We start from the raw sequence: 144,179 nt of genomic DNA on the forward strand, positions 1-144,179 counted from the left end.
CAAAGACATTTTATGTGTTTGTCAAAGCCATGTGTGTGGATTTCTTAAATTAGATAACACTTCATTTGGTGCTTAAAATGAACTTTTTCTTTTCTACCTAGCATGCCTATAGTTTTTAAATCCCTAGGAGTTGCATGGAATTATCCTCTCCCCTTGCCATTCATGGATCTTGGGTGTAAGAGAAATCCATGTAACTTCTATAAGAAGCCTACCTTAGAACTATGCATTTTCAAAAATTACTACTAGGCTGGCAAAAACCATAATATACTTTTCCAACTTAGATTAAACATCTAGGATGTTAGACCTAATTGGTCAAGTAATTATTTGACAAAGCACAAGGTAGGAGAATCCCCAAAGGAGATGTCCTTGCCCCCAGCAATACAACCACACAATGGAAATGCAACAATAAGAAGCAATAATGCAAGATCTGATACCAAATTAAAATAATTTATTCATAGATATAACTAATTACATGCAACATGTTGGGCTATAAGGTCTTCTTGGTTATGGCCAAATATAAAGAAAGTAACAATAATAGTTATACAAGATCCATCAAGATCCAATCCATACACTAGCTAGTCCAGATCCATACTTTGGTAGAAACCTCCAAGGAAGATCTCAACTTGTGCTCACAAGCCCACCAAGCAATCTCCTTGTTTTCCAAGCCATAGCTACTAGCTCTACTCCAACTTGATCCAAGATCTAAGTGTAAAATACCTCATATTTGGCACTCTATCCACACATTCACAACTCCATCACAATCCTATTATAAACCACCTCACATTTGGTGCTCTAGTCATAGACTCAGGGAACTCACTCTTTAGCTGCTCCCACACTCACTCCTCCTCTAAATGAATGAATCACTTCCTAAATGAATGAATAAAAGACTCCACCACATCCCCTACTTATACCAATCTAAGCTAAAAGTCAGCCTAGAACACAAATTTAATACCCATACATAAATTAAATGCCAAAAGTTAGCCTCCAACAACAATTAAATACCCAAAAATTGATACTCAAGTAAAATAATGATATCTCTTAGCTCTAACTAAATTATAATTGGCACTTCAAATTTTAGGTAGTACTCTAGGTCCTCTTCAATCCATAAAATTTAAATTCTATAACTAATTATGAAAAAATAGTTACACAACCTACAACATGCACCTAAAAACACATCTCTAGAAGCAAGGTAAAACAACTCAAACGTCAACTCAATTCATCCAATCTCTATGCAATCATGAGGAAATGTTATCCACTATGTCTCCAACACATCCCTAACCATAAAAAGCATAACTCCACCAAAATCCAAGCTTGATACTCCTCTATTAGACTCCCCAGGTAAATAGAAAATTGTGTCCCACACTTTGATTCCCAAAGAAAGAGCAACAACCATCTTCATCTTCACCAAAGGCTTCCACTTCAATAGGGGAAAGAAAAAATCCATCTCATCATCCACACCTACATCATTCTATCAAAAACTAGAAACTGAACTATCCAATCAGCATGTTCACTCCCAAGAACAAACTAAATATAATGCTTCATCAGAAAACCCTCATCCAACTTCAGCAACTAGTGAATCCACACCAGCAGCAACGAACTCCACATCAACATCAAAAAACTTGATATCTAAAGAAATATGTAAATCTCCATCAACACATTCCAAACTCACAATACTAGAAATCTCATTGTTCACAACAATATTCTCTGTAACATACAACTCATCACCAACAACAACTAGATCATCCATGAAAGAGTGCTCCACAATCTCCATGTCAGACTTGACAAACTGATCATAAAAACTAATCTCCATCCCAACATAAAAAAGGTTAGGAATATCTTCAACAAAAACCTCTAGTTTCTCTATAGGTTCTGTATCACGCTCCACAAACTGATTAGCAAAACCAACCTCAACCTTGCTACGCCATCATCTCTCACAAACAAGTCTCTTAATTGGCTAAACAACTCTCTTTCAAATTGGTAGACTCCAACTCCACAAACATCTGCAGAATTCCTACCTCATCTTATCCTTATCTTAATCATCTAAACTATTTTCAAACTAAGAAGCCACCTCCTTAGTGCGATCAGCCAAACTAGCTTCAAACCAAGAAGACATCATAGATAAATTTCTCTCAACCACATCATGGAGATTCACAATCATCTCAAGGTCCAATCCTCCCAGAACCATCTTCCAAGATCTTTGTAAACCCTCTGCAAAAAGTCCTTCCTATGCTCCTTGTGACAACATCAAATTTTTTTCAATTTAGATTGTAACCTTTCACCTCATATGAATAATCAGGAACCACATCACACGTCCAAGACTATAGATCTGTAATCCACAAACTTTCTATGATCATGCCTCAACAAGATCAGCAGTCCATCTTCACATTCATCATTCCATCTACAAGCCCTCTACAATTGCAAGTCAGAACCATGATCCACCACCTCAAAACCAAGAGATCTAGGACTCTAGAAAGTAAAACTACCACTAGATCAATATCTTATCAAATATACTTCTCCTGGAACCTAAGTCCCATTGTAAACTGCCACAACTTTGGTGATCTTTCTATACACTCAGGAACAACCTTTTCTCTAATACCATTTAACATAGTGTAGGGTGGGATAGAATCTCTAGAGGAGATGTCCGAGCCCCCAATAATACAACCATGTAGTGGAAACAAAACAACAAGAAGCAATAATGCAAGATTTGATACCAAATTACAATAATTTATTCATAGATATAACTAATTACATGCAATATGCCAGGCTATAAGGCCTTCTTGGTCACAAAAAAATACAAAGCAAGTAACAATAATAGTTTTGAAACATCCCTCAATATCCAATCCATATACTAGCTAGTCCAGATCCACGCTTTGGTAGAAACCTCCAAGGAAGATCTCAACTTTTGCTCGCAAGGGCACCAAGCAATCTCCTTGTTTTCAAAGCTATAGCTACTAGCTTTTCTCTAACTGAATCCAAGATTCAAGTGTAAACTACCTCACATTTGGTGCTCCATCCACACATTCACAACTCCATCACAATCCTATTGTAAACTACCTCACATTTGGTGCTCTATTCACAGACTCAAGAAACTCGCTCTTCAGCTACTCCCACACTCACTCCTCCTCCAAATGAATGAATCACTCACTAAATGAATAAATAAAATACTCTACCACAATCCCTACTTTTCCAATCCAAGCCGCAAGTCATCCTAGAACACAAATTAAATACCCATACATAAATTAAATGCCAAAAGTTGGCCTCCAACAATAATTAAATACCCAAGTAAAATCACCATATCTCCTAGCTTTGATTGAATTAGAACTCAAAATTTGAACTGTAGGTATTAGTCTAGGCCCTATTCAATACTTGATATTTTCATCCTTTAACTATTTGTGAAAAAATAGTTACATAGCCTATAATAGGCACATAAAAATACATCTCCAGAAGCAAGGTAAAACGACTCAAAATTCAACTCAATTCATCCAATCTCTATGTAATCATGAGGAAAGGTTCTCCAATGCATCTCCAACACATCCCTAACCATGAAAATCATAAATACACCAAAATCAAAGCTTGATGCTCCTGCATCATTATTTTGTAACAAAATAATTCCTTTACCTTTAATTCTATTATTTTCTTTCACTGCTAAAATGTGAATATCTCTTTTCTATAAAATTAGTAATATCTCTTTTCTATAAAATTTGTACTAATTTTTGAAGTTATACATGTCATCAACCATGTATACCATCTCCATCTAATTTTTCTAATCATAATATTATGTTAGTAACAAGTTACATACAAAACAATACACTACTATAAACCAATTTCATACTTTGATAATTTTCTGAGTACAAAAAGCTAAGTATCTTTATTTCTAAGGTTTTCTAAAAGAATGTACATCATTTGTTGCAATAAATAAAAATAATTATATATCTTCATTAGCCAATTTTCAACAATCTCCCCCTTTGGCATTGATAGCAACAAAATAGGGAAAATTGGCTAAATATCAAAAACTTGTCCAAAACATTACAGTATCAATACATTGATTATCTTTAACAACTTATCCATCTTACATATGCTCCCACTTTTGATATGATTTTATACCTTACCTTTTTTTCATCTTCTCTCTTAACTTATGATATAATTTTATTATGCATCTTCTCCCCCTTTGACATCAATGACAAAGGCTAGAATGTCAAAAATTGTCAAAAATATCCATTTGTTATCAAAAACTATAATTATCTACCTTAAGTTGATAATATATTCATGAAATTGTCAAAACTTTTCTTGAGACTATTTAAACCTTTTATCCATGTATCCTTGGATGTGTCAACAAAGGTGAAAATTCCACATAGGGCATATGATGCAATCTCAAATATATTCAGATCAGAGTATAAAAAGTTTGAATAAGTGTCCTTGGCTTTGCCACACTCCTCCAACTATCTCTTAATAGATGATATTTTTAGAGCAATAGAATCTTTGAATTCTGATACTCTCTTCAAATTTTGTTCTTTCTAAAGTTCCAATTTGCTTATATCACTATGAATATTGGCCAGTTGTCCTTCATAGTCATAAACTTTGTTAGAAGGTTGCTATATCTAGTTTGATAGAGCTTCTAGCTCACTCATCTTTCCTTCAATCTAAATGCCAAAATCCTTGGTCAACTTATGAGATAAGGTACACTTAAAGTACAATACCTTCCATCTTGTTGACATTTCCAAAGATCCTTGATACAAGTATCAATACTTAGCAAATCATTCTTGATATTCTTAAAAATGGTGTTAAATAAAATAGCATCATGTGAAATCTGGGTCTTTGAGTCTACAACATTCAACAAAAATTTAAATTCTTCATCAAAATATTTTAACACTATGTGTGCCTTCTATTTAGGATCTACCTCTATATGCTTGACTACCAGAGTACTGTGTAATCTATTAGTTACCTCCATTAAGGTTCTTTGTTGCCTCTTCACTTTCCTATTCTTCTTAATTAGTTTTGTTAGAGATGGGATCAAGTTAGTTTGATCATCATAATCACTTGTTAGTCTAGAAAGCGATAGTGGAGTGGATGAACTAGATGGTTTAGATGCATCTTCCCTTTGCTTCTTCTATGTTACCTCTTTGACCCTTCTCTCTTCTTTCTCTTTCTCTTTCTCTTCCTTTTTTTTTCTTTCTCTTTCTTTTCTTGCTCCTCTATTCTCTTCTTCCTTTCTTCCTCTATTTTCCTTTTCTTTTCTTCCTCAATTCTTATTTTCATTTCTTCTTCAAGTAATTTCTACTTGGCTTCTTCTATTTTTCTCTTTTTTCTTCTAATAGCCTATTCTCCTATTCAATTTGTTTTAGTTGATCTTGAATAGCTTCATCCTAAGATCTAGGCTATTTGGAACTCCCAAAAGGGTTGATATCATCAATGTTAATAGTAACATTGGTCTAATCAATTTTTATTGTGTCACCACTTACTACACTTCTAAAGTTCTAAGTGCTAGTGAAGGTGTTGCCTTTGATTTTGTCAACAACGGATTGATAGTTGTAGTTGTTTTGCTCCTTGTTTTATCCTTCTCGCCCACCATAAATAGAAATGGTCTCACCTTGTTTCTTAAGTAAGGTCCCAGATTGTTCAATAGTTTATTTACATCTTTCTCATCATCTATCTTGCATATGGTCCTTATCATAGACTTTTGAAGTTTTATGTCCTCTTCTTGACCTGGTGCCTTCTTCTCTATAAGTCTATCATAGACTTTCTAATTTATCATGCCTTCAATATCCTTAAGTTTCAGATTGTTAGCAATTAGATATCTCATAGTAGAGATATCCATTTAATATTTCTCAATATCATTATAAAAATCATAAAAAAAATTCATTTGAACAAAGTTCTCTTCATTTGCAGCAGCTGAATTTATCTTCTCATCTTTGGCTTCCATGGTTGCCCTGCTTTTTTTCTTGTCTATTTATAAAGGGTAACTTTCTCTACTTTTCTTGCTTCTTGTTCTTCTTCTTTATCATTGGATTCCACAATTGTCAACAATGTCTTTTGTCTTTTTTCTAGTCTAGCTACCATGGGAGGAAGTTTGCAATGTCATCTATCATTTTCTATTTTTAACATTGATGAGAATTTGGTAAAAATAAATAAAGAACCAAAGAGCATATATATGATAGAAGAAGAGATTGAGGATGACATGACAAACTTTGTGGATATCGAGCTAAGGTGTTGACTTTGAAGAAAGGTAATCATGAATCTTAGATGAAAGTAGAAGCTAACTCAAAAATAGATAAAGGTAATTTATGGACCATGTTCTTTGATGGGGCATATTGGAATGACGAAGCAGGTTCAGGGATTTTGTTGATTTCTCTTGCTGGGGTAACATAAAAATTTTCTTTTACATTGAGTTTCCCTTGTACTAACAACATTGCAGAATATGAGGCTTTGTTGTTAGGACTTAGACTAGCTCATAAGCGTGGGATAAAGTGTTTACATGTTATAGGAGATTCTAAATTGGTTGTCTCCCAAGTAAGAAATGCTTATATGTCAAAAAATAAAAGGTTAAAACAATATAGGAATGTTGTATGGGATATGTTTGAATGTTTTGATGCATTTGGGATAATTTGAAAAGATAGGACTAATAAAAAAATGGCAGACTTCTTAGAAAATATAGCAATAAAGCCTAATGATGTTACATTTTCTCGCATATCCAAAGTTGAGACTCAAACTAGACCCTCTGTTGCTGATAATATCTAGAATTGGCAAGTATTTGAAGATGATAAGGATATTCTGAGATTTTTGAATTGTGAGAATATGTTGTCAGGACAAGAGATTGATTGTGCAGCTTATGTAAAGAATATAATTGGAAAAGATATTGTTTTTGGATAGGAAGTTGTGCAATTGAAGACAAAAAAAATCTCAAAGGGTTTAATTGTTTTAGAAACTATTTTTGACAACCAAGATAGATCATAAATAAATACTAGTGAATATAATGCCAAAGATCTAGAGGAGTTAAATTTGGGAACTAAGGAAACACCTGGAAAGGTATATATTGGTAAGAAATTACCTCCTAAAATTAGGTAAGATTTGATAGGTTTGCTAAGGAAATATAGACATGTGTTTACATGGTCATATGATGACCTAAAGGCTTATAGGGAAGATCTTTTTCAGCATGAGATCACTTTGAAACTAGATGCTAAACCTTTTAGGAAGAAACAAAGGCCAATAAATCCAACTTTGGTTCCCAAAATGTAATAGGAACTAATCAAATTAAGAGATGTAGGAATCATAAAGCCTATTAGACATTCCTCTTGGGTATCCAATTTAGTTCCTATTACAAAGAAAAATGGAGACATAAGGTTATGCGTTGACTTCAGGAATCCTAATATATCTTCATTAAAGGATAATTATGGATTGTCAAATATAGAAGCTACTAGTTCTGAGCTTATGTCTATGATGGATGGATTTTCAGGTTACAATCAAGTGGTTGTTAAAGAATCAGAATAGTTCAAGATTTCTTTTACTACTCCATGGGGTACTTATGTTTATGTCAGGATGCCTTTTGGGCTTACTAATGTTGGGGCTACTTTTCAAAGGGCTATGGATGTGGTTTTTGCTGATATTATTGATAAATTTTTGGTTGTGTATTAGGATGACCTCGCTGCTTATTCCAAGGATGAGAATGATCATTGTATACATCTAGAAAAGGTAATTATTAGAGCCCTTAAGTATGGTATCTCTTTAAATCCAAGGAACTGTAATTTTGGTGTTACTAAAGGAAAGTTATTAGGACATCTAGTTGGTAAGCATGGAGTGAGGATTGCCCCTAAAAGGGTAGAAGCAATAGAAAAGATTCAAAAACCTAAAAGTGTTAAGGGAATTCAGTCAGTTTTTGCACAGATTAACTTTCTTAGAATATTTGTGACTAACTTTGTAGAAATTAGTAGGCCTACATCAAGGATGCTAAAGAAAGGGTCTAAGATAAAATGGGATGGTTAGCCTAGGATTGCATTCCACAAGATTAAACAAGCTATTAAAGATGCCCCTATTCTCATAGCACCAAATTATGACAGGCCAATGCATATGTTTTCTTTTGCTTCATTTTACACTGTGTTTGCAGTACTATTACAAAAAAATGAGGAAGGTTATGAGTAGACCATTCTATTTTTTAGAAAATCTTTGCAAGCAATAGAACTTAAGTATGATATAAATGAAAAATAGGCATATGCACTGGTGAAAGGGGTTAAAGCTTTTAGATGTTACTTAATGGGAGCTATTGTTATTGCTTTTGTTCTTACTGCTACTGTAAAGGATATTTTTTCACAAAAAGTAGTATCTGGCAGGAGATGTAGATGGATTAATAGAATACATGAGTTTAACATTGATATTCAAATTACTAAATTGGTTAGGGGTCAAGGTTTGGCCAAATTGATGACAAAAGCTAATCTAGAGGCAAACCAAATCAATCAACTTGATGGTTGTTGCAAGGATAATCTTTGTGCTATGGATACCTCTAACTGGTATAGAGATGTGATCTATTATTTGCAAAATATGAAATCTCCATCAAGGTTAACAGACAACCAAAAAAGATCCCTTAAATTATAGGCCATAAGGTATGTTATAGTGCAAGGTCAATTGTGGTGGAGAAATATAGAAGGGTTACTTTTTGAATGTGTAAATGAAATTGAGTCTAAAAGGATTTTAAGAGATATGCATGAAGGTGTATGTGGTGGTCATTATATTGCTAAAACCACTGCTCATAAAATTCTTATGGTTGGCTTTTGGTGGCCAACACTTTTCAAAGATTCTCATGAGTTTGTTAAAACATGTGATACTTGTCAAATGTTTAGTGGAAAGTTAAAATTTTATGGAAATTTACCATTAAGACTTGTTGAAGTGTAGGCACCATTTCAACAATGGGGAATTGGTTTCATAGGTGAGATCTCAAACAAATTCAGTGGTGGACATTCTTGGATATTGGTAGCTATGGATTACTTCACTAAATGGGTTGAAGCAATCCCTACTAAGAGCAAGTAAAGTAGTGATTAATTTTATCCTAAATAATATTGTGACCAAGTTTGGGTGCCCACAAAAAATTGTGACTGATAATGCTATGTGTTTTATATCTGAGGAATATAAGAATTTTCGTAACAAATATGGCATTACAAAATACAGATCTTCACCTTATCATCCTCAAGGGAATGGTTAGGCAGAATCAAGCAACAAGAGTATACTAAAGATTATCAAAAAAAATTTAGGAGAAAACAAGAAAGCCTGGGATTCAAAATTTCCATTAGCTCTGTGGGCTAATAGGGTTACTTTGAAAAAGTCCATTGGATGTGCCCCATTTGATTTAGTTTATGGCATACAAGCTAGACTTCCATAGAATAATCTAAAGGAGATGTATAAATTTGTTCAATTTTATGAAGATGATATCATTGAAGAGATGCAACTCAGAATGGATGATATCTTGCAATTAGAAGAAACAAGGAGGGAGTCTTCTATTCAAAATGCCAAGTTACAATCACAGATGGAGCACCTATATGATAAAAGGGCTATTGAGAGGAAATTTGAAATAGGTGATATGGTATTAACGTGGAATGTTAGAATGGAGGATAAAGGAAAGCATGGTAAATTTGACCCAATCTGGCTTGGCCCATATAACATTTGTGACACAAATGGAGAATATTCATATTTTCTGAAGGATTTAATTGGAGGTATTCTTGAATTGCCAGTTCATGAACAATTCTTGAAGAGGTACTTTTCCTAAAGTATCTATTTTCCATGAACAATAGTTTTAGGGCTCCTTGTATTCTTTTACATATTGTATATTTTGTAAATATCTTTGTACAGTTTGGTTCCTAGTTTCTATGGTTTTTTTTTGAGCTCTCTAAAGAGGTTGTCATGGTTGTACCAAGTATATGGTCTGCTCTACTATAGATTCTGAATTCTTGCATAGACTCAAGTAGTCTATCATCCCCAAACAAAGCCATTGTTGGTCTAATTTTTTGCATGACAATTTTTTCCATTTTAGGTATAAAAAATCAGATTTGAGTCTTTTGTTAGAGGCTAGGGTTTCTAGTTTTTGGTCCTTGTAGTTTTATTACCCTTTGAAGACTTTGTCAAACCTTAGGTCTTGTTTAGTTTTGAATTTATCCTAGTAGGAAATCTTTTAATATTGTGTATATTCCTTGTCTGCTTAATTTTTGTCATGCTAAGATAACTTTTTCAAAATCTTTTCTCACCGTTTGATCTTAGTTAGATCCATAGTTGTCACTTTGTCATTATAACAAAATGCAGGGTCTTTTACTACCTTGACATAGTGATTGTAGAATATTCAGTTATGGCATCATAAAGTAAAATTTGATGCTAGAAATGTGCATTGATTGGAATAAATTTTGATCATATGCTTTGTCCTAGAGTTGTCAATGTGAAAAAGGATGCACGTGGAGCAAATTGCAAATGGTGTCACTAGAACTTTGATTTTTTTGGCAAGTTGCTATGTCGCGATCAAAAAATCTATGCACCCCACTGATGGCAATGTAGCAACTGATCAAAATATGAAGAAAGTAGCAACCTTTTAAAATTGATGGTAACTGCAGAATTCCCATGTACTATCATAAATGTGCATAATCACTATTTCTGCCAGTAGTACTAATTGGTGTGATTATGATTGATATGTTATCTTTTCTTCATCATTGAAATATAGTTCCCACTGGAGGTTGCTATGTCACGATTGGGAAATCATTGTGCTTCATCGGTAGCAACATAGTGATTGCCCCGATAATACAACAGACGACACTCTTTTGAAAGGGGTGATGATTATGAGGATCTCAAGAAAGATATCCTGGAAAGTATGCTTTTATTTCTATGAAAGTTGTATCAATTATGGTTATCATGTTTAAATTTTTCTCAGCACCAAAATTTGATGGATCATTGGAATTCGTTATGTTGTGACTAGAAAGTTAATTGCTTTTGCTGGTAGCAACATAGTGACTCATTAGAATGTCACGATGTAGAAATAGTTCCTAAAGGTGGGCCCCAATGAATGCTTCATTAGAAATGAGCTATGTAAATCTTGTGACACGGTGGCATCCTATTGGGAATGTGGAAACTTAAAACTATAATTCCATTGGAGGTCACTATGTCCCGACCGAAAAAGCTTCACACTTCATTGGTAGTGATGTAGCGACCCACCTGACAATAAGAAACATGGAAAAGTCAAAAAGAGATGATGTCACCATAAGGATTAAAATAATATATAAATAACAGCATGTCAAGACAGCTCAGTTTCATCAAGAAATGCGGGCCCACTTCCAATTCAGAAACTAGGTGAAGAATTGTGATCATTCGATTAAGATGAGATAAATGATAGTCACTATCTCAGTGTGATGAGTTGTTCGAGGGTTATGTATAATGACATAGTGAGTGAAGTAGATAAAGATGGGCCCCACCATATTCATGTTATATGATACATCGAATGTCCTCTGCTCGATCAAAGGGGAATCAATGATCATCACTTTGTTGCTATTGAAAGCTACTCACTTTTTATGCGTAGTGACATAGTGAACAAGGAAAATATAGGAGGGACCCACCACTATAGTAATGAGAATGTAGTAAAATGCCTTCCATCAGATTAAGATTAGATCAAGGGATGTTTCTTCCTCACTATGGCAATATGCTCACTATTTATGAATAGCGAGGTAGCAACTCAATGACACATGTCCTTAGAAGTCAACGGGTCCAATTTGAAGTGCCAATAATGAGGGCAAGGTACACATGGAAAAATATCATTAGATTGACTACCAACATGTCAAGTAGAACATGAGTCACTCCTACTAGTATCCCTAGATTGTAGGATTTTTTGAAGATCAATGGTACAAATTTAAAAGGAAGGTGATGCCACTTTGTTTTTCCACTCTATACATTTATGAGGAATGAAAGCTTCGCGTGTTAGAAAACTAGAGTATAATATAGGAGATTTCATCAGTTCCATCTCATGCGAACAAAGATTTCAAGTTTTTCTGTGCAAAAGCCATTACTAAGAATATTGTGTTGAGCTTGAAAAAGAGAGTGAAGCATTTTCCCATTATTCATGAAGAAATTATAGAATTACAGAGAGGAATGAGCATAAAATCAAGTATGTACTTATACTATAACCTCTGTAGCATTTTAGTTTCTACGAATTATAGTCAAGAAACCTCCAAATAAAGTGTTTTCTAGGCAAGTGAATTATATGGATAGAAATTTTCATGACGACTTGCGAGAGTTACTCCTAGAGTCCACCATTGAGATCGTGCAGGTTAAGAAATTAACTTCCTAAAAACCTAGGCTAAAAATTGCAAATGGCCTATATGACAAGGGAAACTGGGTTAGGGATGCAACAACTTCACAGACTGGTCTTGTTTTGTTTAAAAGTGGTTTTCAAAGAGGAATTTGTTTTCCCCACATGCTAATGTCTAGAATTTTGATTTGGGAAAACTAGTAGTTCTAAGTGTCTTCATGGATTATGATTTACTTGAAGCCATTGCAAAGAATTATGACCAAGCTGCTAGAGTGGTAAGAAGAACTAATGGTGTGCCCCTAGTTTTAATCAGTCCTAAGGAGATTAGAGAGGTATTTTGCCTAAAGCCATTGATAGATTATCATGTGCCAATTAATTGGTAAGAATTAGAAGATGAATACAAGGAAATGAAGGATGTGATTAGGGGAGGTGCACTGAGGGCACATATTGGCACAATTGGAACTTTGCTAGTAATCACTCTCTTTAAAAAGGATCTTTTCACTTTTCGAGCTGTAGAAATATATGGGACTCTATGTCAAGTTTTTGGTGAGAATGAACAGAATTTCATGCCCATTAGTTTTATGTACATGATGGTTTAGATTGCTTCCTATGGTGTAGATGTTATTTTTTATTTTGCTTCTTTCTTGGTTGAAGAAATTCATATTGGTTTGGTTGGAATTACAATAGGGAAGGTGGAGAAAACTTTTGACCATTATTCTTTGTTGATGCATATGTTTTTGTTTAAAAGAGTGACATATTTTGGTAAAGAAGTGGAGTTGAACAGAGAGGAGGATGGGGAAGCACTACCAGTCTAGTTGTGGAGTGCAGATATGACCTGTGATGCAGAGAACACTAGCTTTGTCAGGTTTGATAGTTATTTTGCTTCCAAGTTGAGATGCCTCATATTAAGTGACAATCCTAGAATCCCCAAGGCACTAATGAGTTTCATTAGGCCTATGGACAATCCTAGTGGTTCGAAAGTTTCACACAATTGGGGAGATATCATCCCATACTCTATTTCTACTATTTTTAAAATTTATGGTTTTAAAGGAAGCCTTGATGTGTTGCCCTACCAAGTACCTTAGATTTTCTTTTTTGCGTAGTTTTCATAGTAATCCTTGTCACCATTAGGTTGTATATGAATAATTATAACTATCGTTAGAAGCAGTTTAACTTGTCATTATCCACCATAGACTTCATAGGTGTTAAGTTTATCCTTCTAGAATTAAGGAGACAATGTATAAATTTTTTCTTTGAAAAGAAATAAATGTAATGAAACATGCACAATGATATGCTATAATAAAAAAAAAATAGTTTAATTTCTCTTCTAAAAAAAAATATGCTATGCTCAATAATAGAGCTCTTTTTTTCTATTTCTTATATATTATTTGTACTATTAAATTATTTTTGTGTTCCTACACTTTATATTCACCAATGACCATTATTATCTAATTATTTTTAAAAGTGATGTTAATTATCCCTTTAATTGCAAAACCATAATGATTTTTCGGCAGCATGTTAGAAAATAGAATGAGCAAATGGGTTGAAGATATTCATAAATGTGCAAAAGTGCAAGCTAGTTTTAGGGCAAAGCACTCAACAATTAATAATTGTATCACCTTGAGGTATATCATTGAAAAAATATAGGAGAGAAAGTGCAAGTGTTTTTGTTGCATTGTTGATTTTAAAAAGGCTTTTGACACTATCTCTAGGGACAAGCTTTAGTTCAGGATGGAAGAATTAAGGACCCCTAAGAATCCTTGAGGTAAACAATATATTAAGCCTTAAACTATCATATTCCTCAAATAAACTACGATTTCATAGTTTCACCCAAACCTTCACCCCTATGAAAAACCCCTGACAATCATTGCTAATACAAACATATTTGAGAATAAAAGCCAGTAATGTGGGTAAGACACATTTATCAAAATCGATATTTTTCTTCTCAATATGAAAGCATATTCTATTTAAAATAAGATTCCTCTAATTTTCCTACAGAAAGTTTCGTAGTGATCAAATCAAAATTGAATATTATACTATTTTTAAGTAAAAAGTCTATTAGTTGCAAAACCTCTTAGAATTTTAGGACATTAGAAAAGAAAACCAAGATATATGAAAAATATATAAAACTACAACTTTAAAGGTTACCATTATTCTTATAATAGAAAATGTTTCATTTCATTTGTTCCCTTCACCAAAAGTAAATAAATCATGCAATTAAAAATATCTAAATATTGATGCCAATAATAGATTTTAAATTGCAGTTCCACTGCATTAGTCATTGTTCTATAATTAGTTCCTAAATTCGCATGACCCATGCAATTATCGTAAGTCCTCTTCTGTCAAACCATAGATTTTCTTTTTTGCATAGTTTCCATAATAATCGTCATCAACATTAGGTTGTCTATGAATAATTATAACTATTGTTAAAAGCAGTTTAACTTGTCATTATCCACCATAGACTTCATAAGTGTTAATTTTATACTTCTAGAATTAAGGAGAAGATGTCGATTTTTTTTTTGAAAAGAAATAAATGTAATGGAACGTGCACAATGATATGCTACAATAAAAAAATCAGTTTAATTTCTCTTCTAAAACAAAACATGCTATGCTCAATAGTAGAGCTCTTTTTAAATTATTTATGTGTTCCTGCATTTTATATTCTACATTTGGATTGCAAGGAGCACGTTACAAACTAAGGGTTTGATTATGAAGTCTTAGTTTTTCACCCTTGTGAGGATTACCTAGAATCAATGAGTGCCAAGTATTCCATTCATTCTCATAAGAAATGGGTCCTTTTAAACCACTACTCGTAAAAAATGGATCAATGAGTTTTTATTTTATTTTTAAAGACTACACTGATAGAAATAATATCTGCCACTCTTTAGAATAAACATTTCTATAAATCCATTATGCATGCTCCATACAAATGATGAACCTGACGAACTCATACAAATCTAAATTTATAACATCTAATCAACATATTCAAGGTAAAAGCTATTATGCACAATACAAAATTAACTTCCAACACAATATAAAAATATGCTTGAAAGTATTACAATCAAATGAACTATAATCAAAGTATTACAAACTTTATATTGAAATTATGTAAAACGAGTGAAGAGAATGAAAATGTTGAAATTAATACACAAATAAAAATAACTGAATTCTTCATTAGTTAATATAATAAACTCCATTACATATCCTTACAATGCTATGTCATTCTTCTTCCACTTATGATCTATATTGATCAGATAAAAGTAGCTCAAGCCAACCCACTTGCCTCTTAAGTAGAGAACTTGTAACTATAGAGACGGATCTAGAAACTAGTTATTAGAAACATCTAGAAGATTGCCATAATCGGCCGACCTTACAAAACAAATACAATATTCATCACAGTAAGAAGATTGTAGAATATAGGAAACGTTACATATTTCAAATTACATTATACAACCCAATTAATAGTGATGGATGGATCGGCTGCCTTTCCTCCATCCATCGCTCTGCATGCGAATCCTGCTAACTTAATTGCGGTACATATCTTATCTTCTCTGAATTCTGCGGCCCATTTCCTCGAACTTTCGAGCAGAATCTTGGGCGATTCCATGACGCATATAGCGATTAGATCGGCGGCCACGTCGAGAAGATATCTCTGCAACTGCCCTACACTCTCAAACCCTGCTTGACGATCCCGGATTAATTTGCATACCTTGTACCTTGCGTACGGTTCTCCTGCTAAAATCCAGTTTGTACAAACGGCTTCGGTGTCGACATCTCCAAGCAGCCTACATATTTTAAGCTCTTCCTCTGCTTCTTTGCACACATCCTCAACAACGCTGGCCACCGTGGACGACTCGCTAAAATTGAAGCGCACTTGTTTAATGAAAGGAAACGAAGAGAGAGGAGTTATTGTCAACATAAAAGCCTCCAGATTGGATATTTTGAAAACATCCAAAGAGATTCCTATGTTATCAGGGTAGTCGACAAAGTCTACCAACTCTTCTGCTTCCTTAGAAGCTTCACGGACATTCCGCTTATCCTCGTCAGGGCCTTGAAACACATTGTCATCCATGAGCAACGCCGAGATCGTATTCCTCCGAAAGGAATCCTTGAGCAAGGGAAAATACATCTTCACACTCTCCAACGGCTCCAGCAATTTTCTCAGATCTTCGATGCTTGAAGGAATATTTTGAGCAAGCCTACTACGTCCAATTACATTCTGCAATCTTTTGCTTTTTCCGCCTTTCTCATAAGCCTGCTTCCATATGCATTCCTTCATATGATAGAAGGAGCTTTTATTGGCTACCCATAAATTCTCTGCTTAATCTGTCGGCAGGCATACCAGCTTTAAATTTTCTCTGCATTTGCGAAAATCTTCATCTTCTGGATGCGCCCAACAAAACCTTCTTAATAGAATGACAGATTTCCCGATAACATGCAATGGAACACAAACATAGAGCAGCGTGCTCATTATTAGAAATATTAAATTCAATGCCAGCAGCACAAAGCTCAACAATAAATACAACGGAAGTCCGACGCATCCTACGCATAGATCGATTGGATTTTTCACTAACTTATTCTGTAAAATTAGAATTGCAGCCGAGGACCGCGATGCCATTGCTCCTTCTACTCTTCCAAACCTTGTTGTAGGTTTAAAGGTGTGTAGGCAATCAGTTATAGGATCTAGCTCTGGCATTGACTCTAGATTTAAAAACCATACTAGATTAATGAAGCATCTATACTATGCAACACACCATCCTAGAATAATGAATACGCACTGAAGGGTAAACAATGGGAATAGTCCGTGCAATTGAGATCTCAGACATATAATCTTCGCTCCCATGAACAAAACGTTAAATGTTAGCACACGTGCCAGTTCAAGACTGAAAACTGATCTGTTTAACACGTATTCAGGCTGGCAAATGCGCGCTACAATCCATGATTTAAGCATCTCAGATTGATAGAAGATGGTCTGACTCTCATGATTATTCTCAGGACTCCCATTTTTTTTGTCAAGGGCTAAAGGAATCCTGCTGCCAAGATTATCACGGATGAATCGACCAGAGCTGATTACTGTTAGCATATAGTTCAAACAACATATAAATGATAATAACAGAACAAAACCTGATACAATCAGCCAAATCCCACTTTGACCCTTAACTAGGTTGTCCTTGTCACTAACATGAGTGTGAAGGACAGCTGACAATTCAATGGCGATATGCGTGGACAAACTAGTAGACAAGGCCGCTATAGTTGTCAAAAATCCATTAGTAGAGACCAGATCTGGTAGTAAATAACTTACAAACACCAAGAGGACCAGCCTGGAAGTATCGATTGACAGTTGCTTAGAAACCAATACTTCCAACTGCTGCTCTTTGTGTGCACTTGCAATGCTCACATTCTGGGCATCTAAATATCCAACAAGTTGGAGCCAGAAAGCATAGACAGTAACGGCATATCCAGGAACCCAATTTGCCCCTCTATTGTATGCCTTATATACATCAAACATTATGCACATTGCCAGGACAACTACACCTACAAACAACATGCCCTCTTCACTTATTACAGTGTGTGCCATTGCCTCTCAAACAGTACTCAAACTCACACAATTAGTTGTAATGCTCAAATTGCTTTGTCCACCGACTTCTTCCCATAGTTATATACAACGAAAGAAATATCCATGAGGTAAACCATATATTAAGCCTGGAATATTATTATTATTCCTGATAAAATTTCCCCAACCTTTACCCCACTACAAGCCCACGGCAAACATTATTAGTACAAACATGCTTCCGAATAAAGCTTGCTATTCCAGGTAAAACACAAATCAAAGTTGCTGTTTTTCTCCTTAATATAAAAGCAATTTCTATTCCAAATTAAAATGGTTTTTTCTTTTCTAAATCAAGTTTCATAGTAACTGCAATAACAAAATCAAAGATTATAGAATTCTAGTTCATTACATAGAAAATCTCCTACACTGTTTCAACAGCAGAAAGCGGAAAACAAAGACCTGTTTAAATTATTGTAAGTTAGAAATCTGCTAAAATTCTTGAACTAAACTATGTCTCAAATCATGTTTTTTTCCTTAATCTCTGAAATTATTCTTATGACATTTTCCTTGATACGTTTCAATAATAAATCATTTTCCTATATGTTTCTCTTACAAGTTACTTCAACCAAACAAAAGTAAATATTATTCTATTCTAAAGTTAAAGTTTCTAAAATATTATTATATTAAGAGTTAAAAGCTTTAGCGATTGGTCCAATGAAAAGGAAATATTATTCTATTCCAAAGTTTAAAAAACCATGCATTTGAACTTTGGTAAAATAAAAACTAAATTTGAATGTGGTCTTCAGTTGACTCCATTGAAAGCGGTTTCTTCAATCATTGACTTGCAAAACTTAACAAGAAAACTTGGTTATATTCACAGCCTACCAACTGTGGTTATATTTCTACTTATCTGTTTTAAATTTATAAACCAATATCAATTGGAGTTGTTTTTGTTTGAAACATGTAATTCTTTGAAGTTAGCATCAATATTTTGGTATCGTCTAGTATTTTAGTATTTCTTTTTCTGTGAGAGAAAAATGGTTTACGAGCATGCACTAATTAGCCGATTGGCTATTGTAGATTGAAAATTACCAGATACGTCATTGTTGGATGTTGGTAAATATTGGTAGATTTTTAATTTCTATCGAACAATATGTGCAGTCAAAACAATGCAATTAAACATGTATTTTCAAACAATATGTGCAGTCAAAACAATGCATTAAAACATGTATTTTCACCACCCTAGGGCTAATAACTGTCCATTGCTCACCATCATCAAATTACAACTTTTCCTCATTTCAATTTATGGCTACTTTGTTATAAAGTTGACGGGTAAATGCAAGAAGTTGAGTCTCATTTTTGGGCAAAAAGTGAAAGTGTTTTTCCTATTTTTTAAATTTCTCAACACCAAACTTTGAGGCATTTAGAGATTGACTATAAAAATAAAAATAAATCTTTAGAAATAAAAATTGTAGTGTTTTGAATCTACATTTTGAATATGTAATTTATTTGTGTACACATATTGTAGATTTTTTTTCGGGATGGATCTTTAAAAACCATTTTTTTAAAATGCATATTTCTGTTGATATTAAGGCCAATTTTTCTATTAGTAACTCAACACTTAGTCAAATGTTTACATTACTACCAAGCTCTATAGTTGCTATCAAGTTTATCATTCATTTAGTAGTGTTAACAAAGTGTCTCAATTGCTACTGAGCATATCAATCAGTTTGCAGTGTTTACTAAGTTACACATGATTACCGATCTATTTAGTGGAAGTGAAGAAGATCATAGTGTTAACCAAGCTATGTAAGGTTAACCATGTATATCAGTGTTTACCGAGCTCTTAGTGTTAACCAAGTGAATCTAATGTCGACCAAGTCTTGCAGTGTTAATTGAGTGACTCAGTAGCTACCTTGTTTCTTAGTGTTCACCGAGTCACATAGTGCTAACTAAATTCAAGCTACTTGGAAGAGATTAGTATGGAACTAGCTTCAAGTTCAACTAAGTGCCAAAGTTTTTCGAGCATTGACAGTGTTTTTCGAGTATTAAAATGTCACCAAGTTTGTGTTTAGAATCTGAGTTACAACAGTTGAGCTGACTTTGTGAATTATGATTTATTTGGTATTGTAGCCAACTTTAAAAGGTAATGAATTGGATTGGTATATATGTAAAGTATTGTATCATGTCCAAGTATGGTAATGAAAATGAAAATATGTATATGAATGTAAATTGAAGGCTACAAGAAGTATAAGGGACAACAAATATTTATCTATCACGGTTAGGAGATCATTGCAATTCAAAGAATCTCATCCAACTAATAATGTTGCAAATTAGAGATCAACTATTAGTTCATCCTAATAGGTACATTAGTCAAATCTTTTAACAGGGTAGACTTAACAGTCTTTTGTCAAATCTCTTAACTGAATGCATACTTTATTGTATGTTTGCAAATCTTTTCACGTGGTGGACCTAACAATCCTTATTGCTCCTAACAAGGAAAATCATTAGAAGTGATCAATTGTAAATATTAAAAGGCAAACTTTATACTGCAATACTAAATCTTGTGGCTATCATCCCCACCCCAGTCTTATTTTCTATTTGGAAGGTTTCTAGGTCACTATATCTTATGTCAAAGTGTTATGAATGTTTAATTGCTTTTATTTCTTTATGCATGCAACTAGATCAGTTTGTATGATGATAGTTTAATTGCTAAATTAAGTTTAATAGTTTTATTGATTGCTGATTAACCCCTCCCCTCTTAGTAACCTTGTTAGCATTATATTTCTAACAATTGGTATTAGAGCTATTTTGGTTCTCATAGAAATGTCTAACAATTTGAGATAAGATTATCTAGCAATGGAGGTATACGGGCTAGATAAGACTATTGATAATGAAAAGTTGGATATGGAATTGGCCATTGGGCAACACAAGAAAGAAAAGAAGAAACTCTCTCAGTAATTGAAGAGAAGGAAAGATCTTGTAGTACAAATGAATGACAATATCTACACTAAAGAAAGAATTGAAGACATATGTCTAGAAAGAATTTCAGATGAAGCTAATGAAGTAATCAAAGACTTATTATAAAAGAATTCCAATCTTCAAGAAGAAGTTAGAAATCTAAAAAGAGAGAAAGAAATCCAATCGATCAGACTATGTGAAGCCATGGAAGAAAAAGAAAAAGCCAAAGGAGAGATCGAAGAAAAGATCAATGAAATTTAGCAACTATCTATTTAGTAAGAAGACTTTATTGATCAACTCATAAATGCAAATGAAGAGCTTATGAATCTACGATTAGAAAATGAAAGATTGCAAAATGATCTCAACATCAAAAAGAAAACCAATGGAAGAATGATGAAATCTCAGGAAAGCATGAATCGACTGAACAAGAAAACTTAGTATAGACACAAAGGTTGATGAAGGGTGCTCTCCTTAATACCATAAACTCATAACATAAACAAAGAAATAACATCAAATGTGGGAACAAAATATAGACTTCTTAATTGTGCCACAAATGTGGAATTACAGAATTCATAAGTACAATATGCTAACCCACATGGGCACCTTCAGTACAATAATTTGTAAGACAGGTTGTGAACTATCACCCAGAGCTATCTTAGACAATGTTTGAGCCTTTCTTAAATAGACAGTTTTAAGAAAAACTTAACACCTAGGGTTGATAGTCCCTAACAAAACATATAGAGTCAACCAAATACATCTTTGACAATTATTTTAGAAATTTTGAGTAGCCCAACTTTGGAAGGCCATACAAATTGTTGCTTCGATTGGCTATTATAACCACTTTTTAGAAACACTAGCTGATGATCTACAGGCTTGAAATGGTGTTGGTGCCCTTCCATCAAGTTTTCAGACCTCATCTAGGCACTCTAAGGCCTCCAATAGTGAGCCTAATTTTTTTTCTGTGAATATTTCCACCAAAATTTCGTAATAACTTTTCTGATACTTATGCTGGAGAAATGTGATTTTTATGGCAGGCTTATATCTCTAAAATGAACCTTCCTACAAAAAATGAGAACATTTTGAGCTCATATGACAAACTTACTAAAAATAGCAAGTTTTCATATATAGTAATCACCCTGTCTACTAGCCCTTATTAAATTAGAAAAGACTGAAAATAAAATATTTTTGGATGATGCAACATTGCCCTTACACCTAGGATGCTCTTGCATTAGACACCTAGTGTAATTTAAGAAGTGACTCCATCATGCCTTAGGTGTTCAGAGGAAAACGAAGATGGTTTATCTCCTCCCTTACTAGCCATGATGAATCCTCTACAAGTCTCCCTTTCCATTTGACCATATATTCCTCACAAGTTCTATTTTTGGTACTTTTGCCAACACAACTATCTAGTATCTCCTCAATTTTCTTTGTAGCTGAACTGGTTGCCAGAATGCTCCACTGTGCTTCTGCAACTTCATCTCCATCACCTCCTTAATAATACTCTATCAAATCTAAAATACTAAATACTAGTGAAATATTCAATTCCGTAGGCAACTCCACTTCATATGCATTTCTAGAATTATGCCTCTTCATTATCTTGCATAGTCCAAACTTCTTCATCTTTATCTTATTATATGTACCTACTAAAAAATGCTCTTTTCTCAAATGAACCATGATTTCATCTCCAATATAAAATTTCTTATATCTCTTTTTCACATCTACCTTAGTCTTATACTATTTATTCAACTTTATGATGTGCTTCCTCACCTCCTCATAGATACTCTTCAAATGTTCAACCAAATCTTCTAATTTAGCACTACTTATCTCTGCTTTATCCAACTGCCTCAATTCTGAAGCATTTCTAGGATTACTACCATATACAATCTAGAATGGTGATTTACTAGTACTCTTATTGACAAAATTATTATATGCAAATTTTTCTTGTGGTAAAATCATATCCCATCCTTTTGGTTTATATCCAACCAAGCATCTCAGCAAGTTTCTCTAATTGTGATTTATAGCCTCTGTTTGTCCATCAATCTGTGGATGATGTGATGAACTAAACTTCAAATCTATCTTCAACTTTTTCCATAATGCATGCCAAAAATATCCAACAAATTTGGTATCTCAATCTGAAACTATACTCTTTGGAAGACCATGCAGTCTCACCACTTCTCTAAAAAAACAACTCTACTACATGAACAACATCACTAGTCTTCTTGTAAGGAATAAAATGTGCCATATTTGAAAATCTATCAATTGCCACAAAAATAGAATTATGCCCACGTTGGGTCCTCGGTAATCCAAGAACAAAATCCATGTTGACATCCTCCCTCGACTTCTTTGGTACAGGTAATGGTTGATACAACCCTATATTCTACTTTACTCCTTTCACCATTTGACATACTCAACAACTTTGTCCAAACTTTGTCACATCTTGCTATAACTGTGGCCAGTAATAATTTTCAGCAACCAAGGCTATAGTTTTATCTCTACCAAAATGTCTAGCCAATCTTCCACTATGTTTCTCCTTGATGAGATTCTCTCTCATTGAACTTCTAGGAATGCACAATTGGCTTCCTTTGAACAACATATTATCTTGGATCATGAAATCCAACCACTTTGTCCTGTCAAGTGTAACAGGGTCTATACATGCCTTCCATGCTTCACCAAAATTAGGATCATCTAGATACAATGTATTGAGTTCCTTGAACCCAACCACCTCTATTTGCATTTCTATCAAAAAAATTTGTCTTCTACTAAGAGCATTTGTGACATTTTTAAAATTTCCACTCCTATGTTTCAAAAAAAATGTATAACTCTACAAAAACTCAACCTACTTTAAATTCCTTTGATTCAATTTCCCTTGACTATTCAAATATTGCAAAGCTTGATGATCAGTATACAAAATAAACTCTTTAGGAAGAAGATAGTGTCTCCATTTCTTCAATGCTTTAACTATTGCATAAAATTTCTAATAATAAACAAAATATTTTATTTTTGCATCATTCAAATTCTCACTAAAATAAGCAATAGGTCTACCTTCTTGGCTCAAAATAGCTCATATTGCAGTACGACTAGCATCACGGTCTACTTGAAACATCTTGTTAAAATTAGGAAGTGCTAAAATAGGTTGCTCAGTAACTTTTTGTTTCAACAAATTGAAACTCTTATCTAATCCTATAGTCCACTTAAACTATTTACTATCTCCTCTCATTGTTTCAGTCAAGGGTCCACAAATACTAATAAAACTTCTTATGAACTTTCTATAAAATGTAGCCAATCCATGAAAAGATCTTACCTTTGTAGCACTCCTTGGAGTAGGCCATTCAAGGATAGCCTTCACTTTCTCTGGGTCCATATTCAAACCTTGTCCTAAGACTACAAATCTTAAGTAAATCAACTCCTTCTTGAAAAAACTGCACTTCTTCAAGTTTATCAACAACTTTTCTTCCCTCAACTTATCAAACACCTTGTAAATATGAATCAAATCCTCTTCCAAACTTACCTAGAAACTCCTTTAGGACCTCATTCATGAGCCTAATGAAAGTGCTCGGTGGATTGGTTAGCCCAAAAGGCATGACTAACCACTCATACAGTCTTTCCCTTGTCTTGAAAGCAATTTTTCACTCATCACCTTCTCTGAAACGAATTTGATGGTACCCACTCTTTAGATCTATCTTTGTGAAATACTTAGCTCCACTCAAATAGCCCATAATATCATCCATCCTTGGTAATGGAAATCTGTATTTTATTGTGATCTTGTTGATAGCGCAAGAATTTGTGCACATCCTCCATTCTCCATTCTTCTTTGGTGCTAATGCTAATTGTACAACACATGGACTTAGACTATCTCGAATTAACCCCTTCTGCAACAACTTGTGAACTTATCTATTCAACTCTTCACTTTCCATTAGTGTCATTTTGTGTGCTTCCTTGTTTGGAAAATTGGCTTCTAGAACCAAATCCATCTAGTAATTGATATTTCTCACTGGGGCCAATCCATCAGGTGCATTATCTGATACAATATCAAAAAACTTTCCCAACATATCTGCAACTTCTATAGGTACGTCCCCTACTACTTCCTTACTATCTTTAAGAATTATAGCAAAACACATATGCTCATGCTTCATACCTTTAAGAAACTCTTTTCCATCAACAAAACATATTCTGGTAGCACTACATACCTTTTCTTCTTTATCTTTCAATGGCTTCAACTTATGTTTTACTCCATCCTTAGTTAGAGTGTAGGTATTTGCTCACCCATCATGTATAGTATGCTTGTCAAACTACCACAACCTACCCAACAACATATGCCATATGTCCATAGGTATGATATCACATAGTACCTCATCCTAGTAGCTTCCAATCTTGAACTTCATTAAGCATTGCTCATTGACCATGACCTTGTGGTCATCTTGCACCCAATAAATACGATATGGATGTGAGTGTTTCTGTCTCTTCAACTTCAACTTGGTGACCATCATTTTTAACACCAAATTGTTAGTACTTCCTCCATCAATGATCACAACACAATGCTTATCTTCATATCTGCACCTTGTGTGAAACAAGCTCCTTCTTTGTTCAGATTCATTCTGACCACTTAACAAGACTCTTTGGTTAAGTAGGACTTCTCCTCTTTCAACATCTTCAGAATGTGAGGATCTAGCATCTTCATCAACATGTGCAACTCTGGCTTGGCCTTCCATTCTTCGATCTTTCCTTCCTTGGTGATGGGTGCATTCAAACACTTTATGCCCTTCTTCTCTACAGTGAAAACATTTCCTACGGAAGCCTCCTCTTCCATATCCTTTTCCTCTACTTCTTTCTCTTTGATCTCTATGACATTACATAAACCTATGTCACCCTTTTGTAAAGGAAAAGGCTAACAAAAGTATAACTATTCAACTTCAATAACATAAAACTAATACTATTACTTAGGATTTGAAAATGAAGTAAACTAATAAAATGTGTAGAAGTGGAAGAAATTTAAAATTATATTTTTTAATAATTATTTGGAATAAGAATTGATGTTTTTTCCTAATTTCTATAGATAATTTTTTAGTTGTTGAAAATTGTAGAAAATTAGGGGTCTATCTTCAGAATGTGAGGATCTGGCATCTTCATCATGTGAGGATCTGGCATCTTCATCAACATGTGCAACTCTAGCTTGGCCTTCCATTCTTCAATCTTTCCTTCCTTGGTGTTGGGTGCATTCAAACACTTTATGCCCTTCTTCTCTACAGTGAAAACATTTCCTACGGAAGCCTCCTCTTCCATATCCTTTTCCTCTACTTCTTTCTCTTTGATCTCTGTGACATTACATAAACCTATGTCACCCTTTTGTAAAGGAAAAGGCTAACAAAAGTATAACTATTCAACTTCAATAACATAAAACTAATACTATTACTTAGGATTTGAAAATGAAGTAAACTAATAAAATGTGTAGAAATGGAAGAAATTTAAAATTATATTTTTTAATAATTATTTGGAATAAGAATTGATGTTTTTTCCTAATTTCTATAGATAATTTTTTAGTTGTTGAAAACTGCAGAAAATTAGGGGTCTAGTTCTCACCAAAAACTATATGAAGATAAACTTATTTCCCTTTGATCTCAGACTATGTTATATATAACATATATAGCTAGAACAATCAAAAATAAAAATTGGCTTTAGACCTATATTTTCTCTTTTATAATGATTCAAATTTCAACTCACCTGAAAGTGATAATTTTCATCTCCCACCACATTTTCCAAGACAAATATATTCTAACTAGAAGAAAAACTATATATTCAGGAAGACAACTCTCTCCTCTAGAACGTTATATAATTTTAATTTTTTTAATATGATTTGCTATTTTTTTCTTTCTCAAAATTGACATCTTTTTGAGAGTTAAAATACGTGCCTATAGAATTTTTTAATTCATTATATACTATATCTGATTAAAACACTATAAAATCTATATGAGAATATTATTCACTTTTAGCTCTATAAAATGATGTTTGTACGTTATTAAAAAAGTATCATAAAAAATAGTAAGAGTTATTAAAACATTTTTTTTCTAAAATAATTGTATTTATTTAGTAATTGGATGCAAACTAGTATAAAACATGAATTTAATAGACATTTCCAATTAGAAAAGTGTGAGACCATATATTACTTACCTAGAATGAATTTATCTAGGTCATATGTTTGAACAAAATTTAGTTTTAGATCGAAATACTCTAATTCATTCATTTGGATAAGTCAGCCTAAAAGGTCACACAACTTTGTATTTTTACCCTTTTATTGTTCTAATCATAGAAATGATTGAAATTGTTTCCCCTTTGGTTCTAACTACTACTTCTAGCCTCATCCTTTTTCTTTTCATCATCATTATGACCACCATAAGATCATCCACCAGATCTTCCACCATGACCCCTTCCACTATTCGTATTGTCAAACTTCTCGCTCAGTTTCTCTTCAACTCTTAAGGCAAACTGGTATGCCTACTTAATATTGTTCATTCAAACTAGACTCATCTCATCCTGAATGTTTAGCCTTAACCCATTAAGGTAATGGGCAACTTTCTCCTTATCAACGTCTACATGGCCTATTCTAATGACAACTCAGTAGAACTCTTCAGTATACTCTTGTAAAAAAATTCTTGCTTACTTCAACTCTTGCATTTTCTTTAGCAGATCAAGCTCATAATCCACAAGAATAAATTGTCACTTCAGTTTATCTTTCATCTGATCCCATCTAGTGATTTTGTCCTTTCCCTTTCTATTTCACTCCAACTAAACTTTCGATCACCAGATCTTTGCATGTCCCTTCAATTTTTTCTTTGCAAACTTGACCCTATCAGGATCATCAATATTTTCATACTCAAATTACTCCTCCAATTCATTGATCCAATTGATCAGCTACTTTGGGTTAAGATTTTTCAAAATGTAGGAAATTCAAACTTAGGTTCTTTTTCCAATCTTAGAGATGGCCTTAAAAAACCTATCTTCCTCTAGGTTTAGAACTGCCTCTTCTTTGGAATTTTCTTCTATTTCATCCTCATCCTCACTTTCATCTCTTATAGGAAGATGTATTCCTCTTCACATTTTCCTTTGGAGGGCTCAGAAGACCTCAAGTGTAACACCTATAGCTCTTCCACCATGCTCTCTTCATAAAGGCATTTTTGCACTTATGCTAAAACCCTAATGCAAACTACCTCAAAATTGGTGATCTATCTACACACATAGCCCAAACTAGGGTCCTGGTGTGAACTGCCTCATAATTGATGATCTATCCACACACTTAAGAATTCCCACTCTAATACCACTTGATGTAGGGTGCTCCCTTTAATTTTAATACCATAAACTCATAACAAAAACAAAGAAGCAATAGAAAATGTGAGAATAAAATATGGACTTCTTATTTGTGCCACTAATACAAAATTATAGAATTCATAAGTACAATATGCTAAGCCACACGGGCGCCTTTAGTATAATAATTTGCAAGACAAGTTGCAAACTATCACCCAAAGCTATCCTAGACAATGTTCAGGCCTTTCTTAAATAGGCAATTTTTGTTAAAAATATAAGAGAAGTAACTAAGAAGGGGGATGAATCAGTTACTACTAAACTAAATCTCAAATCCCTTAGATGTCAACTACAAAATTTTAATTGATAAAACTAAGTACTACTAATTCTCAGTAAACACACAGAAATTGCTTTAACTTGGTAAAAGCAGAGTTTGAATTACTTTAGCAAATCTTAAGATGTTATCATTAATTACTTGTAAGCATGAAAGAAATAATATGAACACATGAGACACTAGGATTTAACATGGAAACCCAATTTGGGAAAAACTAACAATATAACTAGTTACTATTTTTCACTCTTTTAAAGTAAGCCCTATTAGGAGCAAACCCTATTAAAGGTTACAAAACATAGTGTTAGGTGTGACCCTATAAAAGGATTTAATCAACCTATTAGGAGTGGCCTTGCAAAAGGTCTTGAAATAATTCAATGGAATTTTTACCTTGTTAGAGGATTTACAAATGGTTGTTTAAACCAACTCTATTAAGAGATTTTAGTTCATTGCTACAATGGTTAGAGAGTAACAATGAAATTACCTAATTGTGATACAAAAAAATTGTTGATTACAAATCTCTACTCTAGTTCATATTTTATGCTTTCTGATCAAATAACACTTTTTTGCTCCACAAGGATATCTACTTATCCTTCAAGTTTGTTTCCTCCCTTCTTATCTCTTTCAACTTATTCAACTTGCATCTCACACACACTTTGAAATCACAACTTGACCTTTTACTTATACCTTCCAGATTGTCAAGGTGGCTCAAATACAAATTAGAATAACCAATATTCATCACCTTAGTTGGCTAGAATTAATGGATAAAACAATTAAGCTTTACTTGCCAAAATAAGAAAATCCTTTGGTAGCCAACCTAGCTCGGTAGAAACTAATTCTGTAGCAATTTCCTATGTTAACCAACAGAAGCTTGGTTAACACTGCAAACTTACAAAATTCCTTTGGTAACCAAGTGGACTCAGTTAATACTAACTATGTTCAACTTTTCCATTTTAAATTAAGTGAGCTCAATTAACACTCTTTTTGGCTTAACTTTCTTCAACACTCGAGTGAGCTCGGTAGAAACTACCTTCTACACAGAGTAATCTCAAGAATACTTGGTAGATTAGAAAAACTATCTTCATTGACTAAGTGAGCTCAACATGCACTGACCGTCAACTAATATGAGATTTATGTAACATCAAAGACAACACACAATTAATCAATTGTATCCAAAAATCTCCCTCTTTGGCATTGATGGCAACACAACATATCATAGCATAATGAAATTTTGAGAACAATATTTCCTCTGTCAGAAAGTTTCTCCCTCTTTGATTTTATGTAGAAAACTTCTCTTATTGTATTCTCCCTCTATGAATGAACTTCTTAACTTCTCAAAATTTTAGAAAGATATGATAGTAAACTTCTCCCTCTTTGACAACACGTGCCAAAGACAATTTTGATTCGTGCCAATGTACCTTGACTATAGATTCATCTACAATATGTCCTTGTCAATACTATATCAATTGATTGATCTTCAACTGGTTCCTATTGATGTGTCACTAAACTTTATTTAGTGAATTTCAGATAGGGGAATGATCCCTAGCTTACCTCTTAGATACAAAAATGCATTCTTAGGTAATGACTTTATGAATATGTCTAAAATTTGTTCTTTTATATGCACATATTCCAATCTAATTTCTTTGTCCTGTACCAATTTACAAAGTGATATTTTATAGCAATGTGCTTTGTTTTGGAATGCATCATTGGATTCTTTGATATGTTGATTACACTAATGTTATCACAATACATCACTATTGGTTATTTGATTTCAACCTTCATTCCTTCTAACAACTATTTGAACCAAACAATGTTAGAGCAATTCACTGCTACTGCTACATATTCTGCTTCTGCTATGGATTGGGATTTGTAGTTTTGCTTCTTGCTTGTCCAAGATACCAACGTTTTCCCAAGAAAGAATGCTCCACCACTAGTGCTCTTTCTGCCATCAAGATTTCCTACCCAGTTGGCATCAGTAAATACTTTTAGGTCAAGGTTGCCTCCAATTTTGGACCATAAGCCATAGTCTTCAGTTCCTTTCAGATATCTTAAGATTATTTTTATTGCCATCATGTGGCTTTCTCTAGGTTTAGCTAAGAATCTTGCCACTATCCCAACTACTAAGGCAATATCAAGCCTTGTATGTACCAGATACTGTAATTTTCCAATCATTGAGCTATATAAAGTTTGATCTACTTCTTTTGAGTCATCATCTTTTGTAAGCTTAAGTCTAGTACACATGGGGGTTCTAACTGGTTTTGAATCCTCCATCCTAAACTTCTTGAGTATCTCTTTGATGTACTTAGATTGAGTGATATAGATACCTTTCTTGTTCTGTTGTATCTACAATCCAACAAAATTTTTTATTTCACAAACATGGACATCTCAAATTCTTTATTCATTTGTTCTGACAATGCTTTTTATAAGTCATCATTTCCTATGAATAGAGTATAATTCACAAATATTTCTACCAACACAATCTTCTTATCTGGTCCTTCCTTGATGTATAGGTTGTTGTTATCATTTGTTCTTTGAAAACTAATATATATCAAATAGTTATGTAGTCTTTCATACCAGGCTCTAGGAGCTTGTTTGAGACCATATAGAGCTTTGTGTAATTTGCAAACCATGTCTCTTTTATCTAAATCAACAAAACCTTCTGCCTATTCAATGTAGACTTCCTCATCAAGAATTTCATTCGAGAATGCAGATTTAACATCCATCTAATATACTTTGAATCCTTTGTCAACTGCATAAGCTAGTAAAGTCCTAACACCTTCTAGTCTTGCAACAAGGACAAAAGTTTCACCATAATCAATACCTTCTTCTTGAGAGTAACCTTAACACACCAATCTTGCTTTGTTTCTTGACACTTTTCCATCTTCCTTCAGCTTATTTCTAAATACCCATTTTGAACCAATCACATTTTTATCTTTGGGCCTAGGTACAAGAGTCCAAGTTTTATTGTTCTCTATCTATTCTATTTCTTTATTCATAGCCTCAATCAAACTTTCATTTTCTAGTGCATCTTTAATACTTCTAGGTTTAAAATTAGCAAGTAAACATGTATCTTTAAGTTTGCTTCTTATCATTGTTCCATCAGATTTGTCTCCAATTATCTGATCAGGTGCATGATGTCATCTAACATATTTAGCCAATACAGGTTCTTTGACTTTTGAATGAACTACACTATCTTTATTTTTAATTTCAACTTCTAGCTCAGGTCCTATCCGTGGCTCAAGTTCTTTAGATTCGGTATGCACTAACTTGGTAGCCTCTAAATGTGACTCTGGTTCCCGTGACTCAGTTTGCACTTCCTGCAACTCAATAATTGATGTAGATTTGGAGAGTTCGGGAGATGAAGCCTCATTATTGTCAAATGTGTTTGGAAATGTATCAAGTTCATAGTAGAAAAACCTTCTGTAATCTTCTAGTTCCTTTTTTCTTTCTTCTTTAGTCTTTTTTGCAAATTCATCAATCCTCACATGTGCACTTTCTATGATTTTGTGAGTGGACAAATTCAAACATTTGTATGCTTTACTTCTGCAGGAATATCTTAGAAATATACCTTCATCACCTTTTACATCAAATTTTTCTTTTCTAGATTCTTTCAAGATATAATATTTGCTGCCAAATACTTTCAACTTATATTGGGTTTGTAGCCATACCATAGTTTAGAGGGAGTTTTGTTTGAGTCCTTCTTCAACTAAGCTCGATTCAAAGAATGAACTGCAGTGTTGATAGCTTCCTTCTAGTATTTAGTAGAAACATTCTTTTCAATCATTAGTGTCCTTGCACAATCCATGATGGATCTATTTCTTCTTTCAACTATTTCATTCTGCTCAAGAGTACTAGGGGTTGATACTTGTCTTCTGATTCCTCGTTCAATGCAAAAATTATTAAATTCATTTAAGATGAATTCACCACCTCTATCTAATCTTAAGCATTTTAGTCTTTTTCTAGTTTATTTTTCTAGTCTAGCCAAATACCATTTGAACTTCTCAAAAACTTCTAATTTTTCTTTCAGATACATAATAGTCATCATTCTAGAATAATCATCAACAAAAAGAATGAAAAACTTTTCTCCACTATAATTTTCTATTCTAATGGGTCCACATAAATCAATATGCACAATTTCCAAGACATCTTCTAGCTGATACATTTTTCTCTTAAAAGTAGTCTTTCCTATTTTACCAATTTGACAATTCTTGCATAATCCAACATCAGGTTTCTTCAAACTAAGAAGACCTCTTACTCTTTTGAGTTTGCTAATCTTGACCATATTATCAAAATTTACATGACATAGTCTTCTGTGCCATAGCCAAATTTTTTTTTTGAGCAATAAAACATGAGCAATCACCAAGATCAAGATAAAATAGGTTACCTTTTGTTTGTCTACTTGATCCAATTAGATTCCCTTAGTTATCCACCAATCTTGCTTTTCCATTCATGAATTCTACCTAGAATCCAATGTTGTTCAGTTGTGCCACACTCAGTAAATTGTGTTTTAGTCCTTCAACCCAATAGGCATTGTCACATACAAGTTAATTAATTAATGAGATATGGCCTTTTCCTTTTATGCAAGAATGTTCATTATTTCCAAACTTTACACTACCTCCATCATAGTGTTCAAAATGTTCAAACTTAGTTTTATCTCCAGTCATATGGTGTGAACATCCACTACCTATTAAATCCATGTGTCATTTTTGCTAACATGAGAAACAAGTGACATCTTATCTCCTTTATCATCAAATTCATCTTTTATGGTAATATATACTATTTCATCTTCACTATTATTAGAATCTTTAGCCATAAAACAAGTTTTCTTACCTTTGTCTTTGTAAGATTTGTGACCTTTGAATTCTTTCTTGCTTTTGTACTTGTTGTAATACCCCAAAATTGGCTCATTGCCATGATACCAATTCTGGTCTATTTTTGACCAATCCTAAAGACTTATTCCATTAGGCAAATTCTTATTCGGCTACTCGCTACTTGACTTAATTTTCAGATGTAGAAAACCCTAATCTGCATTCATCATGCTTATTATTTAATTCTTATAGTATTTACTCATATTAGTCACATTAAACCTGTTGATTAATATTTAATTTAATTACTAAGTATTTATACTTTAATTAAATTAAATTATATCCTAAGGCTAATGTACTATGGAATTAAATTTATTTAATTTAATAAATATGCCTATTTTAATTAATCAAACAAAATTATTTAATTAAATGGAGTATTTACTTCTAATTAATTAAACAAAGATTATTTAATTAAATGGGAAGCCATTCCTAATTAATTAAATGAAGTTATTTAATTAAATAAGAAAAGTGTCTCTAATTAATTAAAGGATTATTTAATTAAATAGAAAAGGTAATTATGAGAGTATATCTCATTCTATTAAATTAAATATCTCACCAAAATCTCTCTTCAGTTCAAAAAGGGAAATTTCCAGTTCGCTATTCATCAAAAAGGAATTAAATCAGTTAACTTCCTTTAATTTGGAAATCTTCCTTTATGACTGAACTTCACCTTTAATCTTGACCGTTGATTGAAATTGATCTCAACTGTTGATGGATTCCAGGAAAGTCTATTTAAGAGACCCTCATCTCTTCATTTTGGGAGAGGATGAATTTGGAATTTGCATCAAGTTGCTGCTGAAATTCATACACACATTTGCTCATATTTTACATACATTTGCATCCTTAGCTTAATTTCATTTAGCATAATATGCATATGATTAATCTAGTTTCCTTTACTTGTTCTTATATTAGAATGCATTTCTCATTCTAGATTAATTTGCATAATCATATAGATTAATTTCATTTCTTAAATCCTTTATTCTTAGAGGGTCTGGTTGCTTAACACCTCAAATCTGAGGATATCTAACAAGCAATTCCCTTTAGATAGAAGGCAACAGGTTGCCTTGCCGGCTAATTTTTGGATGAACAATCCAATATTCATTCTGGGATGAATTCGGATACAATGACCGTGTTAAAGTGTGTGTGTTAGCATAGGCCACATTTTTACGCATACATTTCTTGCGCCCACCATGGGGCTGGGAAAATCAATTTTTCTGGCCTCTTTCTACATTTTTAAATCATTTTTGTGTTTTCTGTCTATACTGTTCCATACAGATTCAAGAATCTTTGCACAAAACTATTCATTTTCATGCAAGGATGTAGAATCTTCACGTGAAGATTCTCTGCGTGTCGAGTGAGAAAGTGCTTGAGTGCGCGAAACTGCGCATGGCACTTGTTTTCTTCGTGCAGGCCATAAAATAATTTCACGCGAGCCTAAAATAATTTTGCGCGAAACCTGTTTCTTCGCACAACACTGTGCAAGATTTCACGTGGGCAGCAACAGAATTTCGCGCGAGGTTGAAACAATTTCGTGTGGCTCTGTCAGAGTTTTCACGCAAGATCTTGTCAGAGTATAAAACGAATTTTGACTTTTGATGTTTTCATAGGTTTTAGCATTTTCTAATCTTTTTTATGGGTATAAAAATGAACAAAAAAAGTTAAATTTTATTTTCCCATAGTTAAGCTTCAGTTTTCACTAACATGTTTTCTCTTAAGCATCTTTATTTCCATTTTTCTAATTTTTTTGTAGCACAACAGTGGTTTGCGAGACAATTGGAAAAGCATGATAAAGTTGCTAAAAATAGGTAAAACATCTACTAAGCATGTTGCAAGTATTTTCAGGTAATTCTTTTTGACTGATAACACTTCATTTGGACCTAAAACAAACATCTCTCTTGTCAAGCTTGTGTGTGTTTCCTTCCATGTTCTCATTTTACAACACATGCATAATTTGATACTAGGTTGTGATCTCTATTAGTTTCATCTAGCAGGCTTAGTTACTTGTGATAGATCTAATTAGCTATCTTGGGTTATTGGACTCGCTAGTCCACCAGCCCCTCGTTTCACCCTGTGGTTGCAAGATCAGCACCACGTTAAAGGGGAGGGGTCTACAAGAAAGAAGCATTAAATGATCCACTAGGCAACCCTTTTGTGCTTTATAGAACTCACTAGTTTCTAAGTTGTGGACTCGTGTTGGCTTGTGTGAGGGGTTAAATGTTCCACATCTTTGGACTCACCTCGCATTAGTTAAAGAGTTAAGTCTACCACCTTGTGCTCTTTGATTTCTTTTGGATAGATTTGCTTGCTGGTATTAACATATGTACACACATAGTAATTAGAGCCCCATGAACACTATTCGTGGATCTTGAGAGAGTGGGTTCCTAGTGAAACTCCTCTCTATGATGGATTCCTTGTAGATGGGGAGGATACTTTGAGCATCTCATAGATAGATGAATCTTCAACTTGTTGATTGAGGCATCCTTTCTTCGGAGAGGTTGATAGATCACTGGGAGTTGATATCATAGATCTTTAAGAGATACTCTTAGTTTAGCATGTTAGATTAATCTGTCTGCTTTGATTGGGCTAAAAGTGAAAAGGTGTCAAAACCTTGAATCTGGAAGCTAAGTCCCCTTGTGGTATGCTATTGTGAGTTGGTCACCTTTAGAGAGGGTTAACCGTAGCATACAATCCCTCTACAGGGAAAACTGTGTTGATAGAACCTTGAGCGGTAATAGCCATTTTTGACATGGTAGTGACAACCGCTATATAAATGTCCTTGTGGAAGAAATCTCCATGAGTGTGGTTCATTGTGGCTTTTCAGATCTCCCCAGCAGCTTTTGAAGATTAAGTTCTCAGACTGTGTTGAAACCTTAGTGTGCTAGGATTGTAGGTCACCCCTGTGAGTCATAAAAGTTGCAAAGTCAAAACATTACTAAAAACCTTAGAGAGGCCAACTTTTATTTTCTAGGGATGTATGTGTGATTGCAAAACTTTTTGAAAACATACACAATCAGCTCTCTTAGGAATTAGTGCATACTAAGTCACTTGATTGTTCATGCACAAAGTTGCTTTTTCCCTTGCTCATTGTTTTTAGACATGCTTGATATCACCTACTTGCTGTTCTATGTGCCTGTTTATCTGCTTGCTTACTAAAATGATCTAAAAAGTCCAGAAACCTTATCAAGATTAGTTGTTGTTGTAAAATTGGTTTGCCTTTTCGTGCAAAATCATTTGGGTCTCGCACAAAATCATTTGGTCCTCATGCGAAATCATTTTGTTCTCACACAAAATTAAACCTTTGTCGTCACTCTTTGCGCGACCCTGTGAACTTCTTTGCACAAAATTAAAACACTATTATTGACCTTTGCGCAATTAGGGAAATTTCTTCACACGGCTTGTAAAGGTTTCTCATGTGAGATCTTATGTCAACATTTCCACTTTTGGTCTATTTTGGCTGTTTGCAGCTTGTACGCTGCCCTTTTCTGCATCTGTTTGTCACTCTCTGTCTGCAAACAATCCCAAACAGTGGCATCCTGCTTAGCTAATGACTTGTGACCTATACTTTAACTAGTCTTGTCTCTCAGTTATCTTTCTCTTATCCTTTAGTGCTTGTTGTACTCTATGTCATGATAGTCATAATCTTTGGCTGATCTAGCCTTCAAATCAGACTATTCGTACCTTAGTATATTGCACTCTTATCTTGCTTTTCTGAGACTACATTCTAGTGTGGTCCTTGTCTAAGCTTTTTCTTTTTGTCATTGTCCATGACTGTGGCAACTTGACTTATGTTCTAAAACTTGGCTGTCACTACTTGAAACATAGTACATCAAAATGGCTAACAACAAATGTGCTAAATCCAATATTCCTAGTGAGGAAGAAGAGCTACTTATTGCAAACATGAAGCAACAAATCCAATCAATGAGCGCTCAACTTCAAAGACTGAAGGAGGAAGATGAAACATCATTGAACAAATTCTCCTTGAGAGACAATTTCCCTTCCTCCTATGACAACCAAAAATCACGTTCTTGTGATCTTGAATTCAAGACATCTGAGAACACCTCACATATGCCCAAGAAATCTAAGAATATCTTTGAAAACAAACCTTGGGAACCTAATCCAAAGTGTAATTTCACACCTTTGGGAAAATCTTATGAATTAACCTTGGAAGAACTTCTTGAAGAAAAAATCATTACTTTACCTAAGCTCACTTTGGTGGGAGTTTCCTTTATGAGTAACTAGTGTGCCTATCATAGACATAATTTACATAAAACTTCACATTGTAAGGAGCTAAAAAACAAGATTCAAGATCTCTTTGATAATGGCATAATTCAAAAATCTAAGCTCTTAGCTACTAAAGATTCTACTCTCAAGAAGGATCAACCTCATGAAACCATGTCTAGTAATGGTTCAAACACAACTTCTACTGCCTCCAACATACATCTACCTTCTAAATTGTCGATTCTTTCCAACCCATATTCACCAAAAGAACTCACTACTCTCCCAATTGACTATGTGTACCCTCAAGGACTACCTTTAAAGGAAACTCAAGCTAATCTTGACTTAGTTGCAAACCTCTCCCATACTACACAAAGCAAAGATCCAAAACATCCATGTGTTGCTCCTCCTATTATCCCCAATCCAACTATTCCTCCATTGTCCCTTCAAGAGCCTGTTATGGAGACTCTAGAAATATATTCGACTAAAGATTTAGATACTCCCTCATTCTTGGATTTGGTTTCATGTCAAGAGGACCACTTAAATGATGAAGAAATAAGTGTTGATCAAGACCAAGATTCCTTCATCCCCTTTCAAGTCTTCCAAGATCTCATGCCTCCATCTCAAGAGCCACATAGTCCTCCATCTCCCATGTCATGCACCTCTACTAAGCAAGTTCAATATATTCCTTCCACCATCCTTAAGGAGACTATAAAAGAACAAGAGAATGATACTTTTCCTATGTTACCTAAAATTCCTTTTGAAGAGGAAAGTGTTCCCTCGCTCTCTTATTCTACCTTGCTACATTCACTTCCAAACTATGCTCAAGCTTTAAATACTCCTGTCAAAGGTATTACTCCTATAACAGTTACTCATAAATCTATTGATGACTTTGGTCATATTGCTCACTCTAAAGATGCTGATATCCATACTCATGGTCCATTCACATCTTCTAAATCTATCTTTGGTCCCTACCCATCTAAGCTAAAACCTTCAAGTCTTCCATCCATATTGGGACCTTATGTTCCTCTATATCCTACTTCCACTCTTAGCTCATTATTCATTCCTCCTACCCTACCCCAAGATCAACAAAGATGCACATATTTGAACTCTTCACATTCACCTTTCCATCTAAACCAGTCATATTGGCCTCATTCATCCATAAGTCCCAAGTCCTTTGGAAGAAATTTGGATGATCAACTCAAACACAAGTGCATGAATCCATCCTGAAAAGTTCATTATGTCTCCCCTAATTGACATGTGAATGTCAAGAATAAAAAAACAAAAAAGAGACTGCAAAGTTCCACTATTCAAAGAGCTCAACCAAAGAAAGTATGGGTTCTTAAATCTATTATTGAAGAAATGCATTCCAAAGCATCTAATGAAAAATAAAAAGATATATGGATTCCCAAGTGTCTTTTGAAGGACTTGAATATTGAAAACAAATCAAAGTTGACATTCAAGCTTCCAAAGGTTTCCACTCCATCTCCTTCCTAAAAAGGTTTCGAAACCTTCTACTCCACCCCTCTCCAAAATGGCTTTGCTACCTAATATATCTAGGCCTCAATCTATTTCATCAATATTTCCTCCATCATTCCACTACCCTTCAAGGTGTGTGTTAATGTTGATCTTGCCTAATATCTCATCCACCCTCATGAGATCATCTAAATATTATGCCTACTTTCCATCCTTGCTTGTTTTAGTCTTTCAAAAGTAACAACCTTATCGTCCATCTACCTCTCATTTTCCTATCATTTCCCTTCCATTACCTTATCAGCATCTTTGAGTGTACCTTGCTATGGCCTTGGCTTATCATAACTTATCTTTCTTATAGGCATGTTATATAACTTGAGAAAGGCTTGAATTCTTTCCAAAAACTCTAAAGATCCAAAAAGAAGAAAAAAAAGGAAAAAAGAAGAAGAAAAAGTTCCTTGGTGAAAACTTGGAAATAGGCGCCTTGGTAGCAAAAGTAAAGAAAAATAAATCCTTCCTATGGTGAAAACCACTTGTTGTGGCACCTTGGACAAGTACCATGATGAAAACCTGGCAAATAGGTGTCATGCATAATTCTTCCATCCATGACATCCTATCATGATCTTTCTTATCCTTTAGATGTCCTCATTCCTAAACTCATTCACTCATAACCTCCATAACAAACTTTTATGTCCTATTTAGTTAACCCTTTGGTCTTGATCAATGAAAGAAAGAAGAAAACTCAGTTCTTAGCAATCTCTTGACATGGTCATTTTCTTTGATTACTTACACGATACCCTTCATTACACCATGAGCTTATATCCTTTTCCCTAGCTTAAGTAATCTTGTGAAGGCTTTCCTTGAGGGTAACATTCACCACTTCATACTCCTTGCCTATCCATCTCTGCTTATCCACTCACTTGCTACTACATCTTTTCCTACACCTTCCTAGACGCTGAAAAAAAATCAAGGTGATCCTTCTTAAGAGCTAGTAATCTCTGAAAAAAATCTAAAAATTGGAAAAAAGTACTGAAAAAAATTGTTACCCTGGTGAAAACCTAGCAATAGGTGCCTTGGTAACACCAAAAAAAGTGAAAAATCTCAAAAATTCAAAATACAAAAAAATCAAAAGAGGAAAAAAAAATTTAAAATTGAAAAACAGAAAAGTGCCATTGGTGAAAACTTGGAAATAGGCATCATGGTAGCAAAAAAAGGGAAAATCTTGCCAAGAAGGTGAAAACCTAGTAAACAAGCGCCTCTTGTTTCCAATGCTCCATCTTGTAGTGCATCTTCTAGCTCTCTGTATAGTCGCTTTCATGCTTTTTCTACTTTTCACTCATGTATCCATGGATTGAGTCTTCTCATAGCTCGGGGGCATTCCCCCTTAGTGTGACTCCTTTTGAGATTCTCCTCATAGAATCTCCTTTGTGACAGTCACCAGTGGTCCTCACTGCATCTGCCTATTGTCGTTAGTGTCACTATTTTCGAGATTCTCCTCATAGAATCTCTTTCACAATAGTCACCAGTGGTTCTCTCTATGTCTACCTACTGCCGCTAGTGTCACTCTTTTCAAGATTCTCCTCATAGAATCTCTTTCACAATAGTCACCAGTGGTTCTCACTGTGTCTGCCTACTGCTGCTAGTGTCACTCTTTTCAAGATTCTCCTCATAGAATCTCTTTTGCAATAGTCATTAGTGGTTCTCATTGCATCTGCCTACTATCGCTAGTGTCACTCTTTTCAAGATTCTCCTCATAGTATCTCGTTCACGATAGTCACTAGTGGTTCTCACTGCATCTACCTACTATCACTAGTGTCACTCTCTTCAAGATTCTCCTCATAGAATCTCTTTTGAAATAGTCACTAGTTGTTTTAGTTGTGTCTTCCTATTGTTGCTAAGGTCATGTCTCCAGATTCCTTCATGGAAGATCTCTCTTGCATCAGTCACCAGTCATCCTGGCTGTGTCTGTCTACTGTCGCTCAGTCCTTCTTAGGTTCTTCATCATGAAGATTCCTCTTTGACCTTAGTCACCAGTCATTCTGATTGCGTCTGCCTATTGTTGTCACCTTACTAAAGAGATTTCTTTCAAACATGTTCTAGACACTAATACTTGACATTAATCAAAAAAATGAACTCAAAAATGATATACTTGTTTGGATATGCTGAGCTTTTTCTTTGTTTGCTTTGTTTTTGCTTTATCATATCTCCTCGAGCAACTTGATGATGTCATCTTCGACTAGAGAAGTTATGACTAGGGGCATGATTTTTTCTTTGCTTTTTGTTTGTAGTTTAGTTCCAATAAGTTGATCTATTCCTATAAAAGGGGTATCCACTATAAGAGCCTCCATCTCGTATTGGATGGCCGTGTGTACCTCGACTCTTTTTATAAATATGTCAATACCATTGGTTCTTCTCCTTGTTTGTTGGAGTGAAGCCTTCATGTTACAGTAAATACTGATACTCATCCTGCTAAGTGAACATACGGGTCACTACGAGTATATCTAGCACATTTCTGTCTTAGGTTACGAATGCAAGGGTCGTTGTGAACAGAATGAGTACTAAATACTTAGCATAAGAGGGATCTCTCATGTATTTGGTGTTCCTGTCATGCAAGAAACATTTAGGTCATCCTAGCATTTATCCTCTGATTCTTATGTTAACTCGCTACATTAAAAGGGACAAATGTTCTGGTCATTCTGGCTTCTTGTGCCTCGAATGCTTACATTTAATCCTGAGAAACCAATAATGTATGTTATATTCATATTTCTATTATTGCAATTTTAGTGGGAATTGTATGACCTACGAGCTTTGTTCTATATTCGGTGATGATTAAATATCGAGGCTTGGCAACCAGACCTAGGGTTGCATTTAACATAGTCTTGCATTGCATACTTCACTTGCATAAGCATGCGATTCAATTGAAAATCTACTTTCACCCTCTCTGATGAGGGATTGCTAATCTCTTCAAAGTATCATGTTCTTACATGAACTACACAAATGATTGATTAATCACCCTCTTGGCTACTTTGGTTGCTCTGAACCCATTTTTCAGGATCGAATTCAAAATTTGACACACTTAAGTGGCTCAAAATGGATTTAAATTTTTTTTGTGCAATCCAAATCTTTCTGATACTTTGCAATTCTTAGAATCTTTTCAACTCAAACTTTGTCTTTTGGATCTCGAAATCACTTCAGATCAACCTCCAAATTTCTTTTGATCATTTTGATCTCTTCATATTTCTTCGGATCGTTCTGATCTCTTTATATTTCTTCATATTGTTCTGATCTCTTTATATTTCTTCAAATCGTTCTGATCTCTTCATATTTCTTCAGATCATTCTGATCTCTCCAAACTTTTTCAGATCATTCTGATCTCTCCAAATTTCTTCAGATCATTCTGATCTCTTCATATTTATTCAAGGTCATTTTGATCTCTTTATATTTCTTCTAATCATTATAATCTCTTTATATTTCTTCTAATCATTCTAATCTCTTCTATATTCTACTAAGCCTTGGATTTCTTCTATATCTTTCATCACTCTCCTTACATCATACTTCTGGTGTGTCATCTTTCGATTTCACTCCCGAGGGGGTAGGATGATTACATCATTGAACTAAATTTCAACCCATTTTGAGTCTCATTGCTTGGGGCATCTGGTTCCCATTTTATGTCCTTCTCACTTGGGGCATCTTGTTTCCTTCTATCTGGCATCTTTGCTATCTATCTTATCTTTTCATCAATTGATCAACCTTATAACAGCTCTTCTCAAAGTTTGATGGACAAGTATTGGGATAGTCTAAACCCTGACTCCTAAGGATCAAGCCTCATTCTGGGGATGAAACTATGACTCATGATTGGACCTTGTTATCTTTTATCAATCTTAGGTATCTAGGTGTTCTATCTAGATCCTTGAAGGTTAAGCTTTGTTCTGGAGATAATCTTCTAAATGCTTTCAATCTCAAGTATCTAGGTGTTCTATTTGGATGCTTGAAGATTATGCTCTGTTTCGAAGATAGTCTTCTAAATGCTATTACTCTCAGGTATCTAGGTGTTCTATTTGGATCCTTAAAGGTTAAACTTAATTATGAAGAAACCTTTTAAATGCTTATCAATTTCAGGTATCTAGACATTTTGTTTGGATCCTTAAAGATTACGCTCTGTTCTGGAGATAGTCTTTTAAATGCTCCCAATCTTAAGTATCTAGGTGCTCTACTTGGATTCCTTGGGTTTAAGGTCTGTTCTAGAGATAGTCCTTAAAAGCTTATCAATTGGTCTTCGTGTCATCAACTTTGAAACCAATCTCATCTATGCATCATACTTTTTGATTTTCTTTGAATTGAATGTGCTGCTTGCACATTCATTCAAAGAGGGGCAAAATGTAATACCCCAAAATTGGCTCATTGTCATGATACTGATTCTAGTCTATTTCTGACCAATCCTAAAAGACCTATTCCATTAGGCAAATTCTTATTCAGCTACTCACTACTTGACTTAATTGTCAGATGTAGAAAACCCTAATATGCATTCATCATGCTTATTATTTAATTCTTATAGTATTTACTCATATTAGTCACATTAAACCGATTGATTAATATTTAATTTAATTACTAAGTATTTATACTTTAATTAAATTAAATTATATCCTAAGGCTAATGTACTATGGAATTAAATTTATTTAATTTAATAAATATGCCTATTTTAATTAATTAAACGAAATTATTTAATTAAATAGAGTACTTACTTCTAATTAATTAAACAAAGATTATTTAATTAAATAAGAAAAGTGTCTCTAATTAGTTAAAGGATTATTTAATTAAATAGAAAAGGTAATTATGAGAGTATATCTCATTTTATTAAATTAAATATCTCACCAAAATCTCTCTTCAGTTCAAAAAGGGAAATTTCCAGTTCACTATTGATCAAAAAGGAATTAAATCAATTAACTCCTTATTCTTCTCAAATTGAATCAATTAACTCTTTATTTTATTCAAATTAAATCAATTAACTCCCTTTAATTTGGAAATCTTCGTTTATGACTGAACTTCACCTTTAATCTTGACCATTGATTAAAATTGATCTCAACCATTGATGGATTCCAGGAAAGTCTATTTAAGAGACCCTCATCTCTTCATTTTGGGAGAGGATGAATTTGGAATTTGCATCCATTTGCTGATGGAATTCATACTCACATTTTCTCACATTTGCTCATATTTTACATACATTTGCATCCTTACCTTAATTTCATTTAGCATAATATGCATATGATTAATCTAGTTTCCTTTACTTGTTCTTAGATCAGAATTCATTTCTCATTCTAGATTAATCTGCATAATCATATAGATAAATTTCATTTCTTAAATCTTTCATTCTTAGAGGGTCTGGTTGCTTAACACCTCAAATTTAAAGATATCTAGCAAGCAATTCCCTTTAGATAAAAGGAAAAAGGTCACCTTGCCGGCTGATTTTTGGATGAACAATCCAATATTCATTCTGAGATGAATCCGGATACAATGACCGTGTTGAAGTGTGTGTGTGTTAGCATAGGCCACATTTTCATGCATACACTTGTGACTTTTCTTCTCTTCCTTGCCTTCTTCGTTTGGACACCTAGCAGCAATATGACCAATTTCTTCACAAGAAAAATAGATTAAAGAGATTTTGCCTTTGTACTTTCCTTTGCTCCTAGAATATTTCTTTGCAAGTAGAGCTTTAACAATTTCAAGATCACTATCAGAACTTTCTTCAGTTTCTTCCTCACTTTCTAATTTATTATCTTTCATTTTCTTGCCTTTTTGTTTGAGTGAGAGTTTAACTTCAAATGTACACTCAATATTCTTGGAAGCAGGAACATAGTTGTTAAAGTTGTCTAGTTCAAAAGCTATCAACCTTCCTACTAGGTCATCCAAACCTATCTTGCTATTTGGATCATATCTCTTTTCTTGAATAGAAGATACTCTAATTGCATAGATAGGAAGCAAAGTTCTAAGAATTTTACTTACAACCGTTTCTTCCTTGATTTCTCTCCAAATCCTTTGATTGCACTAACACTAGCATTGATCCTTTCCACATATTTTGCAACATTTTCATCTTCTCTCATCCTCATTTGATCAAATTTTCCTCTTGGGCTTTCTGCTTTGGCTATTCTTACATTTTCATCTCCTCCATAGATTTGTTTTAGTTTGTTCCACATATCAAAAGTAGTTTTACAGTCTTTGACCTCATCAAATTTAGCATAACTAAGAGGTGATGCAATGTCAATCATCATGATGTTATGATTCTTCTTCTCAGCAATATCTTCAATTGATAATGTTCTAGTAGGAGTTTTATATTCTTTATCAAGATATTTGCATCTTGAATCATTGATGGTAGCTAGATGAATCCTCATAAGTCCTTTCCATGCTACAAAGTTGTCTCTATTTAGCTTTGGAATCTCTCTCTTGTAAGATATCCTAATCTTTAGCTTAGGTCCTTGAAACCTTCTTTGCAAGAACCAAAAGATCTAATATCAATTTTTGGAAATATAAGAGGAGTAACTAAGAGTGGGGTGAATCATTCACTACTAAAATAAATCTCAGATCCTTAGATGTCAACTATAAAATTTAGACTGATAAAACTTATTACTGCTGATGCTCGGTAAACACATAGAAATTATTGTAACTAGGTAAAAGCAGACTATGAATTACTTTAGGAGATCTTAATATGTTATCATTAATTACTTGTAAGTATGAAATAAATAACATGAACACATGAGAGACTAGGATTTAATGTGGAAACCCAATTTGGGAAAAACCACCAATGTAACAAGTTACTATTTTTCACTCTTTTGAAGTGAGCCCTATTAGGAGCCAACCCTATTAAAGGTTACAAGACACACTGTTAGGTGTGACCTTGATAAAGAATTTAATTACCCTATTAGGAGTGGCCTTGCAAAAGAATTTGAAACAATTCAATGGAATTTCCACCTTGTTAGAGGATTTACAAATGGTTGTTTAAACCAACTATGTTAACAGATTTTAGTTCACTACTACAATGGTTAGAGAGTAACAATGATATGACCAAATTGTGATGCAACTAAATTCCTGAGTACAAATCTCTACTCTTGTTCATACTTGATCCTTTTTGATCAAATAACACTTTTCTACTCTACAAGGATATCTACTTATCCTTCAAGTTTGCTTCCTCTCTTCTTATCTCTTTCAACTTATTCAACTTGCATCTCCCACACACTTTGAAATCACAACTTGACCTTTTACTTATACCTTCCAAATTGTCAAGTTAGCTCAAATACAAATTAGAATAACCAATATTCATCATCTTGGTCGGTTAGAATTAATAGATAAAATAATAAAGCTTTACATGCTAAAATAAGAAAATTCTTTGGTAGTTGACCCAACTTGGTAGAAACTAATTCTATAACAATTTCCTATGTTAACCAATAGAAACTTGGTTAACACTATGAGCTTATGAAATTCCTTTGGTAACCGAGTGAACTTGGTTAGCACTGACTCTATTCAACTTTTCCTTTGTTAACCAAGTGAGCTCAGTTAACACTCTTTTCTGCTTAACTTCCTTTGACACTGGAGTAAGTTTGGTAGAAACTACCTTCTACATAGAGTAAACTTAGGAACACTTAGTAGACTAGGAAAATTGTCTTCATTGACTAAGTGAGCTTGACATGCACTAACTGTCAACTAATATGACATTTTTGTAACATCAAAGACAACATGCAATTAATCAATTGTATCCAATAGTTTTATGTTGCCCAGGAAGCTTCTAGATGCTCAAACTTAATACCTAGGGCTGATTGTCCCTAACAAAACATATAGAGTTGGTCAAATACATCTATGACAATTATTTTAGAAATTTGATGTAGCCCAACTTTAGAAGACCATAATTCATGAACCGTTGCTCTAATTGGCTATTATAACCACTTTTCAGAGACACAAGCTCCTTAGCTATAGGCTTGGAATGGCACCAACACCCTTCTGTTGAGTCTTCAAATCTCATCCAAGCACTCTAAGGCCTCCAATAGTGAGCATGAAGATTTTTTTGCAAATTTTTCCATTGAAATTCCACAATAATTTCTTTGATAATTAAGCTAGAGCAATGAGATTTTTATGGTAGGCTTACATCTCTAAAATGAACCTTCTCATAGAAAATGAGAACATTCCAATCTCATATGACAAACTTACTAAAAATAGTAAGTTCTCATAAATATTAACCACCCTATCTACTAGCCCTTATTAAAATAGAAAAGGCTAAAAATAAAATATTTTTGGGTGATGCAAGATTGTCATTACACCCAAGATGCTCCTACATCAAAGGTAAAGTTGAATTAGGATATACAAAAGAAGGTGAGTCATCTAAGCAAGGAGCTCAAAAGAACAAAAGGTCTATTTGTACACATTGTGGAAAGTTTGGTCATACATCTAATAAATGCTAGAGCAATGACAAGGAGAAATTTAATAGAAAGTTATATAGCTGCAATAAGCATTGTCATAGAGCAAGTGAATGTATAGAGAAACCTAAGTTTGAAGGAAAATGTCACAATTGTAATAAACAAGGACATAAATCTTCAAAATGCATGACCATAAAGTGGAACCTAGCATAACAAATTATGAAAGCAATACTTGGATGGGACTACAACACTAAGTGTAGATGTCATTACTATGGTGAATTTGGGCACATTGAAGAAAATTGTGTTAAACATCACATGAGGAAAATAGATTCTATAAAGAAATGTTTTGTTTGTATAGAACATGGATATCTTACCAAGAATTGTATGGATAGAGGCAGAGTTGAAGATAGAAAGAAAGCTAAACTAGATAATATCAAAAAGAAATGAGACAATAATGGGTGCAAACATCTCTAGAGAATGCAAGCCAAAGCAATGAAGTTGTTGACACCTAAGTCAGTGAGTTGGGTGGCTCAACCACTTCAACCTAGTTTCCTATGGAGATCACTAGAACTGAGTTTCAAAAATGGACATCCTTCATCAATTCTAATTGACAAGAAAAAGATCCACATAAACATTCAAAGATGCATAAGGATCACCAAGTGATAACCAAAGTTCAAGATCTCATCGAGCAAGGTCGGGTCACAAGACCTTTTTGAGAAAGGTTGGGTTACACATCATGCAAATGCCAAGTTGGCGAATCTACCAAGTACCAAGTTGAGACCAAGTCAAAAAACCTTACCAAGCTAGAAGTTTCTTCTGAGTATTTAAGACTGAACCAAGTGGAGAATAATCTATATTCATATAATATATTAATGATAGTAAAAAAAAAAGAAATTTTTTAAAAGGAATAAATTTTACACATTATTCACTATGAGTTTTATAGAGAAAAGATAAAAGAGAAAATTTAGAGCCCCTGAGTGATTTGAGCATTTTTTGTTGAAGTTTTCTCGCATTTTCAAAAACCCTACCAAGTGATGACATCATAAAGTAGCAAAGCTAAGAGTGGATCTGGAATGTTGATTTGAGGAGAGATTGCAAATCCCCTACATTCAAGTTGAGTCTGGTGATAGCAAAAGCATTAGACCCAGTTGGTGCACAATCTCAAATTCCACCCAAGGTATTACTCATGCATGAAATCCATTTATTTCACTACTATTCTATTCAAGAACTTAGAACCCTAGAGAAGAATGAGGCTTTGAAAGAATTATGTGTGGATGGTGTATTAAAACCTGAGCACCAACATTTGGAAAATAAGGGTTTGACACATATTTCTCATATGCTAAGAGACATTCAAGGGAAATGAATCAAATTTATTCTAGGCCATGTTCATAATGAGCAACTATGGTTGGATCAGCCCATTCAGATTACAAAGAAAATTATTCATAGAATCACTTGTCTTCCAATGTTAAACAAGGCAAAATCAACCAAAACCCTAGGTTAGGAAGAAATGTCAATGCTTACTCTTATCGAGTGGGATGGAAGAGGTATGAAGATAAATGGAGTATTAGACATGGAACTAAAATTTGGTATACATGTGATTGCACATAAGATTTATAGCTTGAGTTAGTTAAAAAACATATCTTGTGAAGTTGTTGATCTTGCATATAAGGTAGTGAAGAAGAATCTATCCTTTGATCGTGTCAAGTTGTTGTTTAACTAGATCAATAAGAACATGGAGAGCATCCAAGTATCAAAGAATAACCTATGAAATTTTGGTTCTCTATTGATATGCTTTTTTTTTCCTTTCTTCAGAAATTCTTTCCTTCTAAAGGATCAGTTGTATGGAGAAAAGATGTTTCTATGTTATATCAAATCAATGAGTATATAGCAAAGATGGGTGAGAATTTTGTTAGCATTATGGATAACTACTTTGAATTATTCAAAGAAAAGATGAAAAATAGGTATAGAATACCTAAGAAGCTAGTGGAGGATTATGAGAAAAATATATGTTTCATGGTTGACTATGACAAGGTATACATTCAGGAAATTAGACCTAGAGTGGCCTGTGGATCTAAAGGTCACATATTTTGGAACATATGATGAGGCAAAGGTGAGAATCAATCTTGAGATCAAGCTACCTCAAGCAATAATCAAAGGAAGAAAGATTATAGAAAAGCTAATGAAGAACTCAAAGTCAACAAGTAAACCTCTCATAACCAAAGACAAAGGAGATGAAGCAAAAGATGATGTTGAAGAGGATGAAGTAGAGGGAGTAGAATCTAAGAAGGAAGAGCCTCCCAAGAAGAAAGGGGAGGTCATTATAACCAAACCTACCAAATCCTCCCCTTCTATATTTACAAGAAGGGAAACCAAATCTAAGAGTATATTGAAGTTAGTAGAAGATGAAGCTAAAAAGATTATATTAAAAAGATCAATACCTACTCTCTAAGATATATTTAAGAGATTAGAAGAAGGAATTGGCATGGCATATTTCAAATTTCTCAAATATGAGACAAGGAATGAAGAAGAGAAAAGGAAGATTGAAGATACTCTTATGGAAAAATTGGGAAAATGGAAGTATTCACCAGATGACCTTTCACAAAAAATTCCCAATGAACTTATACAGGTAGTAAAAGCTAGATGGGAAAATGCAAGGAAGATTGCCAAGGATATCTTTGAGCAAACCCTAAAGCAACTCATGTTGATTCTAAGTGACAAGGAGGTGAAAGAATCCTTGAAGCAAAATAAGAAGAAGTTCACTGTCAAATTGAACACATGCACGATATTGCTTTAGGATATTGAGTTTGTGGTGAAATTAGCTACAACCATATGGAAAAACATCTATCAGCTACACAATCCCAGTGACTTTGTTATGCATGTTGATGATAAAGATGGTGAAGATGAGGAAGAATAAGTAGAAACAAAAGAAGATGAAATTTTACCATTGGATGATGAAGAAGACGATCAAGAAGATACTAGAGGAAGTCTTTTGGAGATACAAATTATTGAGGAAATTGATGCAAAGAAGATTGCAGCATTAGTTATGGCTTTATTTCCTCACTCTCAAAGCAAAGCCTCGGTACAATCAAGCTTAGTAAAAATGTTATATCGAGTTATTTGTGGATACCACTGCTACACTGAGCACCAAACCAAGCTCTAGATCTTTTCTACTAAGTGTTATAGTAATTGAAGTGACCAACACTTCATCTACTGAGCTATTAGTGCATTCTTCATCAAACTTGACCAAGAAACAACAAGGTATTCCTATTGTTAGTACCATTTCAAAATTCATTTCTATTCCATCTATTTCCACCATTGTTTCAATTCCAAATGTATCTATAGCTATTGTAAGGACAATTGAGATTTAGCCTCAACCAAGAATTGAAGTTCTTAATAAAGGAAAAGAAATTGTTTTATCTTTAGAACAATAGGGTAAAGAAGAAGAGGTAGATCTAAATGAGGATAATGTTATTCCAAATTAGGATATCTCTAACCTCACTCATAATCAAATGGATACCCTTGGAGAACTCTTACAAAAAATAGCCAGGGAAAAAAAGTTGAGAGAAGAAAAGAAAAAGAAAAATCAAGTTCTCAAGGACATAAAGTGCATATTTATTGATGCTTTGAGTATTGAGATTGATGAGAAACAACCTATGTTGGAGTAACTAGTTGATATTGTCCATAAGTTCAATAATGAATTAGATGGTCAAGAAAATTTGTTGAAAAGAGCAAAAAGAAAATTTGAACATAAGGTGTTGGAGTAGGTAGCTCAACAAATTGTAATAAATCAAGTAGAATTATTTACTATTCTTGTTTCATTATTTTTCAAATCGAGTGACACATCTATCTATACTAAGGAGATCAAGGATAAATTGTTCAGGATAAATGAGGATATGAAGGAAAGTGCACACCAGTTGTCACTTGACCCAAGCTATAGTTTTGCACATTATGCAAAGATCAAATTTCTGATAGATCTACTGAAAAAATTATTAAGGGAATAAGACAAAATCAAGGCCACACTTGTAAATATTTAGGGCATGATTCTTCCAAAAATGGATGCACTATGAAAATACATTGTACATGCAAAATTCTCATCCATGAAAATAACTTCTCCATAGTTGACCACATGATGGAGATGTTAATAGAAGTATAGATAGCTATGCATGCTAGTAAGGTATTGTAGGGAAATTGGGACAAGTCATTTGCACTAATTTTGAAAGTATATTCATATTTCTTATCGCATTTTGGTATTAACCTGTAGATATTATACAACTTTGGCATTTTTTTCAAAAAGGCAGAGATGTATGTATGTATAGTAAAGGAGGAGAACTCTATTAGTAAAAAGAGAAAAGTATGTGTATATATGTATGGGGGAGTAGTATATTATAGATACATGTACAAATAAGCATGTCTACAAAAGCAATTTTGAAAAATCAAAAAATAGAGTATGTTACCGAGCTATAACATCAATTAGTTCAAACTAAGTTGAAGACATAGAATAATGAAGTTTTGAACATCCTAATTTTTGGTTTGATAAGTGTTTTTTCACTAATGCCAAAGGAGGAGATTGTTGATGTTAAGGTCAATTTTTCTATTAGTAACTCAACATTTAGTTAAATGGTTGCATTGGTACTAAGATCTTTAGTTTCTACCAAGCTCGTCATTCATTCAACAACATTAACCAAGTGTCTTATTTGCTACCAAGTGTATCAGTCAGTTTGTAGTGTTTACCAAGTTACATAGTGTTTACTGAGCTATTTAGTGGAAGTGAAAAATATTATATATTATTAATCGAGCTCTATAAGGTTAACCATGTATACCAATGTTTATTGAGATTTTAGCATTAACCAAGTGAATCTAGTGTTGACCAAGTCTTGTAGTGTCAACTAAGTGATTCAATAGCTATTGAGTTTCTCAGTGTTCACCAAGTCACATTGTGCTAACTGATTTCAAGCTACTTGGAAGTGATTAGTATGGACTGAGCTTCAAGTTCAATTGAGTGCCAAAGTTTGTCAGGTGTTGACAGTGTTTGTTGAGTATGTGAATGTTAATAATTTTGTGTTCAAAACTCAAGTTACAACAATTGAGATGACTTCATAAATTATGATTTATTTTGTATTGTAGTTGACTCCAAAAGGTAATGAATTGGATTGGTATATATGTAAATCATTATATCATTTCCAAGTATGGTAATGAAAATGTATATGAAGTATATGAGTGTAAGTTGGTATAAGGGACAAGATAGATTTATCTATCAAAGTTAGGTGATCATTGCAATTCAAGGATCTCATCCATCAAATAAAATTGCAAATTAGAGATAAACTACTAGTTCATTTTAACAGGTGCATTAGCCAAATCCTTCAATAGGGTAGACTTAATAGTCTTTTCTCAAATCTCTTAACTAAGTGCATAGTTCATTGTATGTTTTTAAATCCTTTCACAAGGTGGACCTAATAGTCCTTATTGCTCCTAACAAGGAAGATCATTATCAGTGATTAGTTGTAAGCCTTAAAGCTAGTAGGTATCATCCCCACCCCAATTTTACTTTCTATTTGGAAGGTTTCTAGGTCACCATATCTTGTGTCAAATTGTTATGAATGTTTAATTGCTTTAATTTCTTGATGCATGCAACTAGATCAATTTATATAATGATGGTTTAATTGATGAATTAAGTTCAAAAGTTTTATTTGTTACTAACTCACCCCTCCCGTCTTAGTAATCATGTTAGCATTAGAATTCCAATAGTTTCAGGACCATACCTCACTCATGTATGGACACCATAAATTGACACAAATAAATGAATTTTTGTAAATCATTTTCAAGTAAGTTACCTAATGCACCAAGATTAATGATAATAATTTTTCTTAATTTTTTTTTTGGGCAAAGTAGTATATATATATATATATATTATAATTTGGTTTGAGGACTCAATTGGGAAAGAACTAGAGAAGAAAACCTAGTATCCTTGTCTAGTACACAGTATAAACCTAATAACCTTTCAAAATCCAATCCTACATCAGATTACTTAGATGTAGATTATATACATCTAAAGCAATCAATGCAAAATGATTTTTCTCTCACAAACTGGAATTGGGGAATTTCTCATTTCTATTAGCTAGTTGACAACCAATGATCCCATAATATAATGTGCATTTTTTCCCATATGCCTAATGTTCGTATTCTAGAGATGGAGAAAATATCCTTTGTACCAATGTTGTCATGTCCTAATTAACTCACCATTAATAATTTTTGCTAATCTTGGATGATCACAAAGAATAGTAGCCACTTCATGCTCATGTGTTGAAATGTCATCATAGCCTAAGTTTGATAGGTAATATACAAATTGGTTTCCTTCTTGAAATATATGCAAAAAAACACATTCTTGAAAAGAGTCAACCAACCTCCAAACTTGTTTAAAAATATAAGCTAATTTTCAGTTATGCACTACTCTACTAAAGCAAGCATGGATTGTAATGAGGGAGTCACCTTCAACATGAACCTAGGTGAGATTGAGAGAAGCAACAAGAACTAAACCTTGAAGTAAAGCATAGACTTTTTCTTTATTGTTAGTAACTTTAGGGATTGGTAAAGATTTTAGTGCTAAAGGTATTCCATAATGATTTCTCAAACATATTCCAATGCCAAACTTACTAGGGTTTCCCTAAGAGGCACCATCAAAGTTGATCTTGATAAACCCATGCTTAGGAGGCAACCATTGAACATTAGATCTATCCACTTTTGTAGCTCCATTATAATTTAGAAAGACTAATAGAGAGATATGCTTCCATTCTTTCCAAGTAGCATCATCCTAAAAATTAATATTCAATGAATTGTTTCTAATCTTAGCCGAGACTACTTCTGAGATCAACTTCTCAATAATTAGTACAATGTTATCCAATGAAGAAGTGGATTTTCTAAAAATTCTTTTGTCCCTCTCCCACCATAATGCCCAAACAACTAGAGAAGGTGCACATTTCCAAATGAATGCAAGGAGAGAGTTATAATAAGGCACTAGCCAAGACTCAAATAGGTCCCATAAGGAATTAGGAAGTGGCATCATATATTTCAACTTCCCAAGTACAATTTTCTAGCAATTCTGAGCAAACTCACATTGTAAGAAAATATAATCAGCATCTTCTAAAGCTTGATGGTAGAGAGACAAGTGAACCTCTGGCTAATATTAAATTTCTCAAGTCTGTCACTTGTTAATGGGAACTTTCTAAGTGCTAGCCAAGAGAAATAGCCCACTTTAAGTAGTGTACATTTATTCCAATAGAAAGAGAAAGCTCTATGTTTATTTAGATCATCCTCCCTCCTAGAGGGAGCCTCATAACTTTCCTTAATTGAGTAGCACCCATCTTGTGCTGGTGTCCAAATAATCACATCTTCATGAGCATGCAATAAAACCTATCTTGTGCTAAGATTTTTTTTGAAAACCATAATAGAAGGCTAAGGAATTGGAAGGTTTGAAGGGGGGATACCATTCCATGAATCTTCCCAAAATTGAGCCTTGTGACCATCATTTATTTCCTAAGAAACATAATCTATGATAACTTCTCTCGAGCTGGCTAAAAAGTTCCACACCTCTAAACCTTGAGGAAGATTTACCATTGTAATAGTATGAATAGGATCCATAGAATCAGGATACTTTGATTGCAAAATTATACACCACATGCTTTGTGGCTTATTTAGCATTTTCCAAACTAATTTTCCTCCATAAGCCTTATTTCTTAGAGCCAAATCATGAATTCCCACTCCACCCCTTTGTTTGTCAATCATCATATCATTTAGTGATACAAGAGGTATTTTCTTTTGCTCTGACATATTTCCATTCTAGAGGAAAGTGGAAATAATCTACCTAATCTTTTTTAACACTAAAGGTTGAACTTGAAGAATAGAGATAAAGTAATTAGGTATAGCAAAAAGCATTGATTGAATAAGGAGAATCTTTCCTGATAGAGATAGCCATCTGGTTTTCCAAGCTATCACTCTGCCATTAATTCTATCTTTGATAGATTTCTAATATGTTGGCTTATTAATTCCCAAAAAAGAAGGGAATTCCCAAGTAGACTAACAAAAGTAGCTCTTTCTTAAAACCAAGAATCTTTAAAATCTTTGAAGAAACTAAGGCATTGGTAAAAAAGATATAAACTTTAGACTTAGGAACACTTATTTGCTATCTTGAAACTACAGTATATGAATCTAAAATATTCTTAATTACTCTCGCTTCTTGCATAGTAGCATACCCAAATAACCATGTATCATCCACAAATAAGGAGTGTGTAATAATGATTGATGTTCTTGGAATCTGAAAACCCCTCCAAAGAGTTTGATTATGTTTGAAAGTGATCATTCGACTAAAAGCGTCAGCCATTAGGATAAATAATGACAGGGATATTGAATCCCCTTGTCTAACTCCTTGTGTGGGAGAAAAGAAACTCAATGAGACTCTATTAATGATCATTGAGAACAAAGCACTAGAAAGGAAAGATTTATTCCATTTACACCACTTGGGAGAAAAGCCAAATTTTAAAAGTACCTTTATGAGGAAGTTCCAATTGACCTTGTTGTATGCTTTCATCATGTCCAATTTAACTACAAATAAAGGAAATTGGTGAGTATTAATCAAGTGGAGGACTTCATGAGCCAGTAAAGCACCATCCATCATTTCTTTTCCAAGTATAAACCCTCCTTGTTGTGGTGAAATAATACTCAAAAGTAGCTTTTGCAATCTTAAATAAATTACTTTTGTGAAGATCTTATAAACTATATTGCATAATGAGATTGTTCTAAAATCTGCAAAGGACCATGGAGTTGAAGATTTTGGAATCAAAATAATGTTTGTAACATTGAATTTTTTTAGTATGTAATTGTGCTTTCTTGATTCCTCCATTGCCATCAAAAAATCAAAAGCAATAAAATCTCAACATTTTCCAAAAAAACCTGAGGTAAATCCATTTGGGCATGGAGCTTTGTCAGGGGACATAGAGAAAACTACTTCCTTTAACTCTTGAGGACTAAATGGTTTGAGAAGATCATCATTATCTTTGGATTTCATGAAGGAAGGGATAAATGATATTAGCTCTTCTTCCAAATCCAGGTTAGATTGGAGGTCTTGAGGTGGTACTAGTAAGTTTTTAAAAAAATTAACTCCCTCATTTTGAATACTTGTGGCATCTGTCAAAAGGTTTCCTATATCCGATTCTTCAATTTGGAAAATGGTATTGACTACCCTCCTCTGTTTAACTGAAGAGTGGAAAAAAATTGTATTCTTGTCACCATCCTTGAGCCAACATTCTCATGATTTTTGTTTCCAAAAATCCTCTTCTCTCCCAAAAAGCTCTTCCCATTGCGATTAAAGGATCCTTTGTATGAGAAAATCATCTAGGTTGAGACCGTGAATGATAATATGTGAATGTATTTCCTCTAGTTCCTTTGTCACCTTAGCTTTTTCTGTAAAAAAAATTTTGAATTTTTTTTTATTCTAGAGTTTAATCTTCTTTTTAAGGAATTGAAGTTTTTTGTATAACTAAAACATCCTTGAACCCTTCTCAAATGGGGTACTAGTCCACCATTGCTTAAGGAGAGGAAGGAAATGAGGATGTCTAAACCACATGCTTTAAAAGGTGAATGAAGGTTTAGGTCTACCCACTGGAGGGTTGACAAAAATATCTAGCATTATTGGATAGTGATTAGAACCTATGAGTGGTAACACTTCTCTAGAAGCTAAAAACTATAATAATTTCCAAAACTGAGATAACAAAAACTTATCTAGTCTCTCAGCAATCTATAGAAAGCCTCATCTTTCATTTGTCCAGGTAAACCTACCATTCCTTGGAATAATATCAATTAGATTATTATCCATAAAGAAATTATAAAAATTCTCCATGACTCTAATAGGTGGGAGGATCCCTCCTTGTTTTTCCTTATGAGACACAATAGCATTAAAATCCCCAGCCAATATAACATTATCTTCTGCATAGTCATGAAGAAGTTGTGAGAGAGAAGACCATAGATTTAATTTTTCTAGAGTTGAAGTAGGACCATAGATATTAAGAATCACAAAAGAGAGATCAAAATGTTTAAAATGGATCAGCTGCCAATTGATTTCTTTCTTGATAAGATGGCCTACAACTGACTTGGGATTCCGTAGAACCATAAGACCACCAGAAGCTCCCAATCCTTGAGAATGAATAGATTTCCAAAGGGGCCACTTGTTTAATGTCTTATTAAATGACTATTTTGTTAGTTTTGTTTCTTGTAAAATAACTATGTCTACAAATAAAGAGTCCAATTTCTGCTTGACTCTTTGTCTCTTGTTAGAGGCATTAATGCCTCTGATATTCCAGGTAATGATCTTCATTGAACCAGAGGAGAACATGTCATTCTCCTCGTGACTCTTTTGACAAAATAAAATTTCTCATCCAATGTTGACTACGTACCAGCATCAATTTCATCTTTAGTTTTAGAACCTTTTGACTTTCTCCCACTCTTTTTAGGAGTTTTAACTAGATCAAACTCTATTGTTGGTGTTTAGCTCGTAGCAAATAGAAAATAAAACATATACTCAATGCAAAATATGATTCACTATCAAATGATTTTTTGTACACAATAATGATATTTTATACAATGATAGTGATACTAATGCTGATAATGATAATGATAACGATGTTGAAATATAAGTGTTTACAACATTTATAACGTACAAAATGGTGCAATGAAATGACACAACTGTCACCGCAATGGTGACTATCTAACGACCTTTTTTGTTGGACAACATCTTCTGCCCCAAAAAATAAAATTCATCTCTTGGAGACATCATAAACTAAAAAAATAGTAGACAACAACATACACCATAGAAATAATATAGATTGGGGAGGAGGTTGCCTCCCTGAAGAGCTCTATTGTTAGTGCAACTTGTACACTTGATCTATCCATATGCATAAATCCTTCTGAGTCCATGTATTAACCCTTACTACTTCCTTTAGAAGAAGCATGACATCCATAGCTCATGCCTTTTCTATTTTCAATTCCTACTTGGCCGCCTGTAGTCTTTGTTTGGCCATTTCCTTGTCCCACAATAACACTATATGCTTGACTATCCATGCTACCTACTGGCTAACCAAGTTAGTAGCTAACTTCTCTCTTGTCTCCTTCTCAACTATTAGAGATCTCTTAGCTATGATCTTTTCTGATGCCCTATCCACCTCTACATGCCTATGAGCATAATAGATGCCTTTATATAACCCCACTATCTTGTGTGCCAGCTTCTCCATCATGGGTTTTACAGAGCCCTAGCTTAAGCTTTGTAGCCCAATTAGACAACATCTATATTGTCCACTATTGGCCATCCCCTGGCCTCAAAGTAGGAGCAAAAATGCTCTAGAAAAACCCCTAGAATATAAACTTAGATCAAATGCAACTCTCTCATATGAGTCAAAGCCTGGCATGCAACAATGCATCCTTTCTCCATCACAACCCATATAGCTTTAAGGTATTCCCTGCATCTATCCTCATTCAACGCATAGTCCTCTTTGACCACATCGTTGAGTGTTTATTCCCCATTGGTATCCATCTCTACCTCTCCTATGATAGCCATGTCCACATCTGGTGCCACCTACTCCTCTCTGGGCACATCTTCAAACTATGTTACATCCACTTCTTGTGGCTCCAATATGGTAGCTAGTCTTGGGGATAGCCCTCCATGCCTAGGGGACTGAATGGAAGGATTGACCACTATAGAAATGAGTTAGAACTACTATCATAGGAATGCATTGGCTCTATCCCTCACCTCCATCTTCTTGGGTTGTGTTTCATGTGTTAGCTCAATGATCTCATTTGGCTATCTTGACTGTACTAACAAAAGTGGTTGTACTAGTTAGGCTAGCTAGGCTAGCTAAGCATTGGTCAACAAAGAGGTTTAGGCTCTAATGCTCAACCCCTTATCTATATTAAAAATTGAACCACTATGTTCTTCCAAAGTTGAGCATTTTTCCCAATGAATAGTTAAAGCACTAATGGGCTCTGATGCAAGCAAGAAATTATCTAGGAGAACTGGATCTACCACAGTACACAAGTCCAATTTTTGAACTTCTTCTGGGATAGATATTGGATGAAGGGAAGTAACTAGATTATTAATAAAATATTATGAAAAACAACCTCAAACCCCTATTTTGGTCTACCCTACTGTTGTCTGTTATTTTTCTAACAAATGGAGAACACATCATTTGAATTGTTATTACATATGGTTCCATTGACATAGGCTTCCTCAATAGAAATTTCTTCAAAACATCAATACACTATTTCTAATGAAATTTTATTGACCACAAACATTAACTCTACATCTAAGTGTTTTGTATGTTTAGCCTTGTTCTGTAATTCACACAATATGTCTTCCCAACTTTTTAACTTGGACAACTCATGAGAAGGTGAAGCAGGAGAAAATAAATGAGATGAAAAGTTCTTATGCACCTTAGCTAATTGTTCTATGGAAAGTAAACATAACTGAATCAGTTTAATATAGCATGATTGGAATTATATCCAATTAGACAGTGACTCGAAAAGAGAATGTAAAAAAATCTCAATCTACTGATCCATAGGAGTAGGTACCTCTCCCAACACTTCTAGAACAAGGATAGATTCATTAGGGATGGTAATAATCCAAGAAGAGCACTTATTTGCATTAGAAATGTGGTCCCAAAAAACTTCCACATACATAATTGGATCACATTGTTGAGATCTGCATTGTGTTACAAAATGCCCTAACATGTTTTGAAACTTATCAACTACCCCATCTTCTTGAACTATAATCTTCTATATCCATGAGCCCCATTTTGATTTGAGCAGAATCTTTGTGAGTAAAGTTTTGGATTGTGACACCAGAATACAAACTTTGACTTCTAGATGGGGAAGTTTGTGTGGAATCAAATCATGCTTGATAAAAATACCTAACTAGTTAGCAATGATCTCCACTAATTTTAGGTCACTGTATTCAAGTGGCAAAGAGGGCAGAGCAATCCATAATGGAAAAAATTGGCATATAGTTGCATTTGGCTTGAAATTGGGCCACCAGTTAATAGTAAAAAGACCAGACCCCTTGCAAAACCACCCTTTCTCCTTATGAACATTATCTCTATGTGCTTTAGAATCAAATAGGGAAGTGAAAATTTTTGCATTTGAGTCCATAAGAAAAATTTCTCTCAACTCTGACTAGTTTTGCTTAGCCCACAAAAGAATATAATCAAATGCAAGGTTCAAATTTGCAGACTTACCAGTCAGGGCACATTGGCCAAGGCCATGAACATGTTTTCTAATCAAATGCTCTGCAAAGAAGATTTCAAGGCCCTTATCCTTTGTTGCATGTACATTTTGAGCTTGGGAGTTTGGTAACTAGATGATTGGCTTTTGAATCTACCTCCATTGAAGATTATACTATGTTGGGTTTACCCTAACATTTAGTTTTGGATTGAGGGGAGCTCCTCCTGTCAATTTCCTCTATTTAAACTAATTTTCTTGGGATGTCTATGGGAAGGCATGAAGAAGTTATCCATATTTTTTTGGAGCTATAGGTGAAGTTCCATAACAAATATCAAAATGTTGTCATTTTTTAGGACACTTCCAATGTTGCAGATTTGGATTGAAACCCTTTGAATTGCCATTCAAAATTTCTTCCCGCCTAAACTATTTATTGAATAAATTTTTATTATTAATTTTTAATTGGCTATAAAAGTAATTTTTCAAACCTCTCATCTATAAACACCATAATTTGAACAAAATTTCACCTTTTTCAATTTTTTAAAAATTTTTTACTTCAAAAGAATTGTATGTAGATTGATGACACATAAATTAATTTTTTTAAAATCATCAAAAAAAATATTTTGTTAAACTTTTAGTGAACCTCACTATTTTATATTTAGGTGCCACTTTTGATTAAAAATACTGCAAAAATAGTAAATAAAATCATAACACTCTAAAATTTATATTTTTGAAATCAGGATAGTGAGAACTCTAATGGGTTTTTGTTTTGTAAAAATATTTGGTTGGGAAGACCATCTAAAAATTATGGCAAGTCCTAAATTTGTTAGTTCAATGCCTTAGACAAAACTTGAGAGCTCAAGGCATGGGGTTGATCTCACCAAGCCTATCCTAAACCAAAATCTAAGGCAAGAGAAACAAATCCCACCACATGTTGTGAGAAACAGGCACCTGTTTTGAAAAAGTAAAATTGATAATTAAAATGCATTTAAAATCCAAAAATAAAAAATAAAAATTTAAAAATAGGCACCTATTTTTTTTAATTAAAAAATGGATACCCAATTTTTGAAACATGGGTACCCATTTTTTACTTTTTAAAAAATGGTTGCCTATTTTTAAAAAAATAAATTTTAAAAAATGCATACCCATTTTTTGAAAATAAAAAATTGGCACTTTGATTTTTTTTTAAATGGATGCCCACTTTTTGAATTTCAGATTGGGTGCTCAAGCCCTATACAAGTGCCAATTTTTTAGAAGTGGGTCCCTGTTTCTAAAAGACCATGATCTCAATCTGTAGACTTTTGTGGAATTGGGATCCAAATTATTGCTTCTACTTTGTCAACCACATGAAATCACTTTAAACACATGTTTTGTATGTCATAGAAATGAGAGGTTCTAGATTTATCTAAGCCCTCTCTATAAAGAGGAATTTGTAATCAGATTTTACACCAGGTAATACGAGTTAAGTTTATTGGGCATTAATTTAAGTTTGAGTTTTGGTTTATATTTATATTTTATCTTCTTCCTTGTCTTTGCCCACCAACATTCTATTATGAGAGCTAGTTGAAGGAGACTCTTGGAGATTTCTTAAGAGGAGAAGTTGTAGCTTTGAAGAAGTGATCTAAATTGCATAGCCTTGTTGGAATAATTTAAAATAATGGGGGTGGGGGTTGAATCAGTTATCCAAGTTCAAAATGTACAAATAAAACTTTTTAGTACTACAAATTATTTTTATGCATGCATTGATCATTTAATATCTTAAACATTCATATATTGGTGTCTTGTATCATAATAAATTTATAGAAATATAAATATGCAACACCACAAAATCAATCACACATTTTCACACAAGGATTTTACATGGAAATCCAATTTTGGGAAAAAACCTAGTAACATGCTACCAAATTTCACTCTTATGAACTAAGCCTTGTGAGGAGCCAACCCTATTAAAGGTTACAATGCACACTATTAAGTGTGATCTAGTTAAAGGATTTCAATCACCCTATTAGGAGTGAGTCTTGTTAAAGGACTTTAGAAAATTCCATTAGAATGTCACCATGTTAAATGGTTTACTAATGACTATTAGGTCAACCTTAGTTGAAAGGATTTATCTAGACTAATACAATTGTTAGAGAGTAAGAGGACTTTAATTGATAACAATAACAACTCACTTGCATATTATAGATCTCACATTTAGTCCTCTATTTTGCTTGAAATTCATCCTCTTCATCTTTAATGTCTTGTTCAACCTTCAAGAATTCATCATCTTAAATCTTCTTTCTTTCTATGCCAACTACAAACTCTTTCATTCAGCCACCGCATAAAGCAACACCCTAGAATTCTTGTCGTTCTTACGTTCTCAAGCATGACAAACTATTTCTAGCTTGTTACCTCCTTATGTAGAGAGTTTATATCTTTTACTACTTAACCATCATTGTCCATTATAGGGTTAGGTTAGATTCATTGAATCTACCCATATTTCTAGTTTATTCCCTTCTAGAAACTTCCTCTATAATCCTCTTTGAGTTCTCCTCAAAATGGGTTATCTTGAATTCTATGCCACCAGCTCATCATAGTTATCCTCCACATGCTTCACACAATTCATGAAATTGACTTTGTTGGCTTAGAATTGTTAAATCTTTGATCTAACCTATTTTAGTGACACTCAGTAATCACATTGTTTTCTCAACAAACATTGTCTTCTATTGCTCAGCCAATACTTGGTTTCTTAGCATATACTAAGTATTTATTGGTGCTTGGCACATACTAAAATTTCTTCATTTGACACCAACTAGATTTCACTTTTCTCGGCATACTCTAAACTTCACTTGACTTAAACTAGCTTTCTACTCAACCTACACTGAATTTCTTAGCTTCCACTATTTGATTGGTTAGGTTTGGTAGACACATTTCTTTACTTAGCCTTCTTCTAGTGTTTTCTCAAGTATTGCTTCATTGTAGTTTTAAGTATATAAACAATACACTATATCATCAATGCCTTGCTTGGTCATAATGATTCCTTTATACACCATATAACTCAATCTTTCTATAGGTTGTCTTGTTATCCTTTCTTTTCAAGTCCTCTTCATCAATCAATTAAATGATAGAATTTACACCAAAGTAAGCAATTATTTCACCAATAAGTAGTGGGTTTGACATTAGTGATAAAATAATGATTGTTCCATGATAAGTTTTAGCAATCTTCTTTATTTGAACATTCTCCCTCTTTGGTATTGATGGTAAACCAATACCAACAGTAATATGAAAAATGAAATTAATAAATTTTATTCAAATATCTCCCTCTAACAATATGTACTCCTTCCTCTAATTTATGGTCTCTTCTTCAAATTTCTCCCACATCTAGTCTTTGACAATCTTTCTTCTTCCTTCTCTAATATCTTTCTCTTTCTGATTTCACCATGTATATTCTTTAGGTTTTAGGTACAACTCTTTGTTATATTCTTCCCCTTTTTCTCATAAATCCCTCTTTAGCAATAATTCCAAATACTTGTCATCTATACATACATATATATAATCAATTTGGGTCATCCCTCTATCACCTTGCATGTGATTGTAAATCTTATTTTTCTAGCTCCTTTACTTTAGGAAAGTCCTAAAGTGAGATCAACTACATCAAGTTATAAAATATGTCACTCAACTTAGTTAGTGTAGGGCACTAGTCTTGCTTCTTAAGTAGCTTTGGATAGGGGTATCAACCCTAGTTTAATTCTATGATATTCACATGCATGTTTAAGTAAACCCTCTGTGAATATATCAACTATATGTTCTTTTGTATTCATATATGGGTAAGTGCACCAAGCTATGGTGCCAAAGGGGGGTATAAGTGGCCACTATTTTTTTGTGAAATCAATAATTTGTGAACTTTGATAAGAATTTGAAGAAAGTTACACTCAAAATTTTAAGATATGACGATAAAAAAAAAAGTAGTAATCCTTTGAATCTAATTTCCAAACTACTATTTTTTTTTTATCAAAATGGTTTAGTTTTAGGTCCCCAAAAAAGTAGGGCATAGAAAGTGGTACTATTGTTTCAAGGAAAACAAAAACATAGTCAAAGTGTGGCCACCGTAAAATTTGAACTTTTTTTACTGAAATTCTTTAATCACTCTAGTCAAAAGTTAGCTAACACCATCTAGTTTAACCCATATTTTTAGTGTAATTATATAATGTGTTTTTTTTTAATGAATTTTTTAATTGGACACATCCCAAAAACATGACATATGTATGTTCTCCCCCTATAAGTGATTGAAAACTAATCTAAAACCAAAACTTCATTTTAGTGTGTAGAATGCAGTCTAGTTTCTAAAAAACTAAGTTATTATGAAATTCGATGAACGAGCTAAAATCTACACCAGAATTAGTATATATTAGTTTTTGATAGAAAATAGACATGCATTCAAAAGAAATTATAGATGGAAGGCTTGAAATAGTTCAAACTTGAAATAAATTATATGGTTATATAGCTAACACAAAGATCTACCACGAATTGAGAAATTAGACAGAGGGAGAAATTGTTAGGATTAAACCACGAATAGAAATAACAATTACACACAAATATAATGAATATTAGAAAATAATAGATCACATAGAAAAGAACACAAGACATAAAGATTTAACATGGTTCACCCAAACCTTAGGCTACATCCACCAAATAGCAAGTCCAATATTTTATGATCCAATGATTACAACCTCATTACAATCCATAATCACTTACAGCTCAATACCACCACAAGAACCAATTTTTGCATCACCTTATGAAACAATCACTAACCCTAAGCCCTTTTATACAAGTATTTTTACCACTTTAGGGTTATAATTAATAATTACATGTTGACCCAAAATCTCGATAAAATAGGGCCCAAAGAATTTATGAAGTATGTATAGTACTTTACTGATTAGTCACCACAAACTAACAATTTCCCACTTGAAAACTGATTAGGCTCTACACTAAACAACAATCTCCCACTTGGAGACTAATTCTATAGCTATGTCACTACTCCATGAGGCTCCCACTAGATCAAACCACCCTGGACTCTAATGTTCTTTTATTCATGTTTAGTCTAGAAGACCAACCAAAGCTGAAGAGGAGTTCAATGTCTCCCTTGTTACTACCTTTGTACACATATCTACTAGATTGTCATCTATATGTATCTTTTCTAGTTCTAATTGTCCATCCTCCAAAATTGACTAAATGAATTGGTACCACAACTATATGTGTTTCATCCTTGAATGGAGAGCTTAATTATTTGCAAGATGAATGGCACTTTGACTATCTATAAACAAATAATGATCCTTCTAAGGGTGTTCTAATTCTTCCAAGAACTGAAGCCATATCATCTCCTTGGCTACCTTTGTAGTATCTACATACTCTGCCTCTATAGTGGATAAAGCATTAACCTTTTGTAACCTAGAAACACAGCTCACAACTGCCCCACCAACAGTAAAGACATAACTTGTAGTAATTTTCCTAGTATCAATATCCGTTGCCAAATATGAGTCAACATAGCCCTATAAATTAGTAGTATAGCCCCCAAAGTGTAAACATTTATTGGATGTTCCTCTCAGATATCTGAGAATCCATTTAACTACATTCTAATGCTCAATTCCTAGATGACTCATATACCTACTAACAACTCCCACTACATGTGCAATATCTGGTCTGGTATATACCATAGCATACATCAAGCTTCCTATAGCTAACACATAGGGTACCTTGGACATCTTATCATCCTCTTCTTCTGTAAGTTGGGTGAGCCCACAATAGTGGGTTACACTTTTTTGCCTAAACTGACACTGAACTTTGAATTTTAAAGAAAACTTTCACTTTCAAATGCAAACTCCTATTTAACGGTTAGGAATTTTAATTTTATTAAAATTGAATTTATATATTTATTTTAATTTTTTTAAAATTGAATTTATTGAATTAATTTTTCTTCTAGAAAAATTGGTATGATATCAAAAACCTGATTTTTAAAGAGTGACATTGTTTTTGACACACATAACTTTTTTTCTATAATAGATATCAATAGAGTTGGTGTTATATCTTTATTGTTAGTATGTCATATTTTATTGTTGTTTAAAGTTGGCATAACACTAATTTAGACATACGTGGCTTTTGACACATGTAACTTATTATATATTTACCCAATTTCAAAAAAAAAAATTGATTGAAAGGTGACTCAAATATAGAGATCGTACTTAGTTTTCAAAAATTTTATTTTTTTATTTACTATTTTTCCATGAGCATCAAATATCTCATTTTATTTTTTATAATAAACCTATATTCAATTCATGTTAAAATATATATACCTAAAAAATTTGAAAAGCACCAAATTCATCGTCATTAGAAAGCTAGTTTAGAGTACTTTAGTCATGCAAAATTTTAGGTCTTCAGTGCTCCATTTGAACCTGGGAATTTAGCTCTGTAGAAAGGAAATCACTGAAAAAAATTCATACTATTCTTGTAGCCTTCTATCTTCCTAGTTTTGATAGAAACTAAATCACTTAGTTTCTATCGAAACTATGAGTTGTTTAACCGAGAGGTTAACAAACTAGCTTCATAGTTTTGATCAAAAGTATTTTAATAGTTTTGATCGAAACTATGTAAAAATATTGTGGGATCTTGCCTAGTCCGTCCCTAGGGGTGTTTCTCTAGTCGGCCCCTAGGGGTTTTTACCTAGTCGGCTAATAAGGAGATTTTTTTAAAGAATTTTTAAAAAATATAAATATGAGTTTCATTTTTTTCAATTTACATTTATGTGAAATCAAGTTATTGGCTTTTTGTAATGCTTCGCCAAGGGATCCAAAGAATTTCACTAAGTTGCCAACATTTTTTCTTTTCTTTTTTTTAAAAAACATGAAAGATAAACCATTCACAACTTATACATAGTAGCGGAAGCATTAGCATCAATTTAAGTAAACATAACATACATAACAAGTTACACTCTCTAAGGATCCCTTAACGTTGAATCACATCTAACATAACTAATAACGATACCATTTAGTACTGCATCCACATAAAATAATAATGAAAAGTTTAACGTACTTAAATTACAATTCTGATTGCTCAATCATCCTCTGTACATGTCAGAGGGTATGAAAGGCTTTGAAGGAATCAACATCCATGTAGATAACTACCTCATCATACTAACTCTAATCCATGGTGCAATAACATAAATGAAACCACATGTCATACATGATACATCATCTCAAAAGATATAATCATCCATCATAAAAGATAACCATATACCACAAACATAAATAACTAAGTGCACAATTTCTCCCAACCGTAAATAGCATCATTAGACCATCATGGATCCTAGCCATCCCTCTATGTGTAACATTCCAAATTATCGGAGAGATCATCGATATTAGCATAGTAGGAATGTCACACCTAAACATACTACATCATATACAAAAAGTAATCTAACATGCACATATAAGCATAAGATAACATCATCTAACATATGCTAATCATCAATGAAAGGATACACATCCACCATCAGAAAGGACGCATCAGCCACGATGTCTCAAACAGATCTCAAATGATAAGAGTGAAAAGAACACTACCACCCGACCACATGGAACCTAAGTGGTCCACTCCCACTGTGCTGAGGAGATAATCTCAAGTCCCAAACAGGTTATCCAAATCACATAGCATAAATCTCTATAAGTCTAGGAATCCTAAAAGTATACTAACTCAAAGGTTCCAATCACAAAATTGACATCTAATCCTAGAGGCACAACAATAAGTACACCACCAAAGGTACACAAAATCTATAGAGGAGACTTAGGCTACATACTAGGGAGTGTCATCACATGGCTTCTTGAGTTACCCTGGACTAGTCTCTCATTAGACCTCAGACCCTCAAGCGTTGAGTTACCCTGGACTAGTTACTCTAAACCCTAAACCCTCAACGTGGCACATGTGGAAACCAAGAGCCCTCTCAAGAAGATGAGTCACTCATCCCATCCTTAGTCTATACAAGCACTCAAGGCATGGGTGGTTCAATAACTCTAACTTATCTTTTTAGTGTGTTTTCCCCCCCCCCATAAATTTTAATTACTAGATTATCATTTATTACATAACTTGCATTAGGTTACCCTAGTACTAACCACTTTGGGCCCCGGACCCCTATGGAAGCCACTCCCATAGTCATGTACCTAGAAAACCTCTCCTAAGCACATAAATCCATAGTTGTGTCCCATACCACAACACTCATAAAGATCAAACTCAGTTCCTTAATAGGCAACCTGATAATAAGATGGTTCTCCCATCCAAGAACACATAAAAACTCCACAAAATAAACCTCATAAATATAATCTCCAATATGAATCACAATATCCATTGGTTCTCAACAAGCAACCAAAGAATATCTCAAAGCATTACTAATCAAAGACTCCAAAATGGTTGAGTCAAACATGTCACAACATGACATCATCAAGAAATAAATCAACATTTCAGTCCCATCATGGCAACTAGAAAGTAATCCAAGGATAACTGATTGATGACCCAAAAATATGGTTAAGTCAAGTGTCTCATACACATACATAACCATAACAATTAGTAAATACAAACATCTCATAGAGCATTCCATCACATAACCATGGTTGGGTTTATAAAGATCAAGACCAAATAAAATCAACATGCCATCACATCTCATAACCCCCAAGCCTCTGGTAACAACCTAAGATTGGTCAACACTATTCAACCCAAAACCCAAAACAAATAGCATATAGAAAACACAATGCAAACACATGTTTTGGTTTACTAAAATCACATAGTTGAATTAAGTGTAGAGGTTTCTAGTTTTCTATTTGCAAGTATACCTCAAGTGTCTAAGTTTAATCATTTGACCTACAAGTCAACCCATTTGTTTCCCGATAGCATTATCCTTCCATCATTAAAATAATATTCTAAGAATAGTTGAAGGATAAATATTAAATCATTAAACTAATCATCATTGACCTTTAATTAAATTGTTCTCTTTATTTAACTAAGATCCATATTCTAATTAATTAACTCCTCTTCTACTTTTCAACATAATCAGAGGATCATTAGTCATTATGTTATAAGAGAGCCAATTATTGATCTTCAATTATTGACCTTTTAACATTCGATTAAAACTTAATTAAATGTTACTAAATCTTAAGTCTCTTAATTTAATCATTGCAATAATTAAATCATCACTAATAACCTTTAAAATAACTAAAGCCATTATTCAAGTCATTAGAATAAGACTTATCAACTTCGATATCAACATTTTTTCAATCTCGTTAAAAGAATTATATCAATTAAATCTCTATTACATAACATAATTATTAATTAAATCCAGTTAACTCTAGTTAATTGATTTAATTAATAATTACACAACCATACCATCAACCCAATGAATATCAGTTAGCTAATAACTAAAGGTCAGCCATAATCCAATACACAAATATTATATTCATAATTTATTTAATAATACATATCATAACAATTCAAATCATAGCAAGGTTATTAAATGTTATAACAATAACTATGACTCTTTAATTAAATCTTAATCCAATATCATTTAAGTCTTCCTAATAATCATCATTAAACATCTTTGTAAATTACCACCTCTTAACTATTTAATATATATATTATATAGTATTTTAAAAAATATTAAATAATTAATATTAAAAGTTCACCATAGTCCAACTTGCTAATACTCATACTGATAGTGCAATAACAATTTACATTAGTTTTCTTAATGAAAATTCTATTATACTAGATTCATCACTATGAATATTAATGTCTTATTCCAATTTAGTGATAATTAACGAATTTATTAATAATCCATATTTAACATTATTGTGATTATAATATTAGCCAATGTAACATATTGACCATAACATTTAACATTTGTAACTTTACAAATATTAATGTTAAATCATGACTTAATATCCACATTACATAATAACATGTATTACCGATAATAGCTATATATATTATTAAATATATTCAATTTAAATTAATACTTAATACCATTAATATTCATAACTATATCAATTTATAGACAGAATCAATTTATACTTCTATTTGTTTTTTTTTTTTTTTTTTACATAAATATTAATTGTAACCCATTTAATCGAATTCCAAAACATATAAAACATATGACTAATGGTTTGGGCGATTTATGAATTGCTGAACCCATATTAAGGTGCCCTCAGGGACATCTGCCGCACAGCCATTGAATGCAAATTTTGTCGCAGGTACAACCACGGGTAGACATTGGCTAGTGGGGAGCATGGTACAATGTACCCACACTTATAATATTGGACACAAGCTTTAATATACCCCGCAGGCTATATTGAAACAAGCCCCTACGGCCCATGGGTCATAGGTACCCTGCGGTTGCACGGGTGCACTGCAGACCTACGTACATTGTCGCCGGTGAGAAGATGGGGTACGGGGGGTGGGGATATATCCCACCCCTCCAATACATATATATAATTTTGTTTTTATATAACATTTTTTATATAACGTTCCACTACGATTCTATATATATATGTATATATATATATATATATATATATATATACACACACGTAGGTTGATAATAAGCATTTCAATATTTAACATTGTAAATATATATATATATATATATATATATATACACTCATAAAAGTATGCAGATTCTATATATTTAAAAATAGAGCACATATATAACTTTTAAGTAAGAAGGGTTTTCTAATTCTTTAATTTAAGAATTTTCTCTTTGAAATAATTGTTCACTAACTTTACTCATTAAATTCCATCTAATAGGTTGACTATAAATTTTGAACCCCTTTTTAAATATATTACTCAATTCGCTTCTAACTCGAATGCAAACCTGATTTAAACTAATTTTATCCTTAATTGGATCTAAGTTTTCTATTGTTTTCTTTGCAACCAAATAACTTACATATGTAGATTCCAATTCAAATTGTAGATTCAATCACAGAGAGTATTCAGACACATATAACAAACACGATGAAGATAGGAAGAGAAAGAGTGCAAATAAATTATGTGATTATCATGAGTGCACCTGGACACTGATGCTAATTTGCCATGCCTCAAAAGTCCATAGAGAATCCCTTCCTTCTCCAACATTTGCAAATCTTCCAAGACCCAAGCCAACCGAAAACCTCCAAGTGATGAGAAGAGCTTGTAGAAGCATATGAGCATGTAGAAACATATGAGCATGTAGAAGCATATGAGCTTCTCAAATGCATGTACACTTTGAAGCTTTTTTCCCAAACACACTGGGAGAGCTTCTATTTAAAGACCTCTAAGATGCATCTAGAGTGTCTCTAGAAACAACTAGAAGATAAGCATGACAACTAAGCATGAGTCTTCTCCAACCTTCTAGATGAGTCATAAGGTTGTAGACACCATGTGCTCAAATAAAATGTTATCTCCTAAGTGTAGAGAACTAGTGCATACTTAGAGTGCAAACTCCTGTGTTGTCTACATGACAACTCCCAAGAATTCGCAAACTCTTATGTGAGCAAACATTAAAATAATGTACAATCATTAATATAATATTTACTTTACTCTTTCCAATTTAATTTATTTATTATTTATTAAATCTCATGCACTAACTTTAATATCTCCACTTATTTTATCTTAATATATTTATATTTTAATCACATGAAAACTAGAATCTTTTAATAATTTTAATTTATATTTTCTACTTTTAAAATTCATTTTCAAAACTTAATTGCTAAAATATTTATTAGCTTTAATAATATTATTATTTAGTCATTTATTTAAAAATGAACTCCTAATATATTATTATTAAAATAAATATTGTCACATTCCAAATTTAAACTTATAACTTTTATCTTCAAATTTAATTATTTTATTTAATTAATTTCACAATTAATTAAATAAAATAAATATTAAAATATCATATTAATTTTCCATTAAATTAAACCATTAATTAAATCTTTTAATTAGGCTTAATTAATAGAAAATACATCAAAGACTCATAAAATAAAATATGAAAAATCCATCATAGCCAAAATACATACAAAATCAAACCAAGGGTTAATATCACGAATTATGTCATCCAACATATTCATAGGGTACTCAACTCAGATACTTGTCCTAATTTCCAATTAGAACAAATGGCTTAAAGGGTTGGGATTTGGAGTTGAGAATTACCTCCCCTCTCTTATCATTGAGATAATGTGATAGGGTACACTCATCCTGGCAATTTAGGGAAGTTGATACTCGGTACCTACAACCTGCATAAAAACCATGCATTTACAAGCACAATATATACTAAACTAAATAGGCAATGGTAGGAAGTGGTGCATCATGTAGATTTTGACTAACAGTTGACTACGACTCCCTTCCTTAACCACATCAAACACGCCATACATAAGAACAAACACGCACACCATACACATGCAAGTATGGGGTAAGTATCCATAAGAAAACACATATAATAATAAACTATCTAATTAATCATCATCAATAACTGAAAGCCATGTAATAATCATCATGCATACATGAAATGTAAATTCTAAGTGATCTCATCACATATCAACTGAATCCATAGCACAATATCTAATAGTCTCAAAACAATGCTGCTAACCATCAACATGAGACTAGCCCCAAAAGAGCTCGACAATGACAACAAAAATGCAACCTAGGGGTAGGCACTACACTTTTGAATTGGGAAGAAAGAAATATTTGACAAACTTCAACCTATTTTCAAATTTTGGAGGAAGAATTTACGACATGGGCAATGAATAGAAAAGAACTAGTAAATATGCACGAACAAGAACTAAGGAACAAGAAAATGAAAATCGTCAAAAAATGCTAGCAAGATACTATCTTAGATCAAGTACACATGCATAATCTTTTTTCCAATGTATTTAATTAGTTTATTTAGTTAGGATTAGGGTTTAAATCCAATTAGGAATATGATATTTATCTTAAATTAGCACTACTATTAACTTAATATTAAGAGTTTATTCAAGAAATTATGTTCATATTTAGGCCATTAGGGTTTATTCAATTATGTCCATATTTAGTCCGTAGGGTAAATATGACATTATGAATAAATTTAAATTATGAATTTATTTAGCAGAGGAATTACCTTCTTTATTCAATTATGTTAATAATTTATAGTCCATTAAGGTTTATTAGATTATGATTAAATTTAAATAAATGAATTTATTTAGGACGCAGTCAACTAGGAAAACCTACCAACATTGGAGAAGGTTCATTCCAAGTTCAAATAGGTACATGTACATCTCTTGCAAGTATATAATATAGATCTCTCTAGATTTCTAGGTTTCTATCAAACTTTATATCTTTAATTTTTAAATTTAGTGAGCGATATTTCCCCTTTATAAACTTACTTGATTTTATTTGTTATATCGTGCATGTGCAACTCTAGTAGATGATGAAAATGTTGGACATGAGGAAATTGAAGATGAAGAAATGGATATTGAAGAAGGACCATCTAAAGCTTAGATAATTTAATCAAGTACATAATATTTCACTCAAGTTAAACATGTATATATGTATACATATATGTCCTCTAAAGAGATTGTATCTTAAGACTTTGTTTCATTTTTTCTTGTGCAACCCGAGATCAAACAACAAATGAGAATGGTAATCTAGCTCAAGGATTGAAGAGAAAAATTAATCATAGAAACATAGATCATTTAATTGAAATGGATGTGAAAAAATTGAGAGAATATACTAATCAACCTACACATACTATGAAGAGGAAATTGAATAAAAAGTCTAAAGATATAATTGCACAATTTGAGAATCTATCAACAGTGGAGAAAACTCAACTATTATCAATTTCACTTCTTAAAGATGAATTAAAAGAGCCACTAAGACTATTGGGTATAGATAAAAGTATAAAAAAGAGGAGTACTTCTAAACTAGAAAAAGATATTGTTGAAAGTGTTAAGGAAGGGTTACATTCCATTGGGGAAAAAACTAGATCTGCAGATAAATCCATTGCACAAAGAGTGATATTGACATCTATTTTAAATAAGAAAACATCCCAAAATAGATAGATCTCTTCATTATCATCTCATTTTAGGTATAGTCAAAAGATAGTACTACATTATTTGAAAAGGAGAAACAATTTGAATGATATTACATTAGAAGGCAGTTGGGCACTAATGTGTAGAGCTCCTCGATCTGACAGGATTGGGGAAATAGTTAAGAACTTAGTTATTCAATTTTGGATTGATAATACTCGTCCTTCACCAAATAGAAGAGATATCATCAAGAAGAGGATTGGGCCTAAGGAATATATTCAACAAGCAAAACTTTGGTTGGATGTCACTCAACATGAATTGTATCTCTCATTTTGTAATTTAAATCCTAACATTAAGATTGGACAAACAATGTTTGAAAGATTGAAGCCCTATTTTGTGAAGATAAATAAATCTTTTGAAACATGTTGTTTTCGATATCATGTTGAATTTTATTTGTACTATGAAGGGTTTCGAAAGATGATAGAAGAAAGTGGTGGAACTTCTCAAAATACTTTTCCTAAATGGCCAAGTCAATTCATAACATCAATCTTCTGTGACAAACCAAATGATTGTGCAATAGGTGAAATAGATTGCATACGAGGAACTTGTGAAACATGTGGTAACTTGACTAAATTTCCTTTGAGAGAAGAAGATACTAATATGACAAGGATCATAAAATGTAAGAGATATAAGTACATAAAGTCAGAAACAAAAGCTAGAAAAGAATCAACAAGGTTAGAATATGTAGAGGATGAGATATCAACAGGAGAATTTATGTCAAATTTTCATAAATTGATCCAACCATATATATGCCATGCATTTTTTGCTAAGTGGCAAGAAAAACAATTTCAAACACTAAGAGAAACTTTCCCACTCAGAACAATTCTATTTGTTGTTGACTTTGCAAAGAATTACTCTTTCGTATCTCAAAAATAACTTCAAGCTAAATACTACTATACAAAGCAAGTTACTATTATGGTTCAAGTGTCTTATTGACATGAACAAATTGATCTGGATGGTGTGGAAAGTACAGATCAAGCACGAGTCATTAAAAAAGAGTATCACTTTTACATTAGTGATGACAAAGAACATGACACAAATTTTGTGGAACATTGTTTTATGAGATTTTTTGAATATTTGAAAAACAAAAACATTAAAATAGAAAAAAAAATTGTATGGTCAGATGGATGTGTAGCACAATTTAAATCAGCTGGACCATTTTATGCATTATGTAGATATCATTGATAGCTTAATATACTACACATTTGGAGTTTTTTTGAGAGTGGACATGGAAAGGGTGAGCATGAGGATGCAAGAGCTTGTATCAAATGTGCTTTAAGAAAGTATCAAATGGACTATAAAGGATATCACATTAATAATGCTCATGATGTGGTTGAGTGGTGCAAAACACATTTTTTGGTGCCAACAAATATAGATAACACATCATCACAAGCAAATCGAGTCATACCATTTAGAGTGTTTTGGGAGGTATCGGGTATATATAAATTAATTTGTTCATATTTTTAAATTGAATCTTAAATTTATATTTAATATGTTACCTTAGATGATCTCTAACTAAATAATGGATCTTGTATACACATTTAGATGTCGATAGAAGATCAATGCATGCATGCAAGAGGGTAGAGAAGACACAATCTTTGCATTCAGTTATGAGTACAAATAGTAATGTGTGGTCATTGTACACAAGAGAATACTCATGTTTTTATCCTGATTGTATTGATGAAGACTATGATGGTTGCATTAATCAAGAACGTGGATATGTGGGTGAATGGACTTTGGTGCCACTATATGTTATTAATACGAATGAGTTTGAGGATGAAAACTATGATGATATTCCATTGATTTCTAGTGATTATAACCATATTTCAAGATTGATCAGAGTTGGTATGTATGAACTATATATATACCTGGATCATGTACATGTATTAATTTTTCATAATTTTGGTTAATTTTTATTATATATATGTACTTATGTACATGACATATATCCATATTTTGACATATACAAGTTTTTGTAGGAAATGTTTTTGCAGTCATGGTAGAATTGAAAAATGTAGAAGGTGTTAGCTATTATTTAATACGTTGCACCATGGAAAGAGAGAAGCTAACAAAGACTGAAATAAGTGATGAAATTATTTTTCCCACAGGTTAGTATATAGTTGAATTATGTACATGTATGTCAAGTATCTATATTTTTTATGAATTCAAATTCTTTGACTTAAATTCAACATTGATGTATTTTTTAAATGTGTACATGTGAAGGTTCTTTTGTTGTACAGGGAACATATTTGAAGCAAAGAAAAGTACTTAAAAATGGGATTCACTTCACGGATTATCAACCTAACAATAAGGTATATCAATATAGTAACCATGTTATTGCCACTGGTCTAACTCTTCATCTAGTCAAAGGACCTGGAATACGTAAGTGGAGGCTCCATATTGATGATCATGATAAAATATTAAATGTTATCCAAGAACGAGCTGATCCACTTGATATGGGATAGAAAAAACTCCTAATTTGAAATGTAATTCAAGAACAATTTGAAATTTGGTTCAAACTATTTGAAATTTGGTTGAACAATCATTTGATCAATTTGAAATTTGGTTGAAACTATTTGAAATTTGGTTGAAAAATCATTTCATAAATTTGAAATTTGGTGGAATAACTAATTTTAAAAATTGAACTTTTACTCTTTCATTTTTAACTCAATTTCTTGAATTCAAATTGTCATAAAGTAACTAATTATAGAAATTATGAACTTATATGTATGTGTGTACACTAATTAAACTTAACATGTGCACCTTGAGGGAAAGAAATTTGAACACCACTTGTCTTAAGGGGATGAAATTAGGAGTCTATAAAATTAATTATATTGAACTTTCTATTTCACTTAACTTGTCAATTTTAGGACACATGTACACTTTCAATTTAACTAATTAGGACATGTGCTTTCAATTTTAGGACATGTGAGCTTTCGATTTAACTAATTACCTAACATGTTAGCTTCCAATTTTAGGACATGTGAGCTTTCAAGTTCAAATTGCAATTTTTTTAACTAAATTTTGAACATGTACATGTTTTAAGTTGGACTTGAATTAGAAAATTGGGCTTAAGGGGATAAAATTCTAGGATATGTGTACAAATTAAAATTTCACTATGATTAAAAATTGAAATGTAACTCAAGAAAATTTTGAAATTTGGTTCAAACTATTTGAAATTTGGTTGAACAATCATTTGATCAATTTAAAATTTGGTGGAATAACTAATTTTCTAAATTGAACTTTTACTCTTTCATTTTTAACTTGATGTCTTGAATTCATTTAACTTTATATTATATTGAACTTTCTATTCCATTTAACTTGTCAATTTTAGAACACATGTATGGTTTCAATTTTAAGACATGTGAGCTTTCGATTGAACTAATTACTTGACATGTGAGCTTTCAAGTTCAAATTGCGATTTGTTTAACTAAATTTTGAACATGTACATGTTTTACGTTGGACTTGAATTAGAACATTGGGTTTAAGGGGATAAAATTCTAGGATATGTGTACAAGTAAAAGGGATGAGTTATATAGATTTACTCAAGTTAGGAATTATGTACAACTAATTACCTAATACTTGAACATTTAATACATGATATATTACCAGACATTTAAATTACATGAACTATATATATATATATATATATATATATATATATATATATATATATATATATATATCTAAATTTAATCAATATATCATGTGTACATATCTAAATAAATTACTTACATATCTTAGATAGAAACAATTTATAATATACTAGATCTAGATCTATAATGTATTAGATTCCACAACATAATGTAACATGTATCAATCATCTCGAGAACAAATAACAAAAACATGTATCTATCTAGAGATCTATCAAAAGATAATATCAAATATAAATAGTGTGCACATGTATGTAGACATGCAGATCTAGGTACATCTATATCAAATCAAATATAAATATAACATGCATCATGTGTGTATATAAAGTGTCTATCTAATATATGAATGTCACTCTAGATGAAAGTCTAGAACAAATCATCTAGATAAAAAAAACTATAGATCATCAAGTGCAGGACTATCATCACCATGCCTCCTCACAATGCAGTTTGAAGATTGACTATCAAGGTGCTCATAGGATTTGGTAACCCCTATATATAAATTCAAGAGAAAGTGATATTGAAACATATGTATACATAATCAAAACATAAATAAACATTACTTGTCCACTACTGACATCATCCAATGAGTCTCGACGACATACACAATTTGACATCAAAGTTGGAGTAAAAAGAGGCATGTCCCCCTACTTAGTACATGTGCACGTGCAACACATCAAATTAAAATTTCTCCATGATTACAAATCTATGTGCATGATATACGTACATGTGCATGCATGCACAAGTGTAAATTAAATTAGTTTCAAATGATTTAAATTTTAACATGAACAAAAAAAAAATTTGCCTGTGTAGATGGTGGCATCTGATAATACTTAGACTGCCTAGCATCGATCGTGTCCACTAATGCATCCAAATTTCACTGCATTGCATCAAGGTCCATCTCTACATCTACATGAGCCCCATGACTAGTGACTAGCACACATCCTAAAGAGCCAAGTGGACTATGTAGATGAGATGGTATAGAAGTAGAATCATCACATGTCAACAAGTCCATCCATCATGTGGTTGACAAGCTCAAATCAACATTATTAAGGTCCACATCTGAACTCTGAGCCTACCCTATAACACTAGCTAAAGGGTTTGTGGTATGTATATGTCTCTCTGGAGCAAAAGAGTGGTCAGTAGGTGGATCATCATGTGCACTACCACCATGACCACTACCTGATCGATGAGAGGAATATGGCTGAAGATGTGTCCTAGTACTATGATGGACAAGATCTTGAACATCTGATATGGGTATGCCAAGATGCTCTAATACAAATCTATATGTATCTAATAGATCCTTAGCCAGACCAATCATAGTATCTCATGCCAACACTCCAGTGAGACCCTCTAAGCTAGCCACTGAAGGGATGCATGCTGCACTATACAAGTCTCCTGAAGATGAAGCATAGGATGATGATCTGGAATGCCAATGAGACATCAAATACTGACCAACCTCATCACTCAAAATAGATTTGATAGCTATTACAATCTCTCCAACTCCCTGAATGATCCCATGTAACTGAATGCTACACATGGCCTCATCAGCTGATGGACCTAACATAGGGGAAATAGCAGGCACCCTCTCTCTGACAATCAATCTATGTGCTAATGGGGGATGAGTTGGCTACTTATTAGCCAGTCTACCATGCCCTTGTCCTAAATGTCCTGGTAAATTTGTGTAGTTCATCGCCCTATGTAAGTGAACCTCTGCATAAAGCTGTCGAGAAAAATAGAGTGTAATTTGGTCGTTATTTGGATAATGACCATGGGCATTAAGGAAGCATGGGTATATCAATGCAGCCATCTATGGATCTATACACTTAAGGGGAGAATACCCCTTCACATAATTTTGTGAAAGATAATGAGGGAAACATTCCCTCTTTAGGACATCTTTGGGCACCAAGCCCTGCACCTCCTGGAGTGAAAGACTAGAGGAGATCTCCCATCTCTTACTTTCAAGGACAGTTTGTATAGTCTATGCAGAATATGGGGTAGTGCCATGAATCTCATCTTGAATAAATGTAGGGCTATGTAAGATACTCTGGCATGTATCACTATAGACACTAGAGCATGTGCCACTAGTCAGGGATTCTTGAAGTCTATGAATCTCCTGATTAGTGCGATCATAGAGCTCCTAAGGTGGAATAGGTAGCTAATCACAAGGGACATGATTTTGCTCAGGGGGGGTAGGTTGCTGCTTAGGGCTTTGGATAGGCTGCTCGAGCTCAGGTATAGGCTATTGCTCAGGGCCAGGAATAGGCTACTCGGGCCTAGGTATAGGCTGCTCGGGGGGGATAGAAGGTTGTTGATCAGCCATGTGTCAATGTATGTAGGTGCGTGTATAATGTGTAAACCTAAAAATTAAAATTAAAATGTACAAAATTTAATAAACTTGAAATTTATATTAACATATGTATGTACAATTTGACAAAATTAAAAAACTTGTATCTAAATTGTTTTAATAAAATTAAGCATGTGTACATGTGTACATATATATATAGAAGTCCTAAAAACATAAATGAACATTTACCTTAAAAAATCTAAATTTTAAAACACACATGTTGTTATATATAATGTTTGTAACTCAAGGACCTTTTAAGAACTATGTGCAAGTTATATTTCTATCTAAGTTAGATTGAATGTTCAAAGGTTTTAGACATACGTGTGCACATAAACTTGTCAAGTGTAATTTAGGTCCATGAAGTAAATATGCATAAATATGTATATATAGATATATACATATACACATGATATGTATATTTGCACATATCATACACGTGTGTGTATATGTGCATATGCACATATATATACACACACATGTATGATATGTACAAATATACATATTATGTGTATATGCATATAGATCTCTCTCTCTCTCTCTCTCTTTGTATATATATATATATATATACTAGGATAAATTTTAGGTTTAGGGTTTTGCATTGAGGTTATGGTGTGGTTTTTTAAATCATGGTTAGAAAATTAGAGTTAAAAGTTGGAATAATTTAATATAGTTAGGTTTGGGGTTTGGGGATGGCTAGTGTAAGTGTTACTACTAATATTAAGCTTTAGGGTCAAGGTTAGGTTTAACATCATGATTAAATTTTGGGTTAGGTTAAATTGTATTAGTGATATAGTTAGGTTTAGAACTATTCTTAGGTTAGAGAAATAATTTTCTTAGGATTATTGTTAGTGTAACTTTGGTTATGATTAAGATTGTAGTTAAGGCCAAGGTTTATGGTTAAGACTATAATAAAGGCCAGTGTTAGGATTCATATAATGCACCATGTAGGGTTAGAGTTATGGCTTTGATTAGGGATAGGGTTACGATTAGTGTTTATATCATCTCTTAGTTAGGGAGAGAATTAGAATTTGTTTGGGTTTCAGAGGTTTAGATATAGTTTAAAAATATTATTTGAGGTTAAGGTTAGGGTTTACATCATGGTTGGTCATGAATAGGGTTTGGGTTAAAACGACATACTTAGGTTTTATGTTTGGGTTATATGGCTAGGGTCAATGTTAGGCTTTATGGTTGAGGTTTTACACCACATGGTAAGGGTTTGGATTAGAGATATATAGTTAATTTTAGCATCATCTTAGGTTAGAGGAATAATTAGATTGGGATTTTAAAAAATTAGAGTTAGCATTTCAGTTATGATTAAAATTGGAGTAAAGCTTATAGTTGAAGTTAGAATTAGTGTTAGATTTTTTTTAAAGGTCATGGTTATGGCTAGTTTTAGAGTTTAGATTAGGTAAAATAGTTAGAGTGTACTTAAATAAACTTTATTAAAAGATAATATTATATATTTAGATAATATGGATGAAAAAATATCTTTAAAATCTAAATAGATCTAAGGATTTAGAACAATATGAAGAGACAAAAGGTAAAGACTACAACAAGAATACTAGTTGAAGGAGGAGGGAAAACATAAAAATTCACAATGCATACATAACAAACAATAAAATATACAAACAAACATGTCTTTAAATACTAAAAATACATAAATTTTAATTGAAAACACATAAGAAGGGGAAAAACAGATTTTTCATACCTTTTTCGGATAGTTGATGGGGTGGATGCCAGTCTTTCTCCTACTTTCGATCAAAACAATGAGAAGAGAACATCCCACGCACATTTTTATATAGCGTGGCTTAGGGTTTTGATCAAAACTTAGAAACCCATGCGCAGTTTCTTAACCATGCATGAATTTTTCAATTTTGATTGAAACTGAACTAAAGTTTCGATCAAAACTTTTATCTTAGTTTCGATTGAAACTAGCATATTTGGCTAGTTTCGGTCAAAACTAAGGTTTCAATAGAAACTAGCATATTTTGATAGAAACATTTAATTTTATTTTCTATCGAAACTATTTAGATGATTTTTGCCATCCATGCTTTTTTGGAGGAATTTCTTCCTCCAAAAAAGTGTAACCCACTATTGTGGGTTCACCCTTCTTTGACTTAGCTTCCAGCTTGGTTCTATTTTCAGAGTCTATATGAGCAAAAGCTTCACAACCAAAGGTCTTAAGAAAAAAAAAATTCACCTTCTTACAAGTCCATGCTTCCTCTTGAATACCATAGCCCAAAGAAGTAGAGGGACCTCTATTAATCAAATATACAATAGTATTGACAACCTTCACCCACATGTGTAAGGGCAACCCAGTATGCAACCTCATGCTCCTTGCATGCTCCATTATAGTCTTATTCATACATTCAACCACTCCATTTTCCTATAGAGTCCTTATAACATTTTTCTATCTACAAATACCATTAGTGGAGCAATAATCTTCAAATTCATGACTACAATACTCACTACCATTATCAGATCTGAGATGTTTTAATTTTTTACCAGTCTCATTTTCAACCAAGCATTTCCATTTCTTAAAAGTTTGAAATACATCAGATTTTTGTCTAAGGAAATAAACCCATACATTTCTAGTTGCATCATCAATGAATATAACATAATAATGAGAGCCATAAAGGGAAGATATCTAAGCCAGTCCCCATGCATTTGTATGCACAAGCTCTAATTTCTTCTTTTTATTTTTCTTTCTGATCTTCACAAAACTCACTCTCTATTGTTTTTCATACACACAACTTTTCTAGAAATCCATATTAACACATTTTAGACCTAGTAAAACTTTCTTTGAATGAAGTAGTTTCATACCTTTCTCATTCATGTGCCCAATTCTATTGTTCAACAATGTTGTATTAGAATCTACAACAACTATTTGTTCTCCCTACTCAACTACAGCAATTGTTCCTGAGCATTCATTTTTCTCTGAAACAATTAAATTAGAAGGAACAATATGACCTGTACAAAGATATAAGGTTCCTAATTTCACACCTTTTTCTACTACAAGGGAACCTTTTGAAACCTTCCAATTTTTATCATTAAAAGTAACTACACAACCCTCATTACTGAGTTGCCCTATTGAAATTAAAAAATTGCTCATCCTTTGAACATGTCTTACCTCGTGTAGCAGCCAATGATTCCCATTTTGCAACTTAATCTTAATTTTTCCATTTCCAAAAATTTTACAAGGTTCATTATCTCCCAAATAAACAAGTCCAAAATCCCTTTGGACATAGTCAATGAAATAACCTCTATGAGGTGTCACATGAAATAAAGCACAAAAATCTAAAACCCATGAATCATCAACACTTTTTAAAGACATAATCAAAGCATCCTCTTCAAATTTTTTACTTACCACATTTTCCTCCTTGTCTCCATCTTGTTTATATCTTTCATTTTCCTTTTGATTCCAACAATATTTTCTTTTATGCCTTGGTTTCCCACAATAGTAGCAGTTGTTTGGTCCTCTCGATTGAGACCTCCTCTCCTTTGACTTTCCTCTTGAATTCCCATGACTTCTAGAATTACTTCCTCTCTCAATCATTCTGCTCTACTTTATGCATTCAAAGAAATTCCTTATGTAGATCCACCTAAGGTTTTCCTATGAGTTTCCTCACTCAAAATAAAATTGATCACATCATCATATTTTAGGGTACTAGATCTAGGAACAAAATTACTCACAACCATTACCAAGCCATTCCAACTTTTAGGCAAAGAACACAAAATCAAGAGAGCCCTAATTTCTTCATCAAAATTGATACCCATAGAAGATAATTGACTAGTAATAGTGTTAAACTTATTTAAATAATCTGCAATAGATCCACCTTCTGCCATTTTTATATTAAATAAATGCTTATGAGAAATAACTTATTTGAAGTGGAGGGCTTTTTATACAATTTTGCAAGGGTTTGCATCAATTCTTCTATTGTCTTTGCTTTTGTAATATTAAATGCCATTGATGGTGCTAGTCATAATCAAATGCTTCCAAGTGCCTTTCTATCTAAAAGGTCTCATTCGTCATTTGACATAGATCCTTGATTCTTGGTTTTGGCTTCCAACAACTTTCATAAATCCTTTTGATACAAATATTCTTCCATTTGCATCTTCCATAACTGAAAATTTTTCCCATTAAACCTATCAACCCTTAGCTTACCCTTGTTTTCCATCACTCCCACTCAACCATGAAACTTTTTTGCAGAGGAGAACTAAAAAACAAACTCTCTTTGATACCACTTGTTAGGATTAAACCATGGACATAAATAACAATTACATGGAAATATAACCAATATCAAAAAATAATAGATCACAAAGAAAAGAACACAAGACACCAAGATTTAATGTGGTTTACCCAAACCTTGGGCTATGTCTACCAAATAGCAAGTCTAATATTTTACAATCCAATGATTACAACCTAATTACAATCCATAATCCCTTATAGCTCAATATCAATGCAAGAACCAATTTTTGCATCACCTTATGAAACAATCTCTAACCCTAAGCCCTTTTATACAAGTATGTTTACCACTTTAGGGTTATAATTAATAATTACATGTCAGCCCAAAATCCCAAAAAAATAGGGCCCAAAGAATTTTTTTAGGGCGATGCCTCGAGACCCAAAGGATTTATGAAGTATGTACAGTACTTTCCTGATTAGTCACCACAAACTAGCAGAAATGGGGGGGGGGGGAGAGAGAGAGAGAGAGAGAGAGAGAGAGAGAGAGAGTAGGGGAAATGAGTGGGAAAGATAGAGGGAGAGAGGGAGAGAGTAGGGGATATTTGTGAGAGAGAGAGAGAGAGTAGGAGATGGGAGAGGGTGGGATAGAGAGAGATGAAAGGATAATTGGAGAGAGAAATACTAGGGGATGGGAGAGGGTGGGATAGAGGGAGAGATAGAGAATAGGGGGTGGGAGAGTAAGGGTGGGAGAGAGAGAGAGAGAGAGAGAGAGAGAGAGAGAGAGAGAGAAAGAGAGAGAGAGACCAGGGGATGGGAGAGTATGGGGTGGGAGAGGGAAAGAGAGAGAGTAGGAAATGGGAGAGGGTGGGAGAGAGAGTAAGAGATGGGAGAGGGTGGGACACACACACATAGTAGGGTATGGGAGAGTAGGGGGTGGGAGAGGGGGAGAGAGAGAGTATGGGATGGGATGTAGGGAGGGAGGGAGGGAGGGAGAGAGAGAGAGAGAGAGAGAGAGAGAGAGAGTAGGGGATGGGAGAATAGGGGGTGCACACTAGTAAATTTGGACCCACTTTTTGACCAATTTTGATTAAAATTTTGACCCAAGTTCGTCACTATTTTTCTCATCAAAATTTTGACCAAATTGTAGGTTGGTCAAAATTTTGATGAATACATTTGTCAAAATGTTTTTTTTTGACCAAAAAAAAAAAATTCGACAAATGTATTGATCAAAATTTTAACCAACCTATAATTTGGTCAAAATTTCAACAAGAAAAATAGCTACAAACTAGGTCAAAATTTTGACCAAAATTGGTTTAAAATTGGGTCCAAATTTACTAGTGACATGGGAGAGGGAGGGAGGGAGGAAGAGAGAGAGAGAGAGAGAGAGAGAGAGAAGCAGATGGGAGAGGGTGGGATATATATACATATATAATAATAGAGAGAGAGAGAGGGGGTTGGATAGGGGGAGAGTAGGGGATGAGAGAGGGTGGGAGAGTGAGAGAGATGGAAGAGGGAGAGGGAGAGGGAGGGAGAGTGTGTAAGGGAAGAGAGAGGGGGAGAGAGAGAGAGAGAGAGAGAGAGAGAGAGAGAGAGTAGGGGATGAGAGAGGGTGTGAGAGAGGGAGAGACAGAGAGGGGGAGAGAGAGAGATAGAGATAGAGAGGTCCTAGGAGATGAGAGATGGTGGGTAGCAAGAAAGAGAGAGAGAGAAATGAATAGAGAGATATGAAGAGAGATTTGGAGAGAGAAAGACTAGGGGATGGGAGAGTATAGGGTAGGATAGAGGGAGAGATAAAGAGTAGGGGGTGGGAGAGGGTGGGAGAGAGAGAGTAGGAGATGGGAGAGGGTGGGACACACACAAACACAGAGTAGGGTATGGGAGAGTAGGGAATCAGAGAGGGACAGAGAGAGAGAGAAGAGGATGGGAGGGAGGGAGGGAGGGAGGGAAGGAGAGAGTAGGGGGAGCACACTAGTAAATTTGGACCCAATTTTTGACTAATTTTGGTCAAAATTTCAACCCAAGTTCATCACTATTTTTCTCATCAAAATGTTGACCAAATTGTAGGTTGGTAAAAATTTTGATAAATACATTCATTGAAATGTTTTTGTTTCGATGAAAAATAAAAATAATTTGATGAATGCATTCGTCAAAATTTTGACCAACCTACAATTTGGTCAAAATTTTGACCAAAATTGGTCAAAAATTGGGTCCAAATTTACTAGTGACATGGGAGAGGGAGGGAGGGACGAAGGGAGAGAGTGAGAGAGAGAGAGTAGGGGATTGGAGAGTGTGGGATATATATATATATATATATATATATATATATATATATATATATATATATATATATATATATATATATATATATATATATATATATATATATATATATATATATATATATATATATATATATAAGAGAGAGAGAGAGAGAGAGGGAGATGGAGGGAGAGTGTGTGAGAGGGAGGGAGAGAGAGAGAGAGAGAGAAAGAGAGAGAGAGAGAGTAGGGAATGAGAGTGGGTGGGATAGGGAGAGAGAGGGAGAGAGGGAGAGAGAGACAGAGAGATTTCACATAGTGCATACATACTATAGTGTGTGTGTGCTTTATAGTGCATACACACTCTATGAAAACACCAAAAAATAGTTATAATGAAAGTTTAGGTCCCTACTGACCCATATTCTCTTTTTTGTTTGTTGTATGTTTTGTTGTTCTAACAAAAAACACAAGTTTCATGCTATTGAAAGCTAAAAAACACAAAATTCAATCATTGGATACACTATTTGAAGGCTTTTTGAACATTCTTTCATGTTATTGGAAGCTAGTAAACACCAAATTCAATCATTGGATGGACTATTTGAAAGATTTTTTAACATTCTTTCTATAGGAAAAGGTTAGTGCAGTCTTTTTTAAATATATTTTATTACTATAGAGACCAATTTCATTATAATTTCACAATTTTTTTAATATGTATTGTGGGTCAAAGCACAAACCTGTGTCACCCTTTTACAAAGGAAAAGGCTAACAAAAGTATAGTTGTTCACCTTCAAAGATATAAAACTAGTATTATTATTTAGAATTTGAAAATAAAGTAAACTAATAAAATGTGTAGAAATGGATGAAGTTTAAGATTATAATTTTTAATAATTATTTGGAATAAGAAATTATATATTTGAATCCTATTTTTTAAAGATAACTTTTAGTTGCTGAAAAATACTAGGAATTAGGGGTCTAGTTCCCACCACAAAACTGCATGGAAATAAACTTATTTCTCTTTGATCTCAGATTATGTTATAGGTAACATATGTAGCTAGAACAATCAAAAATAAAATTGTCTTTAGACCTATATTTTCTCTTTTATAACGATTCAAATTTCAACTTATTCAAATAGATAGTTTTCATCTCCCACCACATTTTTCAAAATAAATATAATTCAACCAAATGAAAAATTATAGATTCTAGAAATGGACTCTCTTCTCTAGAATGTCATATAATTTTAGTATATTTTTTTCTTTCTCAAAATTTATATCTTCTCGAGTGTTAAAATGCATACATGTAGAATTTTTTAATTATAATATACTATATCTAATTAAAACAATAAGAACTCTATATGTGAATATTCTTGAGTTTGAGCTCTATAAAATGGTGTTTATATGTTATTAAAAAAATATCATAACAAATAGTAAGACTTATTGAAACATTAGTTTTTTGAAATAAATGTATTTCTTTCATAATTGAATACTAACTAGTATAAAACATGCATTTAATGGACATTTCCAATTGGAAAAGTGTGAGATCATATATAACTTAGCTAGAATAAATTTATCATGATCATATATTTGAACAAAATTGTTTTTTTGATAGAAATACTCAAATTCAGTTGTTCTAATAAGTCAGCCTGAAAGGTGACACAACTTTGCACTTTTACCCTTGGGTATTAATTGAAATAATTTTAATTTGTATATGTATTTGAATAATTTTTTATTTACAAATTTAAGGAATTTGGATGTTTGAATAATATGTCATATAAAAATCATCATCATGCCAAGGAAGAAACCACAATCTCAAACAATGGAAGAGAGAGAGAGAGATTTAAAAATTAAAAGAGATAAAATGAAACTACTACATGAACAAAAAAAATTGCAATGCAATAATGAAGAATTTTCTTTCAAAGAGGAACATGAACCACCAATACAAAGAAACAAAGAGGAAGAATTGGGAAGACAAAGAGAATGAATGAGAAACTTACACTCAAGAAGACAATTGAATTGTGAAGCTACACCATCTTCCAATGTTGGAGTCATATCATCATCTCATGTTGAAAAGGTGATAATTTCTATGTCCAAAAATGTACACACTCCATCATGTAATGTTGAAGGCACAAAATCAACATATCAAGTAAGTAATATTCCATCTTTTGCATTTTATTTCCAAGGTATGTCATCTTTGGTTTAAGGTATGAAAAACACTAGACCTTATGTTGATGTTCAAAATGTTGAGGGAATGAAAGAGATTATATAACACATTCTAAAATTTATTTTAGAAGACCAAAATATTTGATTGATACTAACATTTTGAAATCAATGCCTGGCAAGATTACCAAGCATAGGTGTCAATGAAAAGTTAATCATATATGGAGATTCATCTTTGAAGAATTAAATATTATAGGTCAATGGAAATTATTTGTTGAAGTGATGAGGAATTTGAAAATTAGGCCCATCATGAAGATTCTTGGGCTAAGAATGATGAATGATTCAAATGAAAAATTCATTATAAAGAATCTAATGAGTGCATATAGAAAAGTGGGTTCTAAATCATGCACCAAAGGTAGTAATATCACAAGATGTGTATGTACATCAACAATAGTAATTAGCCAAATGAAGAAATCTTGACTCATGAGAAAGACAAGTAAAACATTAAAAATTGATACAATTACTCTAAGGAAAGCCATTGTAAGGCATGAGAGAGTAGAAGATTAAACAAAAATTGGGTTATGTACATTTAGAGGTAGACTACCATGAAAGGATAAAGAAATTAGTGAAGTTTTGAAATTGTTGATTAAAGATTTTTGGACAAATAACATGCATGTTTCCCCTAATCAAAGATATTTTGTAAGAAGGAGAATTATTAGCTAAAATAGTGATCCACATGTGAAACATTTTTTTGACTCAACTCAGACATAATGCTTTGCAAAATTTATTGGTATGTATCCTCAAATTCAAATAAGTCAAATATTTTTTGAGATGGGTAAACTTATTTATGTGAAGATAAAAGATAAATTACACACAAACAAATTCTTGTTGTAGGATACATATTGAATTTTCTAACCATTTTGATGTTCTTAGGAATATATGTGTGTTTTTACATTATAAGTTTGTTTTACAAGATTGTGACATGAATGAGCCACCTATATCTTTAAGGGAATTCATATCCAACATTTTATGTGAAATAGGGGATAGTAAAAAAATTTACAACACATCATGTGTACTTGGATGGTATATATTTTGTGGTTCTTTGCAACTTTTATCAACTTGTGAACATATGGATAGTACACATGCAATTAGAAATGAAATAGTAGATTATGAAAAATATAAGATAATGGCATATTCTCTAAAAGATGGGAAACACAGTAAAATATGTGATTTAGTCATTAAAAGATTCTAGTGTATGAATTCATGATATTTTTTGTGAAAATACTATTTACGAGCATGCAAGATATACACATAGAGCTCAATGGCTAGATTTTTAATTCAAGTTGTGCAAGGATACATTTTCACTGGATACCAATGTTTTGGTTGTAGACTTCATAGAGAACTACACACTACAAACACAAAAGGAGGTTTAAGAAAAGTATTATACTTCTCAAAAGGTTTCCATATTTATTCACATAAAATTCATGCATTCACCTACAAACATAGAGGATGATAGGAAGATATTCAAGGAGTACCATTTTTATTGCAGTAATGATTGATCATATTCTATGAATTTTCTACATGGTTGTTTTCAACTATTTTATGGAGATTTGGCTAACAAGGGTATACCATATCACTAGCACATTATTTGGTTAGACAATTGCGCATCTCAATTCATGAATGCATAGATGTTCTATTGGTTGAGCAAGATGCACAGGTGATGTAGGATCATCTAGTGGTGTAAAGGCAATCTTGTATCACCAAAAAATATGCTTAGTGTTAGTTTCTCTTTAATGTATCTTAATTTATGGATACCCATTTAGGTCAAATAGAGATTCCAACTCTCATAGTTCTACTATAAGTTTTTTGGGTTAGAGTTTTTCAGCACTTTGGGATACGTGTCAATGTAGAAAATAGGTTATTTTGTAATTAATCCATAATTATGATGAGTTAGAGGGTGTAAGTTGGAGGGATGATTATAATTTTAATTTAAATCACTCCAAAAAAACTTAGGTCAAAAGGCTTTACAGTTTGAAAGTTATTATAGTTTTAAGTTACTTGGAGACCCCCTAAGAATGCTACAAAGTCAGATTTGAGGAACTAAATGGCCTTGTATAGGCTTAAAAAATAGGGGATTAGAAAATTTAGTACTTAGGTTATAGACCACTTGGAGAGATTTCTAGAAATGTAAACGATTCATCAATCAGAGTCCCATATCAAAAGTCATGCCTCTTGGAAGTTATACTACCATTTCTAGATTCTTCTACTTTTACAACAACTTCTGACATATTTTCTAGAACCATCTATTTTGGTGGTGAATGTCAAATATCATATTCTATAATGTATTCCTAACCCTAAACCTAATTCAAGCTACTTAAGGTCATTTATTACATTGTAAACACAATCTTTGGTGGAGTTTGGGAAAAGGTATTGTGAGAAATGTTTTTCTCTAGAATCTAATAACATTGTAAGCTATAGGGCATGCCATTGTGTCTATTTTCATTTTATTGAATGTAATAGCATATCACTTCTGATAATAATATTTCCCTTTTCCTATTGTGTTCATTTTGTCTTAGGTTGTACCTTCATCAAGTGGTATTAGAGAGGGAGTTCTTGAGTGTGTGGATAAATCACCAAATGTGAGACAGTTTGCACTAGGACCTTGGGTTGGGTGAATTTTTTAAAGAAGAAGTTCTTGATTGTGTAGATTCATCGCTGATTGTGAGGCATTTTTCATGAGTTTCTTGTGTTGCAAGAAGTTTTACTTATATAGACTTGACCATGAAGAAGAGAAACAAGAAGATTACTTTTGTGATTGGATAAATTCTGAGGATTCCTAGAATTGAAAAAAATAGAGCAAGAAATCAAGAGGCATCGAGAGTTGAATTCCTTGATTTGCAAAAGAAAGTGAATGATTTAGAAGAAGAATTGTAGAAGAGAAGAGTGTGTCACCAAAAAAGAGATATTGACAATTCTTTAGATGCAAAAAAAAAAAGATCCAGTGGAGTATCACCCATGTGAAATCAAAGAAGAAAAAGAGCATGAAGATGAAAAGATTTGTGAACCAAATGTAGATGAAGATGATTTGAGGACTACAACAATAGAGAATGCATATAATGCTTTGGTTGGAAGTCAAACAAGTGAAGCAGTTACATGTATTCTTGATGACATGAAAGAGGCAAGCTAATATGAATATGTCAAAGAGGTAAATTCTTACAAATCATGGGATGTTGTCTTTGAGATTAATTTGAAAGGTAATGATGGTTGGTACAAGTATCTTATTATTGATGTGTGGTATGCAAAGGAATATTTCTATGGAAATTTTGAGTTTATAAAAAGTGTGTTTAATTCAACAAGATTGGAGGAGGATGAGATTTATACTTGGATAGAGTTCATTGTGAAGGACAATTTTCAGAACAGACACTTGTTCTAGCTAGGTATTGGGAAAGAAGAAAGAAGGAAATATATCAGTAGTGGATACTTGTTCAAAGTATGTGTTAGAAGAAGAGAAAAATATATATCAACAATGGCTACTTCATTTTCTAAATTTATATACACAAAATTTTCCTGCCATGGGTGTATAATGCAGGAGCATCTTGCATCTGCATCACAAAAACGGGGTGTGATCAAAATTATTATAAGAAAAAAATGGAAAGAAAGTGACAAAAATTAGAGGAAAAATAATAAAAATAAAAATAAAAAATAAAAAAAATGAATAAAAGAAGAATTTATATTATCAAAGTGCATAGGTGGCATAAATAGAAAAATAAGAAAAATAGTTGTCATTTCATTTATCAAGGTGTGTAGATGGTATCTTAGAAGTTTGTGAAAAATTTCTTAAATTGTGCATTTAATATTTGTTGTGATCCACAAAAGAAATGTAATTTTCTACTTGGGCCACATGGTGGTGCTTAGTTGTATTTGGGTGGAAATATAATATTTGTTTTAAGTTATTTGTATTTACCTTTTATCCCACATTGGTTGTGTTTGTAATATCTTGGGTGGTAAGTACCTATATAAGCAAGGCTTGTGATCATTTGTAATCAAGCTCTTAAAGTGTAAGTTCTTCAATTATAAGCTCTTCAAGTGTAAGCTCTTGTGGTGAAGCTCTTATGGTGTAATCTATTGTAAGCAAGCTTGGAGGTGAAAGATCTTAGTGTGTAAGATCTTGAGAGGAATTTTCTTCTTGGTGAAGCTCTTCTTCATGGAAGTTCTCTTGGTGAAAGCTCTTTTGGTGTGAAGATTCTTCTTGTGGAAGCTCTTATTTAGAAGTTCTCTTATGTTGAAGCATTTGTAAACTTCTTTTGGAAGAAGTAATATCTACGATATCATCTTGTTGATGTTGTAAGAATTTTCAAGTATAATAAAAGCATGCTTTGCAAAGCATTTTTTCATCTCTTTATCCCCATATTGTTGTAAACTTGGTGGTGAGTTGGTAAGGGTGGTGTGGCCCTTCATCAATAGGTTGTCTAGAATTCAATATATGTAGAATTTCATAGAGGCTAGTCATGGAAAGGGAGAGCATGATGGTGCAAGTGTATGCATCAAAAGAGCCTTAGCTTGTGAAGAATTAAAGTACAAAAATGGAGCAACATTATTAGATGCAAAATCCATTATCTAGTGGTGTAACACTACAATGGGTCTAGGTAAGGAAGGTGAGTCTATGATTCATATTTTTTTTCGGTTGATAGATATATTGATATTGTACCATATGAGGATTATTGCACACTAAAAGGATTAGATGGGTTTCAATCTTTTAGAAGATCTAATGTAGGTTCATGGAGTATCCACACAAGAAAAATGGCATGCTTTTGTCTATCGTATGTAGAGAAAAATTGGGATGAGTGTAAGTCAGTTGAATGGGTGGACAAATGGGATATTTGAGTTTGGACCCAATTGACACCTGTTGTCCCCCACACACACTAAAAATGGTAGAGATGGATTCGTCCATTGACTTTGACCCCTTATCTAATCTAGTACAACCTAGTCATATATATATATATATATATATATATATATATATATATATATATATATATATATATATATTATTATTATTATTATTATTTTTTTTTTTTAAATTTATTTATTTATTTATTTTCAAAGTGTAACTTTATAACTTTTACCTAAGTATTTTCTAAATTAATGATAATATTTTGTACATTTATCACTGTAGGCCATGTGTTTTCTATTATTGCACCTGAAGACTAAAGAAGGGAAAATTTATTATTTGTGTCATTGTGTTTAGACCAAATTTTTTTTGGATCACTTGGTTACAAATGGTGAAGGTTTAGAGTACCATATAGCTGTGGTGGTTGTAACTAACACATGGCTTAGATGATATTCTATAAAGAACCATAACTTGTAGTTATTTGAGGATTGGTAAACATAGAGGAAAGTTCTTCATTATTTGAACCTTGTTGTCACATCAATGTCCACTTGATAAAATATGGTGGTAAACCACATAATAAGAATATTTTGAAGGTTTGCAAGTCAAACCATGAGGCAATACTTGAGACATTAAAATGTAGTGCAGATCTAGCTAGTTCATTAGATTGAATGTAATTACAAAAACATGGACCTCTCTCACTTTTTGTGATGTAGAATGCACAACTAGATAGCATCAAATGGAATTTCCTACTCTTTAGTTTTTGAAGTTTGTTAAGGGTTAGTTAAGAGGTTGCATGTGTCTAATAAGTTCCAAGAGTCCTTGGAATGCAACTAGTCCCAATGTATTTGTAAAAAAGCCAAAATCACTAATTAGGTTCTAAGTTGGTCAAAAGTTTCTCAATAAGCCAAAAGTTGCTCAATGAGCTGAACATTGCTCAATAGCTAAAATATTGTTAAGGTTGAGAAACTAAGGTATTTAGTTACCTATTAAGTCCTAAGAATCCTAACTAGGGTCCTAGAATGGTCCTAGATGGAACCATTTGATCAACAGATGTAAAGAGCAAAAATTTCTCAAAAGTTGCAAAGTTGCTCAAAAAGTTACTTGAGCAACTTTTGCAATTTTTGCAAAAAGGTGCAAATGATAGTTTGGAAAGTTGTAACTACCCATGCTTAGGTATTTGAGCATGGGGAAGAATATTTTGGAAGGTTAGAATTATTTTAACATGGGGAAATACTCAAATTCCACAAAATTGCCTAGAATGCCTAATTGCCCCCAACTAGGTCTCCAACGAGAAAGATGTTAAGCTCTCTCCCAAAATATTCAAAGGAATTTTCAAATAAAATAGCTTTTTAGACACCCAATTCAGCCTTCTTTAACATATCTCAGCCTTACTATAGGTTTTTTGGACCAAGAAACAAATCCTCCAACTAGGCGCCCTTTTTAAGCATAAAATAGGGTGGTTTTCAAAAGCAACTACCTTCTACCTTGCTTCCAATACTCTAGACTATCAAAAATCTCCTCAAATGGACCCAAACAAAGGAATATTAGGTCAATTTGATGCTCCAACCTTTGCAAGTAAGAAATCCCCAAATTGGTCTCTTACAAACCCTTAAACCTAGGGCTTTCTCAATGTATGACTTCCCAAGCCAAATTTAAAAAATTGAAGGTTGATTCACTATCTGCAAGGCATATTTAGACATAATATACCATAAAATACCCCTCTCCAATAGATAGATTTCTTGTTGTTTCTCCTTAGGCATGCATTTCATGCACCTATAACCACCTTAGCTCCATTAGAGGCCTCAAGCCATGCAAACTCATATCTAGACATTGTTAGAAGGATTGTTTACATAGTAACATAGGTTGTGTGTTGCAAATAACCAACTAGTCCCAAGGTGTTTGTAAAGGAGCTGAAATTGCTCATTAAGTCCTAGGTTGGTCAAAAGTTGCTCAATAGGTTAAAAAGTGTTAGGGATGGGAAACTAAGGTATTTTTTTACCCAATAGGTCATAGGAATCTTAACTATGGTCCTATAATAGTCCTATATGGACTCATTTGATCAAAATATGTAAATAGAAAAAATTGGTCAAATGGAGCAAAGTTGCTCGAGCAACTTGTACAATTTTTGAAAAAAGTTCCAAATGGAGGTTTGGGAAGTTGTAACTACCCATGCTCAGGCATATGAGAATTGGAAACATATTTTGGAAGGTTATAAGGGTTCTAGTAAGATTTCAAAAGTGTGTACCTATTGTACAGACTATTACAACATTTCTTATTATTTTTGCAGAGTTTTGATGCCCTAGTACAATGATGGCTCTAACATGATCATCCATAGTGGAAAATGTATGAAATATTTTAGGATGATAGGTTACACTCTATAAATAGTGTTTTTTCTTTCTTTAACATTTGTTTGACTAGTTTCCAAGCTATGGGATGATTCTCTAGGGTGACTGTTGGGAGTAGGTGAGCCAAGATAGTTAGAAGATGTTTTTGTAGAGCATGCCACTTTAGACCTCAAAAATGAGGTATTTATCCTTCCTATGAATATTTTAATGGTTACAACTATTATTTGAATAGTAAAACTCCTTTCCAACCAAGTTACATTTTAGAGCAATGCTTACAACTTTTCAATTTTGCAATTTTGCACAAAAAGTGTAACTTTTGCAAAGTTCACTAGATTTCACTTCTAGGACTTGGAAAAGTTTCCAAATTATTGGAAAACAACTAAAAAAACCTAATCCTAGGCTATTTTGACCAAAAACTCAAAAAGACCCAATTTTTCTTAATTAGTAACTTTTTCTCATATCTTTTACAAAGTGGCCTAGGTATACATATCTTGCTCATATCTCTCTCACTGTTCATTTTGGGATCAAGCTATCTACTTGGTTAGCTCTGAGTGTCTAGGTAAACCATAGTCCTAATATTTTATCATTTTTTTGACTGATTAAACACTCTTAGCTATGCCAAACAAAATTAACCTTGAGAGTCACTAAATGCTATAGGGCAGGGATCTTTGATGAGGCATCTCAGAGCTCGAGCGAGGTATGGATGAAATCATGAGTGCTACAAGATCATGTTAACACCTACAATAACCTCTCTCACTCTTTTGAAATTGGATTTCATTTTGATTTTGTGGCCCCATCTTGGGTGATGCTAAAATTTTAAGATTTGGCCAGTATAAAATCACCAACTACTGAATCTCTCTAACTGTTTGTCATGGGATCAAATTGTCTATTCTATTAGCTCTAAGTGGCTAGGTAAACCCTAGTCCCAAGCTCATTCCATTGCATTGAGTTCTCAATATCTCTCAAGCACACTAAACAAAATTGACCCTGAGAGTCAGTAAATGCCACAAGGAAACAATCTTTGATGGGGCATATCTTGGAGATTGTATAAGGTGTTGATGCAATTATAAGTCCTATGGGATTATTTTTTTGACACCTATAATAACCTCTCTCTTTTTTTGGAGTTTGGATTCCATTTTGATTTTTTAGCCTCATCTCAAGTGATGCTAAATCTTGTGGTGTTGGCCAATACAAAGTTGTCAACTGGTGAATCTCTCTAACCATTTGTCATGGGATCAAAATGTCTTCTCTGTTAGCTTTGAGTGGCTAGGTAAACTTTATTTGCAATCTTGTCCTGTCCTATTTACTAATCAAACATTCTTAGATGAGCCTAACATAATTGACTCTTAGAGTCACTAAATACCATAGAGCAGTGATCTTTGATGAGGTATATCTTGGAGCTCATGTGAGGTATCAATGAAATTTTGAGTGCTACAAGATCATGTTGTTAATACCTACAATAACCTCTCTTACTTTTTGGAGATTGGATTCCATTTTGATTTTGTGGCCCCATCTCAAGTGATGTTGAAACTTGTAAAGTTGGCCAATACTAAGTTGCCAACTATTGAATCTCTTTAACCATTTTCTATGGGATCAAACTATCTATTCCATTAGCTTCGAGTGGCTAGGTAAAGCTTGTCTTGTCCTGTTGACTGCTTGAATGTTCTTGAGCACACTGAACAAAATTGACCCTAAGATTCACTAAATGCCATAGAGTAGTGATCTTTGATGGGGAATATATTAGAGCTCATGCAAGGTATAAATACAATTCTAAGTGCTATAGGATTACATTGTCAATACCTACAATAACCTCTCTCTCTTTTTGAAGATTGGATTCTATTTTGATTTTGTGGCCCCATCTCGAGTGATGCTAAAACTTGTAGTCTTGGCCAGTACAAAGTTAGCATCTAGTGAATCTCTCTAACCATTTGTTGTGGGATCAAATTTTCTTCTTCATTAGCTCTAAGTGGCTAGATAAACCCTATTCCGAAGCTTTTCTTATCCCTTTGACCAATAAAACATTCCTGGGTACACCAAATAGAATTGACCCTAAGAATTACTAAATTCCATAGGGTAGTGATCTTTGACAGGGCATAGCTCAAATTTCATGCAAGATATGGATGAAATTATGAGTGTTATAGGATCCTTTTGTTAACATCTACAATAACCTCTCTCTCTTTTTGAAGCTTGGATTCATTTTGATTTTTCAGCCTCATCTCAGGTGATGTTGAAACTTGTAGTGTTGGTTAGTACAAAGTTTCCAACTAGTTAAACTCACTAACTATTTGTCATGGGATCGAACTATCTACTCTATTAGCTCTAAGTGGCCAAGTAAACCCTAGTCCCAATCTCATCTCATCCCATTGAGTGATGGAAAGTTCTTGGGCACACTGAATGAAATTGACCCTAAGAGTCACTAAATGTCATAGGGTAGAAATCTTTGATGAGGCATGTCTTAGAGCTCGTGCAAGGTATGGATGCAATTTTGGGTGCTATTTATTGTGTTGATGACACCTATAATAACCTCTCTCTGTTTTTGGAGAGTGTATTCCATTTTTATTTTGCAGCCCCATCTTGGGTGATTCTGAAACTTGTTCCATCTATTTAGCATTGGCCATGCAGTTTCCTATTTGGCCCCTCTCACAAAGATTGTGTTTAACATTCTTCTAAGTTGTCAGATTGGTACTACATCTACTCAAGCATTTCACAAATACTATTGCATTTCCATTTCCTTTTTATATTACTATAGATAAGAATCCCAATGTCATGATTATTTCTCCATGTAGGAAGTTGTGGATTCAACATATATTTTCTATATAACATTAGTTTATTCAGGACTTCACATGAAAATAGGTGGACCGCCACCAAAAGGCCACTCAGAAACATTAATCCCTACCACAAATTTCAAAATCAAATTTCTCATTCTATCATTTCCTTACAAAGATATATTTGGAGTAATATTGGAGGCACAACACTTGTAGAAAGCCATGACTGCCAATTTGAATCCATGGGCGCAAGAATTTATTCCTCCTATAGTACAATACGTGACTTTCCCTCCAAACCCATTCACTTTCCCAATTTCTCCTCCAACATTGAATGTAACCTCATTGATATCATACAATATTGTTCCAAATCCATTCCAACCATTGCTAAATTATGTTCCACACATCATTAATTATATTCTGGAAATCTCCCCACAAATTTTCCCTCACATTAGTTTTCTCCTATAAATACTCCCTTTCCTAGTGAAGGAATAGTGGAACCATCTAATTGTCTACCCACCTTTTAGTTTTCCATCCTCATGAGCAACAAAGTTTGAAGGGTCCTCCTCCACAACATCATTGTCTTCATTTGTATATATTAATTGTGTGACTATTATAAGAATTCAAGTTTCACTATTCTCATCCCAACAAAAACTCCAAATAAATTACTAATAATCAAAAGTACTCATAACTTGTACAATTTAAATAAAAATAATTATCATAGCCTTATTCACATGCCAAAAGATACTGTCAAGGCTTATTATAATGATTCCTACCCTTATTTTGGATGGAAATTACATTAAAATGATATACATAAAATACTTAAAATGTAAAGAAGAAAAATAAGATATGTATTATGATAAAAAATAATATCATACATGAAAAAACTGATGCATCAAATTTATAAGTCTAATAATGTCATACATCAAATATATACCATACATAAGATATTAAATATCATATATACATCAAATGTATGTCAAATATGTCCACTAACATAAAATCCAAGATTTATATCACCTAATGCCTATACATGTGTCCATCTCTATATCTTCTCCTTCCCATGAGGGGAAGGAAACAAATCCCTAAAGGTCTTCAATTATTGCATGGAGGGAGATGACGGGGATGATGGGATCTTCCTTACACACTCACTCATCCTCTTTTTTAGGTTCCTCTCTAACTAGAGATGATACAAACACAACATATATGAACCAATAATTATTATACAATGAAATCAAATACATGTACACACAAAGTTAATTATTTTCTTAAAACCATCAAATAGTCACTCTATACATCCACCTCAAAGGCTCATAGATGATTGGGAGTAACAAGGCCCTATAACAATTCAATAAATATAATCACTTGATCATACCTCTAAATACCATTTGAACTTTTAATAATAACTATTGTAAACAAAACTAAAACTATGAAAATTCTTTCATACCTTGGTCAATGGCTCTAAACTAGCCATCATGGCAGCAACTCCATGATCGATGGACAAGTGAAGATGAGGAGTCTCAAATGTCAAAAACTACAAATCATATAATATAATTTACATTTTTTAATAAAATATAATATAATAAAATGAATTAAATTAACATGAAACAAATACACCTCTATGAAGCTCATAACATGCCTAGGCTCAGAGTCCCTTGTGAATGCCGATGGTCTTGTAGAGAACTAATGCACATGGATTCAAATTTTTTTGTCAATCCTTCATATGATTACTTAATAAATATATGTATTAATATAAATCATTAAATAGATACATACTTCTACTCATTGAAGCGATGTAAAATGGGGCTAGGGAATCTGTACTAGGGCCATCAACACTCTTACCCTAAATTTTAAACAATGCCAAGACATGCTAATTAATTAGTCAATCATTGTACATACAAAATGTGATCAATTAGTTTATTATAATTGTAATTAACCTATCTATCAATGCTAAATGTGTTACTCAAGAACTCATTAGTGGCTAGCCCATCATCTATAGTGTCTCCAACATGACTACCAAAAGTGCATAAGAATCCACATGACATGCACATATGACCATGATGCAAAGAAGAATCCTCAACTAATGGACTAGTACAATGAATGAGGGTTTGTATCAAAGAATTGATAGTCCCTAGAGTACTGGTGTCTACATGTTCCTTCACAACTAAAGGAATAATAAGATGCTCACCTTATGGCTTGACAAAAGATGCTAAAACTACATTAGGGTCATGACGTGCCCCAAAAATTTCAAATGATGACCCCTCACCTCTACCTTGATAATCTAACATGTCAAAATAATTGGAAATCTCCCCAAGAAAAAATTTACAATACAATTTTTTTATAGAAATACATTAGAACCTCAAGATTATTATAGGGAGGGGCATCAAAGACCATCCACCATCTATTCCAAAAAGTTATTTCTAATATCATCATGTATGCACCAATGGATGGGGAACTTTTTTAGTTGTATGTTTAACAGTGTCTTGTTCTCCGGACTTTTTAAATAATGCATATATGTTACCTTTCGCTACGTCCTTTTATCTTACATCTTTATAGGATAATTTTTTTGCATAATATCTTCTTTTTTCTTCTCTCTTAACATGCCAAATATCAAACTAACCATAAATAGAAGCTACATAACTTATAATAGAATCAATTGAGGATGCCAATTGTTCTCTCATAGGATTAGTTTTCTTGCAATATTTCAACCTACTAATGATTGATTCTTTTCATTTTTCCCTCTTTCTATTTCATTCCTTATATTGGCTTGGGTGCCAAGAGGAGGTCTTTCAATCAATGGAGATTGTGGAAGTTCTTACTTTTCTTATGGAGGTTTTTCATTTTGATCTTATGGAGTTTTTTCATTTTGATTTTGTTGATTATGCTAGGGATTAGGTGGTTGATTATTCTCATTTCCTAATAAGAAACCAACTACATTTTAAATAAACAAACAAATTTGAAGCTAAACTAAAAATATATACAAAACAATGTTAAAACAAGAGTAGAAAACATACTTGATGATCCCAATCTTGATCTTTGGGTATGAGGAGGCATTTTGAGGAGGAAAGTGAGAAAATTATTAAACTTTTACAAAAGGTGTGCATGTTGTTGAGGAAAGACAAGGCACTAGCAAAAAGAAACAAGACAAAAATAGAATGAGTTGTAGGTTTTCAACCCATATATAGAATTTTTAAGAAGTGTGCATACAATATAGCATGCACATGCTTTACCTTTGGATCCATGATACTAAGGTTTATGGAGCCCAAGTCAAAGGGCATGTGTACTATAATGCATGTGTACTTTTAGAATTTTTAATATTTTAGTTGTGTGTCATCTTTTTGGCACCACAACTTGGTGCATTCACCCATATTCCATTCTCGATTATTTATCTTGAACTGATTCTCTCAAGTAATGATACTTTATTACAATGTACTTTATCTTTGTGTGCATCACAAGAATCTAAGATATGCTTATAGAACTTGTATTGTTATAGTAGGGTACCACAGGTTTAGTGATTTCCTCCTTCATTACTTTGAGTAATTGTTTAATCCATACCACATTTGTGCAATTCATTTCAGTAACCACATATTCAAATTCATCAGTAAATTGTGAAATATAATTTTTCTTCTTACTAGTCCAAGTAACCAACCTTTTTTCCAAGAAAAATACTACACCAATTCTACTTTTCCTATCATCAATGTTTCTAGCCCAATCAGTATTTCTATAAGCTCTCAATTTAGACTTGTCATTTTTCTTGCAGTATAGACCATAGTCTTCTATTCCCTAAAAGAATCTCATAATACTGTTAACAACCATTAAATGATTCTCCTTAGCATTTGCAAGAAACCTTGCAACAATCCCAATAGCTAGTGCAATGCCAGGTCTTCTATGAACTATATATTGCAATGTACCAATCATAGACCTATACAATATTTGATTTACTTCAGCAAAATCATAAGATCTAGATAGTTTGTGTCTTGTAACCATAGGAGTACTAACAAGTTTTGAATCTTCCAAACCAAAAAAATTCAAGATTTCCTTCACATACTTGGATTGAGCAATATAAATACCATATTTCATCTGATATACTTGTAATCCAACAAAAAATATTATTTCTCTAGACATAGACATCTCAAACTCTTTCATCATTAAGCAATGCATTTTGTCCTCCAAATATGATGTCATCAACAAATATTTCAGTTAGTAAAATTCCTTTACCTGCTTCTATTGTCAAGTATAGATTGTTGTTTTCATTAGTCTTCTCAAAACCAATATTCACAAGATAGTTATGTAATCTTTCATACCATGTTGTAGGAGCTTACTTCAAACCATATAAATCTTTGTGTAGTCTACATACCATGTTCTTATTGTTTGGATCAAAAAATCCTTCAAATTTTTCAATGAAAATCTCCTCTTCTAGAATACCATTTAGAAATGTTGATTTAAAATTCATTTGATAGACTTTAAATCCTTCGTATGTAGATTAAGAAAGGAGATTTCTCACTCCATCCATTCTTGCAACTGGGGTAAATGTCTCTCCATAGTCAATTACCTCTTCTTGTGCATATCCTTTCACTACAACATTTGGGGTCAAATTATGATGATATTTTGCAATGAAAATATAATTTGTGGTAATTTTCATGTTTTATTTTTGAAATGTTCCTCAATGTCATCATAATATCAATGTAAGCATCATAATTATGACACTCACATAATTATAAAAAAAGAAAGAAAGATGGCATAAATCATTCCCCATTTGTTTTGATTGTGAAGAGTTGCACCTAAAAGAAGATGGAGAGCTCCAAATGAGGGTAGAGAGCTTTGAATTTCATCATGACCTTGTGCTTGATGCATTTCATTCATGTGATATTTATCTCTACATTTCATTTTTGTTCCCTTGATCTGCAATTTTTTTGTTGTAAACCCTACATTTTGTTGCTATGTATTTTCTCTATGATTTGGTTGTCATGCCCTTCTAAACTTTGTATTTTGTTGTCATGCCCTTTCTCTATGATTTTACTTTGTGATTTGGTTTTCATGCCCTTGTCATCTTTTTGCTTCATTGTCATGCCCTTTCTCTATGATTTTGGTGTCATTCCCTTGCACTACAATTTTTTTTCCATGTCGTGCCCTTTCTCTAAGATTTTATTATCGTTATGTGCCCTTATTCTATGATTTCATTTCCAAACCCTAGATCTACAATTTTCTTCCAGGGTATGTAAATTTTGGTTTATTTTTCCTTCTATACAAGTATCTTTTTATATCTCCTTCTAAACATGTATATTTAGAGATCTTTTTAAAGGTTCTTATTACATCTTAACACAATAGAAAAATTGATCCAGTTGTATATATATTCTAGAATCCAGATAATAATAAAATAAAACTCACTCAACCCATGCTAAGTGACCTACCTCAAGATCCTCCAAAAAAATAATGTAGACTAGGAAAAATGGGCAAAGTTCACAAGAAATTTTACAAAAACATAACATAGCAAATATTTTTAGAAAGAAACTAGCCATAATGAGTTAAATGGATCTAGTTTTTGATTAGTTGGGTTGATTAAAAATTCTTGTAGAACTACCATTAGGTTAGGTACAATAAAATGAACAATAAGTTGTTCCTAGCTAACAAGATGAAATAGAGTTTTCCAAGGTGATAAAATTGCATATGCAAGGAATTGAACAATAACTTTAGTAAAGAGTTGAGTGTAAGAAGTTGAAGAAATAAAATTTTCTTGTATGTAAATTCCATAATCATGAGTATCATTCACTTGAAGAAACCTCTACCACAATAACATTGCCTCTAAACCATGCAAAGGATGTTGAACTGATTCCCAACCTTGAAACACTCTTATAAGCATTTGATACTTGGGATCATCATAGGGATACTATGCCAATACTTTAAACACTCTTATAAGCAGTTGATATTTGGATTATAAATTCTCAAAGACACTTGCAAGTGATTCCAATTGTTTTGATGTGGAGCCTAATTAGACTCAGAGGTTTATTTGGCACAATTTTCCTCTAGATTATTTCTATAGGTGTTTGCAGGTAGTGTCCCTATAGGGTCCTAAGGTGTCTACTACTATTTTTCTATTATTATAACTCTAATTTTGTAAGTAGCAAAAAGCTTGTATAAAAATGCTTAGGGTTAGGAGTATTCAAAATGTGTGGTGTGAAAATTAGTTCTTGTGGTGGTATTGAGCTATAAGGGATTATGAATTGTAATTAGGTTATATCATTGGATAATAATAATATTGGACTTGTTGTTGGTGGATGTAGCCCAAGGATTGGGTGAACCACATAAAATTTTAGTGTTTTGTGTTCTCTTTTATGCAATCTACTATTTTCTAGTATTGGTTATATTTTCATATAACTATTATTTCTATTTGAGGTTAATCCTAATAAGTGGTATTGAAGCCAGAGGGTCATCCTTTTTTTAGTTAGACTATCATTTTTTTTTAGTGATCCTTTATAGGAAGGTCTCACAGTTGAGCGAGAACTATGGAAAACGAGGATAAGCTAAAGGTGGAGAATTTTAATGGGTAGAACTTTCAGTTATGGAAGATGCAAAGGGAAGACTATCTTTATCAAAAGGATTTAGGTAAAAGAACAAAACTGTTGGAAATGATTGAAAAGATCTTTGAATGAAGAATGATGGAACTCGTAAAGAATGCCTTCAATCATTATTTTTTCATTGATGTCAAACTTGCTAACTACAGGAATGACAGTTGCTTAAGTGATCCAAATACTATCACTTGGTTGATTGACAAGGAGGAGGCAATCAACAAGATGTAACTAGTGCACCTAGAGAAAGGTTGAAGTTATGATGTTGCAATGAAGTACAAGGATCAACTAAGAAAATGAAAAAATAATGTATTGACGACATACTCTAAGACATAGGGAATATAAACACTCAGATAGTTAGTGCTAAGAAAATTATATGTTGAAGTCGAGCAAGTTCAACTTTAGTGTGTGTCAAGCAATGCTTTAGGTGCTGAGTAAAGTAGAAACATAGTGGATGCCGAGTAATCCAGAACTAAATAGTGCTGAGTAACATAGGATTGTTCAAGTGCTGAGTAACACGGGATTGTTCAAGTACTAAGTAACTTAGGAAAAGACTTCAGGTGCTAAGAATCAATAAATGTAGTAGAAGCCAAGTAACATAGAAGGTTTCAAACATCAGTAAACCAATGATGCCAAGTTGTTGCATTATTTGTTAAGTCAAAAGATTCGCCAGATTAGTAATGATAAGTTTGTTACATTGAATTTTTTGAATTAGTTGGATGATAAGGATGATGAGTAAATGTCACAAAATTTTATCTAAACCATGCAAACCAATTCAAGGTGAATGCTGATGGACTTATCATGAAGTTTCTGGAAGAAACAATTTGGAGGGAAAACAATATCATTATCTCAAAATCAATTCAAATTGATAAGAAAGAAGATTTGAGCAGGAAATGAAGAATAGAACTTCTATATAAGGAGTCATAGGTCAGAGATCAAAGGAGAAAAGAAGAGAAGAAGAGAGAGGGAGTTGGTCATAAGTGTGGTCCTGTGAAGAAGCCAAGTGAAGGCTAGTGTGAAGTGTCAAGAAGAGGGAACAATGAGGAGTAAGCACAGAGCATCAAGACTTTGAGTTGATCAAGTTACCATAGAGTGTATTGGCATAATGAGTGGAAGAACTCAAGGAGACAGATCTTGAAGGGTGAACAAGCTGTCAATACTGCAAGGAAGAAAATCCAAGCAAAGAAAATAATTAAAGAGTGATCTAAAATCTGCAAGGTTAGAGTTGCAATCTTTATTGGGTCAAAACCTTTATAATACTTTCTTACCATTGTATTAGACATTGAAATCCTAAATTGTTAGGTTAGCTTAACAGCTAGGTGGATAAGCCTCAGGAAAAGGATAGAAGATCCCCAAGAGAAGGATAAGAGATCCTTAGGAGAAGGATAGGAGATCCCTAGATAGGGATAAAAGATTCTTTTGAGAACGTGACTATAAATCCCATGGACTTGGGTGGGCCCAACAGCTCTATGTAAATCCTTTAATAGGGTGGCATTCTAAGTTGAATGTTCTTAAGTCCTCTAATAGGGCACACTCCTAACAAGATGTAGAAATTCTTTAACAAGGTCACATCTGACAGTGTGTAAAGCCTTTAACAGGGCAGTACATCAGAAGTGGTTGAAATCAATAGCACAGTTATTTTGTGGTTGTCATCCCCAACCTAGTTTTACCTTCTTATTCCTAGAGGGTTTTTGAGTCACCAAAATCCTTTGTGTTATGGTGTGATGCATGTTTACTTATCATGGTTGTTTAATGTTTAATTGCATGCATGATAATTTCAATTATATGCCATTAAGGATTTGAAAAAATAAAATTATTGGACATTATTAGATAATTGATTCACCCCCCCTCTCAGTTATTCTAAAAAAAATTCTAACAATTGGGATCAGAGCCCACTGCTGATTTGTTTCAAAGTACTAGCAGCAGGAAGATCAAGATGTCCAAGAGAGAAGTTCCCAAGCTAAATAAAGACAACTTTGTTGCATGGCAGAGTCTAATGAAGTTGCACCTTGGATCAATAGGTGACTATGCATAGACCTCAATCATAGTTGATCATGTAGACCCTATAGGACCCCTCACTGTAGAAGACATAAGCAATAAGGAGCACAATCAAGCAATGTTAGAGATTGCTTCAGCACTAAGCCATGCCGAGTATGATGACATCAAAGCATGTGGTACTGCACATCAGACGTGGAAAACATTATCAAGCATCTATGGAGGAGATGATAATGTCAAGAGAGCCAAAAGAGAGAGCTTAAGAGGAAAGTTTGATGACATGAAAATGGAAGAAGAAGAGAAAGCTGCTCAATATGGTGCAAGGATGAAAGAAGTGGTAACTGCCATAAGATGCCTAGAAGGACAATTATCAAAAGAAAAAATATGTAGCAAATATTTGAGAACTTTACTTCCTATCTATGCTATAAGAGTATCAGCCATCCAAGAGCTAAGGTGTGTACTAGGCAACACATTGTCATTTGAAGGAATAATTGAAAGACTCACTACCTTTGAGCTATCCAACTTTGACAACTAGAAGCTAGAAAACTTTGAATCTGCATTCGAAGCCAAGATGATAATAAAAGACAATGAGGAGGTGCTAATAACGAAAAAGAGTGGAAAAGGAAAGTATGTATATAGTGACAACAGTACTGATGAAGATGATGTAGACCAATTGGAGGCATTACTAGCAAGAAGATTTCATAGAGGAAGAGGCAAATTCAAAGGTAAGCTACCAATCATTTGTTTTAATTGTAATGAAGTTGGTCACATTGCAGCCAGATGCACACAAAAAAAAAATTACGAGGATGGAGGCAACCTCAAGAACAAGAAAGGGGACAACAAGGACTACAAAGGTAAAGGAAAAATATGCTACATTGTTGAAGAAGAATCTAATGAGAATGATGATGAAGTAGTCTATGTGGCTATGAAAGATGAATCAGATGAAGATGGAGAAACTACCCTGGTAACCTACATGAACAAGAATAATAAATGGATCATAGATAGCAAATGTTCTCATCACATGATTGGAGAAAAAATTAAGTTCATTACTTTTATTCAATATGAAGGAAATAGTGTTAGATTTGGTAACAATGCACCATGTCAGATCAAAGGGAAAGGCAGTATCAAGCTTTCTAAAAAGATATCATGTGATAATGTATACTATGTTGAAGGCCTAAACTATAACTTGTTAAGTGTCTCATAGTTAGGCAAGATAGGATGCAAGGTTGAATTTGAAAATGGAGTTGCCAAGATCTATGATTCTCAAGGAAGTCTAATAGGAAAAGGTGACTAGACTAGGAGTAATTTGTTCTACCTAGACATGGAAGATGCTTCTTGTCTCATTGTTTAAACTGATGATGTATGGTCATGGCACAAGAGGCTATGTCATGTAAATTTTGACAATCTGATAAGCATCAGCAAAATGAAGAAAGTCAGAGGTCTATCAAAGTTGAAGAAGCCTGATAACACCATGTGAAAACAATGCCAACTAGGGAAGATGATCAAGTCAACTTTCAAAAGCAAGGCTTATACTTCTAATGAAGTATTAGAGCTAGTTCATACTAACTTGTGTGGTCCTATTGAAGTGAAAAGTTACAAAGGTGACAGATACATAATGCTATTTGTAGATGACTATTCAAGGATGATGACAGTCATGTTCCTGAAACAAAAATTAGATGCATTCCAAATGTTCAAATGGTACCTAGCCAGAGTTCAGAAAGAAATTGGGAAGAGCCTAAAATGGCTTAGATTTGATAGAGGAGGTGAATTCACATCAAGAGAATTTGAAGAATTTTGCAATGACAGAGGAATCAAAAGGTAGACATTAGCACTTAGGACTCCACCTTAGAATGGTATAGCAGAAAGAAGGAATAGATCAGTTATTGACTATGCAAGGACCTTAATGATGGAGAAAAATGTTGCACTCAAGTACTAGGGAGAAGCTATAAGTTCAAGTCAAGAAATGTACAAATGCAACACCTTTTGAATTATGGTATGGGCATTTTCCTAATGTAAAACATTTCAAAATATTTGGATGCAAATACTATATATATAAAGAGTCTAGAAATGGAAAGTTTGATGCAAAGAGTGAGGAAGGCACATTTCTTGGTTATTCTACTAGAAGTAAAGCTTATAAGTGCTTGAATGTTAACACTAACAAAGTAGTAGAAAGCACAAATGTGAAATTTGATGAGCTTGCAGAATTTCAAAGTGTTGAGAACACTAAGAAAGTAGAAGAATACAAAACCTTTGTATACTTTTATGAAGGTATAACTAATAATGATGAATTTGCAACTCAGAATGACAATCAACAACAAAATCTAGTATCTGTCGAGTCACAGACTGTGAATACCGAGCAACCGACACATTCAGAAGCTGAGCTGTAGAATATAGAGAATGTTCATTTAGATTCTGAGAACTATCAACATGAAGGAAATGAAGAAATATTTGATGAAAATACACATTAGGATTTGGATTTTGAAAGAGACAACATGCAAACAAGGAAAGAACCAGTATTGGCAAAGTATGTAAGAAGATATCATCCTGCAGATCAAATTATTGGAAACAAAGAGGTAGGACCAATGACAAGGAATAGACTCAGAAGTGAGACATGTCTGCTTAGCTAAATGGAACCAAAAACAATAAGTGAAGCCATAAAAGATGATGATTGGTACAATGCTATGAAAGAACAAATAGAACAAATTGAAAAGAATAAGACATGGACCTTAGTCTCAAGACCAACTGACAAGAATGTAATTGGAACCAAGAGGGTGTTTAGAAACAAGTTAGATGAGAATGGTGAAATCACAAGGAACAAGGAAAGACTAGTCTGCAAAGGGTATGCACAAGAAGAAGGACTAGACTATGGAGAAACTTTTTCTCCAGTTGCCAGAATGGAAGGAGTAAGGACCTTACTGGTATATGCAACCTTCAAAGAATTTAAAGTCTATCAAATGGATGTTAAGTCTGCATTTTTTAATGGTATAATTGAAGAGGAAGTCTACATAGAGCAACCAGAAGAATTTTTTGATGAAAATAAAAGAAACAAGGTATGAAAATTGCATAAGGCTCTATATGGATTAAAGAAAGCCCCTAGATCTTGGGATGAGAGACTTCACAAGTATCTAGTGCAAATAGGATTTGAAAGAATTGATGATAACAGAAACATGTACATCAAATCAAAAGAAGGTAAGGATATCCTTGTATCTAAAATATTTTTGGGGAGGAAAGGAAGCACTTTGCAAAATTTTTGGTGACAAAATGAAACATGAGTTTGAGATGTCTATGTTTGGAGAAATCAAGTTCTTTGTTGGATTTCAAGTACATAAACTAAAACATGGTATATTTGTGACACAATAAAAGTACATCAAAGAGATACTCAAGACGTTTGGATTGAAAGGCTCCAAACCTGTCAGCACACCAATGGCAATAGGACATAAGCTATCCAAAAATGATGAATCATCTGAAGTCAATCAAACAATGTACAGATCCATGATTGGAAAACTGCAATATGTTGTACATAGCAGACTAGACATAGCATTAGCAGTTGGAATAGTGGCTAGATTCTCTACTAATCTTAGAGAAAATCATCTCATGGCAGTAAAAAGGATAATGAGGTATCTCAAAGGAATTGATGATTTTGGCCTATACTACAAAAAGAATGAGAAGTTTGAGCTCAATGCATACACAAACACAGATTTGGGAGGCAACATTGATAACAAGAAAAGCACAAGTGGAGGAGCATTATTCTTAGGTAAAAGGCTAGTTACTTGGACTAGCAAGAAACAAACATGCACATCTCAATCCACTGCAGAAGTAGAGTATGTGGTAGCAGTAGTCAATTGCACAAACATTGTTTGGCTCAAACATCTATTAAAAGAAATGAAAGAAGAGGTAACCAAACCTTTGATATAGTATTGTGATAATACAAGTGCTATAAACATATCCAAGAATCCAGTAATGCATGAAAAAATCAAGCATATTGCAATTAAGTATCACTATGTCAAAGAATTGGTGGAAGAAAAACAAGTGAAGATGGAGTACATTCACACAAAGGAAAAAATTGCAGATATCTTCACAAAACCATTACCCAAGGATGCTTATGAATATCTTAGAGACAAGTTGGGGGTAAAACCCTTAACTCAAGCAGTCTAAAGCAACAAAGAAGTTGCCTTGCATCAAAAAGGAATAGATCATTGAAATATCATACGAATGATGTAGAAGATATTAATAGGAACAAAAATTCTAGATCAGTCACAAGCATGGTGACAGAGGGAGAAAACATGAAATGCAAAGCTTATGTTTAGCATGTTGAAGATGCTACATCTTTGGCATTTATGTCAAAGAGGGAGATATGAGAAACTGATCAATAAAAGTTAAGAGGGAGATGTGTGAGAATTTATGAGATCAGTAGTAGACCAAATAAAGAGAGATGAAAGAGGGAGATTTAGAAGAGATAAGGAAATAATCAGCAAGTAGCTATGAAGGAAGGATTAGGAATACAGAGTAAGGATGCAGCAGTCAAGAGGGAGAAGCAAAGAAAAAGATTCAGTTTGTATCAGCAAAAGAGGGAAACTTGATACAAAAAGGAAGATATGTAATGACAACAAGTTTTCTATTTGGTATATAATTTTGGTGGTAACTAAGTTGATCAATTGATCAGTTTGGTTTTCCATCAATGCCAAAGAGGGAGATTTTTGGAAATGATTGAAAATATCTTTGAATGAAGAATGATGGAATTGGTAAAAAATTTCTTGAATCATTTTTTTTTCATTGATGTCAAACTTGCTAACTATAGGAATGAAAATTGCTTAAGTGATCCAAATACTATCACTTGGTTGATTGACAAGGAGGAGGCAATCAACAAGATGTAACTAGTGCACCTAGAGAAAGGTTGAAGTTATGATGTTGCAATGAAGTATAAGGATCAGCTAAGACAATGATGAAATAATGTATTGATGACATACTCTAAGACACAGGGAATGGACACACTCAGATACACTCAAAAAGCAAGGTTTAACTAAGTCATTTGTAAAGCATAACTAAGTTCATTTGTGAGAGCCGAGCAAGCTAGTTAGTGCTAAGCAAATTCTCAGTTGAAGCCAAGCAAGTTCAACTTCAGTGTGTGCCAAGAATTGCTTTAGGTGCTAAGTAAAGAAAAAACAGAGCGGATGTCAAGAAATCTAGAACTAGATAGTGCCAAGTAACATAGGATTGTTCAAGTATCAAGTAACTTAGGAAAACACTTTAGGTGCTAAGCATTAGTAAATGTAGTAGAAGCCGAGTAACACAGAAGGTGTCAAGCATCTATAAACCAATGATGTCGAGTTGTTTCATTATTTGTTAAGTCAAAAGATTTTTTAGATCAGTAATGATAAGTTTGTTACATTAAATTTTGTGAATTAGTTGGATGATAAGGATGATGAGTAGATGTCACAGAATTTTATGTAAACAATGCAAACCAATTCAAGGCAAATGCTGATGGACTTATCATGAAGTTTCTGGAAGAAATAATTTGGAGGGAAAACAATATCATTTTCTCAAGATCAATTCAAATTGATGAGTGGAAAGATTTGAGCAGGAAATGAAGAATAGAATGTCTTTATAAGGAGTCATAGGTCAGAGATCAAAGGAGCAAAGAAGAGAAGAAGAGAGAGGGAGTTGGTCATAAGTGTGGTCGTGTGATGAAACCAAGTGAAGGCTAGTGTGAAGTGTCAAGAAGAGGACATAGTAAGGAGTAAGCATAGAGCATCAAGAATTTGAGTTGATCAAGTGACCATAGAGTGTATTGGAATAATGAGTGGAAGAACTCAAGGAGATAGATCTTGAAGGGTGAAGAAGCTGTCAACACTGCAAGGAAGAAAAGCCAAGCAAAGAAAATAATTAAAGAGTGATCTAAAATCTGCAAGGTTAGAGTTGCAATCTTTATCAAGTCAAAACCTTTCTAATACTTTCTTACCATTGTATTAGATATTGAAATCCTACATTGCTAGGTTAGCTTAATAGCTAGGTGGATAAGCCTCAGGAAAAGGATAGAAGATCCCCAAGAGAAGGATAAGAGATCCTCAGGAGAAGGATAGGAGATCCTTAGAGAGGGATAAAAGATTCTTTTGAGAACGTGACTATAAATCCCATGGACTTGGGTGGGCCTTATAGCTCTATGTAAATCCTTTAATAGGGTGGCATTCTAAGTTGAATGTTCTTAAGTCCTCTAATAGGGCACACTCCTTACAAGATGTAGAAATCCTTTAACAGGGTCACATCTGACAGTGTGTAAAGCCTTTAACAAGGCAGACCATCAGAAATTGTTGAAATCAATTGTGTAATTATTTTGTGGTTGTCATCCACACCCCAGTTTTACCTTCTTATTCTTGGAGGGTTTCTAGGTCACTGAAATCATTTGTGTTATGGTGTGATGCATGTTTACTTATCATGGTTGTTTAATGTTTAATTGCATGCATGATAATTTCAATTATATGCCATTAAAGATTTGACAAAAAAATTGTATTGGACATTATTGGACCTTGGATAACCGATTAATCCCCCCTCTGAGTTATTCTAAAAAGAATTCTAACAAAAATTGTATCACCTTTTATAAAGAAATGAGATATTAAAATTCAACAGTTCAACATTAATGAAAAAAATAATGGTATTTGTGTTTAGAATTTGAAGATGATGTAAATTGATGAAATGTGTAGAATTGGATGAATTTTATGCCTATACTTTTATATATATTTTTAGTAAGAATTAATTTATTTTCTTTTATTTTAAAGTCCCTTTTTTAACTGTAAAAAATATAGGATGTAGTTTCCATCAAACAAGTCTATGCAAATCATCTTTTTTTATTTTGATTTGAAAATATCTTATAGATGACATGCATAGATAGGAAACAAAAATTATTATTATTATTATTTATGTATATTTTCTTTTTAATAAGTACTCAAGCTTGACATTATTAGAATCCAACAGTTTTTCCTCCCATCAAAACTTCTCTATCAGACCTACACCTTGAAAAAAATACATATTCATGAAGAGGACTCTCTCCTCTAGAGATAAATATAATTTTTAAATTTTTTGATATGATTTACTATTTTTTTCCCTTTTTGAGGGAGCATCTTTTGAAATGTTGAAATACGGACTTATAATATTTTAAATTTCTAACATATTATAACTAATCAAAATGCTCAAAAATTTATATCACGATGATATTGAATTTGAGATCTATAAAAGGGTATTTTTAGTTTTTCAAAAAAAATTGATTTTTGATAAAGAAATGAGATCTGACCAAAATAGGTTTTGGTATCCTAAATGGTCACACAAGTATGTGCTTTTACCTTTTTGTGAAAGCCATCTGAAGCAAAATCCAAGAAACAAGGAACTATGTTAGATGAGGACTAGGCTTGGCACCATAAGTGACACTTAACATTACAAAAGCGAAGATGATGAAAGAGTTGATGGAAACCCTAGAAAAATTGTATGAAAAGCCCTCCACTCCAAATAAGGTATTTCTCATGAAGCATTTATTTAATATGAAAATGGAACAAGGTGGATCTATTACAGATCATTTAAATGAGTTTAATATTGTTACTAGTCAATTATCTTCTATGAGATTTAATTTATATGAAGAAATTAGGGCTCTCTTGATTTTGTGTTCTTTGCTTGAAAGCTAGAATGGCTTGGTAATGGTTGGGAGTTATTTTTTTTCAAGATTTAATACCCTAAAATTTGTTGATGTGATAGATGTGATTTTGAGTGAAGAAACTCCTAAGAAGTCTTGGATATACATCAAGAAGTGCTTTGAATGCACAAAGTGGAGCCAGAATGAATGAGAGAGGAAATAATTCTAAAAATCATGAGAAATCAAGAGGAAAGTCAAAGGGGAAGAGGTCTCAATCTAGAGGACCAAGAGATTGCTAGTACTATTGTAAAATAGGGCATATGAAGAAAGATTGTTGGAGTTGAGATAAACTAGAAGGGAAAAGGAGGAAAATGTGAAAAATAACAAATGCAAAGAGAATACTTTGCTTCTATCTTTAGAAAGTGTTTATGATTCATGGGTTTTAGATTCTAGTACTTTATTTCATACTACACCTCATGGAGGTCATTTTATTGATTATGTCCAAGGGGATTTTGGGCTTGTTTATTTGGGGGATAATGAACCCTATTAGATTGTTGGAAAGGGAAAAGTTAAAATTAAGTTGTAGAATGAGAATCATTGGCTACTACATGAGGTAAGAAATGTTCCAACGCTAAGTAGGAATTTGATTTCAGCAGGACAACTCAGTGATGAGGGTTGTGTAGTTACTTTTAATGATAAAAATTGGAAGGTTTCAAAAGGTTACTTTGTAGTAGAAAAAGGTGTGAAAGTGGGAACCTTATATCTTTGTATAGGTTATATTATTCCTTCTACTTTGATTGTTTCAAAGAAAAATGAATGTTCATGAACAGTTGGTATAGTTGAGTAAGGAGAATAAATAGCTACTATAAATTTTGATATAGTGCTATGGCACAATAGACTTGGGCACATGAGTGAGAAAGGTATGAAAGACTTTATTCAAAGAAAGTTTTATCAGGTTTAAAATGTATCAATATAGATTTTTGTGAAAGTTGTGTGTATGGAAAACAAAAGAGAGTGAGTTTTGTGAAGACTGGGAAGGAAAAGAGAAGTGAGAGATTAGGGCTTTTGCATACAAATGTATGGGGACCGGCTCAAGTATCTTCCCTTGCTGGCTCTCATTATTATGTTACATTTATTGATGATGCAACTAGAAAAGTATGGGTTTATTTCCTTAGACATAAATCTGATGTATTTTTAGACTTTTAAGAAATAGAAATGCTTGGTTGAAAATGAGATTGGAAAGAAATTAAAATGTCTCAGATCTAATAATGGTGGTGAGTATTGTAGTCACGAATTTGAAGCTTATTTCTCTACTAATGATATTCATAGATAAAAATTGTTCCAAAGACTCCACGAGAAAGTGGAGTGGTTGAACACATGAACAAGACTATGATGGAGCATGCAAAAAGCATGAGGTTGCATGTAGGGTTGCCTTTAAACATGTGGGTGGAGGCTATCAATGTTTCTCTATATTTTATTAATAGAGGTCCCTCTACTCCTTTGGGTTGTGGTATTCTAGAGGAAGCATAGACTGGTAATAAGGTGAGTTATTCTTTTCTCAAAACCTTCAGTTGTGAAGCATTTCCTCATAGAGATTATGTAAATAGAACCAAGTTGGAAGCTAAGTCCAAGAAATGTTTATTTTTTGGATATGGAATTAATGAATTTGGTTATAGGATTTGGGATTTTGAAAATTGTAAAATTATAAGAAACAGGGATGTCATATTCAATGAGAAAGTGTTGTATAATGATCTATTGCAACAACATGAGAAGAAAGAAAATGATTATGTAGTGCTAGATGATACTCCAAAAGATGATGTTTTAACAATTCCTCATGATGTGCAACAACCACAATAACAAATACCACACACCCTAGTGAATGTTAGACAATCAACAAGGATAAGTAGACCACCAAAAATATTTTCTCCTTCCTTGTATTCTATTTTACTTACTGATGCTAGTGAACCTGAATGTTATCATGAAGATGTGCAGGTGGATACAAAGATTCAATGGGAGTCTACAATAAAAGAAGAAATGGACACTTTTCTGAAAAATAAGACATGGGCTTTATAGAATAAGTGGGTTTATAGGTTGAATGATGTAGGAGCATCTTGGGTTTCCTTGTAATCTTGAACTTTTGTTAATTCTGCTAGTTGCTACTGAGTTCTTAGTGGATGTCGAGTCATTCCCTTGATTTTTGAGTGATTTCCTTTGGTTGTCGAGTTCTTAGTGGATGCTAAGTCATTCCATTTGTTTTTGAGTGATTTCCTTTGGTTGCCAAGTAATTTCTTTTATGTTGAGTTCTTAGTTGCTTTCAAGTGATTCCTTTGGATGTCAAGCTCATATGGATGTCTAGTGCCATTTTTTCAAAAACTTTCATTTGTCGAGTAACCTATGTCTAGTTCTAGTTTGGGCTGATTTTGTTTGTATTTAATTTTGGTATAAGTAGTTAATATTTTTTGTAAGCTGACTTGTGGCTTTCCTTTGTCTAGAATCTTTTGTAAGCCATTTTGGCAAGTATTTAAGGAGGTTTAGGATTAAGTTTTAGAGAGAGATTTAAGGAGAAGCTTAGAGGATGAAGTAGAAGATGTGAACTTGAAGTTGGATCCTGAATCTGGATTTGAATGTATTTTTAATTGGTTGTAACCCAAAAGGCTTTACAACTGGGCATGTATGTTTTTTAATTGATGAATCAATAAAAGATATATTGTTCTCTCTCCTTGGTTTTGTACTTGTGTTGTGTTTTTCATTGTGTTGACTCTTGCAAGTTGGTTTGGATAACTGGGTGTGCCCTAGGCCCTAGTTTTCCTTTCCTCCCTGCATTAGGTTGTAGCAGAGCTTGAGGTTCATCCTTGTGGTGATTGGATCATGTAGAACCCTAAGTGAATTGGGTTGTAGGGTTGCAGATCTATGGATTTGACCTATAACTTGTAGAGGGTCATGATCTTGTAGGAACCTAATTTGTAAATATGGTTCATGGTAGGGGAAATGTTGATAATGTAATATTAGATACATTGAGACAAATTGCAGCCATATTAGATGTTGTGTAGATAGTCTAGAGGAGAGGAGCACATCTAGATGATGTGAATGATGATAAAATAGCACCAAACCCTAATCTAGAACCTAAAGAAGATCAGGATGAAGCAAGGTTGTTGAGAGTATTATCTAGGGAAAATTCAAAATCTGTTGTAGAAGTTGTTCCTTGTGATGAAAAATTGGATACCAATGCTATGTTGAATTGGATCTCTAAAATTGAAAAATTATTTTAGTATGAAAAAAATCTTGATAATAGGAAGGTGAACATTGTAGTTACCAGGCTAAAAGGTCATGCATCACAGTGGTGGGAGCATTTGCAAACTGATAAAAAAAGGAGAGGAAAAGAAAAGATCAGAACTTGGGTGAAGATGGTAAACAAGGTAAAGAACAAATTCCTTCTTGCTCGTTACTAAGCTAGCTTATTGAGAAAGATGAAAAATTTGAGACAGAGAAACAAGAGTGTGAAGGAGTATACTGAGGAATTCTATAGATTGGACATTAAATTTGGACATGTGGATGATGATGTTGAGAAAATTGTAAGATACATAAATGGGTTGAGATATGGAATTCAAGTTGAAATAAGTTTTGTGAAGTTTGAAAGTGTGGAAGAAGCATATCAATATGCCTTGAAAGCTAAGGAGATCTTGACAAACAAGCATGAACAAAGACAAAGAGGTAAAGGTGGTAGATTCTAGAGAGAAAAATGTAGATCTTATAGTGAAGGTGGTAGATCTAACAATTTTTTTCAAGATAAAGGAAAATTTGAATGGAAGAATGATGAAAAAGGAAAGAACAAATGGAAAAGTGGTAATTCTTACCGAGGAGGCACTGATTCTTACCGAGGAAGAGGTAATTCTTATTCCAGAGGTGAATTTCATGGTAATTGTTTCAGATGTGGTAAAGAGGGACATAGATCTTTTGAATGTAGATCCTCTGAAAGTAGGCAAGGTAACAGAAATGCTATAATTCAAAGAGATGATGAGGGTTCACCAAGTGGACTTGAGGCTAGAAAAAATCTAATGGTGAGAAGAACCTTATGTAATAATGTAAGTGATGAAGAACCTATTTTAAGGAGAAGTCTTTTCAAGACCAGATGTAAGATGGCTTGAAAATGTTGCAAACTAATCATTGATAGTGGAAGTTCTACAAATTTGGCATCAGAGGAGCTAGTTACAAAGTTGCAATTGCAGAGGCTGAAGCATCCTAAACCCTATCATGTTTCATGGATCAAAGATGAGCATAAGATATTGGTAAGTGAGTAATGCCTTGTGAAGTTCAAGATTTGGACATTACTTTGATGAAGTTTTGCGTGATATTATGCCTATGGATTGTTGTCATATTTTATTAGGTAAACCTTGTAAATATGATTGACATGTTATACATGATGGAAGACTGAATCAATGTACTCTTTGGGTGAATGGGAAGAAACAAATATTGCTGCCTTTAGTTGAAAGTCTAGATGAGGTTAGTTGTACTATAATAAAAAAATTCATGGTCAATTGAAAGAAATTTGAAAAAGAGGTGAAGAAGAATCATATTTTTTTTGCTATAATTCCTAGAAGACCGAGTTTTGATAGTAATTAAGTGCTAGAAAATAGTGTTAACTAAGTGCCAGTCATTGGTGACCAAGTGATAGCTGGTTGTATTGACCTAGTACCAAAAGAAATTATAGAATTTTTGAATGACTATAAAGATATTGTTGCTGAGTATATACCTGATGGTTTACCTCCAATGAGAAGTATAAGTCATTGTATGGATCTGATTCCTAGAGCTAGTTTTTTGAACAAAGCACCATATAGATTAACATCTATAGAGAATGAAGAACTTAATAGACAAGTGCATGAATTATTGGAGAAATGTTTGATCAGAGAATATTTGAGTCCATGTGTTGTACCTACTATATTAGCACCTAAAAGGAATGGAGAATGGAGAATGTGTACTAATTTCAGAGCTATTAACAAGATCACAGTGAAATATAGGTTTCCTATGTCCAAGATAGATGACACAATGGATTGTTTAAGTGTAGCAAAGTATTTTACAAAGATTGATTTGAAGACCGATTATCATCAAATTAGAATCAAAGAAGATGATGAATGGAAGAGTACTTTCAAGAAAAATATGGTTTGTATGAATGGTTGGTTATGCCTTTTGGTTTGACTAATGCACCTAGTACTTTTATGAGATTACTGAATAAAGTTTTGAAAAGATTTTTTGGCAAGTTTGTGATTCTTTATTTGGATGATATTGTGATATTCAATAAGACTAAGGAAGAACAACTTGAGCATATTAGAAAAGTACTACAGAGGTTGAAAGAGGAAAATGTGTTAATTAATCTGAAAAAGTATTCTTTTATGTAAGAGGAGATTGTGTAATTGAGATTTGTGATTTTAGTTGATGGATTGACAATAGATCTTGAGAAGGTTAAAGCAATTTTGGAATGACCTGAATGACCTGTACTTAAGAATGTGGGTGAGGTAAGATCATTTTATGATTTGGCTAGTTTCTACAAAAAGTTCATAAGAAATTTCAATTATGTTTATAATGCTATGATTGAGACAATGAGATAAGATAAAAAAAAAATTAAATGGACACATGGAGCTGATAATAGTTTTGAGACTTTGAAACAAAAGGTTTTTGAGTGACCTATATTGGCTTTGCTTGATTTCAATAAGGTATTTCAAGTTGAGTGTGATGCAAGTGGTAGTGAAATAAGAGTTGTATTAAATCGAGAAGATAAACCTATTGCTTTCTTTAGTGAGAAGTTGAATGATGCTAAAAGGAAGTATTTTGTGTATGATCAAAATTTTGATGCTATGTTCAAGCCTTGAAGAAGTGGAGACATTATTTGATTCCTAAGAAATTTGTAATGTATACTAATCATAAAGCTTTACAATACTTGGGAAGTCAACATAAATTGAATCAAAGTAATTTGAAATGGGTTGAGTATTTATAGAGTTTCACAATTTTTACTAAGCATAAGAGTGGAGTTACTAATAGAGTTGTTGATACATTGAGTAGAAGACGTTCTTTGTTGACTAAAATGAAGGTTGAAGTTCTTGGTTTTGATGAAATGAAAGAGTTGTATGATATTGACCCTAACTTTTCTAAGGTGTGGAAAGAGTGTAGAGCACCAAATACAATAGATCACATAACTAAGTATGATGAGTATTTCATTCAAGAAGGTTTGTGGTTCAAAGGTATTCAATTGTGTATTATTAGAAGTTTTATGAGGTTCAATCTAATTAAAGAAAAGTATAGTGGTGGATTGGTTGGACATTTTGGAATTGATAAGACATTGAGTTTGCTAAAAGAGAAGTATTATTGGCCACAAATGTATAAGGATATTCAAAAATTTGTAAAGAGTTGTGGGGTTTGTCAAGTTGCAAAAGGTGTGAGTTAGAATACTAGTTTGTATACACCTATTATTGTTCCTGAGAAACCTTGGAGTAACATTAGTATAGATTTTGTTCTTGGATTGCCTAAGACAGTGAACGGGTATGATTCTATATTTTTTGTGGTGGATAGATCTTCTAAGATGGCGCATTTCATACCATGTAAGAAGACATCAGATGTAGAGCATGTTGCTGAACTTTTCTTTAAAGATATTGTGAGATTGCATGGATTACCAAGAAGTATAATTTCAAACAAAGATAGTAGGTTTGTTATTTATTTTTAGAGGACTTTGTGGAAGAAGATGGGTACTAAGTTGAAGTTAAGTTCTACATTCCATCCATAGATAGATGGATAGATAGAGGTTGTGAATAGAAGATTGGGTAATTTGTTGAGGTGTTTAGTTGGAAACAAGTCAAGTAATTAGGAAGTAGTGTTGGCACAAGCTAAGTTTGCATATAATAGTTCTATGAATAGAAGTATAGGGAAGACACCTTTTGAGATTCTTATAGAAAAGCATCCTAGAGGAGTATCAAATTTGAGGGATGTTGCTCATGAAGAAAGGAGAAGTGTTGCAGGAGAAGAATTTTCTAATTTTACAGAGTCTTTACATAAGGAAGTGAAGTTGAGGTTGGAACAAAGTAATCAAAAGTATAAAGAGAATGTTGATCAGTCTGGGAGACATCACATTTTTCAAGTGGGTGATGAGGTGATGGTTCATTTGAAGAAAGGAAGATTTTCTATTGGAACATATAGTAAGATGAAGATGAAGAAATTTGGACCTTGTAAGATCTTGAAAAAGTTTAATAGTGTTAATGCTTGTGAAGTTGAGTTACCTAATGACATGGATATATCTCCTATATTCAATGTTGCCGATTTGTATAAGTATCATAAGTTAGATGATGAAGTTGTTGTATCAAAAGACTATCCTAAGAAGTAGATTGAAGAAGTTTAATAGATATTGGATCGGAGAGTTGGCAAGAGCATGGGAGGAAAAGATTACTATAAATATTTGGTAAAGTGGAAAGACAGACCAATGGAAGATACTACATGGATTTATCAATCTGAGTTGGATTCAGCTTAGGCTGTGACACTTACATGATTCAGCAAAATCATTTTCTCCAACCTTGGTTGTTTGATGTAGGAGCATCTTGAGTTTCCTTGTAATTCTACACTTTTGTTCATTCTGCCAGTTGTTGTCAAGTTCTAAGTGGATGTTGAGTCATTTCCTTGGTTGCTAAGTGATTTTCTTTGGTTGTTGAGTTCTTAGTGGATGCCATGTCATTCCCTTGGTTTTTGAGTGATTTTATTTGGTTGTTGAGTCATTTCTCTAATGCCAAGTTTTGAGTTATTGCTGAGTGATTCCTTTGGATGCTGAGCTCGTATGCATGCCAAGTGCCAGTTTTGGAAAAACTTCCATTTTTTGAGTAATCTATGTATAGTGCTAGTTTGAGCTAATTTTTCTTTTATTTAATTTTGATATAAGTAGTTAATATTTGTTGTGAGCCAACTTGTGGCTTTCCTTTGTCTAGAATCTTCTATAAGCTATTTTGACAAGTATTTAAGGAGCTCTAGATTGAGTTTTAGAGAGGGGAACTTAGAGGATGGAGTAGAAGATGTGAACTTGAATTTGGATCATGAATTTGGATTTGAATGTATTTGTAATTGGTTGTAACCTAGAATGCCTTTATAGCTAGGCATGTATATTGTTTACTTGAGGAATCAATAAAAGATATCTTATTCTCTCTCCTTGGTGTTGTACTTGTGTTTTTCACTGTGTTGACTCTTGCAAGTTGGTCAAGATAGCTAGGTGTGCCCTAGGTTCTGATTTTCCTTCCCTCCCTATGTCAATGAAAGAAGAGGATGGAGGTAAGAAAAGATTTAAAGCCAAGTTAGTTGTAAAATTATTTACATAGAAAAAAGACATCAATTTTGATTAGATATTCTCTCTTATTGTTAAAATGACTTCTATTTGCACTACTTTAAGTATTGTGGCTTTGAAGATTTGCATTTGGAGCAGCTTGATGTTAAAACAACCTTCCTTCATGGTGATTTTGATGAAGAGATGTATATGGCTTAGCAATAGGGATTTGGGGTCAAAAGAAAGGAGAACTTAATGTGCAAATTGAAGAAAATTTTATATGGCTTGAAGCAAGCACCTCGACAATGATATCTAAAATTTCACAATTTTATGCATGAGCATGGATATAGAAGTGTCATTCAAATCATTGTGTTTATTTTAAGAGGTTGGATGATGATAGCTACATTATTTTATGTTTATATGTTGTTGATATGCTTGTAGCTAGGTCTAACATGGATCATATTAAGGAGTTGAAATGCTAGTTAGCACATGCATTTTCTATGAAGGATTTAGGGGTAGAAAAAAAATCTTTGGTATCAAGATTTGTAGAGATAAGAAGAAAAAGAAATTGACATTATCTTAGGCTGATTATATTGAGAAGGTATTGCAATGTTTCTCTATGAAGAATGCTAAAGCTATTAGCACACCTTTACTTGGTCATTTGAAGTTGACTAAGGAGATGTGTCTCAAGACACAAGAAGAGGAGGACAAGATGTCTAAGGTACCTTATGCTTTAGTTGTAGGAAGCTTGATTTATGCTATGGTATATACTAGGCTAGATATTACGCATGTAGTGGGAGTTGTTAGCAGACATATGAGTCATACTGGGCTTGAGCATTGGAATGCAGTTAAATTGATTCTTAGATATTTGAGAGAAATATCTAGTAATTTTTTACACTTTGAGGACTCTACTACAGATTTATAGGGATATGTTGACTCAAATTTGGTAGGGGATATATATACTAGGCATAGTACTACAAGTTATGTATTTACTATTGGTGGGGTAATCATGAGTTGGGTTTCTAGGTTATAGAAGGTTGAAGCTTTATCTACTATAGAGGTAGAGTATGTTTTTTCTATAGAGGTAGCTAAAGAGATGATATAGCTTTAGTTCTTCTTGGAAGAATTGGGACACCCTCAGAAGGATAATTATTTGTTTATAGGTAGTCAAAGTGTCATTCATCTTGCAAAGAATTTATTTTTCGATGGAGGTCATCCACAACCAAGTTTTAGGTTAAAAAATAATATAGTTGTAGTTCCATTTCATTCAGTCAATTTTGGATAATGGACATTTAAAGATAGAGAAGATACATACAAATGATAATCCAGAAAATATGTTTACAAAGGTTTTGACAAGGGAGAAGCATAATTTTTCTTCTTCTTCAGTTGGTTTCTAGACTGAATAGAATAAAAGAACAATAGAGTCTAGGGTGGTTTGATATTTTAGTGACAGCTATAGGTTTAGCAGTGTTATGAATAGTCTCCAAGTCGGAGGTTATTATTATGGAGTCTAATCAATCTCCAAGTGAAAGATTATTGTGATGTGGAGCCTAATCAGACTCAGAGGTTTATTTGGCACAATTTCCCTCTATATTATTTCTATAAAGGTTTGGAAGTAGTGTCCCCAAGATGGGGTCAAGGGACAACACCCCTATGGGGTTCTAAGGCAGTGCCCCAAGTATGCTTCATGTCACAGTATAGGGTGGGGTCGAGAGGCAATGCCCTTGCGAGGGTTTTTGAGGGTAGTGCCCCCAAAGAAAAAAGTTATCTTATATTGTAAAAGGTGTCGGTTATTACTTTTCTATTATTCTAGTCCTAATTTTGTAAGCAACAAAAAGATTATATAAAAAGGCTTAGGGTTAGGGATTTTCAAAATGTGTGATGCGAAAATTGGTTCTTGTGGTGGTATTGAGCTCTAAGGGATTACAAATTGTAATTAGGTTGTAATTACTGGATAATAATAATATTGGACTTGTTGTTGTTGGAAGTAGCCCAGGGATTGGGTGAACCACTAAAAATCTTAGTGTCTTTTGTTCTCTTTTATGCGATCTACTATTTTCCGATATGGTTATATTTGCATGTAACTATTATTTATGCCTAAGGTTAATTCTAACACCAATGTCATAGTGCCTACTACAACACTTTCCTAAATTCTATCTAGTGGCTCCCATAATATCTTTTATCTAGTTGTTGTTTCTATCATGTAGTCTCTTTCTAAAACCTCTCCTTGTCCTTCTCTCTCTAAAGCCATTCCTTCTCCTTCTCTCTTATGCCTTAAATTTTGATTATCAAATTTTTGAATATCTATCTCTACCTTATCTAAATCAACTTCACATTGTGTTGTAACTTTGGCATAGGTGTTTGATCATCAATAGCTTTCATTTTAGCATTCAAGTTTTCAAGATTAGTCAACACCCTCACTTGCGGATGTCTCATGTCAAGATTTTTCTATACTATTTCAACACCATTTTCTTTCTTCTAAGATAATAATTCTTAAGGTGCATTTTCTTGTAAAACATTAATTTTTTTGAACAATTCTAAACTCTTAGAAAGTGCATTTTTTTTTTAATGTATGTTTGTATATATAATAATGAATCATGATAATATTTTCATGTATGTGAGAATAATAACTAATATTTCCATTAGATCACATAATTATGAAGTAATCAACTCAGTTAATCAGCAACTACACCAATTTAATTATTACTTTCAATGTCATAGTATCTTCAGATGTATTTTCTTGTAAAACAATAAGTTTGTTGAACAATTGTAAACTCTTAAAAAGTGCATTTCTATTTTAATGCATGTGTGTGTGTGTGTGTGTGTGTGTGTGTGTGTGTGTGTGTGTGTGTGTGTGTGTGTGTGTGTGTACAATAAGATCTTTTGGATTATGGATTATATATTATAAACAAAAAAGAAAAGAAAATACAACATTAATTATTTCCCATTTACTTTGATTGATTTTGGAGAGTTGTGTGCAAAAGAGGGTGGAAAGTTTTGAACAAGGGTGGAGAGCTCTAAATGTTGGTGGAGATTAGTGGAAATCTAAGATTTTGTTCCCATTCCCTTGTGAAGATTAGTGGAAATCTAAGATTTTGTTGCCATTCCCTTGTGATCTTTGTTCCCTTTCTATGCAATTTTATTCAAGGGGAGAAGAGGTACCTATTTAAATGTTCTTTTATTTTCCTTCTAAACATGTATCTCTTGTTCATATATAATACCTTTGGTCATATTCGAGGATAAGTGATTATGATGATTGTATGCATATGTGCATGTATGTATGTAAATCAGTTCACTATGTGAACTTCTTTATGTGCATACATACACACTTGCATAGTGCTTGTGCTAAATTAAATAAATCAGTCATGTCTTGAATTCACATAAGAAATTATCCTTGTATTCAATAAAATTTATTCATACCAAACTAAGTATGTAGAAATCTATACTTATAGATTATATTATCTCTTGGTGATTGAGTAAAGATCTCATGCATAATATTGTCCAAGTAATGATCAGATGCATTCACATTAAGTCATAATCAAGCAGATGATCCATTTATGTTACTTCATACTTGTTTTATTGAACAGTTTGTTTAGCCTAATCAGTGATACTATAATTATACAACTATAGCTAGTACTCTTGTTTATTTTATTTAGTCATATACATTTAAGACTATTACTTTTCTTAACATTAGATTGTACATCTGTTATCACTCAAACAAAAATATAGATCTATGGTAGTTATTTTTTTAATTTCAAGATCTTCATATTTAACATGAAGAGTTTCCACTACTAGATAGTGTAGTAGTCACAATGTGGAGCCACAGAGCTCACGAGTTTTCCCACCAAATTATATTTTTAGTATATTTTTGTCTTTCAAAAATATTATAGGTGAATGCTCTTCTAATTTTTCATATATTTAATATTTTTTTGCTTGTCGTTTGAGGTCATTTTCTATTATGAGATAGATATATCTACCATAAGGATGGACATGCCAATTTTGATCATCTAGCTTTTAGAGCTTACTCCCTTATCAAATTAATGAAACTATTTAGAACTAACAACCTAAGTTTTTGTAACTTGCCTAATTAGTCATTCACATAATCATCTTCCTCCTACCCACCATAGCACGCAACCCTTGTTTGAGGTTTATATCTAAATCCTTCTATTTTAGAAGATGAAGTCCCATGATTTGTATCTAGCAAATTGATGACATAGAAATTCAATATGGAGGAGGATATATTGGCATCACAAATGAAACATTTCATATCTATACAAAATGTCTAATCTTCTGTAAGTCTCTCTCCTCTAAAGACCCAATACATGGATCCATTATTTCTTGGTAATTGAGTAAAAATCAAATATACTTTTCCAAGGTGATAAAATTGCATATGTAGATGTAAGAATGTAAGTACTTATGTATGTGTGTATATCTATGTATGTATATGTATGCATATATGTATGTATGTATGTATGTATCTTATTGTCATGTCCTTATGATCTCTATATATGCATGTTTCTATGTATGTATATACATATATATACATATATAACTATGTATATGTATATATATATATGTGTGTGTGTGTATATATACACATACTTGCACATATCTGTGCCTATGTATATATATAGAGAGAGAGATAGATCTAAAGATATACATACATAGAAACACATATGTGTGTATGTATGTATAGATACACATACATATACATAAAGAGAAGCTTCTCAAATCACCTTCTAGGGAAAATATAAAGAGATACATGTTTAAAGGAAAAGAAAATAGCATTTACATAGGCACCTCTTCTACCCTTAAAGAAAATCATAAAGCAAGCACTAATAAATTTGGGCCCAAACATCACAAATTATAGTGCCATCACAAATTGCTATTGCAATTTGACCCAAAATTTGTAGTGATACAAAGGGCACAAAAATCACAAGGGCACAAAATGACAATGAAATTATAGAGCAAGGGAACTTAGATCACAAAGGCATGACAACAAAAATGGAGAGATCACAAGTGAATGATAATGAAATCCTAGATCTCCACTGTTCTCCACCGAGGAAATGACAAGAAATGAAGAGATCATAAGGGCATGGCAAAAAAATGCAATGATCACAAGGTCATGGCAATGAGATCTTCACCAACGTTCAAAACTCTTCACTTTCATTTAGAGCTCTCCACCCTCTTTTCCACACATATCTCCACACTCAAAACAAATGGAGAATGATTTATGTCTTTTTTTCTTTCTTTTTTTATTTATATCTAAAATCAACCTCACATTGATTTGTAACTATTTCATAAGTGTTTGATCCTCGATAGCTTTCATTTAAAAAATTCAACATTCAAGTTTTTAAGTTTCCTTTTTATTATATAGTCATTTCCACCCTAAAAATCACTTTATTACTTTATTAAAATTAGGACTTGAACAAAGGCAATGATAAAACAAAGCCCATGTTCTGGAATTCAAAGAATAAAATAATAAATCTCACTCAACCTGTGCCAAGTTACTTAGCACAAGATCCTATACACAAATAATGCAAACCAAGAAAAATGGGCAGAATTCAAAAGAAATTTTAGAAAAAATATCATAGCAGATATTTCTAGAAAGAAACAAGCCATAACCTAGTTAAATTGGTCTAGTTGCTTATTATTTGGGTTGATTACAAATTCCTATAAAATTGTCATAAGATTAGGTACAATAAAACTAAAAATCAGTTGTTCCCAATTAGCAGGATCAAATACAATTTTCCATGGTGATAAAGTTCCATATGAAGATGTATGTATGTATGTATTTATGTAAGTATGTATATATGTATTGTAAGGAAAATTGCAACAAAATATATAACTATTTCTACATAACCCATAATAGATATGAAATAAATATGTAATTGAAATCACGTAGAATCCACATTCAAGAGAATAGACAACATACCCACAAAAATTGTGACACAAGATATACCCTAGAAAAGCCTCATTGAAGAAAAAACCTAGCCTCTAAAAGAATCCATCACCATGTATTATTCAGCAAAATTGCCATTACAATACAACCATGGAAGATTTCAAAACCATAGCCACAACTAAGAAATCTATGTGAAAAAGCATGAATCCACACATCCCATGTCATGCTTCCAATGTTCACAAATGCTCCCTTGGCTAACCTATCAAGCCTTGTCCCGCTTGACTATTTTTCTTTTTGTCTTTTTTCTTCTCCACAACAACTACCCTTGTTGCTACTTATATAGTAGCAAGTCCCACAAAACCACCAAGTGTTATTACATAAACCATGTGCTACCTAACCCATTGAACCCACATTTAATATTGAAAATTTAATTCTTTTTCCCAATATTAAATAATTACATCAAATATTATCACAATGTTACAATACAAATCATCAAGTATATCCTATGGGAATCTTTACATGTTGCACATCCATCTAGGTGCAACATTACATAATATATTATAACAATATTATGCAATTGTGAAGCACCCATTTTCTCAACAATCTCCCACTTCTTGTATACATTGCTTAGGGTCAATTTGTAGGCACATAAATGAACAAGGGAACAATCTCTCCTAGCACGTCCACCATCATTGTTCAAAGTACACCATGTGCTCCATCCTGGTACTCACAACAAAATCAAAGTATCTAGCATCTCAAACATGAATGATCTCACCCCCCTATTATGCCATTGGCACCGAACATACATAGAAGCCATCCAAAGAGAAATCCTACCAACCTATCACATTAGAAGATCATAAAATCCTATACTAACTAAAATTCCAAACACAAAAATCTAACCCAAGGGTAATCACATGTATCCATAGTTGTCAAAATATTCATAACTGAAATAGTACCCACAGCAAGTGCCAAACCCATCCAACTATTCATACCTTCAAAGATATACCAAATAAATATCACGTCATCAACATATTCAATCTATAACTTGCAATCACAAGCCTCAAGAGAAATACCTACCACATATATACCAAGAAGCTCCCACTACAAAAGATAATGTCAAATATATAACCAATCCACTAACAACATCTCAAAGAAGTTAATCTATGTAGTATAAAGTACATCCACAATACATAAACCAATAACCCACAAGAACAACTCTTATAAAAAATATCCAAACTATCTCTCAAGTTCTCCACAACCAATAGAGGAAAGAGATAACAAAATAAACATGTCTTCTCGCACATGACATACATGAACACAAACCAATTATCACAATCTCTAACCAATCTCAAATCTAATGTAAGAAAAAACAAATATCTAGGAAGATAACCAAGACCAAAGAAAAACCATGCAAATCATAACCTGTATTACATCCTTCTACACACACCTTTAGATGTAAATTGTGCAAGTATGATCTCCTCCATAAAACCCCAATAGAATACCTTAACAAAACCCAAACGATGTCATATAACTAATCATGGATGTAAGTGTCTCACAAGAAGATAAAACTCATAAACCATTCCTAATCCAAGGAATATGCCAAATATAAAGCCATCTTCCAAACTCAACCAGCATAACATATGCAAAAGGAGATAACCAATGCTAAACTATCTCTCAAATGAATCCTCTAGAACTAACCCATATATCATAGCTCAAGATCCATATCTATGAAAGACAAGCATAAACATAATGCACTTGAGAGAAGCAATGGGCTATACCTCTCAAGTAGTAAACCGCCGAGTAGATCAAGAGTGGGGAATGAGAATGCTCATCAATACATCCACGTATCCAACCAAGAATCAACTAAGAATAATCTCCTTTCAAGTCCATATAAGGTGAATGCCCCTTAGACATTCCTATTGAAAATATCAATAGTCCTAACAAATACTTCTCTAGTCCAAGAGAAATCAACATCACCACCATCTCTAAGTATCCATGAGCACCTATAACCAATTAATCCATGTCAACTCTAAATGAACCATAGAAATATCATGAAGTATCTAGCGTATAATCAATGTACTTAGTACCAAGAAACTAAACCAAGATCATTATCAAAGTTCTAACCATGGCCTCAGGAACATAAACATAACAACATGATCTAACCAACTCAAGCAAAGATATAACATGCTCCATATGAACATACTATATCATGTCAAAACTCTAAATTTGTATCAAGAGTATACCATAACATAATAATAAAACCATCCTAATACCAAGGATAACATGTCAAATGAAAGCATAAACCACACCTTTACTGAGAACCTCATTAGTCCTCAAGATGCAACCATCTCTATGTGCACCATGAAGAAAATCATCTCCACATACCATGAAGAATCATCTCCATACACCATGAAGATATCCAAGAACTCCATGATTCCTCAATATCTAACCATCTTCACACACCATGAAGATAACCAAGTGCACCATGCAAATGTCAAATACATTTCTATAGCAATAGGATCTAAGACAAACCTCCAACATCTGAAAACACTCAATAGATGTATCAATGCCAATAACTCCCACTCAACTCTAGTACCAAGTCACCTATGAAATGATAAAATACATATCCTACATGAAGATCCTCTAGGTCTACACTCATATAGCCAAAGTGTCAATATCTAGTGAAAAAACAAGATCTCCAAACCCAAGAAGATATAAACCAAACTAGGGACTAATTTTGCACTATCACCTCATCATTGTCACAAGCTCCCACTAAATCATGTATCCAAGCTACCATGACATTATGATGAAAAAGAGGAGAATAAACTAAGGAATTGAACTATCAAAGAACTCAAAGTATCATGAGCTCCCCAAAAGAAGCCAAATATCCATGATCCTCAAACAAGAAGATATACCACCATAACCAAATCAAAAATTCAAACCAATGATTATCAAGGATGTACTTGTATATCCAATCATGGCATGTCAAAGATCTATGGCACCATGATCACATCTATGAACTAAGCATTTGACTCTTAATATGTCCAACCTGTTAGCATAAAATAGTCAACCATAATCCTCCACCATGACTATACCTAGTAACAAAATCTCATCCCATCTACATGAAGAAAAATTTAAAAATCATGTGACTTAGGGCATAAACAACCCAAATCCAAGCCACTAATCTAAATATGCATCAATAATAAAAGATCAATGGGCAAAGACAACCCATAACCAAGTCATAAATGCAACCTATAAGTATAGAACACTTACAACACTACACAACTTATAGACCCAACAAGTCATCATACATATCCAAACCAAACACTGATAACCATATCATCATGAGAGCAATTTGAAATATGAATTGAGTATACAATGATATCAAATCTTAAATCTTCAAATATACAATGTCATAAACTCGCAATGTTACTATAGTCAATATATATCATAAATTGTGCAAATCAATATATTACCAAAAAAATCATGCTAAACCTACACCAAATCTAAAGCAATGTGTAGAGCTTTCCAAGAGTTTTTTGTTAACTACTTGAAGTTCAAAATTTGACTTAGTATGCCCAAGTTATGCCCTAATTTGTGCTCAAAATAAATAACATTTGAATTTTAGGTGCTTAAAACTTGATAAAATATCAAAATCATAGACCCAAGCTTACACCAACTTTTAGTGCTCTGAATTAGCTTTCCAATGCCTATAAGAATTCTAAAATCTAATATCCAGAGAGAAAGTTATGGTTGTTTTACTAAGAAAATATTTTTACCATTTTCACTAAAAAAATTTATTTTTGTTTTTTGTGACAAAAATTTTGATGGGATTAAATTTGACTGCCATCATAGGATGAAACTAAAAAACTCTTTCATTTCTTCTTAGCATGGCCAAACTAGGGCATACTATATATCAAAATTTATGGAAACATTGACCTAGATCCAATGGCAAGGTTTGTTTTTGCCCATGAGGACATTTCTGCAAGCTACTCACTAAAACCTCATTTAAATGAAACATCCAAAAAAATCCTTTTGTCCAATAATTTCACATGCCCAAAATCTATCAATATCTTATTATAACAGTAGCCTCAAAACCCTCAGATCTGCAATAAATAGCTCATATATCTTGACCTTTCTTTTATCTTCTCATGCATTCCCATGGATTCAATTTAGGGTTACAATAATAAAACCATAGCTCTAATACCACTTGTAAGGAAACTTGCAACAAAATATATTATTATTTCCACATAACCCATAATAGATCTAAAATAAATATGTAATTGAAACCATTTAGAATTCATGTGCAAGAGAATAGACAACATACCAACAAAAATTGCAACACAAGATATACCCTAAAAACCTTTATTGAGGGAAAAATTCAGCCTTTGAAAGCATACATCACCATGTATTATTTAACAAAAATGCAATTACAATACAACCATGGAAGCTTTCAAAACCATAGCCATAACCAAGAAACTTATGTGAACAAGCATAAATCCACACATCCCATGCCATGCTTCCAACTTTCACAAATGCTCCTTTGGCTAACTTGTCAAGCCTTGTCCCACTTGACTCTTTTCCTTTTTTCCCTTTTGTTTTCTCCACAACAACTACCCTTGTGGCTACTTATATAGAAGCAAGTCCCACAAAACCACCAAGCGATATTACATAAACCATGTGCTCCCTAACCTATTGACCCCACATTTAATATTGAAAATATAATTATTTTTCCTAATATTAAATAATTACATCAAATATTCTCACAATGTTACAATACAACTCATCAAGTATATCTCATGAGAATCTTTACATGTTTCATGTCCATCTAGGTGCAACATTACATAATAAAATAACATAGTACAATATAACAATATTATTCAATGTGTTCAACAACCATTATCTCAACATATGTATGTATGTATGTATATGTGTATATGTATATATGTATGTATATGTATATATGTATGTATGTATGTATATATTGAGAGAGAGAGATCTCATGCATTATGGAGATTAGTGGAGATCTAGGATTTCATTGTTGTGCCCTCGTGATCTCTTTATATGTATGTATGCATGTATGTGTGTATGTATATATATACATATATACACATATGTATATGCATATATGTATATATATATGTGTGTGTGTGTGTGTGTGTGTGTGTGTGTGTGTGTATGTATGCATGTGTGTGTATAAACAAGGAGATCTTGGCACAATAGAAAAATAATAAAACTCATTCAACAAGTAGTATGGCCATAGGTATTGTCACAAGTTTTTAAACATAACTATATAAGGAGTGACTTGGGACGTATATAGGTTAACCTTAAATTAATTGTAAACTACAACACAAAGGTTGCACCAGGGTATTACAATATTGTAATTATAAAAAATTGTCTGATTTATCCAAGTGGGTGTATGATGGTGAAGAGTTTTATTAGGTGAGTAAAGCTCACCAATGGGTCCCTTGATTCCTAATAATTTGTCGAATAGGTTAAGGGTCCCTTAGATCCCTAGGAGTTTTTAATATAGGTTTAGGGTAGTAACTCCTTAAACTTAACTCTTCATTAAAGTTATTCTTACTACCACAATAACATTACCTTTAAACCATGCAAAGGATGTTGAAGTGGTTCCCGACCTTGAAACACTCTTATAAGTCAATAAATGGAAAAGAAAATACAAATGCAATACATGAAAAATTGCACAACTTGTAGTCTTTATATATACAGAGAGATCTTTTTTAAGGTGCTTATTACATATTAGCACAACATAACTTTTTTCTAGTTACATACATATTCTAGAATCCAAATAATAAAACAATAAAACTCATCCAACCTGTGCTAAGTGACAACCCATAACCTAGTTAGATTAGTCTAGTTGCTAATTAGTTGGGTTGATTACAATCAGTTGTTCCCAGCTAGCTAGCATGATCAAATACAATTTTCCAAGGTAATAACATTGCATATGTGATGTGTGTGTGTGTGTGTGTGTGTGTGTGTGTGTGTGTGTGTGTGTGTGTGTGTGTGTGTGTGTGTGTGTGTGTGTGTGTGTGTGTGCATATATATACATACATACACACAAATATCTATGTCTCTATGTATGTATGTATGTATGTATACATTGATATCTCTTGAATTATGGATTATGGATTATTAAAAAAAAAATGGCATTAATCATTCCCCATTTTTATGCATATAAACAAAGATATCTTGACACAACATAAAAACAATAAAACTCACTCAATAGGTAACATGGCCAGAAATGCAATGGAAATGCCTATTGGTAAGTAGATTCCTATTTTTCTCTCTTATTTTTCATGTGTTTATTTCACTTGAACTATTATTTCATAGGGGAAATTTTGTAATATTGGATACATTTTATGTAGGATGCAATGATGACATTCCTAGATGTACCCACTGAACCTAGCTTTTGAAAATAGAAGGCTAAACTCTATGGTTCATTATTAACTTGACTAATCTATTTAGACTCATTGATTATTGTCACAAGATTTTAAACATAACTATATAAGGAGTGAATTATGATGTATATAGGTTAACCTTACATTAACTATAAACTACAACACAAAGGTTGCACCATGGTATTATAGCATTGTAACTATAGAAAATTACTTGATTTGTCTGAGTTGGAGTATGATGGTGAAGATTTGTATTAGATGAGTAAATCTCACCAATGGTTATAGAAATATAGATACATCAAAATAATTAGAAACCAAAACTACATATTCATTAGAGTGAGTAGTTCAAAGGTCTTGATCTCATGGATATGGGTATGTAGGTAGCCTAGTAGGTAGAGTATGCATCTAGTGTGCATCTACCTTGGACATAGTCAAGTAGCACTTAACCATGTATATATGTATGGATGGATGGATGGATGTAATTATTCTCTACTTAAAAATTTCATCCACATGGTAGAAATCAGTTGAGCTTGCACCTTCTGCAATACTTCATTTCTGTTATTCGTGCTCTCTGAATCAAAGGTATATAACTTTATCACTTGTAACTATAATTTTCAAATAGTACAAACCACAATAGTTTCTCTTATTCTATGGTTCTCCTTTTAAGTTTATAAAATTGAAGTCTAAAAATTAATTGCATTTATGTTCATCTTTTTCAAGTTTGATATTTATTTTTTTCCTCACTCACAGTCGAAGAATTTTTTTTTCAAAACGGATACTAACTAGTTGGAGATTGAGCCAAAAAATTGTTAGAATGATTGTGCTTGATGAGGGCACAATGCAAGAAAAAATGAACGCAATAGGAAAAGGGAAATATTATTATCAAAAGTGGTCTACTATTACATTTAGTACACAAATAATGGACTCAAAGACATGCCCTATGGGCTTACAATGTTGTTTGAATCTAGAGAAAATCCTCCTCATGGTACCCTCTCCAAAAATTCACCAAAAACTGCCTTTACAATGCCACAAATGTCCTTAAGTACCCAAATTAGGTTTAGGGTTAGGAATAAATTCTAGAATATTTCATTTGATATCCACCACCAAAATAGAAGGTTCTAAAAAATATGTCAAAAGTCAATGTAAAATTAGAAGAATCCAAAAATGGTAGTCCAACTTCTGGAGGCATAACTTTTGATCTGGGACTTCGATTGATGAACCATTTACATTTCTAGAAATCTATCCTCATAGCCCTATGGACCATCTTTTCTTGTCCCCCATTTTTTGGTCATGTACAAGGCTATTTAGTGCCTCAAATCTTTGAAGTGCTCTTAGGAGGTCTCTAGACAACTTAAAACTGCAATAACTTTCAAACAATAAATCCTTTTGACCTGATTCTTTTTTTGGAGTGCTTTAAATTACAATTATAATAATCCTTTCAATTTACACCCTCTAACTAATTATAATTATGGATAAATTATAAAATAACCTATTTTTTATATTAGCACATATCCCAAGGTGCTCAAAAACTCTAACCTAGAAAACCAGTAGTGGAACTATGAGAGTTGGCATATTTATTTGACCCAAATGGGTATCCAAAAATAAAAACACTTTAAATAGAAACTAATAGTAAGCATATTTTTGGGTGATACAGGATTTCCCTTACACCATCAGATGCTCCTACATTAGACACCCAGGGTAGATTGAAAAGTGACCCTGTCACTTTATAGCTGGTAGAGGAAAACCCAAATGGGAAACCTCTGTTGTTAATATCCAAGTTGAGTCTTCTATTGGTCATCTGTTCCACTTCACCAAGTATTCTTCATACTACCTATTACTAGTACTCTGACCCACATGACTATCCAAAATTTCTTCAATCTCTTCCTTTGTAGAAGTAGGAATTGGACATGGCTCTAGCATCAACTCCTCATTTGCAACATCATCACGATATTCTATTAAGTCTACAATATTGAAAATAGAATAAATGTGAATCCCATTTGGCAACACCACCTCATATGCATTTCCTGAATCATGTTTCTTCAAAATTTTGTAGGGGCCAAATTTCTTCATCTTTAGATTGTTGTAGGTACCCACTGGAAACCATTCCTTCCTCAAATATATCATAACCTAGTCTAGAACTTGGAACTCCTTATGTCTCCTCTTTTGATCTTCCCTAGCCTTATACTATAGGTTCATCTTGGTAAGTGTGTCCTCATTTCTTGACATGTTTAGCAAAGTCTTCTGCCTTAGCACTTGTCCTCTCCCCTTACTCCATCTGCCTCAATTCTAGTGTAGTCCTTGGACTACTTCCATACACAATTTGGAATGGTGATCTACCAATACTCCTGTTCACAGAATTATTGTAACCAAATTCTACTTGTAGTAGAATCAAATCCCATCCCTTCAGCTTAGCTCCTACTAAACAGCTCAGCAAATTTCCGAGACTTCTATTTACTAATTTTGTTTGTCCATCAGTCTACATTTGATGTGCAGAACTAAACTTCAATTCTATCCTCAACTTTTTCCACAAAGTCCTCCAAAAATACCCCACAAATTTAGTATCTTTGTCAGAAACAATACTTTTTGGGAGACCATGTAGCCTCACCACCTCTTTGAAAAAAGAATCTGCAATATGTACTACATCATGAGTCTTGTGGCATGGAATTAAATGTACCATTTTGAAGAACCTATAAACCACCTCAAATACTAAGTCATTGCCCCTTAGTGTCCTTGGAAATCCAAGAAAAAAATCCATACTTATGTCCTCCCAAGGCTTCAATAGAATAGGCAATGGTTGATAGAGTCTAGTATTGTGACTAAATCCTTTGGTTGTTTGACATACTTGACAACTCTGCAAAATCTTCTTTACATCCTGTGGCAATTGAGGCCAAAAATAATGTTCTCTAATTATGGCAATGGTCTTATCCCAACCAATGTGTCCTACTATCCCTCCACTATGCTTCTCCTTGATCAAGTTCTCCCTCATAGAACTCATGGAATACACAATTGACTTCCCTTGAACAACATACTATTCTAAATCATATAATCTAGCCACCTAGTCCTATCTAGAGTAATAAGTTATTTAAAAACCTTCCAATCCTTTGAAAAGTCAAGATTCTTAGGGTACAGATTCTTGAGTTCATCAAACCCAACCACTTCAACTTGCATTACTGTCAGCAACAACTATCTCCTACGTAATGCATTTGCAACCCTATTAGACATTCCACCTCTATGTTTCAATACAAATGTACAACTTTGCATGAACTCTACCCATTTCAAATGTCTCTGATCCAATTTACCTTGGCTATTTAGGTATAGTAGTGCCTGGTGATTACTATAGAAGACAAATTCTTTTGGCAACAAATAATGCCTCCATTTCTTTAAGGCTTGAACTATTGCATAGAACTCCTAATCATAAATAGAATACTTCTTTGCATCATTTTTCACTAAAATAGACAACATGCTTACCTTCTTGGCTCAATACAACCCTAGTAGAACTACCACTAGCATCACAATACAGTTGGAACACTTTATTGAAATCCAAAAGTGCCAACATAGGTTGCACTATCACCTTCTTCTTTAGCAATTCAAAACTCCTTGCATGTAATCCACTTGAACTATTTTCTATCCTCGCTCATTTTTTCAGTTAGGGATGCACATATACTATTGAAATTCCAAATGAACTTCATATAAAAACTAGCTAGACCATGGAATTACCTCACCTTAGTGGTAGACCTTGGGGTAGGCCATTCAAAAATGACCTTCACCTTCTCTAGATCCATTTTGAGGCCCTCAACTGATACAATAAACCCCAAATATACTAAATCCCTTTTGACAAAGCTACACTTCTTCAAATTAATCAACAATTTCTCTTCCCTCAACCTTTAAAGGACACTATGAACATGCAATAAATTTTCATCCAAAGACTTACTGAAAATCAAAATATCATCCAGATAGACAATAACAAGATTTTCCAAAAATTTCTTTAGTACCTCATTCATAAGCTGCATGAAGGTGCTTGCCACATTGGTCAATCCAAAGGGCATAAAAAACCACTCATATAGACCCTCCTTGGTCTTGAATGCAGTCTTCTACTCATCTCCTTCTCATATTCATATTTTGTGATAGCCACTCTTGAGATCTATCTTTGTAAAGTATTGTGCTCCACTCAAATAGTCCATAAGATCATCCATTCTTGGCAAAGAAAACCACTACTTGATGGTTATTCTATTTATATCCCAACAGTTTGTACACATTCTCCACTCTCCATCCTTCTTTAGCTCCTAAATGTGTTTTTTTAGCTCCTCATTCTTAGTAGGAGTCATCCTATGAGTAGCCTTGTTAGGAAAACTAGCTCCAGGGACTAAATCTATTTGATGACTAATTTGTCATACTGGCAGCAACCCTTCTGGAACATTATTAGAGATGACATCTCTATACTCAATAGACCTAAAACTTCAAGTGAAATATCACTACTACCTTCCTTATCTTTTCTAAGAATTAAAGCATAACACACCTATTGATGTTTCATGCCATTCATAAATTTTCTTCCATCACAAAGACATACCCTAGCACTATTGCATATCTTTTAACCCTCCTTTATCAAGGGCTTCAATTTTTGGGGAACTCCATCCTTTGTTAGAGAGTATGTATTTGCATGACCATCATGTATAGCATGCCTATCGAATTTCCACAACCTTCCCAACAATAAATGTTAGAAATCCATTGGAATGATGGCACAAAGAGCCTTGTCATGGTAACTCCCAATCTTTAACTTTACCAAACATTGCTCACTAACCAAGACCTTATGATCATCTTACACCTAAGAAATCTAATAGGGTTTGGGGTGTTTCTCACTATTGAGCTTTAGCTTTGAGACCATCTCTTTTGACACCAAGTTGTTAGTGCTTCCACCATCCACAATCACATCACAACATTTACCCTCACACTTGCACCAGGTATGAAAAAAACTCCTCCTTTATCTAGGTTTAGTCTCATTTCTTAGTAAGACACTTTCATTAACTAGAATCTCTCCTCTCTCCACATCCTCTAAATGTGAAGATTGTGCATCATCATCCACATGAGCAACCCTTTCTTGACCATCAACTATCCTATCTATCCTTCCTTGGCATTGTAGGCATTCAAAGGCATGATGACCTTCTTCATTACAATGAAAACAAGTACCATGGAAGCCTCCTATTCCTAAACCTTGTCTATGTCCTCTACCTCTTCCTATGTGATCTCAAAAGTTTTGATCACGAAAGCAATTAAAACCCTCATTCCTTTGGTTTTGGCTAGTACCCACATCTTCATTTTTCTTCTAGTTTTCACTATGGCCTCTAAATGACCTACCACTACCCCTTCCTCCTTAACTGCACCCTCTTTTCCTTCTATCAAACTTTTTATTTAACTTCTCCTCAACTTGCAAGGAAAACTAGTATGCCTCTTCAATGTTGTTCATTCTAACTTGACTTAACTCCTCTTGAATGCTAAGTCTTAACCTACTAAGGTAATAAGTAACCTTCTCCTTGTTTGCTTCAGTATGCCAAACCCTAATAAGGACTCGATAAAACTTCTTTAAGTATTCCTAGAAATATTTCCCTACTTGCTTTAACCCTTGCATCTTATTGAACAAATTAAGCTCATAATCAACATGAATGAACTACTTCTTTACTTTGTCCACCATATGATCTTATCTTATGATTTTCACCTTTCCTCTTTTATTTCTTTCCAAATAAATCCCTTTCCACCATATTTTGGCATGGCCTTTCATTTTGGCCTTCAAAAACTTAACCCTATTAGGAATCCCAATATCCTCATACTCAAAATATTCCTTCAGCTCATTGATCTAGTCAATCAACTCATCTGGGTTTAGATTTCCTAAAAACATGTTGATGTCAATTTTAGGTTTTTTTCCAACCTTGGTAATGGCCATAAAAATATTCTCCTCTACCTAGTTTAGGACTTATCTATCTCCTTCACCTTCCTGCCCAATACTTCTTGATTTTCTTCCTCACTTTCATCACCTATGGCAACACTCATCCCTCTGTAGATCTCCTCCTACAATGTCTAGACTTATCTCTAGAGGTCTCTAACCTCAAGAGTAAAAACTATAGCCCTTCCACCATGCTCCCTTCATGGAGGAATCTTCTTATATCAAAACCCACAAACACACAATCCTAGTGCAAACTTCCTCATAGTCGAAGCTCTATCTACACACTCAAGAAAACTTGCTCTAATACCACTTGATGAGGGTACAATGAAAGACAAAATGAACACAATAGGAAAATGAAAATATTATTATCAAAAGTGGTCTCTTATTATATTCAATACACTAAAAGTAGACTCAAATACATGCCTTATGGGCTTACAATGTTGTTTGAATCTAGAGAAAATCCTCCTCATAGTACCCTCTCCCAAACTCCACCAAAAATTGCTTTTACAATGTCAGAAATGTCCTTAAGTACCAAAATTAGGTTTAGGGTTAGGAATAAATTCTAGAATATGCCATTTGGCATCTACTTCCAAAATAGAAAGTTCTAGAAAATATGTCAAAATTTGGTGTAAAATTAGAAGAATCCAAAAATTGTGGTCCAACTTCCGAGAGGCATAACTTTTGATCCAGGACACCGATTGATGAACTGTTTACATTTTTGGAAATATCTCCAAGTGCTCTATAGCCTTATGGACCAAAAATTCTCATTCCCCATTTTTTTGGCCTATATGAGGCCATTTAGTGCCTCAAATTTGACTTTGAAGTGCTCTTAGGAGGTCTCTAGGCAACTTAAAACTACAACAACTTTCAAACTGTAAATCCTTTTGACCTGATTCTTTTTCTAGAGTGCTCTAAATTACAAGTATAATCATCTCTCCAAATTACACCCTCTAACTCATTATAATCATGGCTAAATTATAGAATAACATATTTTCTACATTGGCACATATCCTAAGGTGCTCAAAAACTCTAACCCAGAAAACTAATAGTGGAAATGTGAGAATTGGAATCTTTATTTGACCCAAATGCGTATCAAAAAATGAAAACACTTTAAACAAAAACTAACAATAAGCATATTTTTGGGTGATACAAGATTGCACTTACACCATTGGATGCTCCTATATCAATGCCAAAAGAGCTAAAAAACACAATTGGTGCACAATAATCATCTTTTTACACTCTTTTTGGCATAGTTGTTCTTTCATTTTATGATTTTTGCTAAGAACAAAATTTCAAACTAATCAGCTAGGTGATCCAGAATTAAATCATAATTAGTTGAGGCATGTTTAAATACCTTATTTCACATGTTATTAAATGTTATGTTTTTATGTGCTACTGTTAATGAATGTTAAAGGATGAACTAATGTTAGATGTTAGCTTTGGACATTATGAGATTATTTTGTGGATGCTCATAATTTTTTTTTACTTCATGTGATAATGAATGAATGCTATATTTTATTAATGAATGAATGTGAGATCCATCTCTTCTTAGGTACTCTTTCTAGGCTTTTGTACTAGTTCTTAAGCACAAAATAGATAAATCATGATTTGAAATGAAAACATGGGTGCTTAATTTAATAAACAAGAACACCAAGTGAAATACCTTGTGTGATGAGGGATTATATGATTTTCTACATATTTCACCACATACTAGTGCATTGTAGGTTCACATACATTCTTCAGTAGACATTTGTGAGCACTAGGTGTGTGAAGACTCCATGCAAAATCATGTAGAAGCAAAAAATTTCATAATAAACATTTTAAATGACATGTTTTCCAAGAACATAAAAAATTTCCTCAAGGTGACTTCTCATTATTAAATTTTCATGTTTTCCAACACCACTACTCTTCATTCATATCTTACACAAATAAAAAATGTTTCCTCTAACATTGAAACCATATGATAAATGGGAATAATACATGCCCGAGCCATAACCTAGTTAAATTGGTCAAGTTTTTGATTAGCTAGGTTGATTACAAATTTTTGTAGAATTGTCATCAGATTAGGTACAATAAAACAAACAATTAGTTTTTCCTAGCTAGCAAGATCAAATATAGTTTTCGAAGGTGATAAAATTGCATATGTAGATGTATCAATT

The sequence above is a fragment of the Cupressus sempervirens genome, chromosome 1 (genome assembly GCF_028749045.1).
Source record: "Cupressus sempervirens isolate cs-2001-9-10 chromosome 1, ASM2874904v1, whole genome shotgun sequence".
Taxonomy (NCBI): domain Eukaryota; kingdom Viridiplantae; phylum Streptophyta; class Pinopsida; order Cupressales; family Cupressaceae; genus Cupressus; species Cupressus sempervirens.